General features: G+C 39.1%; 3 protein-coding genes across 4 annotated transcripts; all 3 read right to left on the bottom strand.

The window, feature by feature from the left end:
- Positions 1-2913: 2913 nt before the first annotated feature.
- On the bottom strand, positions 2914-9549 carry nr1d2a (nuclear receptor subfamily 1, group D, member 2a). Its single transcript, XM_023286592.3, has 8 exons — positions 9239-9549; positions 6803-7039; positions 6620-6708; positions 6367-6511; positions 5552-6255; positions 5257-5442; positions 4389-4599; positions 2914-4271 (listed from the first exon to the last, which is right to left on the bottom strand). Exons 1-8 carry the CDS (start codon positions 9267-9269, stop codon positions 4072-4074), a joined length of 1803 nt encoding a protein of 600 aa, XP_023142360.2. The 5' UTR covers positions 9270-9549; the 3' UTR covers positions 2914-4071.
- An 8751-nt stretch (positions 9550-18300) lies between these two features.
- On the bottom strand, positions 18301-33060 carry LOC111579335 (ubiquitin-conjugating enzyme E2 E1-like). Of its 2 annotated transcripts, none has more exons than XM_023286588.2 (6): positions 32903-33060; positions 30250-30433; positions 29510-29560; positions 24926-25058; positions 21802-21949; positions 18301-18571 (listed from the first exon to the last, which is right to left on the bottom strand). In XM_023286588.2, exons 2-6 carry the CDS (start codon positions 30402-30404, stop codon positions 18474-18476), a joined length of 585 nt encoding a protein of 194 aa, XP_023142356.1. In that variant the 5' UTR covers positions 30405-30433; positions 32903-33060; the 3' UTR covers positions 18301-18473. The 2 variants fall into 2 exon arrangements, with proteins under 2 accessions (XP_023142356.1, XP_023142358.1); XM_023286590.3 differs by having other exon boundaries at positions 32907-33042.
- A 3195-nt stretch (positions 33061-36255) lies between these two features.
- Positions 36256-65711, bottom strand: LOC111579336 (ubiquitin-conjugating enzyme E2 E2). The gene is made up of 6 exons (XM_023286591.3): positions 65536-65711; positions 63946-64129; positions 62677-62727; positions 45133-45265; positions 39907-40054; positions 36256-37084 (listed from the first exon to the last, which is right to left on the bottom strand). The coding sequence occupies exons 2-6, from the start codon at positions 64119-64121 to the stop codon at positions 36987-36989; spliced, it is 606 nt and encodes a 201-aa protein (XP_023142359.2). The 5' UTR covers positions 64122-64129; positions 65536-65711; the 3' UTR covers positions 36256-36986.
- Positions 65712-130996: the final 65285 nt, after the last annotated feature.

The following is a 130996-nucleotide window of genomic DNA, read 5'->3' as shown; positions in this document are numbered from 1 at the left end:
ATTTTGGACGACATACTAAACTATGACGTTTTAGTGATATTTTGGATGACATACTAAAATATGAGGTTCTGGTCAAAATTTGGACGACATACTAAACTGTGACGTTTTTGTCATATTTTGGACGAGATACTAAACTATGGACTTTTTGTCACATTTTGGACAACGTACTAAACTATTACGTTATTGTCATATTTTGGACGACATACTAAACTATGACGTTTTGGTCACATTTTGGACGAGATACTAAACTATGACATTTTGGTCAAATTCATATCCATAAGTGACGAGATTTGTTATTTTCTTTTGTTTAGCAAATTGCTCACCATTATTGACCTAGTTGAATGTTTGCAGAGACATCACATTACATTTTGCTCCAGTGTCCACTTTCATTTCAGTTGGTCTGTCATTTATGTATATAGTAACAAAGCCTTCATCCTGCTCTTGAGGTTCAGAGTTCACACAGTCAATATAATTGTCCACTTTAACACCATTAACGTAAAATGTCTCGTCTTCCCTTAGTGTAGACTGATCTATCGTCACTGTGTGTACAGGGTGTCTGAAAGGCTTTCTGTCTGGGTTAGGCCTGTTCTGACTCTGCGGCCTTGACTTGCAGCACTTCCTGTAGTGGTTCATTTTCTTGCAGTTGTGGCATTGTTGTCCAAAAGCAGGGCATTTGTCTCGCTTAGCTGCATGACTATTTCCACAGTTGTTGCATTTTGTGATGATCTGTGTAAATTTTGACTGGTACTTTTTGTTAGAAACCAGTCTTATTACATCAACATTGGTGGCTTGCGGGGCCAGTGTCTCCCTATTTTCTTCAGTCATTTCATGAATGCGACATATTGAAATGGCTTTTGGGAGTGTTAAGTCACTATCTCTCAACAGAGATTTCCTTAAAGAGTCAGTGGTGATGTCACAAACAATCCTGTCACAGATAAGCTCATCAGCTAGATCTCCAAAGTGACAGCTTTTAGCTCTGATCCTTAAATCACTGATGAAAGACTCAATGCTCTCACCTTGCCTTTGACTTCTTGAGTGGAATTTGTGTCTTTCCATTGTTTTGTTGCTTTGAGGATTGCAGATTTCATTAAACTTTCTTTTCAGGCACTCTGGGTCCTCTCTGGACTCCGCTGGGATGATGACGGCTCCGTCCGGGCCGGGTGCGCGAACCTCCGCTGCATATACAAACGAGCGCTCTCGTTCAATGGCTTCCGCTCCTGCCAGGTTGAGGAGAATATAAGCCCTTGTCTTCGCAGGTTTATCGGAGTGTGCGGCAGCAACAAAAATACCATACTCCCGTTCAAAAATACGCCAATTCTCGGCGACATCTTCATTGAACACGACGGGGTCTGGTCTGCGAAATCCGTCCACCATCGCGTCAGCAAAAAATCAACAGGTTGTCCGGCGAAACAGCTACTCACAGGGGAAAAGTCCGCTAAACTTCTGACACCATGTTGAAACTTGTTCCTTTGTGTGTGTCGAGGATCACACAATGTTGCAAAACGTTCCACTTTATTAACTAAACACTTAGCTAAAAGATAGCCTGCAGAGACCACATCCTGGCCACATGACAACAACAAATCGCGCACAGTATAGTGTGTATATGTGATTGGCTGAGCTGCAACAGACGTCAGAGACATGAGTACGGTGGCTCATTGCGAACAAACTTAACAGTCATTTAGTCAAATGATCTACACAGTTTATGCACCGTACCCTGTTTGGCTCCACACTTGCTGAAGACCACTTCCGGTCTCAGAAATTGAAAAAAACGGACATTTGTTCATTTCTGTCTCGTACTGATTTTACTTTTTTGTTATTCTAAATATAAACTGAAAATTAAAGCATTTTTAAAATTTCGTATATCCCTTTTTGATCATGAAAAGGAAAAACGCTTTGATTTCAATTTTAATTTTTGTATTTTAAAACGAAAATCAAATAGCCACTCCTTTTTTGTTTTTCAATACTCGTTTCAGAACGGAAAATCCAATTGCCAAAATATACACGGACCCAATTACATCTCTGCAGACCTTGACAAATACAAAATAAACTGTGTAGTTGTGTATCTAAGCAATGAAGGCTTTCTTCGTCTCCTCAGATGTTTTAGTCTTTGAGGCGTTGGGATATAGCTGCCTAACAAAGTATTATCTCATTGTCATGCATGAATCATAGTGGTCGCCATGTATAAGCTGTAGCACTGAGTAAACATACAGTATTAGAAGCAGCTGACAGACTTTTTTGTTGATTTTTTTCTGTTTTGGCAAAGTTTTGTTTCATTTCTTTATTTATTTAGATAGGACAGTGTATATCATTAAACGTACAATCTCATAAGTTTACACAAGGTTGCAGTAAATAAGTTGGATTTAGCACAAGTGCTAATTTCCATCCGTTGTCCCAAACATAAAAGAAAAACCTACAGGGTTACAGATGTATATATATATATATATATATGTGTGTGTGTGTGTGTGTGTGTGTGTGTGTGTGTGTGTGTATGTGTGTGTGTGTGTGTGTGTGTGTGTAATAGAGTAAAACAAAGACCATGATAAATTAATTCTGACTGAGTAAAACCTACTCTGTTGTTGACTGTCTTAGAGCCAGACTCAAACTTTGGAATCGCTGATTCAGTGTTTGTATTTTGCAGCCATTTTTTTGTCTTAAGTCTGAGAATGAAGCTGGTAGTCGAGTTTTGAGCTCAGCTAAATTGAAAAGTGGGACCATCAGTATACTGTATGCATATAGCGCCACCTAGTGGTGAAAAATAATCACTGCTACTACAAATATTTTATATATCTGTATAATATTCTATAATCTAAAACTGCATACATATATAAAAACTATTCTTGTATTATTTTTCATAAAAATGTATTACATAAAATGTAGTATAGCTAGACATCAATAAAAACACTGAGAACAGAGTATACTTCACTTGCTTTTATTCATACTATATCATATTTATAGTCTATGTCCATCAGATATTTATATACGTATTTATATATATTTATATAGATATTTACATGTGGCAGTTTTGCCAATAGAAGAAAGCGATATTTCAACATGACAAAAACACGTGTCAAAATTCAGTGCTATGCTGAAAACAATTTGATTTACAAAAAAAAAAAACACAAAAAAAGCAAAAACCAAAACCAGACTGGGAAAATGGCAAGAACACTGTTGTGATTACATTTGCGTAAAGCCTCTACATGATGCTGTGTCACACTATTTGTGGATTTTGTGGTACTTGGGTTTTCTGCTCCAGAAGTTGTGCAAATGTAGTGTTTTCAATGGCGTCATCAACTCCCCCAGAAATCACCGGGCAGTGTATAGGCAGTTGCCGTGGACATGAAGACGTAAACAAAATTAAATAAAAGAAAGCATACACAAGACTATTTACATCGAGACAATAAACTGATGCTTTCTGAGGCAAGGGGAGAAGATCCAAACGGTATCTGTTTGCATTAAGTACAGCCATACATTAGCAGCGATCGTCACACATTCTTCAATACATTTTCTGTTAGCTTGCCTTCCTTGCCAAACATGTAGCAGTCAAAATATTGGACCAGACAGACATGTATGTAAGGTACAGTATATGTTGTCTCTCACATTCACTCACGCAGCAGAGAATACACTTTGGAATTAAATGGCTTTTGGAGAAAACAAACGTTAAACATCAAAAAGAAAGAAAAAAACTCGAATGAATATCAGACTGACTGGTTTCGATTCTCTACAGTATCATAAAGCCACTTACAGACGCTTTTTCTTCTTGAAAATAGAAAAATGCATCCAACTGCAAAACTAAAAACCTCTGACACATGCACTTGCATGTGTTTGTGTGCAACAAGCGTAAGCTAGCTCTTCTATAAATACAGTACATTTTATATTGTTCTTTCTTCAGACCCCACATGGCCTACTTAACAAAAATAGAATAAAAAAACTACTTTTTTTACAGCCTAGAAACAAACACACAACTAGGTTGGTCGAACACAGGGGGCGAAGGGGCAGTCAGAGGCAGGTCCTGGTGGAGGTGGATGTGTGTGGAGGAGGTGGAGAGTACCGGTGTACCCCGCTAGGAAGCTTTCAAGGGTGCACTTTGAACGAGAGCAGTTCCTCTGAATGCATGTTGTTGAGTGAACGCAGCTCGGGAAGTTTGAGCAGCAGCTTGGTGAACGTGGTGGCGGACTCGTCGCCGTGGTTCTGCATCACCAGGTTTCGCAGCGCCCGGATCAGTTTGTCCTGCAGAGCCTCCACGGAGTTCAGGTCCTGGATCCCTGAGCGATCTGAGCCAGAGCCAAAAGAAAGGAACGGTTAACAATGGAGGACATGAGCAGCTGCAGAAACATTCATAGTAAAAGTGATCAATATACACATCAGCGTATTCTGATATAAATCCTTACCGGCTGAGACGAGCACCACGGCGGTGAAAAGGCTCATTTCATCTGAATCGAGCCGCAGAGCCGCCAGCTTCTCGCTGAACTCGCACATGGAGTTGAGCAGCTCACCAGCGCCCAGCGAGCGCAGTGTGTCGAGGCTGTAGCGCTTCCCACTCAGGAAGGTCACCGTCCGCTCAGCCACGTTGAACAGAGAGGCAAATCGGACCATCAGCACCTGGAAGTCAAAAGAGCGAAGGAGCAAAGACTTGTAAGTTGTGGTTTGATTTGTGCAAATGAAGAAGTATTCAAATACATCAAGATGAAGAGCAGGATTCAAATGACTGTCACTGTGACTGGTAATTCTGACAACAGTATTCTATTTAACTTTGGAATTGATCCAAAAGATGAGAACAAACAAAAAAATCTTTCTCTAGCATCTTAAGAGCAGAACTGTTTAGACTGGTAATGCGTGAATTAAATTTTCTATGGTGTCACCCTCCAGATAATTTCATTAGTAAAGGTGCACAGTATCTACAGTCAGTGCCTCAGGAGTAGAGTATTAAGGGACAACGGACTCATTGAAAAGATATCAATAGTTTCCATACATGTAATAATCTACACAGAAACAGCTATGATGTGTCACCTTTTCCCCAGAGGAACCACATGTAACAGAATTTGTGAAGTCCCTTTCATTTCAATCCCGAATGTTATCAGAACAAATATTAGTTCACACACACAGCTGACAGTCTGCTCTGTTTGGAAAAGCCATAGAGGCCCCTTTATTCAGAGCATCTGAAGAGCCTGCAGTGTCTGACTTCAAAGCCAGCACAAAATAACATGAAGTGTTTATGCTTAGCCCGTCTAGCCCTGTTTAGCCTGTTTGCCCTCTTACCTCGAAAGTTCCAGCTTTCAGCAGGCTCACTTGGTCGTGCTCGGGGAGGTCACGGAAGCCCGGGATCCTCTTCGCGAACTCGACCACCTCTCGTACAGCTGGGGTGAAGCTCATGGAAAACTCCTCCCAGATCTCCTGGCTGGGCTTGCGGGGGTCCACATATGGCGACGTGTTCATCGGGCAGACCTGGAATACATGAAGACGCAGAGTTGATCAGAGAGGGCGATCAGAATCCGGTCAGCTTTTTAGCTACTTTTTAAGAGTTGTGATAAATGTCAAAAATGGAAATACTTACCAGATGGGCTCTACTGTTCACACAGCTGCTTGGTCCGTTATAACCACTTGAGGCAGCTTGTCTGTTCAATTCATGTTGTCTTTGGCTGCATTCTGATGGTTCACAGCTAGGGGCGCTGTTGAGCTGCTGCTGGCAAACTTCCCTCTCCTCCCGATAAGCAGAGTTGGTAATATGTTGGTTACTGCTGTAAGAGCTGTGCTGGTAACCTCCCGTGGCCACATTGTTATTCCAGCAGTTCCAGTTCTCCTGTTGCTCCTCCATGCGGTTGTCACACCCGGTTCCCGAGTCGACTGTGGCCGGTGAGGGCGAGGCCTGGCCTTGCCTTGGTGATCTCTGCTGGCTGAATGTGAAGGCATCCTGGTGCTGCCTGCTCACTGTGATGACAGCCTCATCCTCGCTGCTGTCTGCACAGGAGGAGGCCGAGCTGGAGTTGGTGTCCATGGAAACCACAGACTCTGAGTCCTGGGGACACTGCGGGGAGGAGGGGTTGGAACACGATGGAGAGTCGGAAGCAGAGGAGGAGGAAGAGGATGGAGACGAGCTGGCATCGCTGCTCATGGCTTCCATGGGAAGAGCGGGGCTCTGGTGGCCGTGCAGCATGCTGTGCAGCTGGCTGTTGCTGCTCATCATGTTGTTCATGGCGTTCTGCATCTCCAACAGCATCCTCTGTTTTTCCCTTTTTGGGATGCGACCAAATCTAACAGCTGACAGTGGAAAATGATTACGTTAAATTTAACAACGAATTAAGGAGCACAAACAGAGAAAAAGCTTTGAAACAAATGGCAATCTCAAACTAAAATAATCTAAATGCTCACCATCTCTGGACATGCCAACTGCCAGACACTTCTTGAACCGACACTGCTGACAGCGGTTTCTGTTGATTCTCATGATGGTGCAGTTCTCCATCTTAAGACACTTCTTATATTGGATGTTTTGCTGGATGCTTCTCCTGAAGAAGCCCTGAGGAACCACAAAATCCCCATTATAAGCATGAGCCACATGAACAAGAGGCCATAAAAGAAAAAACGTTGCAGAAGGGTGATGCATATTTGCAGGAGCGAGTCTCACCTTGCAGCCTTCACAAGCGTGGACACCGTAATGGAAGCCCGAGGCCACGTCACCACACACCTTGCACAACAGCACCATGCCGTTGATTTCTGCAAAATCAAAGATGAGTAGTGATTCATGTGCACCAGATCAGATATGCAATATGCTTATGCAGTCATATAACGATCTGAGTGTTGTGCTTACTCGTGATGCTGCTCTTGGCAGATGTGGAGGATCGGCCGGCCTTCTCCGTTCCGTTGCTGCGGGAGTGGCCACTCTTGGCAGGCGGAGCGATATCCACCACCATGCCCACAGCCCGGCTGGGCAGCGAGGGGCGGGACACAGTCGGTGATGTCGACAGGTAGCCGCTGCTGGGGCTGCTGCTCAAACAGGACTCTGGGGTGGAGGCAGAGCCGGAGGAGATGTAGGCTATGACTCCTCCTGTGGAGAGGGAGGGACGCCGGTTACTTACATAAATGGAAGAGGCTCTTTTAATTACAAAATTATTTACAACATCCATAATGGTGACAATACTTAAATTAAGACACATTCTACCGCTGTAGTTGTAACTTTGAAATGGACTACTGCATTATGTGAACACATGTACTACAGTACAAACAACCGTACAAAGATATCAGATAGCTTTTTTTAAACTCTACATCAAACTTGTCAAAGTTCATGTGAGTCAGAGGTGATAAAAAAAGTTACAATGTCACTCTGTATGTCAAATAAACTCGTGTCAGTGCAGTAGATACAGGTGCTTCTGACACGCCTAGGAGTTTAAGCTGTGTGTGTGTGTGTGTGTGTGTGTGTGTGTGTGTGTGTGTGTGTGTGTGTGTGTTTCCTGGTTGGCTGCGATTGACCTGCTTTATCACCTCCACTGCTTGCTTGTTGGATAACATGATTACATAACACGCCTGGGTCTCTATGCTATGGGAGCGTGCACCGCTGACTTGATTACCAGACAGGGTCACTGAAGCACCAGGGCAACGTAACACTTGCAGAAACTAAAGAATACACAAGGGAAAACATCCACGGTGGGAGTTGTGTAATAACATGTTTGGCCAGATAACAACTTGGGTAGCCATGCTCCAAGAATTTGTTCCGAATTTACAGTTTGGTGGATTCAGACGTTGCAAAACAGTGTTCATTTAACTCTTTAGATTAAGAACGAATAAGAGAAGTCCAGTTGATTTTATGCTGAAGCTCGTAACCTGAATGAGAATCCACAAACTTTTCTGTGGAAAAGTTCATTTATGTATCACAGTTTAAAAGTGCTGTCCAAATTATGAGGCAGGCAGCAACAAAAATATAAGCAAAAAAGCTAGTTTTATTTCTAGATTTTATATTAGGAATTTAAAAAGAATTTTTTACAGTGCTGCAAGTTGATTGTAGGTGATATAAGTAATAAAAAATATTTTTCTAAAAATGATTTACAACGTCTAGAGATGTGCAAATATATGAAGATATATATCCAAAAAAACAAGCCAACAAGTGAAAGAACTACAGTGGGGCGTTGCAGGTTAAAATACCAGACATACTTTCCACACATAAATAACTTTTCCGCATTAAAGCGTGCACCTGCAGGTGTTTACTGGAATATGTGTGTGTAAAAGCTGGAGTGTGTTTTTCTTCAACAACAACTGAAAAAAAGCCCCTGAATTTAAAAGCAGCAGACGATTACCTAACCCCGACCATGACTGTTCCTTTTCACGGCCCACCCACACGTGGACCTGTCATGAATTTCTGTGAAAGCGAAGCGCGAGCAGCATAGAAAAAATCTGGGTCAGCTGCTGCTGTCTCCGGCGGCCTCACGTGGACCGAGCACAGGAGCCTCGCGCCAGCACTGTTGTGCACACAGCGGATTATGAAATGTGCCACGTCACTGGCTGCGCTGCGGCCAATCGGAGGAGAGCTCCGCTGCAGCGTGCGCCCAAACGGCTCCGCCCCTCGACCAATCAGAGCGCTGTTCCCGGGAGCGTGTACACACAGGGCACATGGCTAGGCTACGCTGTCCATGTGAGCGGGACCGGGAAAGTGGAACACTGTTGTTGTGTCAAATGTAAATGTAGCAGCGCCGCACTGGCACTCCTAACCCCGATCTAAAACACGGTTTTACGGCCAAAATAGGCTATTTTATTGCAGTTTAAACGCAAAATAGTGTAACACAATTATTTTTTAAAGTGTACCGACATTATCTGACGCCGAGTTGTCGATTATGATGCTGCAGTACAGCAAGAAAAAATCTGGTCCAGTTTCTGTTGTGCACTCTAATGTACTCTATCACATGAACTACTTGACAGCACTCATTATTACACTAATATGCGCATCTATCTATCTATCTATCTATCTATCTATCTATCTATCTATCTATCTATCTATCTATCTATCTATCTATCTATCTATCTATCTTTCTATCTTTCACAAGTCAATGACACAAATCACTCTAGCAACTTTCCAACCTTAAATAGCCCCCGAAAGGCTCAATTAAACTTGCTCTAATACAAACACTCCTAAACGTTAACTCCACCACTGCACCAAAACAGTCCCAGTTCTTTGCACCACAGAGCATGCAATGAAAATACTACCATCCGCTGCCTGTTTTAACACAATAATCACACCAGACAAGTGTCCTCTTACCGGGCTTGGCTGTCCCAACGTCCTCAGACATCTCCGATCCAGGAAGAAAAACAGATATTAGGCTAAACTCTTGAGTCTGTCACGACCTGTGCCGCTCGTCACAAGAACCACGGGAACTAAACTCTGCGAGCTGAAGGGAAACTGAGCTCCTATCTGGCTGGATTCTATTTCTGGAAATAATGTGCAGGTCCCAGGCGGTGAGTCATGAGGAGCGACTCCTCCAGCGTTCCTGACAGAGGACGGCTCGGGTGGATGTGCAGCTGAGGCGCAGGAACTCCCCCTTGTTGTGTGTGACTGCGGTTTAGTCGAGAGAACTAAATGTTCTCAATAGTGAGCTCGCCCATGTGACCCATTTGTCGGCCACGCCCCTCCGCCCGGCCGCTCGAGCCACTTTAACCCAGTGACACACTTTCAGTACACCGGAGGGGCGGAGCCACGCGCCCCGCCGACGTAACACAGCGACGGTAACACGGCGCTCACGTTGCAGAGCACAACGTGAAGGCTGAGAGCAGCACCCAGACTGGAGTTATCCAAGATGTGCTCAGTTGATTGTAGAGGTCACTGACGCTGCAGCAGCGCAAGTTCCACACAGCAGAAGTAGAGGAAGTACACAGATGTTGTACTTTAGAAAAAACAAAGCAGTACGACAGTGCAGAAATACTCTCCTGCAAGTACAAGTCATGCATTTACGTTTACTCTTAGGTAAAGTGCCAGTAACACAGTGTAAATGTACTCCCATATAAGGAAAAGTCCTGCAATTATAGTCACACTTAGGTAAAGTACCAGTACAACAAAGTAAAAGTACTCTCTTATCAGGACAAGTCCTGCATATGCATTTATACTCAAAGTAAAAATACCAGTACCATAGTATAGAAGTACTCTCATACAAGTAAAAGTAATTCATTGAAATTTATACTTAAGTAAAAGTACAAGTGCCACACCGTAGAAGTACTCTGTTACAAATAAAAGTCATGCATTTTTATTCACACTTAGGTAAAGTACCAGTACAGCAGAGTAAAAGTACTCTCTTATAAGGACAAGTGCAGCATTTATACTCAATGTAAAAATACCACCACCGTAGTATAGAAGTACTTTCTTGCAAGTGAAAGTCATGCGTTTACATTTAAAGTAAAAATTCTATTACTGCAGTGTAGAAGTACTTTCTAACAAGAAGTACTCTGGTACAAATAAAAGTCATGCATTTACATTTATACTTAAAGTAAAAATACCACTACCACGGTGTAGAAGTACTCTCTTTCTGGAAGTACTCTCTTATATGGAAAAGTCATGCATTTACATTTATACTTGAAGTGAAAATACCACTACCGGAGTGTAGAAGTACTGTGTTACAAGTGAAAATAAAACATTTGCATTTATACTCAAAGTAAAAATACAAGTACCACAGTGTAGAAGTACTCTCATACAAGTAAAAGTAATGCATTGACATTTATACTTAAGTAAAAGAACAAGTACCACACTGTAGAAGTACTCTGTTACAAATAAAAGTTATACTTTTATATTAATTTAGGTGAAGTACCAGTACAACAGAGTAAAAGTACTCTTTTATAAGGAAAAGTCCTGCATTTACATTTATACTTAAAGTAAAAATACCACTACTGCAGTGTAGAAGTACTTTCTAACAAGAAATACTCTGGTACAAATAAAAGTCATGCATTTACATTTATACTTAACGTAAAAATACCACTACCGCAGTGTATTCTCTTACTAGAAGTACTCTTATATGGAAAAGTCATGCGTTTCCAATTATACTTAAAGTAAAAATACCATTACTGCGGTGTAGAAGTACTGTCTTACAAGTGAAAGTAATGCATTTGCATTTATATTCAAAATAAAAATACCTGTATAGAAGTACTCTCATACAATTAAAGGTAATGCATTGGCATTTATACTTAAGTGAAAGTTCAAGTACCACACTGTAGAAGTACTCTATTACAAATAAAAATCATGCATATATATTCACATTTAGGTAAAGTACCAGTACAACAGAGTAAAAATACTCTCTTATAAGGACAAGTCATGCATTTACATTTATACTCAAAGTAAAAATACCACTACCGCAGTGTAGAAGTATTCTCGTACAAGAAGTACTCTGTTACAAATAAAAGTCATGTATTTACATTTGTACTCAAAGCAAAAAATACCACTACTGCAGTGTAGAAATACTTTCTTACAAGTGAAAATCATGTGTTTACATTTATACTTAAGTAAAAGTACCAACACTACTGTAGAAGTACTCTTTTACAAGTAAAAGATGGCATTTATGTTCATTCTTAAGTAAAAGTACCAGTACCACAGTGTAATGTACTCTGTTGCAATTACAAGACATGCATTTATTTACATTCATACTTTTAAAAAGTAAAAGTATCAACATCACTGTGCAGAAGTATTTGTTACAAGTAAAATTCAGACATTTACATTCATACTTAAGTAAAAGTACTAACGCATCGCGTAAAAGTACTGAGTTACAAGTAAAAGTAATGGATCTACATTTATGCTTAAATAATCCTACTGATAGCACAGTGTAGAAGTACTCTGTTACAAGTAAAAATCATATATTTTTACTTTAGAAAAAGTACAAATACCACACTGTAGAAATATTCTGTTAGAAGTAAAATTCATGCATTAAAATTTATATTTAAGTTAAAAAAAAAACACCAAAGTTTATAAGTACTGTAGCAAAAGTCATACATTTAAATGTATACTCAAGTGAAAGTACTACTTTAATACTTCATGTACTGAAGTATTTGTATCAAAATATATCTAAGTCCTAAAGATAAACTGAATGGTGTAGTTTAGAATAAGGTACTTAATATTGTTTATGTGTCAGAACGATTGATGCAGTTGTTGAAGCTGCTGAAGGTGAATTAACTTGTACAAAGTTACCAAATACAAAGCAGTGGAGGAGACAGGAAGCAACAGAAAAAAGAAATTCCCAATGATATTACAAACAGCTCAGAAATGTATCCAGCTGCAGTATTAGATTAAAGGTACTTGGTAGCTTTCCACTGACAGTGAGTACAGTCACACATGTACACGTGCGAGGCTGCCGTACTTGAATGTTTCCATGTTTTGCCATTTGACACTATCTCAAGAGGAAGTGCTCACTTCTTTCTTGTACTGTTTGTAAAGAACTCCATGTTCTAAATCTTGAGCCAGCCCACTCGTCTGTGAACTGGGATGCCCTTTCTGGTCTTCTAGCAGGAGTCATTTATTTGTTCCAAATGTTCCAAAAACATTCGGCCAGGCAGTCTCTAGTGCTCACGCTCCGAGCTCAGCTGAAAGTGCTGCAAACTGAAAGTCCACCTTTTCAGCATGGATTTAGGATTGTGTATTTCATTGAATCATTGTTTTTATTGTGTCAATGTCAAATGTTCTTTCACTGTCTTAGTAGTTTAATAATCTCCAATTATTTCATTATTTATGCTGAATTTGTCGTATTATCAGTTTGTGAGTCAGTGTTAATTTGTTTAACGTCATAGTGATCCTGTTGTACTGGACTACATTTAATTCAGAAAACATGAGCATTATTCATGTAAACAGGATCTGAAAAGCCTGTTTAATATGGTGTGAGTACAGCAACACCTTTAACTATGACCTCAGTTATTTTGTACTTTTCTGACCAAACCAACTGAACATTGTAAACTTTGAGATACATACATGCGGCCAATTTTCCTTTAAGCTGACCTCACATCCATCTTACACTGACAGCTTGGAGTGTATGTCGTCATTTCCACATAAACTCAACATGAGAGACTATAAAGACCAAGTTTCCATGTGCTTTGTAGGATTTAACACTGTGCTCATTTGACTTTCTTTCTGTAGACTGAAATGATGCTTTTTTTTTAACTTTTTAGATTAGACAACAACAACCCACAATTTGTAAATTATAAAACTTAAGACACCGATGCGTATCAATCAGTTCTCTTTGTCCTTGCAATTGTGCTTGTAATTAGAATAAAATCACTATTTGTCATTTTATCAGCTTCCTAGAAGTCCCCCAACTCCTCTAGTGGTGACAGACAGACAGACAGACAGACAGACATGTATGTAAATGTGTATGTATGTGTGTATTATAAGTGGTAGTTGAATATTCCACAGAAGTGAGATGGTTATTTGCACCCATATGAGGTAGTTTTATTCACAGATCTTCACAGTTTTATTCTTGTCACCTGACTGTGCTGTTAAATGAGGAGGATGAGGATGAAATTACTAAATTACACCACAGCTATCGGAACATTTTCCACAGACAGTGTGTTTGTCAGAATAGTGTCATTACTTTCGAGGTGTCTTCACATTTCACTTACACTATCACCTGCCATAATTTCAATTTGGCAAATATTTTGGTTTATGACCAACTACAGATGAAACTGAAGACATCTTTGGCCTCAGCTATTTTTGTATTAATCTTCTTACACACTACACTGCCTGCACAGTTACTAAAATAAACTGTGTATCTTAATTTCTTGTTGCTTTCAGTCCATCCAAATGCTACAGAATCTGAAAACTGAATGTTTAACAAAGGAGAGGCGAGTTTTGTCTCTCCCAGGAGAATATATGAGTGTGCACGATTATTAGGTAAGTAAGGGACATAAAGAATTTTTCCCAACTCACTTGTGCATCCTTAGTTTTTAGGGTACGTCTAACAAATAAGTAAAGCAACATTACATTACCGGCCTTTCATAAATATTCTGTAACCAGTATAAGCACCCTTCCTGTCAATAAGCCCTATTAGCCTTTCATCCATGGAGTCTCTTGGATCAAAGCTTTTTTGAATTGTTCACCAGAAGGCGTGTATTCATTCAGACGTGTAACATCCTCAGGTTCACATTAGTATTTAACCCTCCTGTTGTCCTCATTTACAGGCACCAAAATATATGGTTTCCTTGACTGAACAAAATCCAAAAAGTCAGCAAAAAGATCCCCCAAATTTCTGAAAATTTGCAAAACCTTCAGGAAGAAAATTCCAATAATTCCTTAAAAGTTTCCCTTAAAAGTTTTATTTTTTAAAAAATCCCCCAAATTTGGCAAGAAAATTCTTGTAAATATTTTCAAAAAATGAGTAAAAATCTTCCAAAAAAATCCTAAAAATATCTAAAGTGATTACATATATATCAGTGAAACCTCTAATAATATCTTAAGAACATTCACATAAAAATCAACCAAAATCCAGTGAAATTTGCTGGATTTTGGTTGATTTTTATGTTAATGGTCTTAAGAAACATTTTTAACATTTTTTTTCCACCAAAAAATGTTGAAAGATTTCCCAAAAAATGTTGAAAATGTGGACATCAGAAGTTTCACTGTGAAAATATATTTTTTTTCCCCACATTTTCAAACTTTAAAACGGGTCAATTTGACCCGCAGGATGACACGAGGGTTAAGTTAGATGAGGAAAGTTGCCAGGTCATCATTCAATCATTAATCAGGCCTTTGCTGGCAATTTAAGCAGTTAAATACTTGAAAGCCTGTGATGGGAGTCTTGTCCTGCATAAAGGTCTTTTCCCTCTTGGATGTTTTTTTTTTTGCTGTACCACTGCTTCAGGAAAGTATATTCCAGAAACTAGCAGCTGGTTTGGGAGTTGGTTTTAGGCTACTGCGCCTACTCCATTCTTGTGCCCCTCCTCCACCGTGCTGGTGCCTGACTCAGAGTGTCCATTATGATCCAGCCTCAGGCCCATCCAGGCCACATTCACTTGTTCTGCCCATAAAACCTCACAACAATGTGTCCTCTCATGTTCCCAGTCTTGGCGCTTTAGCTTGTGCATCTTATTCAGTTGTGGCCTATTTTATTTTGGCCATGTCTCTGAGCACTTAACACCTTGTATTTCTGGAAGCTAAAGTAGTTTTGTCTTTTGCAGTTACTTTGAATCTTTCCTTCACACAAAAGAAGTAAAATGAACAAAACCTTTTTTTCTATAGAACTTCTCAAAAGCAGAGTTGCAAAGTGCTGTACAAAAAAAAATAGCAACCATAAAATATTTGAAAAGGCATTATATACAAATGCCAAGTTATACAGGTGGGTTTTTTTTAACCCTCCTGTTGTCTTCATTTACAGGCACCAAAAAATATTGTTTCCTTGTCTGAAAAAAATTAAAAAATTCAAATTTGTAAAACCTTCAGGAAGAAAATTCCAATAATTCCTTAAAAGTTTCCCTTAAAAAAAATTATGTAAAAAAATCCCACAAACGTGGCGAGAGAATTCATGTAAATATTTTTTAAAATGAGTAAAAATCTTGCAAAAATTTTGTAAAAATATCTAGTGATTACATGCAAATCAGTAAAACTTCTAATATTTTCTTAAGAATATTGACCAAAAAAATCAACATTTCTTCTTTTTCCACGAAAAAATGTTCAAAAATTTCCCAAAAATGTTGAAAATGTGGACATCAGAAGTTTCACTGTGAAAATATATATTTTTTCCACATTTTCAAACTTTAAAACGGGTCAATTTGACCCGCATGACAACACGAGGGTAAAAGAGGTTTTGAATTAAGGTGTTTGTCACTTTAGGACAACATCTTCTCTAATCAAACAAATAAATATGGCCTGTTAAGAATTAAATCCAAAGAGCATTCAAGTTTATGCAGTTTGGAATTGGAAAATATGGTCAGAAGTTCAGAATTCTCACACTAATAATGTTGAATGCGGTGTAAACTAAGGTGGCAAAAAGTGGTTTAAATCACACCTTTTTAGCACCAGATTATAGCGTGAACATTGTGGGCATGTTGGCATTCCCAAACACAATGGGGTCGTGTTTGGGCAAGTAGCATGTGCTTACTGGCTCACTTGTAAACCACAATGTGTGTAGGGCAAGTAGCATCAAAACAGGAATAATTACAGGAACGAAACTCCGACTCATCTTTCTTTGTTTAACTCAGGTGAGTAGAACACCGCGTCCTTTACATTTGTTCTCTATTTTAATTACATGTAATTAGGGGAGGCTTTTTACACTTTCTGTATCATAAATCACGTCTCTCTCGTGGCTTTTTTTTAACCTTACACTTTTAACCTGTGCACTTTAGCATTCGTTGCTGCAGCGTTTTGGAATCTAGTTAACTGACAACTTTGGCAGACAATATTTTTGGGATTGTGGAAAAGGCTCATTTTTTAGAAGATAATAAAAAGAAGCAGAGCCGCTGTTTGCCACATTTCAAAAGCTATGTATTACTAGTTGGATTATGTTCATTTTTGTCGTTTCTTATTATAGAGTAGCGTTACTTTTAAACCGACAACTCAAAGTATTACTAACACTTGTACCGAACGTATTTATTTACCAGATTCAGCTGTCTGGCCAGAGTTCAAGCCTCTGTGGAATGGTTCACTCCAGGCAGGATGTAAGATCATCCAGACCTTGTCAACCAAGTATTTTAGGAGCTGAATATATTTTTAGAGCGAGGCGGTGCTTAATAAAAGCCTGAACATGCCACATGCTAGATGTACCATATATTTAGGAAAATATCAAGCAGATATTACATTTCAACAAAAACATGCATATGTTCCTTGATGTTTTTCCATGGGGGCAGCAGAATGATTAGTGATATAAAATGGCTTACATGTACACCATTGCCTCCTTGCAAATGCCCGTGAAGACCCTGCTCCTCTCTCCAATCACTGCAGCTTGGCACACCAGCTCACCTACAACTCTGGTCAAAAACTGTAAAACCAAGTTGTAATATCAGAGTAATTAGGTCATAAATGTTTGAACTGGAAACTTGTTACAGAAATTCCCTCCCTGACTTCTTATTCCTCTAATGATGCATCTTCCAGTATATAAAAAAACCCAATTGGACATGTTAACAAGGTCCAAACTAAGATCTTTAACATTAGTTTGTCTTTTTTCAAAGTGCAGGCGTCTCCGTGCAGAGGATCTGGCACGCTCCAGTGTTGACCTCAATGTGACATCTAATGACCCTGCTGATCTACACACTTGGTGTCACTTCACCCCACACTGGAAATTCACTATGTTTGGTAAGTACCAGCAGTATTTTTATCTTTAGCTTACCTTAACATTATCGTATCTGTACACCTTACGGTCAAAAAAAGCTGTAAATGTACTCAAACACGCTACGGACAGGGTAAAGGACATCATCTAGACTCTAAATGCCTTCAAGCTTCTGCATCAAACCCCACATTCACTAAGGGTCACAACACAGGACTGTCATGTGGTTAAAACTGGACTATGGTCTGAAATAGAGACACACGGCAGTTTTTACCCGGTCACCCGGTGCACTTTTTAACCTAAATTAGCAACCTTTAACCCCCTGGAGTTCACAGCAGTACTAACTCAAAACTAGGGTCGCAAATGCAGTGACACTAGGCATGTGAAGTGAAACCAAATATCATAGTAGCACTAAGTCTAACTAAGGCAGCACGTAAACATTTAACACATAGTTTACAACACAATAACTTAGCTGCACTAGAATATAGTACTTATTAAGGTCTCTTAACTATAACACACACTGGTGGAGGCTGGTGTATAAACTTGCTGGATGACAATATAGTAAAGCAGTTAATGACATAAAATTTTAAACAAATACCATATAATATATACTGTTCTTATTTCTGCTTAAAACTAAATAATAGGGTGTCATGAAACCATTCTGTGTTTATATATTGCTAATAAATGCTAAATTTGGTGATTTAATGATAAGTGAAGTCTATTTAGCATAGTTAAGCACTATAAGTGGACGGCTGTGGCTCAGGTGGTAAAGCAACTTGTCCACTAATCACAAAGTTGGTGGGTTGATCACCGTAAGGTAGAAAAGCGTTGTACAAATAGCACCATATAAAATATAAATCTGCCAGTAGCTAAATTTATGGTTAATGTGCTCACAGTTGATAAATCGGATATCACAAGATTCCAAATGAACTCAAAATAAGACATTAGCATAATAAAATCATGGTGGAAGTTCCCATTCATATTTTAAAATGTGACTTCCAAGCGCACTCAGCCTGCTGACTGCTGCCAGTTTGCATGTTGAATCCACCCTATTTACAATGTTAAAAAAAAAAAAAAAAAAAAAAAAAGAGGCAGACAAGACTTCCTTTCCATTGTGTTCCTTTATTACCATATTTGTGGAGATAACTTAATCAGGAAGCAAAAAATATACCAGACAATAAAGTACTAAAAATCTGAGATAGAAACAACCCCCCAACACAAACAACCCAGAGCCCCCCACCCCTCCTTGTCCTCCCACGGCTGTCCTTGGTGGGTTTATGTGGCGTATCGCTTTGTCCACTGTTTGGCTGTTCGGTCATGTTCTGCTCTGTTAGTGGTGTACTGGGTGGCGATGCTTCCCACCAGGGGATCAGCTGAGTGGAAGAGTAAGTTTCAAGGTAAATTTATCCACACATACCGGACAAATGGTTAACAAAATGGCACTTGACAGTATATAAATGCATCTCCTGTTTAATATGATTCCATTAGGTTAATGTGGCTGTTTTAAATTAGCCTTTCAAGAATGTGTTTGTGTTTTTTTCTTCTCCATATTACATAGGAAACTATTCATCAAGTAAAATCTGTCCCAGCTTTTAATAAAGCAGCAACCACACGTCAGAACAAATGACTGAACTAGATTTTATCTGCAGCCCCAAGTGGCTTATAAAATGGAAAATGTCCCTGGCAGCATTTTCTCCTAGCATCCAAGTTCATTTAGTAACTAAAATAGGATGTCCACGTGACACCGTTTCCTGCAATGAGGCTACACTGACAACATTTATCATCATTCATGAGGCGTTTCAGGTGCGGTTCAGGTATGCTGCTTAGGAGGCATTTAAGGAGCTCTAAATCACTCTTTAAAGCAAGATTATATGAGGTACTTATCCCTCGTCAGTGTATTATCTGTAGTTGATAACTTCAGGCACACCCTCAGTTTGAAACGGAGAAGAATGCTGGCAAGATAGATAACAGCTGTGAACAGGATGAGTGACAAAATGTACTTTAGCCACCCAAACATTAGGGGGAAAAAAAAATCTGTATTCATTTAAATGTACGCTAATTTTCAAATATCCTCACCACTTCATATTGCTGTGCAACATCCCATTCCTTTACACTATTTTTTTTAAACTGTAGAACTTCTATATTTTTTTTTTGCTTAAGTGCAGTCATACACCCTGACTGACAAATCCAATCTGCAGAGTAATACAGTGTGTTGCTCAGGTGCACTATGTGTAGGAACACAGAAGCTCTACGGGAGAGAGAATTTAATGCCAAAGGAAAGGGCTGTCTGTCTGCAAGATAAAGCAGTAAGAATATTCTAAATATAGCATACTTTCAACAGATATCGATGTTCTTATGTGGCTAAAATACACTTTGCTGCTGATCACATTCACCAGCAGTCTTCCACTGACAAAAACCTCATACAACCCCACTACAATAAAACCAAACGATCCCTTAAATCATGGAATCATTTTCACAATCAACACCACCACACTCTGTTATGGAGGTCTAAGTTTAGCTAGTGACATTCAAATGACTTGTACTTATTTAATATTTCATCAGTGGGGTATCACCTGCACTATGTACACTTAGAATGATTCCACTGTTTTACCAGAATGCACTTTCTGATGGGGAAATGATGCTTTTTATATCCCTCTGCACTCTTCATCAAAGCTGTCACTCAACAAAATGTTATTTTACTCTGCAGAAAATGGAAGTCACTGGTCTACCACTGCCTCAGTCGGTTAGCTTGTTTGTTATTATGTGACTTGCGTGTTTTAACAAGTTGGTTCAGAACTAAACTAACATGTTAAAACACAAAAGTCACACAATTACAGACTAGCAACTCCTGTGTTCTGAGGTAAATTACTGCTTTTCTCAACAGAGGTTGGTCGTTCTGAAAAGAGTGATACAAAAACTTAATTTCCCCATTGGAAAAGGTCAGTCTGAAGGTAAGGGGGCGAATATAGTGTACATTTAAACTAATATTGACTTTATCTAGCTGAACCTTATTAAGGCTGGTAAAATGGGTTGTTTCTGATCCCAGCCACAGTGGTACTAACCCTTTCTGTATCAACTTTAATTTCAGTCCATGGTTGTTGCTGCTTAGATTTCAAGAGTCAGCAACAAAAGTTTTGTCAGTTGTTTGCTGCAGAACGCTTTGCACATTAAACCACGAGCTTGATTTATTCTCCTGCATTGAATCAACACCAAGTCTATGCAAGTGGCCTGTGTTGCTGTGCAATCACATCACAGAAACTCTAGTCAGCAGTGGGATTTCTACACCACAGTACAAAGTGTCTTTGTGTACTTTAAGCAACTGAAACGTAGTTCATCAGTTGGAGTTACTAAATGTAACAGTTACTTTTACTGTAATTATTGCAGCACAGAAAAGACAGAAGCTGAATGCCTCTATGCACAGGCAGATAAAGCCATGAAAACCAGAAAACAGCTCTTGGCTACACTGGCTGTTGCATTATAAGTATGCCAAATACAATCACAGCTGATTAGATTTTGTTTCACAGAAGTGCTACCTTTGCACAAGTCAATATATTGTGGTCTGTGTTGCCGTGATGTGTGGTTACATTTCTAAGGGTAGGTTCAATGCAGATGTGTTGCTTTGACTCTACACCATAGCCTGATTTACACTTGACCAAAAATGCAATTACACGTCACTGCAACTCACACAACAACACCCACTGGTAGTAATAAGCCATTTTTAGATGATATCTTGATTTGTACACAGATAATACTGTGTAAAACAAAATATTAAAGGCTGTGACTGTATCTGGCTTGCTCATAATGCCAACCCAACAGCCAGTATTCTGCCAGTGTAGCCACGAGCTGCTTTCATAGCTCTACCAATCCCTGCATAGACCCCATCGGTTCCGGTGGCTTCTCTCTTTTCTGTGTCGCAGCAATTTCATGATCTGCTCAGTTTCAGTTCCTATTGTTGTAAGTACAAAACGAAACTCAACACAGTGGCATGGAAACATGTAACCTGCAGAGTGACGCAGAAACACCAGCACACATGTATAAATGCAACAGTGCAGGCTCTGTGTAGATCTAACACTAGAGAAGAAATGAAGCTTAAAACTGCATCCACAATGTGACTTGTTTGTCTGTTGCTTTGGGATGTAGTAGCAATCCCAGTTTGGCATAAAGTAACAGATTACAGTCACCAAGACCAAGATTCTAATAAAACAATGTTCCAGCTGAAAGACAGGACGGAGCGTTTGTAGTCGGGGTTCTGAGGATCAGGAATGATGTGCTCAAGGAAATCAGGTCGGATGAGTCAGTGACCTCTTTTAAGTCCATTCTTCAAACATACTGTTGACTTTAGTGATTTTACTTGAGTATTTATTTTCTACATGCTTAACTCTTCAAACATGATCATGGTTTTTTTTTACTGTCTTGTAATGCACTTCTTAACTTTAGATTTGGAAAATTGCTGTGTAAATGATTAAGGTAAATTATTTTGATGCAATGTTGCTTCAGTCTAATGGTGACTTAACTTGCACACCTCAGACAGTTAACAACTAGTAAGAACTGATCCAGCAGTTTGGTCACTGTTTAAGCACTCAAATGAACATGCCAGTCCTACCTGGGTTACAGTCTGTGAGCAGGGAGCAGATGGACAGCAGCACCTTGGAGATGGTGAGGGCGGGGCTCCAATTGTCCTTCAGGATGTCCAGACAGATCACCCCCTGACTGTTGATGTTGCAGTGATAGATCCTCGTACGAAAAGTTACCTGCACACACAAATACAGTGCAGTCCACAGTCAAGACAGAGCAGTAGCTTATTGTTCATCCATGCAGTTAACCATGACAAGCACAGTATAAAGTAACAGTCATTTATTAAGGAGGACATTTATATCTACAAGACTTTAAAATGAATTTTCCCATAGCTTCATCTTTGTCTGAACAACTAATTGGAAATATGCCCAAGCAGCCACACATTTCAATAAGTGAGAGCCTGTTAGTGCTATATTTAGAGAACTTCAGTCAATATTGGACTGCAGTGGCTACTTAACCTAACACAGCCCTCTGGTGGCTGAAAAAAGGTAATGCAGATGCAAGAAAAACACTGTAGTAAGGAAAATCACTTCTGCTTATCAGTGAACTAATCAAACAAGAAGGTATGTGCTGTTGCAACACTGAGCAAAATAACTGAAGTCTGGAAAACTCTCAGCTGTAGGTTTGATGTAGGTCAACATGAGGCATCAAAGGTGTGTACTCATTTGTGACTCTCAGAGAACAGGCTTGTATGGGTAATTTTAAATCTAATGTTCATCTTTTCCTGACGTTTACATAATAAACCAAACTTTTCCTTCAAATGCACCAGACCAAATGTGTATTTTATCAAAAATAAATCATGTTTCAGAGCTGAGAAACATGCCATTGATCTATGTAAGGGTGGTTTTTAATGAGTCAAAATAAACAAGTACTTTAATATTGTGTTGTGATTCCTTGTTTTATCCTTAATCCCTCCAGAACAGTATGTTTTTCATCTTCTTTTTCATTGTCATTTAGGCTAATATCACTATTTTTATGACATTTGTTCTGTTTTATCCCACTGGTAATGAGCCTTAACAAACAATGCTTTCACCACTGGGACCGGCATCTTCACTGTCACCACAATGACTATTTTGTTACACAGTGTTATTTAATTGGTCCAAATAATCCTGTGGGGACAAACAAATGCACCACTGTTCATCCAGTCATTCGTAAAGACTGTGCAAATGCCTAACATGGTTCCAGAGCATGCAGACCAAGCTCTAATGAGCTGAACAAAAGGGGATGTTTCCAATTATGAAGCAGATCCAAGCACAGCCAACAGAAAAATATACTGTCTGATAGGCAGTTCTAGGTGTCTCTATCCACTGCAACATACACCAATGAGGCATAACATTATGACCACCTGCCTAATATTCGGTTGGTCCCCCTTATGTCGTCAAAAATGCTCTGAACCATTGGGCATGGACAAGAGGACCTGTCAGGGTGTCCTAAGGGGTCTGGCACCAGGACTTTGACAGTGGATCCTTTGGGTACTCTGAGTTGTGCAGTGGGGCCTCTGGGAATCAAACTTGTTCCAGTGCATCCTGTTGATGCTTCATCAGAATGGGCTCTAGGAAGTTTGAAGGTCAAAGCAACATCTTGGGTGACTGTCATGTTCCTCATTATTTGATGTTTTTGCTATGTGGGGGAGTGCATTTTCCTGTGAGGGTAGGCCAGTGACATTTAGGGCTGCCATTTGCATGGAGGAGTCTGCTTGTTCCAGGACAATGTTCATTTGGCTGTCTAAGTCTCATCAACACTGATGCCAAAATCCGAGGTTTTCCAGCAGAACAGCACATAGTACCAACATGATCAATGTTATTAATTTCACCAGTCAGTGGTCACAATGTTGTGGCTGGTTGGTGTATGTTCCTATAATTCAAGCAGTGCTCAAGAGAGAACAGATAGTTGAAATAGTAATCTAAACTGTATTGAGGCAGAAGTCCTGTTTTTTCCTCAAATCACTTACTTCCTTCTACACTTTTTTTTTTCCTTAAACTGTTGTTGGGATGGTTAGGACATAAATAAAGGAGGGTTGATGTGACTGTGAGTTCTGTTTGTACATGTGTTGTGTCTGCTGCAACAGTACCAAGGTCTCAGTGCAAGCATTCTGACAAAAGCATAACTCTACTAAAACTTGAGCATCATTTAACTCTGTTAATATTAACACTGCTGTTGGGCTGCATGATTATGGCCAAAATTATAATCACAATTATTCATTGATTTTAGGAACAAAATGTTGTTGTTTTTTTTAAACTATCACGTTGGAATAAATGGAGCAGCGCTTTTACCTAAACACACTACATTCCTGTTAGTGTAAGGATCTTTGCTTTTTCTGTAAAGTAAGGCTCTTCTTCACCTAAATTCAGTGCATCTCCCAAAGGCAAAATATAGATTAAAATGTACTCAAAATGTCTCACTTGCTGCTCTGGAATAGATGCTATGGTTTCCTGATGTTTCTGCTCTCCACACTTAAGGTACTTCAGTGTGGCTCACACAGGTCTGTGACCCAAAAAATGTCTGCAGAGTAAAATGAGGTGTTCTAATATCAGATTTAGCCAAGTTGAAACCATGAAATTCTATCTGCATGGGTTATTTTTATGACTAGAGGATTTTAACTTCAATATCACTGTTAATTTCATTGTGGGAAGCCAAAATCATGATTGTGATTTGTTAATATAGACATTAATTTGATTTTTAAAATATTTTGAGCTGTTATAATATTGTCAAAAACTATTAAAAAGACATGAACAGGTCACAGCCCCATTGGTTTATTTTGAGTTGATGTCACATTCTTTGCCTGCTGCTCAAAATGGTCACTAGAGTACCAAATCTGCAGCTTAACATAGTACCAAACCATCCTCACAAATACACTACGCTACTGTTCTCCTGTTGAGCAAAAGCTACAGTACCAGGCTATCCGAAGTAACTATTTTTTTTTTTTTTTTTTTTTTAAATAAAATACTACCTTCTAATCTTATAAAGCACTGTGCAGGGCCTTGGTATCTGATGAACCTTAAGTGTTTTTCATTTTCCATCTGAAGCAGAGACAACCTGTTCTCACCTACACAGCACCACACCTTGTTTTAACAAAGAATTAGTTGGAATATGTGCTGCCACTACTGGTTGAGTGAGGTGACTTAATAGATGTGCGGTGCTAACGTCGGTACCTTGGGAGGTTTGAACGGGTAGTCGGGTGTGAAGGCAATGTCCAGGAAGAAGACACCTCCCTCATACACAGAGCCTGGTGGTCCCAGGATGGTCGACCTCCACTCATAGATGTTGTCTCCTTTTGGGCCAGCACTGCAGTCAGAAAGATTACTTTCACTTACATATACACAATCATCTTAATATGTCAAAGTGTATTTCGTTAATTATAGTGCATAAACAGTACATCTTTATCTGCTACTGTATCCTGATTTAACAAATAAATGTTGGTTCTTGTCCCTGTTGGTTAACTTTAGTATTTATCGTGCGGGATCACACTGTCTAATTGATAATGCAAAGAAAAAAACAAACCACGGGGAAACAAAAACACTCAGCCATTACAAAGTTAACCTCATCTACAAACAGACAAGAAGCACCGGCAAATATAGCATCATGAATAAATAAAGTCAGAAGACAAGAAAAAAAAAACCTAAGACACTCACACAACAAGGGAGAGCGTCAATACATCAATGTAGATTATAAACTGCTGTTACTTCAAACAGATGCATCTGGATCAGCACCAATGGCAGCAGTAGTGCCGTGTGTATTATAGTATGAACGACACGTTTATTCATGTACTGTGTGTATAACATGATGAACGGCAGCATACTGAAGTACGTGGGTGTGCCATCAGAAAGAAGTTGAATGAACCTGACTATAGATGGCATCTTCCGTTCAAGAACTGCCAGCCATGTGTCATTAAAGGGAAATTCCAACAAAATGAGCACTTGCTGTTGCTGTACGTTTCATTCAGCAGATATGGTGCTCTGTGAAAAATTTCCATTATTTTTGAAGCTCTATGACTCAAGGGAAAAGCATCAGGGACTTCTTTGAACTGCACTACTACAGATGTAACCATCACATTTTTAGAATTTCAGATTTTGTTGATTACCGTCATATAAACAAACTCGGTATATTTTCCTTTAAATGCAGACTGGTCAAAGTTGCTTTCCCTTGTGCATCGTTCAGAAGAGGCCTAAGTTCAAAGCAAATCCCCAGTGAAGTGTCTATGCATCATGATCTGTAATCTGTATTGATTTTTCCTCAAAGCAGCCCAGCCTTTATCCCACTTACATGCAGAACATGTGGTCTTGAGCCCCTTGGGGGTCATGAGTACAAGACATAACAGTATTGACTTAAAAACCCCTTTGGGGGAGGAGATGGAGGGCAGGTATCATACTCTGCACTATGTTTTTGATCAAAGTTAACACAGACATTTCGCAGAGTTTCATTGCCAACAACAAGATAGAATATCGATCCAGAGAGTGCAGTTTGGGCTAATTAACTGGATGTTAAAAGACACTACTCAAAAATGTGACAGATGAAAACCTTCACCACATGAAACGCTTTACTTCCAAGTGGCTGATTACAATGATATAACACTTTCCTTCCATCACACACTGCTACGTTGCCTCAAAGCAACATTTCTCTTATCTGCATTCATGATTACCCAAAAATCTGATATAGGATCCAGTCATTTTGCTTCAACTACCTTGCGTTCAGAAAATTGGATTCAACAAGCCCCCTTTTTCATAAGTGGAAAACAGCGTGAGGCATCGTTTTAACGCAGCCGGACATCAGTTGTGTCTGCACAATGAAAAGCTGTTTAAAATGGAGATTTACAAACGTGATTGTAATGTTTGAACTAGAAGTGTTTTCTTGAAAGGCAGCAGCAGACTAAGTACAATACTACCAACTGAGTGACAGTTACACAAAGAAATTTAAATATTCTCATTATTTAATGAGGTGGACTTAGAAATATAGAGCTCTGAGATTGGTGGAATTATTCATTGTCAAGCAGAGCTGCACAATTATGGCCAAAATAAAAATCATGACTACTCTGATCAAATTTAAGGTTTTCACCAAGCTCCAATTTCACTGGAAAAGCCAAGAAACCCAAACAAAGATTGAACTTTAACATATTAGCACTGAGAGTATCCCTGAGACTGTCTTCTACAGTTTTCATACCCATCCTTGTCCTTATCAATTCAAGCCATCTGTTCAAAAACCAAGACTTCATGAAGAAAAGTCTAATAATTGCTGTAAATATAGATCTCCCTCTTCCATGAGTTAAGCTTACGCATTTTGCCATATTCTTCACATTTCTACACTAGACAAATTACCATATAATGCCTGGTACGCAATTAAACGTGGCTTTCAATCAATCATGGGCTGAGACAGGTTGTATTTTAAGCTGTCACACAGCATTATGTAATTAGTCAATTTAGAATTTCCCGAAATGTCGCAACCCTATTCATCAGTGTGGCTGTCCTTCAGTGTTAGAACGTTCAGCTGCAGTCATCCATCCCTAATCCATGATTTAAGCTATTAATCTAACCAGGAACTTCATCTTGCTTTAGTCATGGTGCAGTCAGAGACACAAATCACCTTCAGTTTGTCACTCAGTGCCTCAGTGAGTTAAGAAGTACAGCAGGTTTTTAACAGGGTTTCTTATGCATTGTAAAACATTTTGAGTGATTCCATGGACTCCGTTTCTTGCCTTGTGCAAGAAGACAATACTTGTAGGTGTAGGTGAAGTTTTAAAAGAAAAACTGAAAAAATGTTACAAATTCTGTAGTATTTCTGCAAAATGAAAAATATAACAACATAGTTTAAAGTAACTATTTAATAAGAACAAGCAAATTGATTTATTTTCAACATTTGTGCTATGTGCTTCTCTGTAGCAAAGCTTTATTTTGTAACGCAATCGACTTTTAAATGAAGGTGGCGGGTTATAAAGCAAACCAACTGAAATTTAACAGCTTTTGTCTTGTCTTGTGCTGCTTTTCACACCGAGAACAACTATGAGATGCTGCTGTTTTATGCATGAGAATAAGTCTGATGAAAAGTTGCAGCAGTAACAACAAAAATTCCAAGCACAGTTTTAGGCCGTGACTGTGAATAAATACCAATTTCTGTTTCTTTGATTTATTAGGAAATATCCGGTTGGTGTTCATTTTTGGGATGGTCTGTGGCCTGAGGTTACTTGTTTGATGTACTAAGCCATGATGGGAGAGATTCCTATTTTGTTTCTCTTTCATAGGGAGGTCGGAGGTCAGACTCAGCTGCTGAGCAGTCGCTTGGAGCATGGAGAGCTTCTATGATTTGCCTGAGGACACTGAAGGGCAGAGGATGCCTATTGCAAGCGATGCTTGAACCCAGACTGTCCAGTGTCTGGGATAGTCTTTCTGATCATAGCATCACAGCAAACAGAGATGCAGGTGCACTCACACTTAAAACTAACATGCTAGACTCCGAAGGAACTAAGGACTGCAGCTCACTTATTTTCATTATTAATTAATCTGACAACTATTTTCCAAATCAATTTCCTCATCACAGTTTTCCAGAGCCAACAATGAGATATTCACAAAGTGAATAAAAAGCAGCAAACTATTATTATTATTTTAATATTTTTTCTATGTAATGTCTTGTTTTTTTATCTGGATCCTGAGTCTGGAGTAAACTTGCAAATGTTTGTGTTTATGCTAGAAAATACCCAAGAGTGACAATTTGATTACCCAATCCACAAAGTTAATTTTCTGTAAATCACCTGCCTTATGAATAATTTCAATTCTAAATGACTATTTCCTTTGAAATGTATACTTATGGTTCTAGATCCATCCATCTTATACCAGCTACATGTGCTTCACTTGACCAATTAAGGTTACATTAACATTTTTCAACTGACAAAAAAGAGCATTTTAGATATTTAAAAGATCCACGGATGAATGTGCACAATCATACACCAGTTCTGAACGGACAAAAAGGAAACACTACAGTCCCATTGATTTACTTAGCAGAACATGAGTAGTAGTGATGCACTCACTTACTGTATATAATCAGTTCTCATCCCTGTGGTTTCTCTGCCAATGTTAGCACAAAGTTGTAACCACAAACCTATCCATCTTTGTGGACAATTGCGATTTGAACAAACCACAGCTACACAGTTGATATTATCAGTTAATTTTAGATGGCCATCAAACATGACCACAGTAAATGTTGCCAGAATTTGCAGTGAACAAACGCCAGAAATATGTTTGAGGTTATTCAGAAACGGTGTCCACCAAAAAGCACTAATAGGTTATTTTTGCCAATCAAATCAATGATCCAATCTCTTTCAATAAAATGAAGCAGATATTTCTGAAAGATATTTGTTTATATTTTGATCAACAAGCATCAGCTGCTTTATCATTAAAAATACTGCCATCTTTATACATTTTGTATCAGCAGCTAATCCACATAAACATTTTGTTTTGGTGTCATAAAACTGCAAATAATTACAGAAATATTTCAAAGAGTACATAAAATTTGCACAAGCCTAAAGAGATTTCTGGTGGATAAACATCTCCACTTTTAGAGAAGTAATGTGCAGTTACTGGTTCATTTTTCTCTGCACACGGAAGAATCAAAGATAATTGGATTCAGATGAGTATTTAGTATCAGAGTTTACAACGGTTGGTGGAGAAAAATAGTGTGTTCTGTGGATTACTAATGAGTGCACGAATGCACAGAAAACTAACAGCCTATGAACAGAGAGTGAAACTCACCTGCAGTTTGGTGGAGGGTCCAGTGTAATGTCAGCCAGCTCTTTCTGAATCCTGCAAACAAAACGAATCAGTCACTGGAAAAGTAATAACTCCAAAAAAACACTGATCTTTAAAAACAGACCTTCATCAATGAAATTTTAAATGACACATATTAAGTCCCGTATAAATCTCACGTACTGAAAGTACTATTACAGTTTCCATTTAAGAATACTTAACCTTATCAGTTCGTGAGTAATGCAATTTCTGCTTTTGATTTCTTGTGTAAGAGAAGAATGAATGCTTGTGAAAGTGGGCTATAATAAGACCAAGCGTGTGAGAGGTGTTTTTTTTCCCCCTGAAGAGAAAAAGGAAGCTTTGTGTGGCCAATCTTGTGACTGTAAGTTATGATCTGTTGAAGCTACTGCCTAAGTAGGAATTAGCATGTGTTCCTCTTCTATAATAGATATTTCCCTGAATGACTGCTGAAAAATAATGTAAGGTGAAACTACTAAAAAACACACCTTGTTTTTCTGTTATTTGGTGTTAATGCTTCAGATATCGAAATTTGTCCACCTTCATTGTAGGTGTAATGGGGTGTCATAGTAGATTTTTCTATATTTGTCAATCTAAAAAAATCCAACTGTTTTTTGTTTCCAAGACAAGTCCTACAATACTACCAGAAAGAAATCAGACTGACTAACGAGAAAGCTATACCAGAATATAACTGCTGATCATTACATAATCTGGGCTTTTACTTTTACCTTTTGGCGCTGGTGGAAAGCAGTTTGGAGGTCTTGCTCATGCTGGCTTTGCTCTCCCTTTTCTTCTTGCAAGGCGTGTCCCTGTGTCTGGTTTGGCTGGATGAAGGTGGCGATGAGGAAGAGCTGGTGCTGGCACGGGAATCCTCATCCGACATACCGGTTTGGATTGGAGAAGAGCCGGAACCTAAGGCAGACAGTAAGACAGCAAAACAGTTTCACAGACAGCACAGCTGCATGAAGAGGAGTGGTGGTAGATTGATTTCTAACTAGGGCAGCTGCTGTAATTTAGCTGACGGATGTCATAATTTACAAGTCACTTTCATTATTCAGCAGCTACTAACACAGGCCTTTGTTGCAGGCATTTAAACTACACTATTAGTGTATTAAGTGGCTCAAATCTGCTTATTTGACACTACAAGCAAAAATGTTGTTTTTTCATGCACTTGTCAAAATTAAGATTTTGGAATAGTTTGCTACCATATCATGTGTTCTTTTAGATTCGCAGAGAGAAAACATTCAAAGCAAACAGTCAGGTGATTATTACACAACATTTTATACACTTTAGAAGACATATGTTTATGAACTGTTTTATCAAAATTAGTTTCTTCTCCTACTTTGAGCCAGAACTCCACATCAGTCAAAATTACATACACCAAATTTTCTGATTTTATTCTCATCAGATTACAGACAAATTACAGGATTCAATATTCGGCATTTATCAAATTATTGGTAAAATATTTTGTTCTTAAGCAATTACCAATGATATAAGTGAACAAGCCACCTCTATCTATAGTCCTCACATTGTGGTCTGAGCAATGTCCTACCCACATAACATCTGATTGGTTGTACTCAGGTTGCACAATTACCTGAAACATTACCCAAGTAACAATATTGACAAGTAAAATGTGTCACAACATACCATGTTAAATGAACCGTTGTGGTGCCACAGAGATGCATTGCAGTATAACTCATATTGTGTTTTCTGGTAAAGGCCGTGGCAAAAATCATACCCACAACTGTTCTTTTTTCAGTAGTAAAGAAGTGCAAAAACAATCATTTCCACTAAAATCATGGCGAAATAAATGCAATGTAAGTTGTTCAGTTGTAAATTACTTATCACAAGTAATAGCTTATGAAGAATGAAGCATAAATGCTAAACAGTTTACTTTAAACATGTGCCATGATTTAAGACAAAGAAGATTTTCACTCATCTATTTAATGAGGCAAGGGCATAGGAGAGGAACAGGAGCACCCAGGAATTTCGAGCAGATTCCTAAAACCTTCATCACACCCAGACTGTCTCACTTTTTGCAAGTTAGGCAATCTGGTCCTGTTGAAGGTCTAACAATGAAACACTGCTCATAAAAGTGTGCAAATAAATATACTAAATAAACTAAGGCAGTTCGACAAAGTTTTGTGCTGCAATTTGTGTTATTCTAAATTTCAACCCCCAGATTTTCTGTTTGTTGGTCACAGATCTCCTTTAATACTAAAAAGGGTGTCAGATGGTGTAGCTTGATTTATTTAGCATTTCATTCAAAACAAATGTGATAAAAACTGATACTTTAAGACTCTCCATGGTGTTGTATAATTCATGGAGTGATAACGCATATATTGAAAATCTCCTCTGCAAATATCCTCGACTGTAAAATGTCAAACAAAAATTTTTGAAGCTGGCTTTATCCAAATCAACGCAAGTTAGGGCTCTTCTTTTATACATTTATAGTCCTATTGTAAGAATTGAATTGGGGAAGTTAAGGTGAACTCTTTCGGTTAAAAAATGACCTCATTTATCTGTAGTGTTTCACCTTACATCAAGTTCAACTAATTATTAGCAACTATCGCAAAACATTTGGTGATATGTCAACATTATTATGTGTATATTAAGCGTGTAATAATTTATTATCTAGTAAATTACACTACTAACATTGAGTTCCAGTGGTATTTCCAGCAGTAGGTGTGTGTGGGAGAGGAGGTGGTGCAAACAAAGCTGTTAGCTCCTGCGTTAAATTTTAACGTTAGCTAACGTTTTCCGTGACGGTGAACGAACTGCCGATAGCAGACATGCTAGCTAGCTTGAAGCGCACACCTCACACACGCGTACATTTAAGTTAACTATTTCACAACCGTAAATTCAAGTAAAACACACTGGGAACTAACTGTTTATAAATGTCGTTAGTTTCTGCCAGTCGTGCCCCCCACCTCCTCCTCCTCCTCCTCCTCCTCATCATCATCATGAGCACAGCTAGTGCTACCTGCTAACGCCCCCCACCTACCCCAACTCCAACGAAGACTCAGGCCCAACGACTTGTACAATATATTATGTAATTTATATTCAGACGCGTGCTGTGTTGTTTACTATACATTGTGTGGCTGCCTTCCATTAAAACCAAATGTGTAAATATTAGAATTAAACATTAAAGGCGTCAGATAGTAGCTACGAACTACTCCGCTCCAGCACATAGCCGGAGCCCCTTTTCCGTGCCACTAACTAACCACGACCGTCTTGTTTGTTTGTCTCTTCGGCGTGTGAGCGGCAGACCTCGGACTTGAGCTGAAAACACACTCGGGCAGCTAAACTACTCCGTACACAGCGCTTCTACGAGGAAACATCGGCCTTTAAGCGTGTATTCTGCTCGCTAATAAAACTTACCCACTCTATTGTGTCTGGACCTCCGCCACAGTCGAGGCTGGTGCCTGTCGCCCTCTGCGGAACGGAAGTAGCCTACCGCGGCTGCAGTGGGCTGAACGGCACCGGTCCTCCTCTGGAAACAGCTCAGCCTACACCGCGTGTTTCACTCACAATAAATCATCTCTGTACACGAATTTATTCCCTTTAACGCTCCTGTGTGGGTTCAACATGCTGCACACGCGACAACTTTGGCTTCACATGTGGTTCGAGCTTGTGAACTTTAAATTACGTGGCTTTAATATTTTATTTCAGGGCCCTAAACATATAAATAACAACCCGTGTATGATAAATAAATCCCTAGACAGCATCCATATTTCAAAACACTCTATTAGATGATTATAAGTGTAGCTACACGTCACCCCAGTCATCATTCAAAGCAGATAATCAGCAAAGTGAGCTCCTTTGTTTACTACTATCTTAAGCTATGACTAAACTGCTGCATCACCAGCCACAGAAACTAAAAAAATACACTTAAACTGACCACGTCTCATGTAAGAATTACTCATGAGGTACTAGAATAATAGGGCAATGAGTTGGAAATATTTATTGCATTCAGCAGGAGAGCACATTTTCAGTTTCAAAAGGTTAATGAGGATAGTTTGTGTTTTTGTGCTAAAGGGCATCAATTGTCTGCGCTTTCTGCTTTCATTATGTGCAACCAACATTTCAAAACCTCATTATTTGGTCTGCATCCAGTGCAATTAGTAATAAAAGATACATTAATAGATTTGCAAGGTGGAAACAGTGCACTGGAGCAGTTAATGGCCCGTGAAGTGCTCTGTGTGGTTACCTACTGGTGGACGCACAAGCTTTAAAGGTTAACTGGGTCACTTTATCAAATTGTTGTTTTGACAGTAGAACATTTCAACATTTAAGTCATGCTTCATAGTTTTTATTGTGAATCCTTACATTAAAGACAATGCTTGTTTCAACACAGCTGAAGTTAAATAGTGTGTACAACGTGTGAACAATTCCATTCTAAAATGATTCTCAATTAAATGAAATGATAGTTCTCGTACATTATCTTACACAAAGCCCATGTACCATAAGAACAACATGACATTGTTTTAAGTCCTCGCAAAAACAATTTTTTTGATTGCAACTCATCACCAGAATCCTCTCCTCTAATCTTTGGCAAAAAAAATAAACAAAACATCCACTGTCGTAATTTCAGCACCAATTAATGCAGACACTGAGACTTAGCCAGCTTGGCAGGCAACCTCCTGGCTATTGTCTTAGAGGCTAATGGCCACATTATTATTTCTGCATCTCGCTGGCCAATCAGAAGATTTACTCAGGCTCCTGACTGGAATCTGTTAAAAAACAACAACAAAAAAAAAAAAAAAACGAGCAAAGGACCAATTCAGCTCTTGTTCAGTTGAAAAGGCTTAGAAGCTTTTGTGTTATGATGAATTTATGACGCCAAAATGGCACACTGCCAAAACATATTGTGTTCAGTGAAGGACTACAAATGTTTTTTTTTTTTTCCCATCAGGGACATTCTTTCTGTTTTGAACACCACCTTAAATTTTTCTGCACCAAAGCTCAGCCATTTTTATATTATTTCTATTATCCCTGTAAAGCATACTGGATCCTATCGAGAAGCAGAGGAAGAGTTTCAGGAAAGATTTTACTGCTATATTTTGGCAATGTGTACACAAACCATCAGGAAACTACCATGAATTGGTATTGCTATTGAAATTGGATAGTGTTTCTTATACTTTTTTGCACAGATGTCCATCAGGGCAGAGAAACATCAGCAGATCAAGTTATGTGTGCAGTAAAGGTTTAGTTTGTGAGGCCTAACTTGGGCAGAGCAGTGCTTTGAGCTAAAAATTTATGTTAAAATAATTATGTAGTTATAATATAGTCCATTTTTTAGCAGGTAGGGTCTTGCAGTGTTCATAATCCCAACATAACAGCTACTAATAAGCACTAAACAGCTTGAAGCTCATGGGAATGGCATTAGTTTTCCAAGTGCTGTCAAAAAATTTTACTTTAAACCACAAATCCAACCCTATGATGGCATAATAGTCATTAGGTTTTATCATCTGGGTGCCAAGAATCTCTACCAAACTGTCCAGTAGATGTTGAATATTTTAATTGATATATGAATATTATGAGTCCATGGTGCTCATGGCACTACAGGAAAAGTCTGGGGACCAACCAAGTTAGTATGATTTATCACATGGGAGCCTGGGTTTACATTATACTCTCGTATAATGGACATTTTTGTTTATCAAACAGCCAGAGAGGCAACAACTTGGTCATGTGTAGTCTGAAGTGGTGGCATGTCAAGCTGACAATGCTATCACATTATTATGGCAAAAGAAATGCTTTGAAATGTACTGAAAGCATAGCATAAAGTAGAATTATAACCTCATGGTTGTGTGCGCCACCAGCCATTCAAGTGGCAGTTTACATCCATCTCCCCTTCTGTTTCGGAGTTACTGGATGGTGGTGAATAATGAAAAGTAATTTTTGCAGACATTTTAGGTATATGACATGTCATCACATCATCATTTCATCCTATTAAACATTTTTGTGAAATCTTGAGTTACGAGGCAGAGTTTTCAATTTATGTATTAAATTCAGCACTGGGCATAAATTTACTGCTGCAGTCTGGAACATGGGCTGCTCAACTATTTACTATAAAAAAGCACAACTATGAATTCCCTGTACAACCCACAGATAGCTTTCTGTGAGGAAGTAATACTGTGTGTAGCCTTCTATTGGTCCTCGCCTGTGGTGGTACACAGGACATCTGATGACCGGAATGGCACCAAGCCAGAAAAAGCCATACAATCAAGAATTCTTCCATTTCTTGCTTTTCGTCTATAGAAATATTATTCCCGCTTCCTCATTTAACCTCATGATTCCACAAACATGACCTCAGAACTGTTATACAGCTCCCTACTAACAGAAAACATCTCATATCTGGATCACTGCCACAACAAAATCACTTCTTATAAAGGTCCGTCTATCCACAAACTCCTATTGAGATCCATCGATGAGTTTCTTTGATATCCTGCTGACTTCGGGAGTAACAGATAAAAACCTCACACATCTTTGATGCAGGTAATAAAAGCGTAAAGATATGGCACCACACCCAGCTGAAGCAGATACAGTGACTGATAAGAAATATTTTAAAGCTGATGCTTCTGACTGTTTTATAGTCAGGCTTGTGTGTTTGTATGCGTGCGAGACATGAGCAGTCCAGCTGTGAGCGACCGAATAAACGGAAGATTACTGAAAAAGAGTAAATATTTAAGGATGTAGAGGCTGCAGTTAAACACAAGTCGCAGACAGAGCAGAGCGTTTTCTCACAAGCCAACCACAGTGTGTTTTATTGGGTGCTTCAGTAATACAAGTGCACAACAAACCACTCTGCAATTGCAGAGGTGGCGGGTAGCCAGTAAATATACAAGTCCTGCCTCTTTCACAGGCAGACCTATACTTTTGTGGTCTGCCTCAAAAGCCTTTGAAAAAATACATACAGTACAAACAAAATCAGAGGAAGTCAAAAAGCATGAAGGATCCATTTACGCAAATCTTCCTGTTCCATGCAGATAACATACTGATGACAAATACCAAAAAAAACAAACAAAAAAATAAAACAAGGAAAACAAAGTAAAAAGCATATTCTGCATGTTTGTTCCAGGTGCCACTAAGAAAATGAGAATACATACCGTATAGCTGGAGGACAATGCGTATGATAATTATAATATTCTGTTTTTTCTCCAATACAATACTTCCAACATTCAGATATTGGAAAATAAAAATCCCAATCTACTCTTTGTATAAAAAAGAAGCTTTCAAGTCAACAAGGAACAAAGGACATGTTTTTTTGTTTAGTTAGATTTTTTTTGTTGTTTTTACACAGAAAAGGTAGATAAAATGGGAGGAGGAAGAGGAGGACGACAGGAGGGCAGGTTTACCGTTGCACTTAGTGAGTGTGCTTTGACAGACTAAGGGTGAGAGAGGTAGAGAGAGGTTCAGTGATGGGTGAGGGAGGTAAAGGAGGGGGTGGTCCGCAGCAGGGAGTCTATGTGGCGTATCTCTTCGTCCATTGTTTGGCTATTCTGTCATGCTCTGTTCTGTTGGTCAGGTACTGTGTAGCGATGCTTCCCACCAGAGGGTCGGCTGAAACAAACAAAGACAGACAGACACAAAGAACGTGTAAATCACAGAACAGCAGAATCACTCTCAACTGGGCAGGAATCACAAACAGCAACAGCAGAGACCCAAAATATTTGCATCTTCTCAGGAAGAGACTGAACAAATGTCTGTACATCTGAGCAGTGGTGGAAGAAGGCAGTTTATTCTAAAGGGTCACCAGATAAATGTGTAGGGTCATGAGATGACTAATGGGAGAGGAAGCAGGGAAAACAAACATCTACATCAACCATCACAAAGTTATGTTCATTTTTTTTGGCCTTCTCTCTGATCTTTCATTTGGAAAAATTATTTAAATGAAACCCCATGTGAAGATTAGACTGGAATTTACTTTTTAATGAGACTGTTAACTACTCGCATCTGTGACAATGAGTCCCAACTGGATCCTATTTCTAGTGACTTAGTAAATCTTCCTGTAAAATTCATCTGACAATAACTTAAACCTGCCAAATAAGCATAGAGGAGTAATGAGTACAATATTACTCCTTGAAATGTACTGAAGTAGAAGTGGTGAAAAAATGGAAGTTAAGTATAAATACCTCAAAATAGTTCTTGAGTTGAGTACTGAAGGAAATGTCATGAATTACTTCCACCACTGCAGTGGTAGAGGTGTTAAAATGTCTTGCTCTTCAACAAGCTCAAGCTATTGTTCTGCTATTTAGGTCTTTAAAAATGAATTTAAAGCCCAGTCTGTCATTTTTAAAATGATGTGAGACTGGAGTTCTGCGTGTTGTGACATTCACGTTCACATCTGAATCACAGATCGTCTTCTAAATGCCCCATTTACTCCTTTTAACATGTATCTAGTTAGATTATCTGAATGACATCTGATCCAGGCGCCTTTGCAGTTACAGCTTTCTCAGTAATAATAAGCTTTGCCACCATCTCCATTCTGCTGCACTGTGATTGGATCTCATTATGCAAATGAATTAGTCGGGGCAGAGGGAGTTGGTGTCTCAGGTTAATGGGAGTAATGCCAGAGACGAGCATGATACATAGGGTAGATCTGCTAGCTACTGCTAATACTTTGAACAGTAATCAATGATTTCCTATAACCAGTTATGAGCAATGAATGACACTGGTCGAATTAGATTCAGAGATGATCAGGATGAGCCAGTCTTACACAGATACAGACTGTACTTACACTGAACATTAACTTGCCATTCTGTAACTGGATGTTTTATCTAAGAGAGGATGTGTGCATATTAATGCAGGTTTAAAGGAAAACATTATGACTGGAACGTTTTCAGACTGGAGATCTGAGATCACTCAGGTGTAAATACAATCTGCACAGCATGACACTATTCTGTGGATACAAATTCAGCCAGCAAGTGGAAATGTCGACCAATAAAGTCCACAAAGTCTGTTGAACTAATGCAGATATTCAGATCAGATCAATGTGAAAACTAATCAGATAATGAGAATACAACAAAACAACAATACAATTAGCTTTCACATGGCACTTGGAGTAAATTTGTTATTTGAAAGTATAGTTTTCATGTTCAAATTCAGGCAATGTATACATCTGTAAAATATTCACATTACCCAGAACTAATCAAGAAAAAGGAACACATGAGAGAAGAAGTGACTCTATTGAGTATGGACTGTTGACTGTTAGATATGTATTAGATTGAATATAAAATGCTGGTATGGGTGTTAATGATATTAATGGGTGCAGATGGAGTATTTGTCTTGTCTGGGTTTGTGTTTTCTATCTTAGCTGTATTGGGCTGTGTGCCTGTATATTTGCTTACACAGCATTATTTATATAAGGTGTGTTTTCTATGTTTGACTGAGTCTTGGGTTATTTTTATGTCTGGATGATGCAGTCTTTAGATGATGGTGGTTGACATGCTGGAATCTTTGGTTTGTTGTTAGTTAATGAGTGTAAAGAGTCCCACAAGGGACAGACAATGTAAATGACATGAAAATAAAATATTCATTCATTCAACATAAATGCTATTCAGTTTCATCTACCAGTCCAGGCTGTAAGAAGTGTTTTCTGGGGGACAGATTGAGCTTTCATCTTATTATGCGAACCTTCAGTAGACCTGATTATATTGTCTCAAATTCAACTCACTAACCAGTTAAATATGGTAAATGTAAAGAGGAGCAGCAGGGGCTTTATAGAGACTGAGTCAAAAGAGCTAAAGAAACATGTAAAACTAATATAAACCCATCAAGTAGCAAAGTCTGTTCCCTGTAAAAAGTGACTTCTATTACACGCACTAACTTACTGCATGTTAGACAGCACAAAAATACCCATTTTCTTCACAAGGTCCTGAGTTTTCTTGCCTGTACTAATTCCCCTCCCATCTGTTCACACTTTCAGCTGCTTAACAGTGGAATATGGTGCTTTAACAGAGTCTGTTATTTTCTTACAGTACCTTCTGTGATAATATTTGTTTTTATTAAACACTGTGGGTCACTTGCTCTTTTCGCCTGTGAATATGTGGTTTAGTTATTTCCAACTTTCGGCCAGAGGCTGTGCCAAAGATCTGTCAGTGTTAGACAGCCTTGGGAAACGCTGAGTATTTGAATTGGTCGTGACTTACTTAATATACCATTAATAGTCTTCAAACATAATGCTGACTGTCTCAGCTTGAAATGGAGCTTTCAAGTAAAAATAAATGTTACATTCAAAGCAGAGAAGGAAGAATGAAATCGATCTGCCACACATAAATACTTATCTCACTTGCTTTCTACTCAGGCCCTCCAGCCCCCATCTACTTGACACTAATAATAAACAGTATTAAACAAACTGCATGCATTAAGATGCTGTGTCCTACCTGGGTTACAGTCTGTGAGCAGGGAGCAGATGGACAGCAGCACCTTGGAGATGGTGAGGGCGGGGCTCCAGTTGTCCTTCAGGATGTCCAGACAGATCACCCCCTGACTGTTGATGTTGCAGTGATAGATCCTCGTGCGAAAGGTTACCTGCACACACAAAAACACTGCAGTTTAGAAATGTAGGTGTTTGAATGCAGAATGTTCTCAAGTGTTGCCTACTCAACATTTATCTGGAACCAATTCCTCAGAAACAGAATACTGTATTGGATAAATAATTAACAAATATTTACAGGTCCATAAATGCTTAAACGCAACAAAAAAAAAAAAAAAAAACAACAGAAAGAAAATTTGAATAATTAATCAGTAATAAATATTTGGAATATTTTGACATTTGAGCTTCTTTTCATGTAACTCAATCATTAATAGATCTACATATTTGAGTACTTAACAAAACCATATAAGCTTTTATTCAAATGTAAAACTATTGCACATATTGTGCTATAATTATACATCTTGGATGCCAAACAACATCTGGCAAAGAGATCCCTGATGAAAATGGACCTTCTGGCTAATTAGGGTAAATTTACATTTATTTGAATGTTGATTATTGCACATTGTCCTTTTTCAAATAAATACACTGAAACTGAAAAGAGCTTCCTGGTGTCTTGTCATCATCAAGCAGATGCTAACTAGTGGATTGCACATTTATAACAACAATAAAGGGAAAAAAATACTTTTTAAACCTCAGTGTATGTAGAGACTAGAAAAAGAGAGCTTTAATGTACTAATTAGTGACCTTTAGAGGTTCTGGTGGGTAGACTTTATCACCTTTGGACAGAACCACGCAAGCCGTTGGGCTGTCTTTACACTATTTAGTCTCTGTGCTAAGCTTACTGTCTACAGCTTTATATTTAATGGAGAGAATGGAGACCTGGTTCACAGCAGACATTTTGGCATGCCAGTGCAGGAAAAGCACACATGCAATTGACAACATTATATTTAGGGGAGCCAGTTCCAGGGTCCTGGTCTTATGCATGCTGGCACACCATCATGAGCGATATTTAATAAAATTAAATAAAATATTTAATAAAACGTGCTGATAAAAATTGTTATGAGATCCATCATTTGGAGATTTTTTATAAATCAACTTCCCATTTTCTTGTTTCTTTTCTCTCAGCTCAAAAACACAAAGAGGCATTGTTAAAGGCAAAGCTGTCTGTTTAATCATCCAGATTTCTGGTTTCATGTAAGAACAGTTGTGTTAAAATACACTGCTGAATTTTTAATTCCTCATTTATTCATTTTAACAGTGTAAACATCTTCCTGTTCTGCAAGCATAGCCTGCTTTTAGAAATCGCACAAATCACAAATCATATGAAAATAATCAGGAGGTTAATCGATAAGTAAAAAAATAAAAATCATGTTTTACATTGCAGCTCTAAATAAATTTCGCTTTTTATTTAAATTAACCAGGGAATCGTTATGCTTATACTGATCTCAGCTAACAGCACCCCTCATCAAAAGCCACTGAGCCGCTCCACTGGATTCTTTGATGTGTTGTGTTTTTGAGATGAGAGATGGTTCCTGAAGTTTTCCATTGGGATCTCATGAAGCTGGAAAATTATACATAAAATTCCATAACTTATTTGTTCTTGAGGTTTATACTCAGGCTGCTGTCTAAGATTATATTCATTACCAGTCGTAATCTCTAAGAATGATGATGCATCTTCCTGTTCTGCAAGCATAACCTGCTTTTAGAAATTGCACAAATCAACTTTTAAAATGATTTGTTTTCTTGTGTTTTTGAGCAATTCCTAAGACACAATGCATAAAATTAGCTTACATTTATTTCACAACTTCCAACAGAGTCTCCGCTTTATGGATGCACAGTAATATTCTTGTTACACTTGTACAATCACAGAAAGCGTCAACCTACAGAGAAACTAAAGAGTTAAAAAGAGGATAATGAACAATCTGTTAAAACCTCAGCTAACAACATGTTAACAGTAGAGGAGTTAAAAAACTAAAAATGGGATTGATTGTCTCAAGGAGATGAGTTTTAAATCCTTACAGAACAATAACTTGCTGTGCAGTCTGCCACTTTGAGAATCTTGTTACAACTGGAAGTAATAATAGGTGAGACAGAGGGGACGGTTAAAGCTGCTGTGGGTTTTCACCTCCTGTTTCTCCTTTATTCACATTAACACTGATGTATAAGCATCAGTACCAGTATAATGGCTGTGCCTGATTGCTCCACTGAGGGCCATTTTAAACCATTTGTCACTGCTGCTGGCTGTGCATGTAGCCACAAATACACAGTATATTTAATAGACATAATTTCATTGCAGTGAATACTATTATACAGGCTTTATTTTCACATAGTTTTGATGAATTTAAAATAGCTTGTATATTTAGCATCTACTCTGAGATTGTACATGATAATTCTTATGATGTTTTATTCAATCAGTCTGACCAACAGAGGGCAGCATGGTGTAAAATCAAAGCATCACAACAATAACAGTTTTGTTGTCACTTGGAGTATTGGAATCCTCCACTCAAGTGTCAATTACTTGCTTTCCTTGTCACAGTCTTCCCCAACCACACATTCTCCAACTGTGACCTATAACATGTAACAACATATTTCTCTCAGAAACCTTGTACTATGTAACAGCCTCCTACCACTGGTTTAGGTCTGATGTCTCGGCTTCGATTTGAGCTTCACATCTGTTTGGTCCTGACTCTTGACACCTCAGTTTGCCCTGCTGCTCCAATCACCAACATCTGGCCGTCCTGACCCCAACCCTCCAGAGGAAATCTCTAACGAGTCTTGGCATTTTCAAAAACCACACAACACAGGACGTTATAAATAACCAACCCCTCCACCTCCACCGCCTCTGCAAACACAGTGCTCCTCTCTTGGCTCTGGTTCAGAGGCAAAAATGCATCCACCTGGTGAACTTGTCAGACCAAGTGATAGGACTCTTATTTCGCTTACAGAGCCTTGAGATTTTGAAAGCAAGGGTCAGGTTGTGGATCCAGAATTCCCAGGCCTCAGATCTGAGGGCATTCAGCAACTGAGTTTCACTGGAGCATTTCTATAGTGAGGGACCGTATGGCAGCTACAGGCCGAAGGGTTTAGTGTGTGTGTATGTGTGTGTGTGTGTGTGTGTGTGTGTGTGTGTGTGCAGGGGGGTTTGGCTGCAGATCACAGTGTGTTGGAGGGGTAGGAGGTATTGAAGGGGGCGGAAACACTCAAGCCCCGCTAGCTACAGAAAGCTGGGCCAGAGCCTGTGGATTTGTTTGAGTCTGCTGTCAAACACAGAGCTGGTGGTTACACAGCACAAAGAACGAGAAAGAGGGAGAGAAGAAGGAAAGCAAGCACATGGAGGGATGTGCATGAGAGAAACAGAGGAGAGAAAATGAAGGCCAAGTGTAAGGGTAATCGAGTACACTGCAAACTAACAGGAGATTGTCCCTGACAGTCTGTGTGTTAAGTAACAACTTCCACTCAATCACTAAAGTCCTCTGCAGACAACACCACATAAAACAAGAAAAGGTGTCCTTCACTAGATGAGCCATGAACAGGTCAGGATCTAGCACAACCCAGACTTTCACCTCAACTCACAACATTTCTCATCGAACAACAGCACAGAAAAAGTGCAAACCAAGCTGTAAAGCAGCTGAGTCAGACAACTGCATAAAAGTTTCTGTACTACAGACACCAGTGTAATTTTAAGTGCTCTACTATCATCACTTTCTCCAACTGATTCTTTATTTTCTCACACAACACCATCATCAATGTACACAGTCACATGCATCCGTCCATTTATTGATTCATCCTTTCTATATGAGCTTGTCCCTTTGTGCCACAGACTTGCGCTGGGTCAAAGAAACACAAGGAAACGGTATGATTTAGAAATAAAAGAAGAAGAAGAAGAATTAATGTTTTTAGTTATTACAGGCTATTTTGTTGGAATTCCCCTTAACGTGGGTCAATCCACGGTACTGCATTTCCCCTCATCACTCCCTGTCACACCAGTTGATGAAGACAAAATTAACTACTGCTGAACATCAGCTAGTATGAATATCATTTAATGGTCGACTTCACTTTACATGCAATACTGCCAAACATTTGCATGTTACAGCTTCTTAAATGGAAAGATTTCCATATTTACTTTGTCTTAAGCGATTATAAACTGAATACATTTGTAACAAACAATTTAACAACATTTAGGTGGGTTTATTTTTCAATTTCCTCACTTTTCACATACCGGATGTTTAATCAACATTGATTTGAATCTCAACTCATAGAAGTTCTACACTCACCACCACACTTAGGGGGGCATAAGAAATTCCTCTGCACAGGAGAAACCCTACCTGAGAAATATACATGTATTTATTATATTTACGAACCAATTCCAATGAAAAACTGAAAAATCAGACAGTGTAGGTTTTTTTGTTCGGTTCTGTTTTATATTTTTAGGTGTGTTCAAAATATAATTAGAGACAAACTAAGGAAAGTCAGTGCGTTAAAACTTCCAGTTTGCAAACTGTCAACCAGCTGACATTGGGAAAACCTTGGCCCTACCAAAAATTGAGCACCATATAATGTAAGTTAATGGTAATCAGTCCTGACAAACTATTTAGTTGCTACGATGGGAAAGCAGACAAGGCTGTGCACTTTAGCCAAGAGTGCATCTTTGTATTATCAACTATTCTTGTTCAACAGCGATTGATACTAAAAATATATATACTTAACATAAGAACAAATCAGATTTAAAGGGTATCTAAATTTTCATGGCCATAATGGATGAACAGCAATGACAAAGCAATGTGAATGGTGGTTCGTACAATGAAAACCCCACAGAGAAAAGTGGTTTAGCACCTTTCATCTCATTGTATAGATGTTGCTTTGTTCCTGTTGGTCATGACAATCCATGTGGCCATGAGTAACTGCAAACTATTCTGCACAAAAATAAAATATTACAGGACTGTGTGTCTATAATGAAAGGAAATGTGTGGTCATGCTGTGTGCACCACTATAGTCCAATCTTAGCTCCAGAGTAACTCAGCCTCCCAACTTTTCCAGATCAAGTAAATGAGTCAGATGTATTCTCCTCACTTCCATTCCTTTCACAGCCTGTGTATTGCAGTGTGAAGCTGATATGTTGTCTGTGTACTCAAACATCCAAATATTTTAACAGTTATGTCTTCAGGCTGCTGACCTTGGGGGGTTTGAAAGGGTAGTCTGGTGTGAAGGCAATGTCCAGGAAGAAGACCCCTCCCTCGTACACGGAGCCTGGAGGCCCCAGGATGGTCGACCTCCACTCGTAGATATTGTCTCCTTTGGGGCCGGCGCTGGAAAATTGAAACAAAAGACTGGTTAATATGTTAATCAGCACAGCCCATTGTAATCGACATCCTGGTGTTCAAACTGCCAGCGGGCTGACAGAGATTTGGGGGAAAGAGCAGCTGAGGCGGTAAATGCTGGCTTGTGACAAGTTAATGATGGAGATTTGGGGAAAGCTGAAGCCGTGGAGGTTTGAGAGTTTTTAGTTCAAGGCTATTTTAGTAGGATTAACATCATCTTTCAAAATTTTGATAAGAAGATTGGATTGTCCCCTATTGGGAGTTGAAGAACTGAAGCATTTCTGACATACTGACACACACTAATGTTATTGTATAAATAAGTATCTGAGTGTTCAGTAAAACCAAAAATGCAAACAATCTTTTGCATAAAAAGAAAAGAGCTACTGTATGAAAAAAAAGGTATTTATAGGCTGAGCCGTGCAAAATGATTTAATATTGCAGCCAGTTTTTTCTTCATGAGATGAGTATTTATGCTGAGTGGAGGCTGAAGGTCACATCTGTTGTATAGGCCCAGTAATTAATGCCATTTCCATATTAAGGGCTCCCTCCCCCGTTGTTGTTTGTGGTAAGACCCTGATCTGGCATAGAGCCAGGAAGAGACCGGGACAATGTCCAGATCACAAAGCCTGGGACAATGAACAATCCCTCCGATTTCATGTAATTACCAGGGATGGTGTTTAACGCCAACCCTTAGCTGCTGGCAGATGTGCTTACAAATGTGAACTGCAGACACACAGCGTTCTCTCTCACTCATGGCTGTAATATCACTGTTCACTTTTATTTTAACCAATAATGCCAGACAGACATTTCCTGGTAGCGACTGTGTAATAGCCTCAAATGGCAAACTGTTAAAAGCTGCATCTGGCTCTGAGCATGCCCTTGACAATAGATCATTCTCCACAAATAGAAATTAGACATAAGACATTTCCTTCCTCCTTCAGTATCAACACACACAAATTTCCACTAAGCTACTTTGCCACTCTTTCACACTGCCCGACTCTTAAGCTTTCTTTAATTAGCTAATTATGATTACTTGTCCATTGGGGAATTACATCAGAATACAGTGTTGATAAGAAATTCTCCAGTCTGTTGTTTCAGGCACAAATAAAACCTTGGATTTTTTTTGTAATAATGAAAATAAAATAACAAAAGGATGTGCGGGTACTGTGCTGGTCCCTGTTAGATTTGTAAATTATCTCAGTAAAATTAATACTTACTATGGAACATTAACACCAGTGTCATTTGTTTTGGCAGGCACAAACAGTGCAACCTGAACATTTTCAAAAGGAACCAAATAACCCTCAAATTGCAGGCTTTGTTTCTCCTCCAAACAAACTGTGTTGCATTTTGTTTGGACAGAGAGCAACATCTAACCAAGCAACTAAAGGAAATGGCCTCAAAATAGAAAGATTTATAGGCATACAGAGACAGATGTTGATACCTGATAGGCAGCAGTTTGTGCTTGTCATAACAATATAAAGTGAGGGCAAACCACATTATGAGCTGCTGCCCATATTTAGCTGTCCCTTCATTTTTCTACTGTGCTATTTAACTGAAGTTAAATCAGAGCAGACAAATTCAGTGTTCCCACTGTGATTTGACACAAACTGAATAGGTTTGGAGAGAAGATGTCATGTTGCCAAATCTCTGTCCAATAAATGATCTACTTGAAGAAGCTGACAAATAGCTATCAGAAGTCTTTGATTTGGTGGTAAATTTGCTTAATTAGCATGTCAGTCTTTAAATAAATGCAGACAGATCTCCTAGATTTAGGTATGATTAGAAGCCAAAGCAAAGATACCATAGATATGACTACTTCTTGTATCATTGCTAAATACCTAATCGGCATAGAATGAGCACATGTAAAAGTAACTTATGGCTTCAAGATCCCAACCATTATTCAGCTGACCAGTTGTCTAGAACCACATTCAGAATGACTTCAGCCTTGTATGAAGAATCACAGCCCTCTCATACATTTGAATGATGACAAACTGGGTGTGCCAACAGAAAATTCTCCAGAAACACAAACATTCCTGATGGAAATACTTTGTAATGTGAACCACGACTGATTTGATAAAAGGTAAAGTGGTTACCGTTATGAGTCGTAAAATCCTGTTTCTGAGTATTACAAACTGCTATGAAGTGTTCTGGTATCTGGCTGTTCCACTCTCAAAGAAAAGGCAGCCTTCGGCCATCACTATGCTGGAGGCACTGATCATTGCGCACAGAAACTGTGACATCAACACAGCGCCACAATCTTTAATATTCTTGCTTGAGGCACACTTGACTTTCTGCAGTCTCCTCGTAAATGATATGTGTCCATGCCGATGAAAATTCAATCTACACTGCTGGAATAGAAATAGAAGAGGTAATGTACAGGAAGGATGTCAGTCAAACAGGATCCACAGTTTTCTGCTAAATGTCTTATCTTTTCCAATTGTTGCTGCAATCTCCCTCTATGGGTTCTGTGCCATCTGGGAATCCCTCTGCTTCTTCACTGATGGATAATAGTGCCTCCAGCTTGCCTACTTTGCGTATGTGCAGAGCTGTGCACACCAGGATAAAAACTTGGGAGGTGCACGAGCTGTCAAAATGACACTAAAGTGCACTGTGCGCCAGCAGAAACAACGTCACTTTTGGCACATGCCGCCATGCACAAGGGTGACAACAACTACAAAGCTCTGCTTCAGGGTGTCAGTACACTCTCTACAGGCAGTGATTAGCCAGATGGGTGGGAGGGAGAAAGTAAGCTGGGGTGAAACTTAACACACATTAGTCACATTACAAGTAGGGCTACCACTCAAGACGAACCGATGAATCGCCTGAGCACGATACGTCGATACAGCGCGGTTGGCCGCGCTGCATCGTGCATATATAATATATGTGCGATGCGGCGCGGATGTCCGTCCGTGTTACGCGGTCCGCTCGGACGGTGATTGCTGTTGCATTGCGCGCTCACTTCCAATTTTGATGACGTATCGTGCCCAGGCGATTCATCGATTCGTCATTAGTGGCAGCCCTAATTACAAGTGCAACATTATGAAGGCTTTTGAGGTAAGACTGCACAAAAATGTGTCTGAGGACTGACTGACATCTACAAAGACTAGACAAGCCCCAGTTAAGAACTGGTTTGTCCCACATGCACTGTGTTGGATGGAGAGGCATGTAATGTAAAGCTGTTAATTTACTGGTATATCTTTGAAGACAGTCGCAAATATCAAATGTAAAAGAGAAATCTCCCAGCAGTAACTGGATTTACAGACTAGAGATTAGAGTGACATCATGCACTCACACACTATTAAATGATCTTATCTGCTGAATGTCAACACTAACTGATTTCAACTAGAAGAGACATTGTTCAACTTGGTACAAGTGGTCACACCCAAATATTATTCATAATTGGCTGAGCAGTTGTGTCTGTCCCTGCCTTTATCTGAACTATAATCAGGCCTCATTCGTTTGCTTTTCACCCCATCTTTGAGTACAGCTGTTTAGAATCTTCAGATGGAGTCAGATGACACATTCTACAAACTATTCATTTCGCACACACACTCACCTTTACTTGTGAGCCTATGTGGCTTTTGATTACAAGCCCCTTTTTGCTTTTAATTATACACTTTGACTCTGACTGATTGATAAAGGCTGTGGATCCTGGTAAATGTGGCTGATGAATGAATTGGACGACTCTCCAGCACTACAATACTTTGTTTATACATTTCTGCTGCTGAAAGAACCCCAAAGACAGCTTATTTTACTTGCTCAAGGCAATATTCCCTCTGTGAAACTTAGGCTTACATTTCTGTGCTACACACACCTCAAGGTAACATTGTCATTACCGCTACGCTACTCAAAAGCTTCCCTGACACCATGGGGAAAGAAAAATCAGACTATTCCATTCCCAAGCATCTACAACAGAAGCAGATGCTCACTTCTTCTGAGGCTGATGAGTTAGTAGCAGCAATAATAACTTAGACATGATGGAAAGATAGAGCTGAGCAGCCATGGCAGAGGTCCTCACTCAGCAGCGAGATTGCTGTAGGGGATCTGACAACCGCACTAGGGCTGTGGATAAAGGCCAAGTCAATAGCTGAATGTGCATGCCACCGCTGGCTGTTGCTTGGAGACCTCCTCCCCCCACCGATTCGGGTGTTTCTGGGGTGCTTTGTTGCAGCTGGTTGAGGGCCAGCTCATTCAGGATCTGACAGTCTCTCACTCAGCTTTTAGTTTGGGAGAGGTGAGCAGTGTGGCAAGAAGCTCGAGTTGAGTCATGTCAACTCATCCGCAGTTTCATAGCTTCAAGTGTTTGTATGAGATTCTATTCACCGAGCTGTAATTAATGCGCGATAATGTCAGGAATTAAATGTCTTCTGATTTCTTGACCCTGGTTAATAGCTGTGCAAAATATTACGCTCTCCAGCTGACACATGGAATTCACAGTAATTAGTGGGTAATCAAGGCGTTATGTAAATTTCACCTCTGCAAGTGCAACTTTAAACCAACAGGCTCATATTTTCTTATGTTAAGTTTTTGTCTCATCATGCTCGTTTGGTGCTTCACAAAATCAGGATCAATGTGAAGTCAGTAAAGGTGCTACAAAGAACAAATCCGGAATAATCCAACAGCTGGCCCTGAAATAGAGATAAATATTACCTTTCACTTCTGTCTTTCTCTCTCTTTGTGGAAAAAACAATCTTCTCTTCATGCAGACAGATAATACATGCCGTTAACTACTCTAACAGTGCTATTTAAGATCTCTGTTGTAGGTTGAAATAACAATAACCTCTGTGTAAATAACATTACATCTGCAGTGCACTGTCAGCCAAATGCCTTGATTCAGTGAATATTTGGGTCATTTGTTTCAGGGGTCTGGGATACATTAGTGTGCGGGTGTCCGTGAAAATCTTGCCACTGCCCTGTCCTTTGAGATTACAGTCAAGTAAAAACCCACTTTGACAGCTGTGCTGCTTCCTCAACAACAGAGCACCAAAATAGTGTTTAACCAGATTCTCACTGCTCTCTTTTCTTAGAGGGTTGTTCTTTCCTCCGATGCTTCTTATTTTCAATAGAAACAACCGTTCAGATCCCTCTGCGTGTGTAGTGAGCACGATTCAGTCGTAAAGTCATGTTTGTGGTACCTGTGAGAAAGAGCGAGCAATTGCATCTCACTCTGACCTTGTTCAGTGCTTCACCTTAACAAAAACCTCATCAGCATTCACAAGGCTAAGAAAGATTAGAAACTTTGAAATCTGAAGACTTCACTGAGACAGCTTACAGAGCAGGAAGGTTAAGAAAACAGTTTCTTCAAGGTATATAAAGAGGACATTGTACCACAGGCTTACTTTGTCATTTTTACATTTCATTCTCACTTCCTAGAAACTATCCAAGCTGTGCTCCTTATTCAGAAAGCAGTAATATTTCCATATATATATATTCAATGACCTTTCCTTGCTATGATACAGCACAGTATGTGAGATCAGAGTCCCTTGCCCATTTAATCATCCATATAGCCATATTTTATAGACAGAGCAATCTGCAGATTGGTGTCAATGCCAAAAGATACCCTATTATCTAGCAGCATAAGAACTGGGCTAATCTCCACAACATCGCTAACCTATCTCATGGTTATTGTCACCCAGAGATAATTCCCACAGACATCAAGGATCAAGTTAAGTTAATGAAAGAGAGATAGCCATGAGATAGGCTTGAGCCTCTCACAGGTGAATTCATCAGGCAAAGTAAATTCATCTACTCTGGCCAAATTTTCAAGTAGGGAAAAAGACTTAATAGTTTACTTTACGAGGAAATTATTTAAAGATATTCAAACTGATTTCATTGAGTCAACATCCCAATTCAAATTGAAATGTCAGCCCAGAATAAATCTGAGTTCTGATCTCAAAGAAAATACTGCAAACAACTGCTATTACAAAAATGGAGAGTCAAAACCATGACAGGGAAAGAGCAGGAACAAACCGTTGGTGTGCTTGTAAAGACCGGATGTGATGATAGAGTCTAAGACAAACCGTCATTCAGACAAACAATATACAAATCCTCTCATCACTGTCAGTAAAGCAGGTCCAAAGAGTTTGCTGGTCAGGCTTCAAAGACCACTTCTTTGGTGGTCTCTCTGATTAGTTGCTATGCCAGTGCCAGACTGTGTAGCGCATTGGCAGCAGTCAATTCACAGCAGACTTCATTTTAAAGACCCTTTTAACCTTTTTAACCTGTCCATATGGTGTTTTCTATATGCTAGATAGATGTATCATGAGTGAAGTAAGAAGTCGACACCTATCCTGAGAATTTCTCCCTTGAAACTGCAGCACAACGATGACAGTCTTAAAAACATGGATTCGGATTTTCTAGATTTCATACATGACAAACCAAAGGAACAAATCCTGTCAACTTAAAGAGCTGGTGTGTTCGAGGTGTTGTGTGTGGTGTGAACTTTATAGATTTGCACATTCTAAAGGAGGCAATGGTGTTGAGTTACATCTAAGCCATTTAAAGGCAGGAAGGGATGATTTTCGAGGGAAAAAAATGTCATTTTAAAACAGAGATAAATTTGGAAGGATTTAATCAATTCCTGGATAGGGACTTAAATCATTATTTGTCCCTTGAGTTATATAAATAGAACCATGTAACTGTCATCAGTCATGTGAACTGTGATATGATGTTGGGCAATCTGTGAATTTTCTGTCCTTATGAGGCAGCCACAATGAAAAACTGCAGTTGTTCCACCTCTTTTCTCAGAAAACTGTCAAGATTCACACCCTTTCTAAAAAATTCTTTCACCTTTTGTATCTGATACTGATTTTACAAATGCAAGAATGCCTAAAAGACTTTAGATGCTATGCTAAATATCGCAAACAATAGCTGTAACTGATGCATTTAGTTATATTTAGTGATTTTTGTGGTGGGGGGAGCATTTATATATCTGGAGCATATAGACTGAGAATAGTGAAGTGCAGCAGAAATGGTATGAAAGGTTTCTTTTCTTCCCCACATCTTTTCATTTTCAAGAAGTGTACAGCAACCATGAAAGGTTTGAAAGGTTTCTATGGATTTTTTTTAACCACTGTAAAAACTGGTCACTACAGGAAGTCAACGTAATCGGCATGACTCCAAGCTAACCACAGCTGGCGTGCTCACTGAAATGAGAACTACTCAGCCACCTTTCAAGTCTAAAAGGGTTTAGCATCTGATACTGAAAAGATCAGGTTACATTCGAAAGATCAGATTAGTGAAATATTAGTTTCACATAACATAAAAGGTCACAAAACAAAACATGAAATTATAATCATCAAATACGTTACTATGTGTGGGAGAGCAAAACTACAAAGCACAAAGCCAGTGTGCTCCTAAAGCAGCCCGGCACGCAGCAAGCTGTTTATGGTAGCAGGTAAATAGCTGTCTGAGCCAAAAACTGCACCAAGGGTCTGATAAATAAAACAGGAAAGTAAACCAGTAATTGAATGTGAATCAGTATGTTTTGGAGCTTGTGAATACCGCTAAGCACAAATAAAACCATTATCTGCATTATTCGCCATTCCAGTTCATTCCCCGCAGGGACTTTTTTCCCCCTAATAGCACCGTCATTCAGTTAAGATCTTCTTTTCTATCAGTGTGGCTGCTGCGGTTATCAGAAGAGGAACTTTAATGAAGCAATCTTCTTTCCCTCCGACCGTGAAAGAGCCCCAAGACCAATTACTGTGCAGCTCAACAGCCGAGGTGACACCTCCTTCCTCTGTTCTCTTTTCTTTATTGTCTCAAATGACATGGTTTGTTTTTTAATCAAGCCTTTTATTGTTAATCTGCACAATGAATACTACAATTATTGACCAGAAGGTTTATCCAGCAACAAGGCAAATGGCCGAGTAGGTGGATGCATGCTTTCCAAGTCAAAGGGAATAACACAATTTTATTCCCACAGGGAGACAACCTCGCACGCTGGGCTCAATCAATCTAACAGCAGTCAGCATTGAACTGAGGAAGTATACTTGGGAAGAGAGGTTTGAAGAACTGGCCTTTCAGTCAGGAAGTCTGCATTCACTGGGGTTTAAAGTCATGCTAACAAAGCTGTAAATAAAGCAGGGGATCTGTTTATTATCCCCAGGTTTCCTCTCTAATTCTGCAAGACAGTTCTGAGGTAAAACACAGATTTTGGTGTGGTAAGCATTTTCCTCTCTGCATCTGTGCTGCTGCATGCTGCCAGCATCTCATGCAGTGCAAGTGCTCGCCTCTGGCTAAAAATTAATAATGCAGAGCATATATCATTACTATAATACACAGGCTTTGCATAAAGGAAACAGCACAACATCATGAGTCATAAAAATATCACTTAACCAACAAAGCAATGCTTTACAACCAAAGTTACACAATTCGGCAGGAAAAAAAAAACAATGAACACATTGAGATCTAAATCATAACTGATGTGGAAAGAAGCTTTTTTTTAGTCATTTTTGTAAGAGCATGAAAGTTTTAAAAATGTGTGTGTGTGTGTGTGTGTGTGTGTGTGTGTGTGTGTGTGTGTGTGTGTGTCTGATGCAGGTTAATTATAAACATTTGCTTTGCTTGAATAAAACAAGTTAGAATTTGTGCTGACATGCAAATTGGTTTACAGGGCAGGGACTTACAAGAACATGGCTTCAGGAAAGAAAACTGCCTAAAAAACTGATCTGTCTCTGAGACAAAACTGCAGCCTCTTGCAATTTATAGACTAAATTATCCACGAGTATGGTGTTGATATTTTTAATTTCATAGCCTACCACCAAAGTCTATTCAGCCATAATTAGAGATAGTTTCTTTAGCCTTCCTGCTTCCTTCACAAAAGCACTCTGAGCAGCCATTTGGCCTTGTGGCCAAGGGAATGGACTTATTACCAAAAAAAAAAAAAACCAAAAAACAAAAAAACAGGTTGTGATCAGAACAAGCCGAGCTGCCAGATCTGCTACAGAGCCTGATGCTCTTTTGGTCTAATCCCTTGATACCATAGTAGCCCAAAGGTTTACAGGTACAGAAATGTAACAACGTTTCTAAGTCATCACTTAAAGAAGCTCAGAGAAAAGGACATTGTTTGGGATGTTATCACTGCTTATTACTCATTTCACCACTCAACAGAATGTTAGGAGTGTTAACATTGCTTCCCCTAGACCACAAATATGTCATTAAGACACTTTAAACCCTCTTGGCAGGAGCTGTGATTTGTGACTTCAGAGGGAAATCCATTAGGTTTTGAGATCTCAGTCACAGGGGTAATGGGATCTCAGAGCGATTGTTTACTTGTGAGTTACCGTATTTGTTTACTTGCCAAAAGATTCTTCTGTTTGCTTTAATGTTGGCCTCAGATTACCGTTCAGTCATTCTCAATGACCTAAACTGCTTCTACGAAGTCGGTGCTGTAATGGCAACACTCCACCACAAAATGTCCACACGCCATGCTTCATGCTCGGCTTCCCCACAAACCCATTAATAACACTGTGGACAAATGTTTGCCAGAAAACTACCTCACAAATGAGGACATTGAGAATTCAATGGCACACATGAATCAAGGCAGGCCATGTTCACTGTCAAACAAGTGCCGCAGTGGAAAACATTTAGAATAAATTAAACTGGGGCTTGTGTCAGAGGGAGTGCATATGTTACCTTTATTCTATAGGAGCAAATTCATTTGTGTTGCACTAGGGGAAGTATGTTGAGGGCCGACTGGTTTGCTGGGGAAGAAAATTATTTTCAGCAGATGTTACATAGGTGCATGAGGAAAGTGGTGGCTATAACAAATCAGCAGAACCCAGTCTAGCACCATCCATCTGTACAGCCTTCTGCTCTTGAACCAGGCACAAGATATCTTTATTTATCTTTCAGTGAGGCCATTTTTTCCAGACTGCATATTTCTCCCTGTCCTATGTCCTATCTGAGAGACATTATAGCTAGTGTGCATGTTGCAAATGAAGAGTTTGAAGAACTAAGATCGTATGTATGTTATAGTACAATGTGCTATTTAGTTCATGCAAGCAAAAAAAACCAAAGACTGTAAGTACTGGAATAAGAACTTAGCTTAACTATGACTCATGAAATTCAGTTACTACTATACATCTCAAGTGAAAAACCACTGACTGTTTATAAAGATGGACAAACCCTCTGCGTTGTCACCCAAAGGTTTCCTGAGCAGTTTTGAAGCTCAGTGTGGTGGCTCTGTGTCGCCATCTTGGCAGTTCCTGATGTCTACTCTCAGCTAATGCAAAAATGAGCGGTGGGAGATGGAGGATACTGTGGACAGACTCTCCTATGATGGTACCCACTTGTCATTCAAAGTAGCCACACTATTAATTGTGCCAAACTTTAAGCCTGAATAAAATTTACATTAGTGAGTTGTGGGTTTTTGTGGATTTTAGCAAAAAAAATACAATTTTTAAAAAATGCTTCTGGTAAAAAAAAAAAAACGAATTACTTTAATGGATTGTTTAAACTGATTATTTAGGCAAAAATTCCAATCATAGTTTAATTCCATATGAGATTACTGCTTTGCAATGATTTTTATCATTGCATTCTCAATACCTATCAGTTTTGGACAGCAGGTCACTCTCTCACTCTCTCACACACACACACACACACACACACACACACACACACACACACACACACACACACACACACACACACACACACACACACACACACACACACACACACACACACACACACACACACACACACACACACACACACACACACACACACACACACACACACACACACACACACACACACACACACACACACACACACACACACAGACACAGACACAAGAAGACATCTTTCGGCATTACTCCAAACTCTGAGAAACGATGAGCATTCACTGCTTTCGTATTATTTTAGAGATGAAACAAAAAAGTCTGACAAAGTCTATTCAGTCTATGTAAATGGATGGCTCAGTAGACTCAACAGACTCAACATGCAACCTCTGTTCAATATCCTGTTCACTTTCACCTTGTGTGTGTGTGTCTGTGTGTGTGTGTGTGTGTGTCTGTGTGTGTGTGTGTGTGTGTGTGTGTGTGTGTGTGTGTGTGTGTGTGTGTGTGCGTGCATGTATTTTATTTGCACTTCTTCACTTTGATTTATATAGTAATTTTGCTAATTTCTTTCTATCTATCTATCTATCTATCTATCTATCTATCTATCTATCTATCTATCTATCTATCTATCTATCTATCTATCTATCTATCTATCTATCTACATATTTCTTGTGTGTTCTTATTCTTTATATTGTTTCGGTTTGTAACAGGTGCACAAAGCATTTCATTGCGAATTATACTGTGTATAATTGTGTTTCTGATAAATAAAGGTCTTGAATCTGAATCTTGAATTCAATGTTTCTATGTAACACTTGTGTAAATGGCAGATGATAGGTGAAAACACACTCAACATACACATCATCCTGCACAGTGAAGTGAACAAGGTGTTAGTGAGAGAAAACTGTTTTTGTTTTGAAATAAAAACACTGAAAATGATAAATTTACAGATTCACAACTGATCTGTCACAGTGTGAATGATTGTTATGAGGGACAGATGGAGTGTGTGTCTTTCTTCTGTGTCATCCAGGCTCTCTGCTTTATTTAGTGGCCGACACAGAGGAGGAGCACTTCATGGAGGTATGTGGTTGGAAGGGGCAGTAAGACTGACATCTTTTTCACTGGTGATAGACCATCTGCCTATCAGCAGTGAAAGTGTGTGTTTTTTACTTGCTTCAAACAGCCTCCAAATTCTACCCGTGGTAATTCATTGACACTGCCATACACAATACGGTGATCAACTCGAATACCCAGGAGGTATTCCTGGAGCTCATCCCCCCTTTTCCTCCAGTCCCCGTCCCTCCGCCCCTTCATGAATATTAATAAGGCCTCCCTGCTGTGCTTAATGGTAACGCTGTGAAAAATGATGCTGGCTGTGTCACTCACATATAATCCCCCAGGGGCATGGCACAAAACTAATACGCAGTCACCACAGACATGAAGATGATCCCATCAGTGAGAAGAGAATTAGAGGTCAGAACCTACAATAGCGACAGCCTCATTTCTTGGTGAGACTTGATGATGATGGAGATAAATATTCATGCTAAGGCTCTAAGTCAGCAAGCATGTGATGCTGTGTGAAAAGACATTTTCCCTACAGCTTGCATGATAGCATCAACCAGTGACAGCTCTGTTTAGGGTATCATGAGGGCATTACATGACAACAGGAAAATTCAAATAGGAGTATTTGTTTCAAAGGTCAGCCATGTAGTACAGCTGTATTACACAGCCTCACAAAAGAATGAATGACATGCGAGGTAGTCAGCTGAAGCTCCAATCAAGCAGCAAACAAAATGTTGACTTTGGCTGCAGACGGGGATTATTTTCAGTATCAATTAATCTGCTGACTCTTTTTAAAATTATTCTCATGATCTATTATTTAGTTGCTCGATGAGTTGACTTAGCAAATAAAAGTTGGTACCTTCACTAGTTGGTAAATGTTATGCAGCTACCCACAGCTAGCCAGATCTTCTCCACACACACAAATACACAGATGTTGTAAATCAGAAAGGGAAGCAGTTCAGATGATATCTGATGAAACAAGTGCATTTTGGCAGTATTTTGATCTGAAAAATTTAAACAGGTTTGTATACAGTCTATCAGAATCAGCTGGCATAAAACCCTTTGACTAGCCACTTTCAGTATAGGCATGTGGACATTAACATGCAAGGTGTTTTGTTAAATTCAGAATAATCTAAATTTAAATTTACATCTAAATCAACAAATTAGTTGCTGAGAACATCCCTGTCTTCTAAAATATATAACTGTGAAGAATCCATAAATGTTTAGTTTTCAATCAAGCATTAAATTTAGGTAGGTGCAGAACAGCAAATGGACACTGCTTTAAAAATGACTACAATAATTATTCAGTTTCTGACTAGCAGGAACTGGTGAACATTAAATTCCAGTAAGACAATATAGGAGAAATATAAAGTATGAAGGGTGGTGTGTTTAGTTGCTCTGAAACCAAGAATATAACAACAACAGTGTGACAACTCAATTAAACAGCACATTTACCTGCTCTTGCATAATCTGCAAGCATTAATATATCTGGCTAACTAATTTAATGCTACAAAATGCCAGAGATCCTTTCCTTGTCACCCTCAAAATACTAACACTAACTAACCTTATATTTCAATATAAAAACAAAGCTGTTTTTGTTATTTGGATCAAAAACTTTCCAAGGTTTAGCTTCAATTCTGTGCAATGTAATGTCTGCAGCTATGAAGTGCGCATTTAGGACATCTCTAAAAAGGTCCTTATTTTTATGAGCCAGCTGAAAACACTAGAAAGCTGGCCACAGTCATTGTTCTCAACCAAGTCACAGAGCTAATAGTAGCTTAATTAGCTAGCTAGCTAACCATAGCTGAAATATCTGCTAGCAGCAGTTGGCATTTCAGCTGGCAAAATCAATTTTAGTCAAGTTAAATTCAGAAACCTGGTTTTATTTACTTTTGCCTGAAATGACGGGATCACCGTTTCAAAATCTACTAAAATATTTGAGTGGTAGTGGTAACGCAGCAGGCCGGGCTTTGCGATCCTTAAAGCAGATTTCATGAAGATCTGATAGAGTGCATGTATACGCTGTTAAAGCGCTCTCACTCTGTAATGTTCCAATCACAAAGGGAGTTATTCTGTGATTATGTTTTGCTAATGACTTTTTAGCTGTACCAACTCTCCCTCAATCTTATCGACTTCCACTTCAGGTGGTGGTTTCTTATATCTCCCAGAATGATTAGTAGTAACCTGACTGAGCAGGGAGCCGAACTTGTTACTCAAAGTGCTCCATGGGTTGCGGCTGCATTGCATTTAATCCATTTGAGTTGCCTGAGGAGGAGAAATTGGTATGTCTACCTCTTCAGCAAAAGGATTATTTTGCTGCGATTTCTCACTGAACAAAAGCAGCTTTTTTTTTTTTTTTTTTTTTTTTAAAGTGCCCTTTCTTCTTAGAATCTGGATGAGCTGACACAAAAACCTGACATTTACTATTATGTCTCAGGCAGCTGAGCACTGTTCTGCTATCACTCCATTTTTTATGTGTAATAGGAGTATCTGTTTGTCCATCTGTGTGACGAGATGAAACAGCACAGTGGCCTAGACCTGCAAGTCGCATCACCAATAGCTGTTATTTTAACTTTAAATGTCCAAGTGTCTCTGTAGGGATTTCAACATCACACGGAAGGAACAATGACAACTCACATCAGTCACAGTGCTGCAATACTAAATGAAGCCAAAAGAAATCCTGTGATTCAACACTAATGACAAAGATAAAAGAGATAAGGAAATATAAAGTGGGAGGCAGAACGGAGTATTTTATATGACAGGAACATATCAAAGTGAGCAGAGGAGGCGGATGCGGGAGAGATGGGATGTGATTCAACAGATAAAGCTGAAGGATTCCACATTATTCTGTGGTCTTGGACAGGAATTGTGTGCTAACTAATTCAGTTGAAGCTTAAACCCATGATAATGTCGTGTAAAATTTAAAACAATTCACCTACATCTACTGCCATTGTTGTTTCAGTCATGTAATATGGCAAAAATGCCAAATATTTATTGGTTTCGGCTTCTCAGATTGTGGAGACTGTTTTGTCTGTGTTGTAATCAATTTGAAATGAGTATCTTTGGGGTTTAGACTGTTGGTCACACAGTTTAAAAGGCATCACCAGGGAAAAAGAGATGTATTTTTGCTGACATCTGGTAGACCAGACAATCCAATTACAGAAAAATAAACTGCAAATTAGTTAATAATGGAAATAATTGTGGTTTGTAGCTCTAATGTTTCAAAAAGAAAAACAGGTGAAGTTAAAAAATTCATCAAGGTGATATTATCAAAGCTTAAACACCCTCTGTGGATCAATAATTTAAACACAACATTTTAATCTTTGTGGATTTGAAAATACAGAAAGATTGGTAAGTCTGTCATGTTTCCCTTTAAGGTATCTAATCGAGCTTTATTCCCAGTAAGATCACTGAAAATATTTGTGCATCTTGCTGGAAAGAAAACACTATTCATTTCAAAAGTTGCTTCATATGCTTCAATAAGTGTAAAAGCACAAGCTGCCAGTACAATAGACTTAAAGTGTATGACAGTGAGAATAATTGCCATGTCAAATCCTCTTGGGCTTCAGCATGTTCCTGTTCGTCTGATGCATGACAACTGCCAAGGTGACAAGCAGACTGTCACAAAGCCGAGAGTGAGATAAAGCTTGGAGACAAATTTAAATACTTGCTTGTGATTTCCAAGTACTGACATAGCACTAAAAGTATGACAGCTTTGTTCACGTTGCATAAAAATTGATTTTTTAAACAACTTAAGCCCCATTATTGTAGACTCTTCATAGTCCCAGAAAGCGAGGAGAAATTAGTAAGCGTGTGATTTATCAAGACAGACGGATTATTGAAACAACAGATTGCGATATTAAATGCAGCTGAGGGTTATCACAGTAACCTTAAATGGGATGCCTGAAGAAAGGGCGTAGGTGTTTTATTACACTTATCAAGTGGGCACCTCCTGCCACAGATGTTCCACTAAATTAGATCCTCAACACTTCCAAGGTGTTAAATGGTAAATTATGACTCTTAGCACACATCAGCGCTGAAAGACGGGCTCTCTGTTTTGCAGACAGGAAAACTGTGTGATCCGTTAAGGTGAACAGAGTGCAGGTGATAGAGAGGACTGCAGATTTTAACTACGAGATGAAGAAGGTAAATTCCGTGTGCCTAGGACGACGTGTCGACAGGGTCCAAGGGGCTCCTCAGCCGAGAGACTGATGAGGTGACGTACATCAACTAGCCCCCAGCACCACATTTGCCGAAAGTACCAAAGTGAATCTCTTAAACACAACTCTCTGTCTGGCTGCTGAAGGGGGCCAACAGTCTGTGACTCCATTTGTAGCAGGGAATGAAATGAATAACCTTTCAGGCTAACCTGGCCAGGAGCAGGGAGCGTGCAGCATACAAATGACGACACTAGCACTGCGGTGTGCACTCATTCATGCGAGAATGTAAATGGGGCTGTGATCGCCAGCATGAGAAATCTGGCTTTTGCAGCATCTGACCCCCTGCCATTGTTAACAGACTGCTAATCTATTTGAGTGCATCACAGAAAACACAGTACCAGATTTTGGTATCATTTTAGAGTAAAGAAAGGGAACACACACACAGAAAAGGATTATCTTGAAGAAGCTTAATTGTTTCCCAGGCAACTAGTTCCCCCACTAAGATGATGACTGTGAAATTTCTGCTAGCGATTATTTTACTTTCAAATGACTTACTTGTGTCCTCAAGCTAAATCCTTCATGTGAGCCAACCTAGATTTTTAGGGGGAGGTGGGAGGGGGGTTTGAAATAGATTAGGGTCCTCGAGGAAAACAACATCTCCTTTAGCCTCCAGTACAATAACAAAATTGGGATGTGAGCTGAAATGAAAAGGTTAGCTCAATGTTTATCGTTAATGATGGTGGGGTTCTGATGAGACCCAGCAGGGGTGATTAATTCATGCAATAAACAAGGCTGTCTAGGGTGTAGTAATTTCCAATCGCCAGATGAGTCATACAAAGCAGTTTTCCTTAATCATTTTAAGCAGGTGCCTATGAACGACCATCCAGAATGGTCAGAAAACATCAGCATCTCCCACAAGCGTCCTCAACAAAAGCCGGCTTCCATTTTCTTTCTTAATTTGCAATGGAGTGCTGATTCAGAGTAATTATTGTGCTGTAATAAACAGAGCCACAATCAATGACACCATCACTTTGTGCTATTTAGCTCAATAAAAGCCAGCTCCTGAGCTACATCCCAAAGGTATGCCTTTTGTGATGTCCACTGAGACTGATGCACATGTGGCCTGCCACTCGCTTGCGACCATATCTCTTCCTCAAAGGGCTCAGAGCTGCAGCAGTTGCACACAATAACCATTGTCTGTGGTAAATCCCCAGCACGGCAAGGGGGGAACCACACGAGAATCAAAACAGGTTTTAAAGTCATGCTGCCACTCATTTTCAACCATTTCAGTGGAACCATAATACTGTCATCTAAAAGGCTGCGCTTTCAGCAGGGGTTGCAGTGTGAATTATGCAGCAGCAACAATGCTAGGATGGGCTACAGTCACTCTGATTCACCTGAGATTACCATCTCAAACAAAAAACACAAACAACAGTATTATGGGAGCAAAGACAAAAGCGAGTGCATTACAGCATGGCCTTTGTGTTTTTAGAGACAAGAAGCTGAGAAGCGAGCACATCCCTGCTGTCTATATTCATTACAGCTTGAGCATCTGTACATACAGGCTTATGAGTCATTACAGTAATGCTTTGAATGTATAACATCTCCTTACCTGCAGTTTGGAGGTGGGTCTAGTGTTATTTCTGCAAGCTCTTTCTGAATCCTGAAAAAGAAACATGTTATTGGTAAATTTTATGTTGGGTGGGTAGAAACTGTAGGACATGCATTTAGTATTTCAAGCCTGTGTAGACGTGAATGTAGCTTTTAATCCTAACTTAGTGACAATGTGGAACTAAAGTATGTCTTCATGACAAGTTCCAACACTGCAGATTAGGGCCAAACAACTGATTGATTTCATAACAAAATTGTATTTTGAAACAATATAATTAGCAAAGGCTGCAAACTGGGATGTATGTTACACAGCATGTCAGCTGTGTCAGAGGTTTACAAATTCATAACGTCCTCCTTGTGTGAAAATCACACTTTCAATCTCACGTGGTAAAGTCTACAAATGCAGTTTAAATTTATGGCACAGTGAATACTCAACTGCAGCAGGACTTTAAAAAATGTAAGGGCAAATCAAATCACAGTATCTGTCAGAGCAAATGCAATTAGATATTCTCTCCAAATTGATCAGCAGTACTTCTGTTCGTTTATGATTACAGCTTAAATGCTTCTCTTTTAAGTTACTGAGACAACAAATCAAGTACGCACATTAATTCATCTGGCTCGATGATTTGCAGCAGACAGTTGTAAAAAATTGTACATTCAAACAGTAAGGAGCCACTGAGTGCCAACACTGATGCTAAACTCACTTTAATAAAAACCTTGTGCTTAATACAGCATTAAAATCGGTCCAGCTCTTAGTGGTAAGGTCCTTCTTCAAAACTGCTTTTAAGCGAGGCACAGACACACAAAAGGGAGATGTTCATAACATCAGTCACTGTTATAAAAAGACTCAGTGGCCTCGGCCAACTATTTGCTCAACTGGTTGCATAATTCTCTCATCGCTGGTCTTTTTTGGGAAGAAGCGCTAAGACTGGTGGAGGTAAGTGTTGGTGGTGGTGCAGGAGAGACAAGGGTGCTGCGGAGCATGAGGCGTATTCATTCAAACAAACCCGCTGGAACGAGAATATCTCTTTCAAATGACAGCAGCGACACTTCAGTGCCGAGCTGTGAGTGTTACCTCCTTTCTGTGGGTTTGGTGTCACACTGAATAGCGTGGATGTTTGAAATGACAATGCCTGTGGGACTGCAGTCTTTTTATAAAACTTCACACCCCCGGGGCAACAGGGGAGAGGCCTTCAGTTTAACAAACAACTCCTGTGTAAATGCTGCTGCTCTCCAAAGCCAGATTCAAGCTCCTATCTATTTTTCTTACCTCTTGGCACTAGTTGAAAGTTTAGCAGCGGTTTTACTCGAGATCTTGGTCTCCTTCTTTTTGGGCTGTGCTTGCTCTCGCTCCTGCTCAGGTGGTACCGATTCCCTTTGTTCAATATCCGAGCTTCCCCCGCTTGTGCTGGGGCTGTCGTCCGGTCTCTGCACTTCGCTGGACATCGTGGGCCCTGGGAAGAAAAAAAAAAAAAAAAAAAAAGGAAGCAAGTTAACCTTAACACATGAGCAAGTTTGCACATTGTTGATTTGTTTGTTTGTCAGGTAGATTTGGGAGAAGATTAGTTTAAATCAATCTAATGCTGGATGTGGATGAAAATTGGACTAGGATGTGTAGAGCAGATGAAAAGACATTTGTTGAAGCCTAAAGTGCTGCGAATTACACATGTATAGGACCCTTGTTAAAAGGAATATAATGAAACATTCACCTAAAGATCTACTAGGGATTATGCTGTATATTGCAGTGTAGTCAGGTACAATTTATATGGCCTAGATTTCTGAGACAAACTAAAGATGCGTGTCATGCTTTTCACCTTTTCTTTTGACAAATACTGGATAATACATTAGTTGTACTAGATAAATATAATGCCTTTTTTTAATCAATAAGTGAGACAAATATCATCAATGCCAGATCAGAAGGGACATTTGAACATGATGAGGCCATCCGTGCAGACGAGCGTTTCCCCGGTTTTGTTGAAAATTAATTAAAGCCTCCTTCTTTACAGACGACAAAGACAGGGCAGAAATAATTGAAATGTAATACGAGAGCAAAAACAGACAGAAGCTGTCCGATGGGTGAGAAGTCAATCAAAACGATCAAGTGAAGTGGCGGACAGGTCGCCTTTCCCGGGGGGCGTTTCACGGTAATGATAGGGACATCAACGCCTCAAATGTACCCGGTTCAATAGCGGTTTCAGATGCCAGAGTCGATGCGGGGACATAATACCCCCCCAAAATAACACCAGAGCCAAGTTAATATGTCTGTGTGTTATTAGGCATCACTCAATTGCCCGGTCCGAGCAGATAGGTCAACGTTTGTGGGGATGAAACACACAATAGGGGTCGAACAGGGGAATGAAACCGAGCCGTCCTACAAAAGCGACCGTAAACATTGTGGGGAGCTAGCTAACATTACAAGGCCGGGGGGAGGAGGCGGAAAGTAGGGTGCGTTACGTTACCGCCGAGGGGCATTTAAAAAAAAAAGGAAGCTTGAACAGGCCTCGGTGTTTTAAACTCAATGAAAATACGCATAGAAGAAGGCGTTTCTGTCGGACTCGTCCGAAGCAGCCGACGGCGGGGGCTGATGGAGGACGGTCAACGGCAGGGCCAGCGGAGCGGCGGGGGGGAAAACCAGCGGATCCCGGCCGTTTGCGGAGTGTCCACATTGTGCGTTGAAGAGCGGTGACCCTGCCTCGGCACAAAGGGAGGCTCGTCCCACACATCCACCTCCCCCCTCTCTTCCACCACCTCCTCCGCCTCCTCCTTCTTCTTCTTCACTGGAAAACGACACTTTTCACGGGACATTTACTTACTTTTCGCGGATCGACGAGGGGCGGCCGAACGCGTGTGTCGAGCTTACCTGGCGGTTGGCCGTCGATGCTGCAAATTCCGCGTCGTAATCCCAAGGTACCGAAAAAAGTAATATCCTCACACGGCCGTCTGCTCGCTCCCGTGTCCTTGCTATTTAACTGGAGGTAGCAGCAGCAGAAAAGCGATTACAGAAAACTGAGGCAGCCCCGGACCGCCTCCACGCGCGCTCCCGACCTGGGCGCACCGCTCGTGCACGTGGGCTGCATTGGTGTGGTGTGAGAGAGAGGTAGCCAGGCTGCGCGAGGCCAAGGCAATAAAGGCCTTTGTGAATTAGTTGGAATGCTAGAAATAAAACGCATCCATCGTGTTGCAAGTAAACGGAGATTGTCTATAAAATGTCTTTATCAGTTTATCGGTTACTGCGTGCATTAAGGGGCGTAGCTGCGGATCATGGGCCCCATGTGCGCAGGAAATGTCCCCCCTGCATTTTCTTCCTCTACCTTGTTGCAATGCACACAGCTGAGGGGGTATTTGTGGCCCAGTTCCAGCAGACAGAGTAATGCATGACACGCTCCGTTATTTTGATCATGTTTATTTAATGCAAATAAAAATGCAGAGATCTGATTCTGGAACAAAATGAGTTTGATGAATCCGAAGTCATGCAGACACTTAAAAGCGATCCACCAAAAGTTTGTTATATACGTCACCAGCTGCTTTTGCATCTGGATCAGTCCATCATACTGTGCAAACACACATACTTTTATATCTATTTGTGGTAACAGCAGTCTTCCTGAAACTTTAACGCAACATCATCACTGCAATTTTCACCAGAATTGGACATATTCTTGCCACTCTGTTTTGACCATGAGCCATAAATCAAACACCCTACCCCACTGTACAGACAAGCCGGGGATTGATTCAGGTTGTCTAGTGCTTGTGAAAGTTTACTTGTTGATGCTGAAGTTGGTAGTGAGCTGGTTGTAGCAGACACTAAAGTGGGCACAAACAGTCTAACGTTGGCTGGAGCTGCTGGTAAAATGATTGCTTTCTCCATGATCTGCCTCAGTGTCTGCAGCTGTCGAGGCCGTGCTGCTGCTGCTGCCAGTGTTTGATCCCGACCTCCCGACTCATTTTTGAATTTCCTTGTCACATTGTCTAGACAAGAAGCAAATACCGGTCGACACAGCTGTGTAGAGCGACACAACACAGCGTACCTGTGTAATTCCCATGGCAAAACATGGAAATGAAGGTGCACTACATGCTTTTGCACCCCCACAGAGCCCGGCCTGGTTATATGATTGCAATGTCAGCCAGAAATCCTGTGTATTACATTTAGGTTCAAACACATTATTTATTTCTTTATTTTTTTTACAGCTTTTGAGCATTAGTTTTCCAGTGTTTGGCTGGGAATCAAACCAGGGACTCGCTGTTTGAAAGCATTGGCCTCGTGGTATGTAACATGTAGTGTATCGACACTATCGGGCCTCCCCATGATAATTTCCATTTGCATGTTAATTTTAATCGTTATAAACATCACAGCAATGATTTTTTTTGTCACGGAAATAAAGATTCAGACTGTGCACATGAAGTTACAAGTTAATTCATCACGATAAGACATTTTAGCCGTTATTTTTGTTCCACTTTCTAACCCATTACATCACTGACTTCATGTAAACACCTCTCAATCAGAATGAGGTATTGCCATGACACGGTGGGTGAGTGGGGTCACTGGCTAAAAGCTGCAGTCAGGACCCCAGTTCCAGCATCCCCCTGCATGCTCTCACAGACGTTGACAAATGCACATCTGTCAGGGGTTTGCGCTGTTCCACTATGAAAGCGGCGAGCGCTCGAGGGCTCTCTGGTTGAGTTCTTGATCCCTTTATGCACACTTTCCATTCAGTATGCAAGACTGCAGACTTTGCTCAGGGGAATAACGCACAATGCATGGCACTGTGACGTTGTAACAGTGATGAGCGTAATGCCACATCATAAATATACATGGAGGGAGTTTTCTTATAGACACACAAGTCATTTACCTTATGATGGTGACTACGTACTTAAAGATGCTGATTTTCAGAACTGAGAGGTGTTTCATAAAGAACTTACAGTGAAAAGTCTGTTCTGAATGAACCTCAGATTTGAGCACGATTAATCTGGTTAAAAAAAAAAAAAAACTGCAGCGAATCTAGTGTGTTACTTGGAAACACAGACATCAAACACAGATCAAATAAATTCGCAGTGAAAAAACTGCAATATTAGAACAGAATTCACAGCCGTAGAGCAGCACATTTTAAGTAGATTTCATGGAGAGTAAAATGTGTAAATCAAAAACAAAACCGCTGCAATAAACAAAGCAAAGAAGAATCTTTGGCTGCATGCTGTAGTCCAGTTAGATTCAGCACTGTTTCAATCATAAATGAAAGTTTCTGATTTTGTTTAATTGCAGACTTTCTAAAAGCATGCTGGTTGTTGCTTTCACTTTAAAGTATCTGCACAGTCGACTGGAATACCGTGCAGATAGTTTAAACTGAAAAAAATGTGCTAAATGTGATTTGCTACAACTTGGCATGCTTTCACAGAGAAATGCTGAAACTCGCCTGGCTTAACTGGTAATCTGGCTTTATGAAACACCCCTCTGTTTTACCTAAAAACAATTGAGCTCATTAAAGTACTAGTGTGTTTCATCACTGAATGTAGCAAAGTCGTGATACTGACGTCTGGTAAAGTCTGTGAAGGTTCGGGGCTTATGGGGTGTGCAGGATGAACGCTGCCTTCAGTGTGCTTTCAGACTGAGCAAGAAGGGCTTTGAGAATGCACAGAGACAAACAGTGACAGGTTCACCCTTCACAGTGCCAATTCAGGTGAAAAATCATGATTTTACATAAGCAGCAGAAACAAACACAAAAGAGAGCCATGAAGAAAACAACCAGACATTTCCATCTAACAAAAATAGTCTAAGAAGCACTTACTGGTGTTGTTATGAAGCTTTCAACCATATGGTTCAGCCAAGAACGCTGTGAAATGTCAGATCTGTGAAGCGATCATATGGATATTTGAGCTTAGATTATGTTGTTGCACACACAATCCCTAAAGACCAAGCGGGAGCATCCATGCTTAAAAATGTAGACGTCAGTCAGTAACATGTAGCTGTTGGCTACAGCAAATGTCACATCTATTGACTGTTTGTGGTTAATGAACATGAGCTGATGAGGAAAATGCCGGCAGTCGATTTCAGTTAGAAAAAATGAGCTTATTTTTGGCAAATTTCTAAATGTGACATGTAGAATAAAGTGGTTCGATGAAATATCCCATTTTTTTAGCTTTGATTTTGGGTTTGTTTTGCTGACTGAACCACATGCCGCACATCATTAGTTTAAGGCCTGTGAGAAAGTTAGAAATCCAATGAGTCTATCTATTTTTACAGTTTCTAGCTCTGATGACTGGCGTCTTCTGGCGAAAATTTGAACAAGTTTTAAGAGGCCTGCACATAAGCTGGTATATTAATTAGCATGATGCATTGTGAAAGGTCAAAATCATTGCATAATATTAGACTTATCGGATAGTGGTTATTTACTGTAACCTCAGAAGTAGGCAGAGAAATGTAGTGGATCAAGAAGTGTATATAAGAAACCAAAGAAAAGCCTGGACTTGTAACATGGCGTTTCAGGCAGGTAAGGATCAGTGTATTTTGTAGGACAGAAGAACTCCTGCAGGGTTTATACAAACACAATAAAGTAAAAGGAAGACCTCAAAAACCATAATATGAGCGCTTTAGATGCACAATCTGCCCCTTGTCTGTGGCTAATGTTAATTTCAAAATTATCCTTAATGCCTGCAGTCAAACAGGAGTCAGCCACTAAAACGCATGGAAAAATAAAATAACTCCAGCTCTTAAATTAATTTGGAAAAAAGTAAGATGAAAATGAGTTTTGTGTTGAGTCTGAAAAAATCTGAAGAAGCATTAAGAGGCCTGCACAAAAGCTGGTTCATGAACAGTTAAAATGACTGCATGATGCTGCTCATTAGACTTGAACTCAGCTGTGCCAGTCTCGCCTTCTTATAAGTAACTCTTTTCTTCTTTTTATGGGGTGTGGAGGGCTGAAATTTCTCACGGTGCCTGCAAAATGCTGAAAGTATCAGCTTTGTAGCTGTGGCAAGAAGCCCGAAAATCATCAGAAAAGCAACGTTAAGTGGCAGCGTGTGAGGCGTGAAGCAGCCGGGGGGCATCATTCACATGAAGCTTTCACCAGTCGAAGTTTTAATGACACACTAATTCCAAGACTGGCAGAGGATAGCATTTACTTGCATTGTGGTTTTTTTATGGAGTGGTTTGTAATATTTTCACTGCACTCCATTAATCCATGTTATCCATCAATACCCGCAGCACTGACAATACACAACATGATCTGTTTTGTTGAAACCGCTGTGGATCAGACCTGAAGCTCCACACCAGGCAGTGCACAATGTTATTGACTAAACAGAGGCTGCTGAGCTGAATATCCACAAGCCAAGAAATAGCTCCGTGATGTTTTAACTGTAGTGGAAAAGTCAATGCATGAATTAAATACTTTGTTCAGGGATTCTCTCAGTTCAAACAACACTGTGCAACCGCAGCACTTTCATGGAATATTTAAAGTGAATCTCACTCGCAGTGAAGCTGTTCAGGCTCTCCCCATCTACTCAGCCGAGCTTTTGCAAAGCACTAAAACACTTATTCTATCTCCAACACCAGCTCCAACCCATACTTTGCTTCAGGTTAATTATCCACCGGATGGTCGAATAGGAAAAAAAACAGAGAATGGCTCCAGTTTGCAGTTTTATTCTTGTCATCTAATGACTTTTAATAGCCTCAAACCCTTCTGTATTGTGGTGTATAGAATTCTGCTTTTGATGTTCTTAATTCAAACATGTTTCCACACATCACTTACTAATGAAATACCAGACATACTTATTATCAATAAAATTCCACATTTGGATGTGCAGCCTGATATTGTTAAATGGATGTTAAAGCCATTCAGAGACTGAATGTTTAAAGCCTTTTTTTTTTTTTTAACTCCGCACAACGAAAAACCCTCTGTGTGGCAGCTTAAGTGTTATTAAACCTTTCTGTAGCTTTATTCAGGAACTCAGACACCACTGGGTGAAGGTTAGAGGAAGATTGTGGTTTATATTGAAAAAAATTGTTGAAGGACGAGACATGAAGTATTTAATGGGATGGTGCACATTAATAGACTTTACTATAAATAAAAAAAAATGAGCTTCTCAAAAAAAATTGAAATAACATAATAAACATTTGAACATGGCCTTCAGTTTTATTTATCTACCATTTTTTAGTTACTCATCTCACTCCGAACGTATTCTCTTATAGCTATGTGTATTAGTCGCTGAGGTGCTCCTGAAATGACCAAACTTTCCCACAGCAAGTGGTGCAGTGCAGGTGACATGCATGTATGTATATATAATTCCTTATTTCTCAGTCAGCACTGTATATAGTCACTGCTAAATCTCTTCTAATGTACATCACTCAGCTACAAGTCTAATTTTTCCCACAAAGGTGAAGGCATGACCCGTGCTGCTCTGAGCTGGTTGGCTAGTCCTACCTGCTGACGTTGGGTTTACACATGAGGGAAAATGACAATCATCACTCCCCGAAGCCAGCGGCACAAGTTAGGTGACAATGTGCAAATACTACTGGAACATTTTTAGGTGAACTAAATGTGCAAGAGCAGTGTTACATGACGCTACTTACAACACAATGCAGTTGATCAGAGAAAATAGAAAAAAAAGGGGCATACATTGAGATTATTCCAGCTTTTCCAGTCACAACTGCACCAGTTTCATCTGATCTCATCTGGTGCCTTTGCTTCTGCTTTTTACATTCCTGCTGGCCTGATTTACATGTAACTGTTACTGTGGTCTTCAGCAGAGGGTCTGCAAGCGATGTCTCGCATTTACCGGCATTGATGGCCCTCATTATGCTTAATACAAAACAGCTTAAATAAGGTAAGTGCAACCACATGACTGTCAATTCAGATTAAGTTCTCTTTGTGCGAGGGAATGTACAAGTCAACTGTGTCGATGTCACTGTCAAACAGAAACCACAATTTTATTGAGATAACTGCATGTGAAATTTAATTTTCTTGCATTTTTTTGTATCTCTCGTCATAAAGCTGAAGTGCTAGACTTTTGCAAATAAATCTACGGCTGTTAGATTCAAACACTTTCTAAACGATTTCACATGATGCTGATTAAACCTATCAGCAGCAGGTAAACCTCTCTGTATTTTGCAGTATACCAAAAGTTTAAATATGGATTCTGTGGTGGCTTTAGTAACAACAGAGAGCCTACAGTCACTAGGAGTATAGTAGAGTAAACCTAGGAAGCATCTGAGAAAAGCTTCTGATGCTCCACATAAAAAACAAACTCAGTGTTCGGAATAAGGGGAGGAGTCTAAAAAAAAAATTGACATCAGGACATAGCATCCATTGACAGTGTTGGGCAGCTGAATTACTGTCACTGCCAGAATGCCATTCTGCACTTGTGGCTTTATGACAGTGGCGGAATGTGACAAAGTGCATTTATCTGGATATTTCCATTTAATCATATAGCTACACTTCAGAGACAAGTCCACTATATTTGTTTAACAGCTTTAGTTATTAGCTATGTTATTTATTACAATCAAAATGCATCCTTGTTAAGTCTGACGCAAATGTGATGAAACTGTGAAAGTGTCTGTTCTACAACCAACTTTAACAGGAAAATGTTAGTCACAAGTGAATCCATCAACAATGATAATAAGACAATATCTAATAGTGTAACATTCTCAGGAATAGCTTTTGTGGACCGTGAGCCCATTAGGCACATTTTGCCGATAATACTAGAGGGACATTTTCGGGCAGTTTTATTACATCTAAGTAAAAGTAGTGAAATGACAGTGCAGAAAAGTAAATGTCATGCTTTCAAAAATTCACTGCAGCGAAAGTATTATATACACAAAGCTCAATATGCAGAATGGCCCATTTTAGAGTAATGTAAGCACACTAACGCCACAGACCACCACTATGTCCAGAGGCGGTTACTTGTGATTGCAATTTTTTTTCCAGTGATGGCTAAAATAAGAAAATGAGTCTAATTATTGATTAATCAATGTGAATAAATTATCTGCTGAGTCTGGTAAAGACGGCTAATTTTAGAAATTACTTAACAATAGCTCTATAGCATGTAAACTTTCTTCAAATTGTAATCCATAGTAATAGCTTATACAGGAAAAGCTTATTTGCTGATCATATTTCATGTTATTAAGCTGAATCTGCAGAGTTATATACAATATGTTCCTCTCTTTCACCACTGATAAAAGACTCCATGTACTTCCTCCACCACTGGTTAATAAGATATATAGTTACCACCATTACCTCTCATTATTACTCAAACTATCATGGAGTAAAATATTAAACTATCAACCTATTTTCTTGCATATTCATTGTAATTCTCTCCAGCATCAGCTAAAAGCCCACACAGTAAATGTAAAACATGGGTTGCTGAGAGCTAAAGCTTTTATTGTCTGGATTAATAACCCCATCGTCAGAGGTAATGGCTTACTGGAAGCACTGTTCTTTTCTTCTGCCTTCTCAAGAGTCAATCCACTGAGATCTGTGGGAGCGCCTGAAGGCAAGCTCCAGCATAAACTACGAAGAATAAATTGTTCAATAACTGGCTCCAAACCAGCGCTTCATGTCAAACTTTGCCCTCCTGAGTGAACTGCCGGTTAATTACAGTCATGCATATTTTGCTGGAACTTTCTAAAATAAAGAAAAACAAAGAATCGTGACAGGTCAATATGCTTCAAAGGATCACACTCATGTGGGATGATTGTTCAAGAATCAACAGAACACATAAAGGCTCCATATGTGATGGCGGCATGCTATTCAATGCTTTGTTTACACAGAGATTTATTGGAGAGAGAATGTTTGTGTTCGCTGTGAAATTTATAGCCTAAGAATTTGCCACATGGTCTGAAGGTGTGTGGCGACATAACAGGTTGAGGATATGAGGCTGTAAAAGGTGTATGTGTGTGTTTGTTATGTCTAAACAAAGCAGAATGTATGGCTTTTGCGAAAGGCTCAATGTTTCACTTTAGGTCAAATTCAACATTGTCATGATTTTGACTTACATATATTTAAAAAATATGTAAAATAAACTCATATTGTACTAAAGAAGTCCTTAAATTTCCATTATTTTTATAATGTAAATACTCAAACTGAATTACAATTAGCATAAAAGTAAAACTTGCTCATATGGGGGATCCAGGGACCCTTTGGGTTTTCATGTATATTTTTGTAGGGTCAGGACTTAAGCTCTAAATGACTCAGGTTAATCTCCATAATTAATCATACTCTCGGGTTTTAGTCTTAATATTTATATTACCTAGGCTAAGTTTCATAATTTATTGTACCGTAGGGTCTTAACTATATGACCACATTAGTTGGGTTATTCTCCATAATTAACAACACTGTATGTTTCAGACTTAATATGTATTACAGTCCATTGAAGTTGCATTTTATATAATTTTTAAAAAGTTTACAATTTATAATATGTACATTACTCAAGCAAAATCACACCATAAATAACATTATAGAACCTTAACCATATACCTATACTTACTTATCATACACTTTTTTATTGGAAAGCATTTTGGCCTCTGTTTAAAAAAAATCTGCTGTATAAAAAACAGTGACTTAGTTTGGCGACACTGAAGCAAAACCAAATTCCTTCATTGCTACACTTAAATTTACTTGCTAAATTTACAAGTTAACACCAACGAGCAATAGTTCCTCCCTCCCTAAGTGTGATAGAAACACGAACAAAGGGATCCTCAAAGAAAGCTTCAGATCTCCTTTACTTTGAAGGATATTCATCAAGTCAAAAAGTAATTAATGTAACTGGTCTGTTTGTCTCTATAGAGCTCTAGACTCTGCATCATTTACTAGAATTATGGAGATCAAGAGCATTTCATTCAGCTACACTATGACTCCTCTACCAAGGAACATCTCATTTGCTTGACCAATAAGCAAAGCTGCATTAACCCACACATGAGGGCCTCAGGACAAATATGTCCCCTGGTCCCCACCATTGGCCCCGTTTGTAGTAATTTGTTCATAAATACATTTATTTTGAAATACTGAAAATACCACAACTAACGTAAACTGGTCGTGTTGAAATCTTATCAGAGAGTCTTATATTTGAGCTGATACTGTATACAATTTAATTGTTAGTGAGTTTATTGAATGGTGCTTTTATCATAAACCAACTAACACAAAAATATGGAGCCTGTGGGGTCTGGAGTCCTAAGGCTGTAGCCTTGTTTGTAGGGCAGACCTTTAGACCTGATTAGACCTGATAGCATCTTCAAAAAGCATGAAAACCTCAATTTCTGACCAAAATGTGTTATTGCCCAGCATAAAGCTGAGACATTACATATGAACATATTACATTGTTAACATTCTATTTATTACCACTGTGCAAAAACACACCGCTTGTTACACTGTATACTTACACTTTATTTACTTAGGAAACATACATTTTACATGTATCCTCATACTGTTTCTACTGATGTTTATATTTTAAGGGCATATTTTTATTTTATTTCTGACTTTGAATGGGAGCAAGTGTAACATAAGCAATTTCCCTTCTGGGATCAATAAAGTATTTCTGATTCTGATTCTAATGTTTTTTTCATAGTTAGAAAACATAATGTTTCAGTATATTTTGTTCGGTTTGCAGCAGTCGGAATGAGAGTCAGCACCTCAAAGTATAAAGTTATCTGGTTAATAAAAATGTGGAACCAAGTTGGGGGTAAGTTGCTACCCTAGGCAAAGTAGTATAAATAGCTCAAGATCTTGTTCACAAGTGGCGGTAAAATGGAGCACAAGATGGACAGATTGACTGGTGTGGCAGCAGCAGTAATGCAGGCATTGTATCACACCGTCGTGGTGACGAATTAGCTAAGTCTGAATGCAAAGCCCAGATATACCAGTCATGAGCTCTGGGTATTGACCAAAAGAACAAAAGCAGCTGAGATTTGTTAGCACCAAAAGGTGATTGGACTCAGCCTTTGGCAAGTCCAAAGGCTGAGAGATAGTGTGAGGAGTTCAGACATCCAAAGGGGGTTGAGTTTCTGCTCATCTGCATCTGATTATGATGCCTTCCATGCAGCTTCATCCAACACCAGGGTAGATCCAGAACTCCCTGGGGGAGCTACATATCTCACCTGGCCTGGGAATGCTCTCAGGATCCCCCAGGAGGAACTGGAAAATGCTGCTGGGGTGAGTCATGCCCTGCTTCACCTACTGTCACTGTGATTTGTTTCTGGATATGAGGAAGAAAATGGACAGATAGAGGGACAGTCTCATTACATTTACTGCTAAAGTTACTAGAATATTTTTTATGGCTGCAGAATTGCATTACATGGACTCTTTTACTCTTCTATTGTGCCATTTACACCACATTACCATCTAATTCAGCCTAACATATTTGACCTTCTGGCAAGCTTTCAGAAGTAGAATACAATTAAAAATGATGCTCTGTGTAATAATCCCTGTCTGTACAACATGAGTTTGCAGGGACCCATTAAAATGTGTGTTGGGCTGAAGAGGCTTGACTGCAAGTCTGAGAGAACACTTATTTATGAAGTGCACAGTTCTAGAAACTATTAATTAAACAAGACTGAGAGTCTACATCCGTGCAAGTAGTTCTGAGAGGCTGTGGTCAGCATCAGAACATGCAAGCAGCTATAATGGTTCTCATGTTCATAATATGTTAAACCCTAGGCATTTAGGAACTTTACATTACAATAAAGACTAAATGCTTGGAACATAGTCATTTTATGAAGTTTTTGACCTTATAGACAAGAAAGAAAAGTTACTATCACTGTGTTGTGTTTGTACAAAATAAAGGACTATGTCTGTGTAGATTCATTTAGGTTATGATAATCCTGGGAGCTTCAGTGAAAAAAACAATGAGACTTCTCTTTTAGGTTCTTGAAGATATTTCACCCACCTACCAAGAGGCTTCTTCAGTTCTAACTCTTGAATGAGAGGTGAAGCGTTTCAAGTTAAAGATTCATGTTCCCATCGTAAATAGACTAGCTAACCTCACTGACTGTATTTAAAGATAGGTGAACCCTTTATGACGTTACCCAAAAGTTTCCTGAGGAACAGTTTTGAAGCTCCTGTCATGTCAGTGATGGTGCCCACCTGTCACCAGTAGCCATTCCCTTAATTATGCTTAACTTTAAGCCACAATACAAAACAAATAGGTAAGTTGTGTTGTCATGAATGGGGGAAATAGCTGTAAAGAGCAAACATGCTTTTTGTACCAGGCTGCAATCATGTTTACGTCTGCTGTAAAGTTGGCCGTTTTCACATGGAGGTCTATAGGGACTGGCTCACTTATAAAACCACCCTCAAGTGACCATTTAAGTAATTGCAGTCTTCGGCACTTTCATGTTGGCCTCATTTTTCTACTCCAGAAGTTGCCACTTGCTTAAGTCCTTTGGCAGTTTTACTGATCAAAAAATATTTCTGAAAGGCCAAAAATGTCCTTTAATTGCCACTTTATTTCACAAATTCTTTTGGTGATTTAGTTGCATAATAATTGTTCATGTTGTTACCCTGGCAAAGACAAAACTCACTTTTTCTTTGTTAAACATTCATATTTTAGGTCCAATACCATTTGCATTGACTGAAAACATTGTATTTGCTCAAAACTAAAACGAATCCTGAGAAATATGATTAACCTAATAACTGTGCACAGTGTATATACGCATCAGACAAGACATCTACAAAGTAGTCTTCCAGCATTCTATCTCTGCATGTTTCCTGTTTGTGACTACTGCTTTCTGCCTGTGTGGGTATTTGCATCTTACATCTCCAGGGATGAAAAAGAAATTTCAGTATGAGATCAAAATATATGAATTTCTAAATTGTGTAAAGAATAAAAGATTCTGCTCCTACAGCTGCTGCCTTTAAAGCTCACCCAAGTTGGCAGGTATGAGACCCAGTGTCAGTTCAGATCTGGCTGAGAGCGTAACACGCCACCCTCATTCTAATGAAGGTCTTTTGGATTACCCTCCACAGTCATTAGATCAGCATAATAAAGGGAGTCTGGCCAGTGTAAGAGGAGGAGGAGGTGTGGCAAGGGTCGGGTACTTGGTGTGATAGACAGCAACCTATTAGGCCGACACGTGAATGGGGGACGCTTCAGCGAATTCACTTCCTCAGTTTGTCCCTGGCAGGCCCCAAGGTCACGTCTGCTCACTGCTAAGGGGGCTTTTGTGATGGAAATCCTGTGGATAAAGTTTAACCCCTAGAACAATCCAAAACCTGGTCCTCCATGTTCGCTAGTTCCCCCCGGTCACCCCTGCTCCAATCCAGAAGTAATAGGCTGCAAGTCCCATGGCAGATCCATGTTATTGGACCTGTCTGCAGATTGGATGGATAAGTGTTAAGTGTGCTTAAGTGGGGTTTCATTGTATTCTTTAGATTTGACACAGATGTTGCAGTGAAAAAAAGGGGGGATGGGGCTGGAGAAACAGAGGAAGAATGAAATCGATCTGTAATAATCTGCATAATTTGCTCAAGTGCTAAAATTAAGCCAATAATAATAAAAAAGAAGCATGGAATTATCAATAAGATGCAATATGTCTTATGCCAAGATGACTAGTTTGAGAGGAGAAATTAAAAACAGGCTACAGCCAAAGTCTTTGGAGCAAACAGCTCTGAGTTTCTCTGATGGGAAAGTTTTTTTTTTTTTTATCCTAACACCTGGTCTCCTCTGAGCTGTGGTGTAGGGAGAGAAAAATCACACTGTTGATAAAAAAAAAACAAAAAACACTTTACCTGTTGTATACATACTCATTATTCATATAAAACCATTGTAATGTTTTTCATGCCAAGAGCAGGATTCATATTTTGTGCTATTCTGCTGATTCACCACAATCTCATTCCGTGTTCTGCAAGCTGCATTTATTCAGATTTCCATGCTGCAATCTGTAAAACTGACAGTTTACTGTCTCATGGCATGTTTAAAAACTGAGGACATGCTCAGATTTAGAAGCAGGCAGCAGCAAACCAGTCTACAGCAAGTCTGTGACAGTGATACAGCAGTGCTTTGAGTTAATGCTAATGTCAACATGCAGATGTATGCATATTGTTAAATGGAATCTCTACAGAAAGGCTTTGTAGTAGTTTGAAGTACTACAGTTTAGACTACAGCAGCTGTCTAAAAATCATTCTAAAACCTGTTGTGGCATGTTACTTTTGCAGGTATTTAGTCATAAACTATAGCACTGAATGAATCTAATTTTTGGTCGTCTCTGGGCATTGATTAAACTGCTAAATGCTCATCTCCGTGCTTCAGAAAGTATCTTTTCAATTAAAAAAACAAACAAAAAAAAGCTTATGGTGTCTGTCCACTGCATCTGTCAATGTTTGAGCAACTGTAGGGGGGTGAATTCTGTGTTGAATACTTTTGAAGAGCAGCTGTCAATTATCTGTCCAGTTGCACGCCCATAAGTGTCCATTGTTGGAAAACGGCACGATCCCTCACATATAGGAAAACTCCCCTTTGGACACAAACCATTAGTTTAAAGGCAATTAATGGATCAACAATGTGAAAACAATTCAATGTACAGGAAACATGGATGACTAAATTTGAAGGTAATCAATCAAATAGTTAATAAAACATTACCAGATGAGACATTATTAGATAGGAGTGTGTAGAAATGCTGACCTAATACCAGTCAAAGACATTTCCAGAACTGCTAAAGGTGCTAGTCAGTGGCCCTGGATGAACAAAAAGGACTCTTATTGGTCACCCAAGTAAGTGAATGACATTTAGGGATTGAGCCCAGCATGTTGGGATTTAATACTGAACCCTCTGGAGGTGTCATCATCCTATCAGTCAAACACAGTGGACAAAGGGTCCCCACATGACAACTCAGAAGATCCCATCATTCACTTGGCCATCCTGTAGAGTCCAGACAGCATGATTCAGGGGTTGGAAAGCTACAGACAGCTACAGATTGTCCACTTGTCTTGCAGACTATGAGAAAACTTGTCTAATTTGATTGCTACACCATGGGTGGTGTCAAGGTTGGTAAGCCCTGATAAGTTAAGGACCATCCTGCAGGTCTTGACAGCAGGTCTCCGGAGTGCAATTAAGGGAGATTAACATCTTGTCTTACCCAAATAGCAACCTTAATGGAAGAAACCTTAAGCCAACACAAAAGTGCTAAAAACTGTAGTTCTTCCAATGGCCACCTGAGGTTGCTCCAAGAGTGAGTCAATTCCCATAGACCCCCATTTTAAAACACACAGTTTTAGATCAGAAATAGACATGTTTACAGCCTAGTACAAAAAATGGTGTTAGTGTCTGCAGCTAATTCCTCCATTTGTGACAAATGAACACGGAATCATGAATATTTAATATAACATACAAATTTAAATTGTATGAAGGTTTATGGTTATGCATAATTAAACATGGGCCACTTTGTGAGACAGGTGGGTGCCGTCAAAATACAGTCTGTGGTCCAGACATGCCTGCATCGTCCCTTTGTTTTGGATTAGCCAGGGTCATGCACTGCCAAGATGGTGGAGTCTGGAGCCACCACACTGAGTTTCAAGATTGCTCTGACGGAAATCTATGGGTGACGTCACATAAGATTCATCCATCTTTATATACAATTAATGGTGCCACCAAACACCTCAGTCTAACCCTAACGCTTGCTTGACTCCATCCTCAGGGGAACATGAATGTCTGTACAAAATGTCACTCCACCCAAACTGTGTTTTGGATTTGTATTCACCACACGTACCTATCTGGACCTAAGCCTCGGACCTAGCAACCAACTTTGCCTTTCATAGAGACACGCCACTACTCAATAAAAATGTTAAAGTATGAAACAGCTGCATGACAGGTGCAATGATGGGTCGGAGTGACAATAATATGATAATGACGACATACAACCTCATTTCAGTTCAGCTGAAATCAACAATAAACATCTGCTCCAGCGCCTTTATGTCTGTGACATGTGAGTGTGATTCTGCTTTATTAACTTGTAAATGAGGGATCTTTGTTGCTGTGTTGAGCACATGAACAATCTGTTTCTTCACTTTATTGCATTAGCATATGACTCCCTCTCCAGCCGCATGTGTGTGAGTGTATAAAGTGCATACAGTATGTGTTAGAGTGTCATTTCCTGCCCTTGAACACCAGGTGGGGCTGTGAGACTTGTCCTAATCACCAGGCCTCCCTTCTCATGTTTCTCACCCCGTCTTGGTGCTGCTGTCACCTTAATGTCACAGCGTTGAAGTGAAGAAGGCGTGACCGGGGTGGGAGATGGTGTGAGTGGATTCCTTGGGGTCTTGTTTTCCCTCTTCTGCTCAGGCATGGCAGCACTTGATTTGGATGGAATTGCTCTGTGAGGAAACGGACTCAAGCAAGTCAAGGTCACTCAAAGCCATCTTCTTTCTATTCAAAGTGGCATGGGCTCGGCAGCAGAGCATGGGGAGGACGGGTTTTTTAAAAGCTTCCTGTGTAGTCCCTTAAGCATGGAAAAATGAACTCCTGGCCCAGAATCGTTTGATGCTCAATGATCCTATAAGGCTTTAAATTGTTTTACCTCGTGTAATCGCCCTGCTGAAATGTCACAAAAAGGCATTTGGTCTTAATGGACTTTTATAGCTTTTCTTTTATAGTATTGAGTCCTTAAAATAAGCAGTAAGTTGGTATGAAAGTGGATTTTGGCAAGAGAGAAGAAAGGTTCCACTTCTCAGGTAATAGCACAGGCAGGGAGCATGTCTCTACTGTCTGATGAAAGCCTTGTGTCAGCACAAAGCAATGTGAGTTTCACACCAACAGCTTTGCCTATTTGACTTTTATTCTCCAATCTGGCATTTATGAGCCCAAAACAGACATAAATGCTGATTTGTCCCTTAAGAACAAAGCACTCGAATCATCAAAACTGGAGAAACTATATTTTTTACACAAGAGCACCAAAACAGATCTTGTCTCAGGATGCAGTAGAGGGCTTTATGGCTGTCTTGTTCTATTTGAGGGTCAATCATGTGCAACTCATTTTTAAAGCAGAGCTGGATGATTTCCAATTTACTCTGAGTCAGAGCTAAAAACTCTGTTGCAAACATGAGCAAATACTTCCTTTATTGGAATTAAGGGGGTTGTGTTGCCATTATCGCAACCAAGACATATGTTTTTTTTATTTTCCCTCTTTACCCTGCAGCTCCATTAGCAGAATAAATGATGCCTTTTCTGTGTTTCTTCACCTTCATGCATCTTGTGAGCAGGTTTACGGAGCACACATGCTGTTTCTTCATTACAAACAGTTTTTCGTCCATGTACTTAACATGCAACCACATCTGGGAGTCCCCAGTTCTGGTGGCCAGTCAGTGAATCTCCTGAGAGCAGCTGGGTGTTGGACTCAAACCAGTGGCCCTGCCCTCAGTGGCCCAGTCCAGCAAAAACATCTGTTGTGTCACGTCACGGCAATTTAGCCTCATTTTCAGCCTTCAAAATCAAACTTGCTTCATGCAGACAAAGTTTAAAAGTTTGTCCAGAAAGAATACTTTTAATATCCACGCTCTTAACATACTTTTGCATATTTCCTGTGCTGTCAACTCTTGAGCTCGAGGATTAGGCTTTTGTGTTCCCACTACTCAAAAACATCTGATTTTAACATTATACTGTCACTCACACATTTTAAAATGGCTCGTTACTGCTTTCAGCTGTCATTTCACTGCTTCTCTAACCAACACTGAAGCCAGCTATGAGGTTTGCTTAGGTCTGGGCCCAGTGTGTGAATTAACATCATTTAACTTTGTGAACAAAAGTGTTCTGACATCTTTTAAATCCCCCTGCCCATGCATTTGTTGGGATAATGCTTGGAGCATAACCTTGAAAGAACAAATCTGAGCAAATTTTCTGTAGGGCCTGTAGTTGTACTCATCTACAAAGTAAGACGTAAAAACAAGAACTCACCAACAACAAGCAACATTTCAGATTCTACGAACTAGTGTCATCTTTCTTGAAACCAAAATATTCAAATATAGTCACCTCAGATAGATAATAACATTACATATAATGTTACCTTTGCAATGTGCTCCACAAGAGTTATCTTCTTGTTACGTCTGACCCTGCTTGAGGCATAACAGCCATTTGTGGTTCAAAATGCTTCTTCATATTTCAAAAGCAAATGCAACCTGTGAACCTTGTATAATCACATGTACGTGTAATTTCTCCATCATTCAAGTCATGACAAATTTAAGTGTTTCAGGAGAAGACAACTACACGTATTTGTGGTTCCTGAAGATGTCAAACTTCTCATTGAAGAAGCTTCCTCAGTTCTATCTGATCTGTGGTGAGTCCCACGTATCTACAGCACCATTTATCAGGTATTTATAATGCAGTATTGAGGTCCCTTCACATGCAATTTCACCACCATAACATGACATGTCTTGAGCCATGTGAGCAGGAGTTGAGAATAAATATCACGGACTCCCCACAGTATCATTGCGAGGTTGATATATCACATTTTAACAAGCAAATACTTTGATATATCAACTGACTTAGAGTGGTCAAGGTTAGCTAGCTATGAAGAGCTAACATTAGTTACTGAAGGCCATTGTGTTTTTCAACTCATTCAAGTCTTTAACAGAAAGATCTTTGCTCACACTGCAGATTCTACAAAAGTGGTCTGAAGAGCCTTAAAAGTGAGTTGGTAGAAAAAAGAAACAAGCAAATGTTTGTTTATCCTGCATTTTTGTTACACAATATTTTACACAAATACACTGTTTGCTCTCAAACAGATATTATTCCACTGGATCAGATTCAGTACATTATCATAGTGTCAATGATAATACAACTTCTGAGTGTTATTAATATCAAGACGTCACTGTGAAGGCCCTTTTAATGATTACAATAAAAATATGACAAAGCTATTTTGATTGCATTACAATACAACATGATAACATTAAATATAATTAAGCATTGTTGTACTGGTCGGGAAAGTATTACTTCATAACTTTTAGTGCTTTTATTTTCAATATGAATCCCACATGCATGTAATAAAATTACACAGATCTTCATTACCATGACTAATTTGAGGAGAGCTCCTGTTTCTGGATGCAGGTACAAAGGTTTACAAAGTTTACAAAGGTAATTGTATCTTAAATCAAGAATAACAATGCATATGTCTTGAAACAAGTTGAATTTTTATAACAGAAAAAATATCTCCCTTGATGTAAAATTTGTTTTACAAAAACTCACTGTATGACTTTAATGAGTGACTGTGTCAGAGACTGTAAATCCTACAGAGTCCTACAGAGTAATGACTGACACAGCATGGTACGTTGCTTAGCTCGATCATTATAAAACCCATTCTTCAAAAGTATTTCCAATGGTAAGGCACTTGTGTGTTTTCCTTCAGCACAATCATATTTTTAGTTGTTTGTAGTGTTACTTGCAGATGATTTTTACTCCCTTCTTTTATTTATTACTTTCTCTTTAATACACTTTGGCAGCACAGGTGCTTTTACAGGCCAACAGTAAAGCCCATGACCATAATTGAGGGTGAGAGAGACAAAGTACTGCTGCTATTCCTAGTTATTTATTCATACTCCACACACACACACACACACACACACACACACACACACACACACACACACACACACACACACACACACACACACACACACACACACACACACACACACACACACACACACACACACACACACACACACACACACACACACACACACACACACACACACACACACACACACACACACACACACAGGGCTGCTTTAAACCGCCCAGACACTGACTCCAGAAGTCTCTCTCTGCTCTCCACTGTAAAATATTCACAAACTGGCGTGTTTGTGGTTCCTTTATAAAGCAAATACACTGTTGTCTTATTGTTTGCACTGCCCTCACAGCCTTAATAGCACAGTCTAAATAAGCAGGAGAATGTATTTAGGAAATGTTTGCAGTGTGGGTTGTTTTTCTGCTCGCCTGGTGGAGATTAATGGTTTGTTTGCATTCCCTGCATGATGTTCATCGCAGTGCTGTCCCAACACACCGCAGTATGCATGCAGGACATATAATGAAAGATAAATGTGGCAGGAGGAGGGGGTGTGCTGCTTGGGAGATAGGAAGCTGTGTAAGTTTGCATAAGATGTAGGGTCACAACCCTATAGTTTATGTTCATGTTTCATGCACAGTGTGTTTAACTTGTGACCTCTGGACAGCAGTGGAGACAAACTAAACAAACTGTGAGGTTGTAATCAGGAGGAGATAGAGATGTGACATGGAAGAAACTAATGAAGTGGTCCTTCTGGGTGCAAAGTGAAAATGTCAATTCTGTCTGAGTTGCTCTGTTCAAACTTCAGAGTTTAGTTAAACCTCTAAATCCCAAAATGCTGTGAGCTGGAAGACACTGTAAGGATATTATAAACATTTGGAGATATATATAACATTAAACAAATGTGCTGCGTGCTCAGCCAGATTTAAAGTGCTACGGACTTAAAGGAGCTGTAAAGGTTTTTTTTGGGACACATTTAAAGGCGCATAGCAAAATTGTGAGGCTTGGGGCAGTAAGACCCATTTTAAAATGAGAGGCAACAATACAATTTGGGGAATGGAGTTTGAGATTTCTGGAAGCTGCACCATATTTTGTTTTAAAATGGTGATGCAACCAGGTTATTAAATATGTCTCCATAAATCAATATCATTTAAAATTGAGAGATTTCGTTTAATGTGAAAATTTTATATTTGAAAATATACAGTGTTAGAATATTATTTACAGTTTTTCATCATTTTTTAAATGTATTTTTTTGGGCACCGTTGCTGCCAGATTCTCAGTTTTTTTTTTTAAAAAATGGTTTTGAAATGTATCTTTAATTAATTAATGTATTTCATTTTTCTAACGTTACAGTGCTCCACATTTTCTTCTTTTGTTTTTTTCCAGACACCATGGCTTTTCATCATTTGTTTAATAGCTTGTAGATCTAAAAGATTTTTCCTGGCAGCAAAGGGCGCAAGATTGTCATCATTTTTTGTCTTTTTGTTTTTTAAAAAAATTTTTTTTGAACGCTACAGTATGTCATCATTTAACATATTTTTCTCTTTTTTTTGCCACCCTTACTGGCAGTTTTTCAGACCAAATCCAGAGATTGTCATAAATTTGTCTCATAAAACATACTTGCCCTGACAATTCGGATCTCATAAATAAAATAACTACAATAAAAATGGCCATATAAATAGCTGTGATTAAGGATTTTGGAGTTCTAAATAACAGATGTTGGTAAATTTGGTATTTAATAACAAAGAGGCCAGCAGTTGTAATCAAAAACACTTATCAAGAGTACAGTATTAAGGTACATATGTGGGAAATCACTGGAGGAGCAGTGTGGCTGTTTTTCTTTGTCAGTAAAGGTTTACTTTAAAGTACATAAATGAGCAAATTTACATGAGGATCTCCCTGTTGTACCAACAAAATGTAAGATATTTTTAAGAAAATTAGTTTGAAAAGGAAAATTACAGAGTTCGTCAATATTAAAAGTGTTCTGTTAGTTCAGTTTAACCTGTGGGAGTTTCTGAAGGCTTCCTCCATTAGTGGAATTAAACTGATGTTGAAAAGGAGTTCATAGTTACTCCAGGTGTTTTACAGTAGAAAACACACACACACACACACACACACACACACACACACACACACACACACACACACACACACACACACACACACACACACACACACACACACACACACACACACACACACACACACACACACACAAAAAAAAAAAACAGGGAGGAAATCTGTAACTGTTCAGCACAAGAAGACTTAATCACAAAACACGGGAGAGATCCAGAAAAAGGCAAACAGCAATTATTGAGGGAAAAACTAACTAGAAACAGGGAAAAAAAATCAAAGGAAAAGAAAACCTGCATGAGGAACTCAACTTGTAACAAGAAAACATGAGCCCCTTATTTCCTTTCTCAGTTTGCACATCCTCGATTCCTCTCCTCGACTGTTCCTCTCAGGCCTCCCCAGCAGAGATGCGAGCGGAGGAGGAAAAGAGTCGAGGCAACAGCCGCTTAACAAAATTAGACATCCTCCCCTTGGAGCCGTTGTTGAAAAGTGACGTCGATTAAAATAAAACGTGTGGTAAAGCTCCAAATGTCTATTGTTCTGTTACTGTTAACCATTGTAGTTTATGATCTCTGTCAGATGATTATGCTCATGATAACTTACTGTATATATTTACTTAGACACACACACACATACACACACACACACACACGTACGTCATGAAGTACAAAGGAGTTGTGACACAAAAGATCTCTGTACAAATAAAGAGTGACACATGTTATGATTGAGGATATAAATTATATACACAGATGTGTCAGTCCTGCACTGTAACAACTTCCCCAGTTAAATTACAGTGAAATGCTGGCAGCTGTAGTCAGCGGTACTTTACTGTATTTTTACAGGGCTACTTTTATAATTTAATTACTGTACAATTGAATAAAGAGCCCTGCAGTAGAATATGAGGTTTACAATTTAATACTGTGACTAGACTTTCCAGTAATATACTGTAGAGTGTTGCCACTGTAACCGACATTAACTGCAGTTGTCTGTAAAATATAACATATCCTCCTTTTAAATGTATAAACTGTGAATTGCAGATATACACCATAAAGGTATGTGTCTTTAATCTTTGTGATCCAGCGTTGAGAATCTATTTAACATTTAAAAATGTATTACAGAGGTACTCTAACAGCAAGAACAGTGAAGGATGAAGGATAAGGCGAGTTACATTTGCATGACAAAATGCATTCTATTAAAAACATTTTAGACACCAGAGAAAAACTGTAACTTAATGCAAAAAAATTATTGTAAAAATGGCCTACTTCAGGGCATCAGTGTAAAGTTAGCAATAATGTTCTCGCCTCTTTAGACCAAGTGACTGATCTAAACAGTGCTTTGTGATGCAAAATTCTTCTTTTTAATACACACTATTAATATTTTCAGTCGTTTTTTTATACATCACTGATACAGAAAAGACTTACACAATGAACACAGCAAAGCTATGCCTGTGTATCCTTGCTCAAAGCTCAGAACTGCTAAGCCTCCTCTGTCCTCGAGATGCATTTTAGAAATGAGACATGCTTCAAGATCGATTTCTGGGTTGAGAGGACAGAGATGAGGAGACTCAAAATTGAGAAAATGAGCTGAAAAACGTACATAAACACCGATTAAGCTTGACTACTGAGATTACAAATACAATTTGGCAACTGGGAAGTAGTCAATGAGGGGAATACACACAGAGGTGCATATTTCCCTGAACCGAGCTCGGGTGATACACAGAGCTGGTGGGAAAATAACACAGGAAATAATATAAACAGAATCCCAAAACCGTGACACTGTCAAACAGCCAAGAGTGCTGTTTCTCTTTGGATTAATGGTACCTCAGGGAGACGTTCCCAACAGGATTACTGTAAAGTGTTTCCTACCCTGACTTTAACAGATGTCATATAATCGTCTTATAATCATATGTTTGGGCTAATATATTACATCTAATGGACACTTTTAGGGCAGCGCTGCCTATTTATGAGACTTTGGGAACCCATAACACATTTTTCCTCATTTGAATGACAAGCTGACCAGTAACATAATGAAGCAGAATAGCTTCACTCAATGGAATTGAGTATAAATGCATCTTATGGTTAGTTGGTTGCTTGAAAAGTGATGGAAATTGCTGTGTAACAAAGAGTCAGAGAGTGAAGTCTGGACTCCACTCAGTCCTTATAGCTCAACCTGCTGGAACAAACACCCAACAGAATCATACATAGTCAGAAAAACACCAATAAATGCATAGAGCAGAATTAGGCAGACACAAAGTGTTAAATAACATTCAAATGAGAGGACTACAATTTCTTTTCAACTCCCCCTTATTCCATTTAAAACACTCCAAACCCAGGAGCTGAGTCCAGAAAGAAGTCCCCTACGTCAGATGGTGCTGAGACTAACTCTCTTTCCAAACATCGATCAGAGTAGATTATAACACAATGTACAGAAACTGTTTTGGAAAGAAGAAACTAAAAGCCGGGATGGATTTGAAAGTTATCTGGCACTAAAAAGAGATTATGACTTGGCAGAATATCTCAGCAGAAAGATGGCAGAGACACAGTTGCAGTACAGACTCAGTGACTGCAAATCCAAGAAGGAAGACACAAACAAGTTATAGCAACCAAAAGAAAACAGAATGTGTGGTCAGTGTTTCACAGGTGAGGTTGAGCCAACGGCCTAGCAGAAGCTCAACTCTGTAACTGTAGATTTCAAAGAGGTTAACGACTTTTCAACATTATAAATACTCCTAGAAATAACAGAGGGCGTATCTAGCTGCCTAATATGTAACAGGCCTTGATTATACTTATTTGTGGACACAGAGAAGGACCATATTATGCTACTTTCTAATCTGGAAGTGGAGGAATTCGTTGCATACATGAGCAATGCACACATGCAGATTACGACCCTACTGCTCTTGTAGCTCAGCAGCCACGTGGACACAAACACTGAGCTGCATGCAGACGTCTGTACGGACTTTTGCAGACTTGGAGAGATGACAAACATGATGTTATGCATACCACAGTGCACAATTGCACCCTCACTTACTTACAGATGCAAAACTGCAACACTGACATAACATTTTACAAACTGAGGGACACTAAATGACCTGGACACACACATGCATTTAATGTACTCAACATGTATAATTCATATATAGAAAAAATCCTGTTATATTTATGTTCATGTGACTGCATTGCCAACTGTTCAAATATTCAACTAATTATATTTTGGTGGTTTAACAACATTATTATGTGAAGCTTTTGTGCCAATAAAGCCCTGTAAATAGAAGCATGACGCTATCTCTTGTGTGATTAATTACAGATTAAAGTTAGCATGAATGTTGGATTGTTGGTCACATATCTGGTTGGCCTATGTTGGTGTCTGGCAGCAGTTCTGATGGAGAATACTGTCCCCTTATCACGTTTTTGCATTACGGAAAAATATTCGTTGTGCATTAAACCGAACTCTGGGTTCAGTGACGCACAAAGTAACGAGTTTTAACCATCATCCTACTGACTGGGCTACCATCAGACACAGAACTATACATTTTGTCATACCTCACAGCTGCTTTATTCTGTCATTAAACCCATTTTGTTCCTTACAACTTCACATCATTGTTTGCTGTTTCTGTTTTTATTAGTGCATTTTAAAAATTCCAGTGTATTCTTGGACCCTAACACAGGCTCAGTTCCACCAATGTAATTTTAATAGATGGAATGATTTATTGAGGTCACATTTTCCATGAACTCTAATGTAAAGCATCACGCACCATCAGGGGGGTAGGGTCACTGTGTCAGCCAGTTTGAAGGACACAGATCTCCACATGCGCTCTTCCTAAAATAAGATGACGCTCCATGTCAGAAATACAATATTTCATGATAAGGTTTTATGGCTATCACATTAAATGTCTGTGTTCTATTATACGAGTTACGACTGGAATAGCGTGTCATGCATGTAAATTGGCATTCAGTCAGAGCATGATCAGGACATGCTGTGACTGTGGAGACTATTTCTGAAGCTGCAGATGGAGGCAGCGAGACAGAGGGACATGCAAGGAGAAAGATTTGAGGAGGTTTGCTCTGTTTGTCAGAGCTCCATAATGTGTTTGGCAGCAATAAATCAACAATATAGCTCTATAATATAGTTCATATGGCCAGTCTTGAGCATGACAAGACTTGGCTGAAATATTAGGACACAACTCAAATTAAGTTTATTTGAAATGACTGAAAATGAAATTATACCAGATGGTAAATGGTTTTTGAAGTACCAATGTAGATTGTACTTAAAACAGATCAAAAGCTCTAATTTGTATTAAGAAAAACATCTATTTTACACATTATGTAACTTATCAACAATTTTCCCAAAATATCAATGATGGGATTTTTTAGATGACATGAAATTAAATAGCTAGTTGTGTTTTCAAAGGTTCCATAGTTAATATTTTGCTATGAGGGTTGTTTCTTGCAGTAGTTTATTCTTGGTAGTGCTTGTATGATGAATGTTTTTTCTAGGATGAGGGTTAAAAAATGTTTTCAGGTTTCAGGTTTGAAGAAGCTGTGACAAATATTGAATATTTACAAAAGACATACTATTAAACTTTGAGATTTAGGGGCATAAATTCTCAACATATAACTATTTTGAGGAGATGCTGTTTCAGATTTTGGTATCTGTGCTCAATTTCTGCTTTAGCCCTGCAGCCTTGGACTGTTTGGTCCGGCCTTGGTAGGTGAGCAGAAGCTGCTTCAGCAAATTTAAAAATGATGTTATTTTTGTAGCCAAGCAAGATGTCTGGAGGGAGAAAATGTGGAAAATGTTTGTTTATTCATTGCTGAAAGCTGATGGGTTTGCACATTAATCCCCCGAGGACAGACTGACGTCAGCCTTTGAAGTCCAACAACATGATCATAATCCCCTTTTGAACTCGAACATAATTGGTATCTGTTGTTGAAAGGAGGCAATGAGTGAAAAAAAAAGACCAAAAAAGTTCTTGGTGTAGCTTTACATGCTAATTATTCAGCTTATCTGTGTAATGAAACAGCAGATCACTGAATAAATGTGTTTGAAAAAGGAGAAGGTTTCAGTTCTGCAATCTGTAATTCATCAGTCAACATTTCAAAAGGAAATAATTGTTTCATCATCAAAACATTATTTAATTGGAAGCAAAGGTCTAAGAAAATCTGATAAGTTATAATCACAATCTGTTTTAATATTCAGTCAGAAGTTGTTTTGAAAAGTTTGGAATTAAACTTATAAAACAATGTGATACAATCAGGTGCAATCAAGTTTCACAGTCTTGCTGCCTGACACATCTTATCAAGTTATAGCAGTGTTATCTGCATACTGAGCAATTTGGTGTTTTGCATTTCCTGTCAAGAGAATGTGTTGCTGTCGTGATGATAGATTCAGATGTGTTTCATCAGCAGCATCAGCACGAGCAGGAGCAGCTGTCAAATCCACTCAGTTACAGATATTTAAATGTTGGGCCTGCTCCGTGAAACAAGCTCCTGCACTGTAACATAAGAGCAGCAGCTGCAAGTGAAAACAGAACTGTTTCTGGACCCTATTTTCTTTTTTCGCCATCATTGATTCATTCGGATCAGTCAGAACATCCATCTTCCTACATATGTCCTAATTGTCTTGATTACCGCATTTCTGTTTCATTCTGTTCTCTGCGGTTAATTTGTTTTCTGGAAACCCAGCAGGGTGAATTTTGCTGAGTTGTCGTTACCGATCCACTGGATGTTATTTGTGGAAAGAAATCCATGCAAACATAATTCATGACAGAGGAGAAGCTGTTTGCTCTATTTCAGCCCCATCTATTTTTAATGATGTTGACTTTTCTGGGAAAGAAAAACAAATCGGGACTCAAGGAGGATGATGTGCAGTGCTATGTTTGCCCTGCAGGTGACAGCAGTGGCATATTGAAAATGCAGGCACATACACATGCAGCATAAATACACAGACGAAAGAAAAATCAAATGGTCCTCATGTTAACATGTTGTAAATCAGACAGTCCACTTTTCCAGCCTTCAACAAACAAAGCTCTGATTAGCTCTGGTTCAAGCTGTTCCCACAAACTAACACACAGCTGTTGCTCTATTGCTGTTTCAGCAGGCTCATCACTCTCTCTCTGTGCCCTTTTGGTTGAACCTGCAACTCCAATAGTTTTCTGCACCACAAGAAAAAAACAACAATCAGCAGATCCTTACTTGTGGAAAAAATCTAGCAGGAAAAAAAATCCATCTCAATCAAAATCTTGGACATTTTCTTCACAGTTGAGCACAAACCCAATAATGTCTTTGGAGATTTGAATTGCTGAGGGGAGCAACTCACCCCCTGACTGCTGCTGTTCTCACCAGACTCCAGCTGTGTTTTTCCCACTTTGCCCACTAAAGGAAAGCAGTGAAATTGCTGACTTCCCCCATGGGTTTAAAACTGCGACATGTAAAATGAGGTCTTTTCTGTTCTCTCTGTATACATACAGTTTTTTTTTTTTTTTTTTTTAAATGACAGGTTCATTGGCTCAAAAAAGAAAAAAGGGAATCATATCTAAGGTTTACATTGACTTAACTAGGATGCCATGGTAACTGCTCCGAGGCAGTTTTCTGATATTTGGGACAGTCGTTTTCGGAGCATTCATAATCTGATATAATTGGTTGAAACTTTCAACACAGAAAAAGGTCCCTTCTTGACTTTGCCCTAGGAAGGTTTCATTAACCTGAATTCACCCGGCCAAGGCTTTAGCTGAGTGTTCACGTTGTTTTCCAGTGACGGCCTGCTTCACATTCATACAATTGCTCAGATTCTCAGCTGGAAGCGGCCCAGCTCCACCTCTGGAGCAGCTGCCTGTTATTTGCCTCTCTCCACGGCAACAGCAGCGGCCGCATAAGGTAACCCAGCAGACAAAAGGATTACTTACAGAAGTTTAATTTTGAGCTGAGAGCTGCTGAAGATCCTTTGAAAAGCCAAAGGCCGCATACATCACCCGCTCTAGTTTGCTTTTATTGAGCTAGCTTGGAAGGAGAAACCATCTCATAAAGCTGTGCTATATCACTTGAAATTACTCGGGAGAACTAAGATTTCTAAAAAACAAAAAACAACAACAACAACAAAAAAAAAAACACAACTGCCTTTAAAAAGAACGCTTCCCCTGGGGAGAATTATGCGCTCTCAGCTGGAGGAAAAAGCTAATCATCACCTAAGCACATGTTCATGTGTTAGATTTAACCTCATACAAAATCTGCTACCCGCTGCTAAGGATCAAAGTGTGTGTTTGTTTTCTGCTGGAAATGTGCTGTAATAACCTTTAGTTAGCGTGTCCTTTATCCTCATGGCTAAGCAGTGAGGGCTGGAAGGAGCTGCTGTCTTTCGTTAGAAAGCAGGAAAGACGTGAACATAGCTCCTGGTCTAAAGGGCCATGGTTGCAAAAAGAAGTCTATAATTAAATTACACTACTTTTCACTCAATTTGTTACCTCAGTAAAGATCATCCTAATGGGTTCATGACATCAAATGCTAGTTTTACGTCTGCTTTAATACCGTATGGTGTTCATTTTGAAAATTATGGACCCATTTACACTAAAACAGATGATAAAGCAGGCTATGCTTTAGGATGTGGCTACCATATTGGTGTGCATAGTTTTGTATAACCCGGTCTTTCTTCACAGCACAGTGCCAGTGCTGGAGAATGGTCTGGTTGCACATAATTATCATTCTGCCATCTGCTACAGATGCAAGAACACTGACTTGTTTGCATTTCTTTAAACCAATCACAAATGTCTTTGGCAGTGCTGAGCCCAGGCTGTAGTGATGGTACCCCTGTAAAGTGGGGGAACTTGTTTTACTGAACATTAGCATGAAGGGAGGGAAGCACTGACAATAAAATGTCTAATTCACCGTAAGAATTGATCAGACCTGCCTTACTGTACAATGCAAATCCTCATCAAAACTTGCAATTTTTAACATGTAGGTTGCTGTGATGAGGTTGCTGTTGTTCTTCCCAGTTGTGAGGGGATTTTGAAAATTTTTACATTCAGATAGTGGAATGGGAGGAGAATAATGCATGACATGAATGTTGGAAATGGCAGACTTAACCAAAGTCTTCATCCAGTGAGTCAGGTCACTTTCTTGTCCAAATGTGGTCACTTTTGGCTACAAAAACCAAGATGGCAGCAGGCAAAGTGCCAAATTCAAGGCTTCAAAACAATGGGTGATATCACTGCAGCAATGTTCACTTCTATTATGCATTTATGAGAGAAAGTAATGAGGTATCAGAGTTAAAATTAAGTGGGAAAGACATTAGTTAATTAGTTAATTGTATTATATAGACAGAGGAGCATCTGGTAGAGAAACATGTTTGTTTTATTCCTCGTCAGAAAAATGAGAAGGTCTAGTGATATTCTTGCTTTTCGTCTCTGAGTCTGTTCACTTGGTGAGTTTGTTCTGAGAGGAGCAGTAATAGTCAGATCACAGCAATTTCATACAGCAAAGATTCTCATTTCTCTGTGTGTTCCACTTTCAGATAGCTGCAGAAAGGCCACACGGTGCACCCTGCGGTGCACACAGTGCGTTATCACCAGTCGTGCTTCAATAATGTGACTGTTGTCAGTTACGCCGCTCTGCATTTATTTGTGATGCTTTGTAATCCCCGGAGGAAGATAAGTAGTAGAGGCGTTTAGGTGAAGCATTTTGTGACAGTGTGCAGCGATGCCGAGATCTTCCTGCCCACGCAACAACTGAGGCAGCTCGCAGATGCAGCACACACATACATAAACATTTTGATACTCAGGGCCATACACATGCTCACATACATATTCATGCAGTTGTAACGTAAACATCACTGTCATCAGAGGAGAAAGCTTGTATCGGCAGAATGTTAAAAGGAAGTTAAAAAACAAAACAAAAAAACTGCGCTTTTACATTCTTTGTCACGGTCAGGGCTAGGGCTGTTTGACAATGGCCAAAATGCTGATCATGATTATTTTGTTCATGATTATTCATTATTTTAGCGACAAAATATTTCTCAGCGCACTTACACATATAAATAAGGAGAGCTTTCATCTCCATGTCATGTTACATTCCCCCTAATGTATAAATCTTTGTTTTAAAACAATATAGTAAAGAAGTCTTAAATTCAATGCACTTTCTCTACAGGTAAAATAACAATAAAATCAGACCCTAAACAACTCATTTGCTGTACATGTGCTTATGGTATAAAGCATTATGATTTAACAGTGTTCCATAAACACCCCACATGCAGGATACTAAGTAGACAGCTTTGCACAGAGAAGCCTCTAGTCTAGAAAGGTTTGTAGCCCAAAATTTGTTTGAAAAAAAGTCAAATAAGGTATTCTAATGTCTGACTTACCCAAATTGAAACCAAGTGATTTTACCTACATGGACTGTTTTCTATGAGCAGAGCACTTTAAACAACAATATCCCAGTCGACAGAAGCCAGAATTGGCAGCGTGATAAATATTTGATTACCTGTGCAGCCCTAGTCAGTGGATAAGCCTTTATGGAGATTAAAGCAGGAATTCATCCGCAATCCCAACCCTGAGGCAATTACTGGACTAAAATGCAAAAACTAGATGGAATTAGCTGCAGTGGTGGTCAATTGAATTTGGAAAGAAAATCAAGCCTTTGTCAGGTCACGTCTGAACACACCAGGTACTCTTTAGCATATATTTTTAATGTGCAGAGTAGTTTGATTGATCTATTAAAGTTTCTGAATGTCAGAAATAAATGCCATGAGCCGTGTTTCCATATCACTGTCAAACTAAACTGAAATGTTAATTAGTATTTTTCCATTAACCACGTTAGAGTAAATAAACTATGCAGCAAAGTGCTGTCAGAAGATGGAGCTGTAGGCCACCTGGCTGTAATATAAAGAGCAAAAGAAGATGAAAATTGTTCACCAACTGCTACAAAACCTCAAAGAAGAAGAAGACACAAGCAAAACCTTGACCCTCTACAAGAGACGAATGGAGGGAAGTCTTTTGAAATAGTTTTTAATCAGGAAAGTTGTAATTACTTTTTATGCCAACCGGTCTTGGCCATGTTTCATGACATCTACAGACAAAGACAATGAAAGAAACAGAAACAACTCGTGTGAGTTAAATGTTTGCTACATCAGAACTGATTCAGAATAGGTGTTTCCATCTCCCATGAAGTGCATTAACTGTTTATGGAAAAAGTCCAAAACCAGCAAGCATACATATTTATAAACTTGGGGATGTTTTTTCTAATTTTGTCATTAATTTTAACTTTTTATAATGTGATTTTTCAAAATATCCGTTAAAGTATGTTTTGGAAACATGGCCTCTCTCACTCTTTCTCAGTTAATGAGAAGTTTGCCCTGTGAAATGTGGTGGATGTTTTGAAAAGGTGTACTTTGACACAAACTAAGATCTTTTTCTAAAACTAACCAAGCATTTTGGCTAAAGTTAAAAAAAAGTGAAAATGAAACTGTGAAAAAATAATGGTCCAGCATTGGACCATTATTACCATTATTCTCCTGGGTGAAACCTCTGTGACTTACACCATCATCGCCCCTCCAGCCTCCTTATGAGGCTCTTTCTAAAACAGAAAAACTAATATATGTCTATTGACATCGAATATTGACACAGGTGGCACCGACCCCTGAGGACATCTTGTGCGAATCTCGGAGACATCAGCAGCTTTGACAACACAACGGTATTGGATGCAAGGCTGAAATTTTCGGATAAAATTGCTGAAGTCCTCTCTTAATACCAGCATGCAGCAGAATGATGGTAACACCATGTGTAGTCACACTGTACGTGGTGGAATGTAAAGTACAGAAAGTAAAAGACCTGGTATCATTTAAAGGAAAACTCCAGTCGATTTCAACCTTGTGTTTTGCTCATTAATGCTTCTATTGATTCTGCGTGCGTCATACTAACTTCGTTCTCTCCACTTTCGTTGTAGAGATTCGGGGAAACAAAAAGTCACCCAGCACATTCCTCTTTGCATCTGCTGCCACTCAGTTTAGCGAACCGCATTTGTTTTGAGGGGTTTGTTCATTTAAGGAGATAAAATGTATGATAATGGACAACCACGCTCCTTTCCTTCCCTCCCTCCAGCTTAAATTGCAGGGAAGAACAAGAGTGGAATTGTAAAATACATTTATCTGCCTCTGACAACTGTCTCCTTTCTGAATAATTAATGCTCCAAGCACTATGTGTCTTGCCAGTTTGTCCTTGGGGCCTGTTGACTTGTGGCACTGAGAGACCAAGCTGCTGGCGTGTCGGCTCGGTGACGCAAGCCGCCGTACATCAGACCTCCGGAGCAGCTTTGCATTCAGACGACGTCGACCGACTGGACCAAACATTTATTTAGTAACCGAAATAAATGATCGCATTAGACGCCACTGCAGTGACTGTAAGTAACTGTTAATGGAGGTGAAGTGATGCAGAAAGGGAAGTAATGAGAGTGTGACTGTGACAGTAAATAAATAATCATATAACTGTAATAACATACAGTACCTGTATATTTTAAACTGACTGGGCTATAATGTGAAGCATTTCGTGATTTAAATTTCGCAGAAATTAGTTTAGAATAAAATGAGATACAAAACAGCATGCAACCAACTATTAATTATTTCACATTGCATGTTCTATATTATAGGCTATATTATGAAATAGCTAATACATTTTTAGTATTTAAGCTTATTTTGTATTAAGTTCATCCTCTGAGGTGTAGCTGCATACATCCAATGTTTGAAACAAAATGAGCCTCAGGAAAAACTATTTGTCACTTGCCATGACAGTAAGAGCAGGATGTGAGAATGTGTTGCCTCTTGCCTTTCTCTTCTGGCAAAAGTAAAACGTTATGCACATTGGAAAAACTGCAAGCTACTGTAATGTTGGCTGGGGTTGGACATGCAGTCTGACATCACCTCCACCGACACTGTGGCCACCTGGAAAGACTCATGTTAATCTTTGCATTAGAATCAATTGGAATTTATACTAAAATATCTAAAGCTTACTAAAGGAAACATGTTTTGAAAGAAATGTGATGCCAGCTGAGTAGTTTTTTTCTTATGCTAATGGAGGCTAAAACATAATTAACATATCTTAGGCAAGTCAAGGCTTTGCAGGGAAGATGTTTTCAGGTTATTTTGCTGATACAGTATGGAGCTCAACAATTGCATGTGTTTACTGTTTTTAATTAACCAAAGCCACAATCGCTCTCTCCTTGCTTGTAGTCTTTTTTTTAGCATAAAATTGCACTGTAGAATTAGACAGGGGGTAGAGGTATTTTTGATCATTTGGTGAAAGCATACCATCATTCTGCGATAGGGGAGAAAAACGCAGTGGCTCGTTTGTATTTTTTACACCTAACACAGTCGTGGGCAAAGCTAAGCTAAGGCTGCGGCTTTGGTGTTCCCTCAAAATAGTGATTGTTGGAATTGTTTTGAGAGAACATTTGCACAGAGGGAGATGAGCACTCTGATAAAAAAAAATTTGATAATCCACTGAAAAATCTAGCAGGCCTGCCTCATTGCACATTCTTCAACAAAACTTGCCAGTTTTAACATGTTTTAGAAGGTTGCTGCTCTGAGGTTGCTGCGGGGAGGATAACTTAAAACGGTAGGACACAGGTAGCAGAAGGGGGCGGAGAATACCAAATTTAATGACTGGCCAATTGCAGTCCTATACCCGTAATCTACATCCAGTGAGTCAGACTATATACAAGGTGTAATTATGTTCCACACCTGGTGTGCGAACACAGCACAGAATGACCATCCACATGCATCAGATGCGAGCAGCACCTCTTTTAAAGTCAGGATTCTGTGTAACAACTTATGATCAACACCAGGGTCTGCGTGATTTGCTTTTTTGCGATTTCACCATGGACCTGCAGGGGCAAAGTGCCAAAATCTGCAAGCATCTCAACAACAAGCTACTGGCTACGGCTACAGGGATGAGCCAGTTTTCGTGACACAATCATCACTGGTGACAAGAGGTGAGTCATGGGGTTGTGCACCATGAATTCATGCCCCAGGGCCAGACTGTCAGTGCCGAGTTCTACTCTAACATCCTGAGGTGTCTCAGTGAGAACATTTGGTGCAAACAACCTGAACTCCGGTGTTCAGGCTATTGGGTGCTGAATCATGACAATGGGCCTACTCACTGTCTTCTCATTGAAAAGAGAATCCAGTTGCTTTCTACTGAAGCTCCTAGGATTACCGTGACCCGGATGACTGAGAATCTACACGGACATACTCACAACTTGTTATAAACACGTGAGTTTCTTTACTGCCACAACGTAATCATCACTCCACACCCACCCTATTTGCCATGCTTGGCTCCCTGCAATGTCTTCCTCTTCCCTAACATGAAATTCAAGTTGAAGGGTCGTCATTTTGACACAGTGGGGGAGAGGCTGCTTCACATGCTTCCATTACAGGACTGCCACTGAGCGTCCAAGTGTGGCAGGAGCACTGGGAGCAGTTTATTACTTGACAGAAACGGCAGCCAAAGTTTAATCAGGTTTTGTTTTTCATGGGCGCAGACTTTTAACTTTTTGATCACACACTGTATGTATTTATTTTGTCTTAGATTAATATTCATATCAACAGCAGATTTTTTAAAAAGTGCGTAGATGTTTGCTTAAATGTATAGAAAGAAAAAATAGAAGATTGGCAATTAACCAAACACTTACTTCTACTTTCTCACTGTCCACCCTAAATTCATATGATGTCTGTGTGCTACCAGAATGCAGCACTTTGTGGACTGGAAACAAGATTATGCATGCAGTGATTATGTTGCCCCTTAAAAGTATCAGGCAAAACCATTAAATAGTAAATAAATGTGATTTATAGAAGCTGATTTGATGTGGTAAAAGTTTGAACTTCTTTGAGATTAATCATGTGATCATTAATGTTCCTCTGGGACTAGAATGTTATTGTAATATGTAAAAGCAAAAACTACAAGTATTTAAAGCAGCATGTAAAAAGTGGAGTGCTCATTGACTACTGGCACATTTTAAATGACCTACTTTTGTGCATTTACTTTTTATTGCATCAGTGATATCAGCATTTATTTAAGTTAAATAGCACATTAATCTGAGTGAGGCATTCAACACTCTGCTGAGAAACAGAAAAGCCTTATTGTATTTAGGTCCCGCAAGCACTAATTACAGTGGTTTTCTCGTTAACCGACAATCCTCACTGGAGCCACAATTCATAAGTCAGAGATACATTGTATACGTGGAGCTGGTTTAATTTCTTTCAGATTGGTGGTACAACTGATTTTGAGGTTTCGAGTGTGTCTTTTCCCCTAAGGTCAAGTGTCTGCAGGAGCAAGATGAACACCACGTCTGAGTGCCGCATGCAACGTGGCCAGCTGAGATAATCCTGCAGACGAGGAAATGCTGCTCTCCTGCTTCTCATTTCTTACGTTTTTCTCCATACAGCAAGCAGAATACAATGAACCTTAATCCTCTGCTCAGTCGCCTGCAGCCATGGCTCCCAATTTCCCTCCTTCACATTTTGCAATTTTGATACTTGGACAGAAAAAAAAAATCTGTAACACTGATTAGTAAGATTGGTAAGTGTGACTGCAGAGGATTTCAGTAGAATTGAAACATGCTGTTGAACATCACATTTCCCTGCCCACTTTCTCGGCATTCACACCACAGTTTTCACAATCATCCTCACACTTCAGCTCTTCTGGACTGGAAGTAAATTAAAGAAGTGCTTAAGTGGTATTTAGAGATCAGAAAAGTATCAGCTGCTTTTGTTTTTAATGGAATTCTGTCAAGTACAGAAATAAAAGCTAATTGACTAATAAATCAATAGCAAATTTTCACATTTTAGTTATCAAATATGTGGACTGGCTGATTTTTACATGACAGCCAAGCAAAATGACACAGCTCATATGCAAGTCAATCTGACAATTTGCAAATGATGGCTCCTGTCTGTCACAAATATTTGCAGGTTTGAAATGGTGATGTGTAAAAACCTGCAAAATAAAGCTGCTACTTTCCCTTTTTTTGACATTTCTAGCTCAGTAAACTGGCAGTTCTGTACATATTCGTCATCACAGGGAGATGAGTGGTCCTTACAAGCCCAGTCTCACTAACATACTGACACTTCCTGTTTGAATATACTGGGTATCTTTTAGCATCAATATTCAACATATAGGGTCAATCAATACAACTATAAAAGCCCCTTAACGTCAGGAATAGATGCCATGACACTATAGAGAAATTTTCTCAACTGGTGCTGTCATTGTTGTTCCTCTTCAGTCAACCAGAAGTTTGCCTTGTAACGTGGTTATCACTCTGAAAGGATGAATTTAAACTCAAATTAGGATCTTTTCCAAACCTTACCTAAGTGGTTTTGGTGTCTAAACCTAAAAAAATAAATGAAAATCAACTTTCAGTCATAGAATAAAACAAAACTAAATGAAAAAATAATGATCTGGCACAGAACATGAACCTCAGCCTCCTGTGTGAAACTGCTGTGACTCACCACCGCCAACAACCTTCTTACACAAGTTCTAGTCTTCTCTTTTAAAGTGCAAAAAATAATTAGTGTCAAATAATGACACTGGTGGCACAGATGTCAAAGGAGACCTTGTGCGTATCTATTTGTGGCTTTAAAAAACTGGCTTGATTTAATGTAGTCTGACTTTCATGCAGGAGAGTTCTTGTCTTGTCACAGTCCTCATATTAGCATCAGCCTTTTCATTAACTGGAATCACACTTTTGCTCTGCAACTGTGTGAAAGAGTTCACTCACAGTAATAAATCTACAGAGAATTAGGCCTAAGTTTGCAGCTGCCCTCAGGCTTCATGGAGCTTTATGCTCTCTGTTCTGCTGTCTACAACTTTTTTGTTTTTTGGTTACTGCAAACAGCACTGCAGCTGCTGTCAGCAAAAAAGCTCTAATAAATCCACTGTAAGCTGCTCAGCACCAAACAGCAGATACAGAGAGCAGCTCTTTGGTGGAGGTGCCAGAACATTTAGTAGCTAAAGAGAGAGAGATTTTGAAAATCAGAGCAAAAAGAAGAATGAATATTGGACTTTGTCAGGCTGTCACAAACAAAATAAGTGATAATGGTGCTGGTTAGCTGCTGGATGTTTAAATAAGCAGCTGTTCTGTATAGACTGCAACAGTTTAAAAGGCGTTAATATGTTAATTTAGTCTTTACAACTTGTGTCCACTGCCCACAAGTGGCAGAAAAAAAAAAAGTCATTGCCATTAGTTGCCATGAAAACATAAATTTAAAAACAAATCAAGGGTCTGATGACAGGGTCAGATTCTTCTATTATAATATAATAAAATGAAATTATAGTAACATCAAAGAAGGCTAGTTTGGCTCCTGCAGATGTTTATTCAGAGCAAAGCTGTTCATATAAGACTGAAAGTATAGACTTAACAAAGCTTTTCCTTGCCTCTCTTTTTTATGTAAACATTTTAAAGAATCACAGAAGCTTCTAAATATATCCTGAATTACCTTTCCATTTATTTTCTCCAGCTCTCTGTGACTACGTCCCAGTTTCCTGCACAGGAGTGACTTAAGTCTTATGTAGGTTGGTTATACAGTGCAGATGCGTCCTCACACGAACATCACATGAACTTGTCTGTGTAACAGAATAACAGCAGACTGACAAGACTACTGACTAAATAATCCTCCTTATGAGAATCTCTGCAAGATTTGAACACTAGTGTACGCAGTAGGAAGAATGATTTGATGTAAAAGTATAACAAGAGCCTTTGAACAATGTAAGAAACAGAAAGGTAGAAAAGTTTCCTGGTATTATTAATAATTTGAGGTAACTCCTGCTGACAGCCTTGATTATCGTTCCCAGAAGGCATCTGTGAAAAGGCTGTGCTCAGGGGCTTAGTGAGGATAATTGACCTGCAGGTGCTGGAGGATTTTTTGCTATTTTAAAATGTGCAGAAAGGAGGTGACAACCAGATGTGACTCACGCAGTGTTACCAGCCGACCAGCCGTCAATCTCACAAGACTCAGACATCACTGAGGTCTTTGACAGAAGCTTCATGGAAACGGGTCTTTTCTTGGATTTTTCTAAGTAGCCAGTTTATAAGCACACTGGAAATGTTTCATGTTAGGCCTTCAAAAACAATCCGATTAGGAAATTTTGCAGTCTTTTTTTGATTTAATGTTTTGCAAGTTAAGAAAGTGGAAAAAAAAAATTGAAGTTGCCCCATCTTTATGCTCTAGCTTCAACTGTCGATATTGTAATATACATTTAATATACCTTTAACTTTAACAATAACTGTGACAGTTAAAAAATAAAAGTACTGATAAAATGTTAATATTACACATGACAATATCATAAATAATCAAGCACCAGTAACTATTTGGTTGAAACTCAAATGTAAAGATAAATACTCTAGCTACTACCAGTGTGTGGCTGGATGCAGCTTGGATGACACACAGGAATGAGACACTCTAGCTGCATGAATAAAACCCTAATTTTTTGTCAAATTAAGACATTGCAATCCTATCATGATCATGAATTCTTTTGGCCACAATAATCGTGTTCCAAAAAACTGATCGTGTGACAGCTTTGCTAGAAGGGAATCACAAAACCCTGCCATTATAAAGGATACTGTTCCTTTTGAGTATTAGGTCTACTAAGAATGATCGTGTTTTACAAGAAGATGTGCTTCCGGTGAGTTAAGTTATTGTGCGACAGCGGGTCAGTGACTGTGAGCAGCACTCTGCTTCTACTTCACTGCAGGAAGTTTTTTCTTCTTATAAGAAAACTGCAGCTTTTAAAGCAAGAGGCAAGCCTGCAGAAACAAGTGCATTTGCCATGCATTCACAGATTTTACACAAAGCAGATGCACACAGCCAACTATAGCATTATATCACTTACTGCTGACAGTCAGGGTGAGTTTACAGACACCACAAAGTCTATCTGTAAAAGATGTTTTAAACCTACGTGACCATCTAACTGTGAAAAACAACTCTCCAGATGTGACAGACCACACAATTACATCAGGCCTTCTAACTATGTCAGACAATGTGATTAATGTTGTACCAAGCCCACTTTCTCCTACATCAGGATTTGGTGAGGCAATTAAGGTCAATGGTGATTGTCTAATTAGGCTTTTTAGCTAACTCACCAAAATAAATGCAACATTCATGCTGATTACATTAACTAACGTTACTGCAAGCTACTAAAAATCAGGTGTTCACCATATGCAGATCAGCAACACCAGTTCCCAATGAACTGAATTCCTACAGGAAGAGCAAAAGTAGGTGATTAAAACATATATCAAAGTCCTGCCACACTTACCTCTGCAAGAGTTTAATGAGCAACAAAGAGACATGTAAAGAACTGATCTGAATGAAGTTCCCTGGAGCTTCAGGTTCTTGAAGATTCATCCAAGAGACTTTATCCGTTCTGAACCTAAAACAGAAGTCCAGCTACTTTCTACTGAAGCTCCAATTTCATCATGACCTGGACGACAAAGAATCTACACGGACGTCCTAATGACAAGTTTCTCCAGTTCTGAATATGCAAATGTATGACCACACTATGGTATAGTAATTCACTTCTGTTATTTTATAGCTTCTTTTCATAACTCCCACTGCACTGATATTGTCAAAATATTTGATTTTTTAAAATTAATAAAAGACAGCACATATATAATTCCATTACTTTATGTGATCCTTTAAGATTTTGCTGTGGCATTAATTTGGCATCATTATAGGTATATTTAGGCAGGTATCATATGGAAGATAACAGCCTTTTTAGACTGTTTTTCAACAGCGAGTGATGAAGCAGTTCATCATCATCGAAAAGGTTTATTTTTATCTAGGAAATGATATTTATGATCAGAAACATTTGTTGTTTATGTGACTGTCCCTGATATGATGGTCTCCCACCTCTCTGCACCAAGTCACAGTGAGAGGCTATAACTCTTCCAACACTATATCTGACACAGTGATTATCTCAAAAGACAAAAACATTGTGTGGTCCAGTCTTGGAACAAGTTTCCACTGGAAAATGTGAAGAATGTGGTCATACTGTAAAACAAATCAGTGAGATCTACAACATGTGAACACAAACTTTTAACCTTTAGCTTTATTATAACTAAAATGACATCCTGCCAAAAGCAAGATTTTCTAAAGTTGAGTTGACACCAAAATAAAATTTCATAAAAGATTGACATAATGTCCAGGGCCATTTATTTAGATTTAATATAAAGCCATGCCAGCATATTGTGAAAATCTGGTATTTGTTTGCACTGACAGTAAACTGAGCCGCTTCCTGCATCCTTCTGTTGTTTATTAAAGCTCACTACCTCCCTCTTCTTTACTAGCGAGACTCTCCAGTGGATAGGATATGAGGTTTTCACTATGTTTGCTCATTCACACAATCTGGATTCAGGTGTATTGCACATTATTAAACACCGCTCTGTTCTTTAACCCAACTCTCCTCTCCACTACACAACAGCAGTCCAGTCCATCTGCAGCCTTTTCCTTTGTCTGATCGCCCGGCAGCTGAGTGTTTACTGAGGCAATAGCATTTAAGTGCTTTACTCAAGGACAGCTGTGCTGTCCTCTTGAGGGAAACATTAATGCAACAATGATCTAACTGCCAAAATAACCAGCCTACTCTGCGCTACGTACCTCAGTTAATGCACAGTCTCTGACCGCTGCACGCTGATTAAAACCTTAATGGTGTTTTTGTTACAGGTCCAAACTTTCATCTGGCAGTACCTTTCTTCTCAGCTGATTTACTGATGTCATATGCAAAATGTTATGTCTGAGACATTGTGTACCATATAAATATCTCTTCTGATAAAAATAAGTACCTGATGTTCAGCATTTTTATAACTCCTGAAGACTGTGTAGCGCCATCTGAGAGAGGAAGTTTCATCATCTTTCCAAATGATGGAGACGCTGGAAACGCCGGCTGATTTTAGATTCTGCAAAGAGTCACACACTTGGATCAATAAACAATAGATTGATCCTCAGATCAATACTTCACATCTTAAATGCCACTATAAAATCAGTGCTGACAAGAATATTTTCAGTGTGTCTGTCTTCTTCTGCATTTATCATTTGACAACATTTCATCTACATTTTCACAAAGTCCAGGGATTTTCATAGATTAAAACAAAGCATCATTTAGAATTACTATAGATTTTATTATTTTTCACAGCAATATAAAGTCCTGCACATCTATGAAAACGGCACAACCATGGATAGGAGTAGAGAGACCTCAAAAATGTGCAGTATATAACACAGTTATAATGGAATAAAAATGTAAAAAGTTGAAATTCTGATTATTTTTAAAAGTTAAAAAAAAAAAAAAAAAAAACTGGTATCGACATTTCCAACATTTTATCAGGTTCCCGCAAATGTTGCCAATTATGGAAAAATTGTTGCTCTACAAACTGTAGGTATTTTCCTATTTACAATTTTTTATTTGTCTCCTGTCTGCTCTGTCAAACTAAAAGTCCCTGATTAATGGTTTCTTAGTTACACTGAGGAGCATAGATTTGTTTCATTTTGTTACAGAAAGCGATTTAAATGTTTTATTTTTGTCAAATATTTACACGTGACACGTGAAATGTAGTAGTTTTGATTAAATATTGATCTTGTACACTTACATTTGGTTATGTTTCACTATGAAACTGTACGTGACACATGATTAGTTCAACAACAGTCAGATAATTTGATGATTCTTTGTTTTTACAATTTGTGGCCCTGAAAAATAATCATTTAGCAATTTTATCATTGTAAGATGGATTTCAAACCAGCTGGTCAATTTGGCATTCCGAAGGTTGAATGATGACTTGCTTATGTGGCACCAGACTGTAACAAAGGCAGACAACATTTACTGAAAATACAGTTAGCAGTCAATGTCTGTTCTGAAAACCTCAAACTATTGTACACAGTATTGTGGTGTCTACTTCAGAAAATCTGGATGTCAGAGGTTCTAAAATGCTGTCTATGGCTCTGCTTATGTGCACATTCAGCAACAACTTTAGCATTTTCTTTGTATTTTCAACCCTGGCATGTTTTCTGCTTCATCAAAAGAGAGTGTTGTTTTCAGTAAACTATGGTTGTCATTGTCGTGCAGCAGATAACAACCACCCATGGAGAAAACACAGCCAGATGAAAACTGTTTTAAATTGAGCTGCTCGTTTGAAAAACACACACACACACATAAAAAAATCTATTTTTTCAGTCACAAGTTGGCACTTTGGTAAAGTTATGAGATGAAAATGAATCCAACATTAACAGAGGTGTGAGGTGTGAATGAGTGGGTTTATTTTAAAAGCAAGTGTTTCTCAATCCACCACTGCTGCCGTTTTATCTTGCCTGCCAGGTGGTTAATGGAAATTAATTGCCTTCACTTTGCATCCCGAGAGTAAAATAGCCTCTGATTAACCAGCTAAAATGAAATGCAGCAGAGCTCTGGGCAGTGATGACCTGGCCGGGTAACAGCTGCTTTCAGACCGACAGCATCACGGCTTGGTGGCTATATTGCCATTATAAAGACTTCCAGTATGAGGTTCATCTTCCTTCGTGCTCTGTCAGACAGCCGGTATAATTAGATATTGATAGAAGGGCAGTAATTAATGATTAGTCTGCCAGCAACATTATCTTCCCCGCAATTTCATCCACACGTCCTGTGCTGATTGGGCCTGAGGGTCACCGAGAAACAGCCAATCATTTGTCAAGTTCCCTGACCTGAATCTGTTGTAATGGGATGGAGCCGAGCAGTGAAGGAAACCAACAAAATTCCCTGCACCTACCACGGTTAATAGTTTCAAGATGGCAGAAAGCTCGAGGCCTTCGGCAGGATGGATTATCTTAATGATCACAGTAGTCAGGTATTGCCAATTTTTAAAGAAAAATACTTCATGATTTAGAATGATTTTTTTTAAGTCCCACTGATAGTTATTGTTTCTGCTGCAAGAAGGCCGTTATCACTGCAGTTGGCAGTAAACAAAGGGCTCGTAAAAGTCATAAAAGTGCAGCGACAGGGCAGCAAATACAACTGAGCAGATGCATTATGCACCATGGTCCCTCTAAGTAATTAAAAAAGTCAACAAAGCAAAAGCAAACAAGCATAAAGTACAGCTTGTGTGGTACAAACAGCATTTCAAACCTAGTTCGCTTCTTTCTTCTTTAAATAAAACCTTTCCGTAAATAATCTAATGTCCTCAAAAAATCTGAACGTATTTCTTTATTTTAAGTAAAAGTGTAAAATAATGAGTTCTATTTATCTTCAAGATATGTAATAAAAAAGAGAAATGTTCTTAATGTAATAAAAATATATTTTGTAATGTAATAATAAGGGCTGCACAGTGACTTGGTGGTTCGCACTGTTGCCTCACAGCTAGAAGATCCTCGGTTCATGTAACAGCCTGGGCCTGGGATCTTTCTGTGTGGAGTTTGCATGTTCTCCCTGTGCATGTGTGAGTTTTCTCCAGGTGCTCTGGCTTCCTCCCACAGTCCAAAAACAAGCTGAGGTTAATTGGTGATTGGAACAGATAGACAGACTGGTGACCTGTCCAGGGTGTCTTCACCCCAAGTCAGCTGGGATAGACTCCAGCCCCCTGCAACCCCTGATGAGGATTAAGTGGTGTATAGATAGTGGATGGATGTAATAATGCATTTTTATTGTAATAAAAATTCATTTCCATTTATTTTTTTCTCTAAATTTAAGTCAGTATATAAAATGTATCTCAAGAAGCCCAAATTCAATGACTAAAAAAAATACTTTGTGAATGGCACATAAAACACAATTTGCATATTCCACTTGTTTGTGATCAGTTAATATAATTCACTCAAATAAATTACATTTTCTTGTTTTTCATTTGTTTCATTTAACCAGGAAAAGGGGCAGTAAGAATCTCCTTTATAAGAGCATTAACAGGTTACAGACACACAATCACATAAAGAAAACACTAAATTCACATAAAGACTCTCGTCATGATATTTCAAAATATGAAAACGCAAACTTGCCTTGTTTTTGTAAACGAATCATCAAGACCTTTGAGTTTATTGTGCTTGAGTCCATTTACTGCTCTAGTTTTGCTTGTTTCTGCAGACTTTTATACGAGTAAGACAAAACCACCAGACCACAGCCTCAGAGGGAGTCACAGAGACGTTTGTGTGTTTAAAGGCCTGATGTGCTTTTACAAGTTTTTACAAGCTGTTAAAAGCAGCTGGGTGAGGTAATTGCACTTTTTTTTTTGTGGGGACATGAGTAATCATTTTGTCTTGTTTGACTCAGTTGACTTTTTTATCACAGAACTTCTGTTCCTAAAAGAACAGATATGAGAGAGATAGGAAGGGTGAGAGAAAGCATGTCTGTACGTGTGCAGTTCTGCAAAAGAAAGAAAGATAGAAAGGCAGCTAATTGTATTTGTGTTGGTCTGTGTGAGGCATGTGATGGACAGGAATCACTGGAGGTTTGTCCTCTCTGCCTGCAGGAAAATGTGTAGCTGTGTGTGTGTGTGTGTGTGCTGCAGGTGTGTGTGTATGTGTGAATGATGTGTGTGTGTGCCTGGGTTATGTGTGTTCACCGGTGCGTGTAATGAACGCCACCGTCGGGCCCCTCGCCGATCCCCCCGCCTGCCACACTGCATCCTGTACCACTCCCATCAGCATCACCTCCATCCCCTCTGCTCCCTCCACACACAAACACACAACCACCACCACAGATGATAGCAGAATACATTACTTCCTTCTAATCATGACTACTTTTGGAGACAATCACATCCAGGAAGATCAGTTCTGGTGTCTCCGCCGACTTCGTCGTTCGCCGGGTTCAAACCTACAGGAACAGTCTCTTTTTCAGCGTCCTCATTTGAATAATGGCTGGAGGCTGTTCACAGAAACGCATAATAATGATAAATTGGATTTTAAGGACCTATCAGACTATCCAAGGACAGTGTGCTGTAAAAGAGGAAGGGACAGGAACAGATGTGGGGCTGAGTGAGAATACGGCGGCAAGCAACTGCTGCTCAAAGAGAAATGTGAGCAGAAATGTGGGACTCATATCTGGCTTTGAAATTGGAGATGCTTTAGGTGCAGAGAGGAGAGAGGGGCTCTAGGATCTGGTGGGTTTTATAAGAGAGGAGGTCAGCTTTCAGATTTAAGCAGTGAAATCAGTGGATGAAAAAAAAAGAGAAGGCTATTTTCTCTTATCTTTGCAATTATAAGCACTGAAGACAAAGAGAAGAGTAAAAGCGGAGAATTCCTAACAACTACATTATCGGAAGAAACTATAGAATCATCCTCAAACTGGTGCCAACACACACTATTTCCATATTATTACGAAGACAGTCTGAAGTAATCCTTTTTTATATTGCAAAGAAAAAGAAAAAAATAAGGAAAATGCAAATTCCTGTTTCCATTAATGGCTCTGGAGCCAATAAACTAGTGTGTGTAGTGTTGCCACATGGTGCACTATACACTACATTACACATGGCTGCAATGAACAGAGCAGAAGAAGCTAGAAACCAAAACCAGTTGTTTTCCAGCTGCTAAAAAAACTCTAAGAAGAAGAAGAAGAAGATATAAACAAAACTTGGGGAAAAAAGAATTCAAGATTTTTTTTCAATTTCATTTCATTTAAATCAGGCAAGTTGTAATTATTCTTTCATGTCAGCTGGATTCAACCATGTTTCATGCTGTCCAGAGATGAAGACAACAACAAAGTTGAAACAGCTGATCAATCATGTGAGTTAAATGTTCACTACATAGGTACTTGTGTTTCCATCTCCCATGAAGTGCACTCACTCTTTTTAAATAAGTCTGAAACCACCTCAAGCAGTCGTATATTGTTCTTTGTGAATAATGCTGTTACCATTAACCTTTCTAATGCAATGCACATAAAAATTTGTCATAAAAACACAGCTATCATCACATACCATGCACTTGGCGTAAATATTATCAAACAGAATCCAACGCAGCAGCATCTAAAAGAGCTACGGTACAAGTCGACTATGAAACTACACATATGGAATTGTATAGTGATGCAGATTCCTCAAAGTCGCCACTGTTTGCCTTGACGATCAGCTTTGCTCACTATTGACACAGTGCTAAGCTGCTTCCCACAGTTCAAGCAGCAGAAACATGTCAACATCAACTGTTAGGGAGATTGTAGGAATCATGCCTTCATGGTGGAGCTGCTGCAAAGAAAAGACCTGTTTGGACCAAAAAAACACAAAGAATAGACATCACACCAATGGAAATGTGAACTTTGGTCTGATGAGTCCAGTTATGACATTTTAGGCTGCAGCCGTTGTGTCTTTGTGAGATCAGGGAACATGAACGGATGGAATCTCGTATTCAGGATCCAAGGGAACACTTAACCAGGATGCCGACAACAACATCCTGCAGCTACACGCCATCCCATCTGGTTTGAGCTCAGTGGACCATCATTTGCTTTTTGACAGTACACTGATCCCAAACACCTCCAGGCTCTGTGGGGAAGGTGCTCACAAGCCCCACCCTTTTTCTTCCAAACAAAGCAGTGATCATTATCAGACCGGAGGACATTTTTTAAAAAGTAAAATCTTTGTTCCCACGTGCAGTTGAAAACAGTAGTGTGACTATTGTTCTGGAGGTTGATCTGTACTTTTCTTCTAGGAATGGCCAATCACACAAATTTTCAAGCAATCAGTACGCATTTGTTTTCTCGCCACAACATGAAAAAAGTCACAAAATCAGCTGTCAGATGATGTGCTAGTATGTAGGATCATTATTCTATTTTAACCAAGCTTAATCTAGCTCTCCTTTGTTGGCCTGAAGTCCGTAAGCCTCATAGAAGTATCGGAGCTAAACTCCCATAATGTTCTCTGCCGCCAACATAAAAAAGCATGCTTACAGTAAGAGGCTCCACTGGGTGGATCAACCAGGTACTACATCTCATCTACAGCACTTAAAGTGTGTGTAATCCACAGACTGCATAAGAAAGATGGATATAGCAATTGGCCTTAAAAAGTGAAGCCAACGTGTAAGTGTCAAAAAAGGGAATACAACTACTGCCACCAGGGGCTGCCTCCAAAATACCCTGATTCCCATAGATGCCAATTCAAAACCACATTATGTGAGGTCAAGTAAGACAACTTTTTAGCAGGTTATTAGGATTTTTTTTTGTCAATTTCCCAGACGAAAACCAGAGATCTGGTGGTCCAACTGAAAATAATTCTACAATTAATTCAATGTAAGAGGTCAAAAATTTTGTGACGTTTAAGGCTGGTTGATTGACAGTCTGGTCGGGAATGATTGACAGGTCATATGGACTCATTCACCATGACCTCAAATCTCATCTTTGTCTGGACTCACTGCTAATATAATTAATGTTCATATGTCATTACTTATCAGTGGAGTAGCGGTGGATTTTCCACAGAAAATTTCTGTCTGGCTTGTTTAAATCCGTTTTCAGTTTCAGTTTTTGTAATTATGACCAGATGCATTGTGCTAACCGAGCTAGCCAATCAGTTGTAGCCCGATATAACAGTCAAATGTACCAAGGTTAAACTTATGTTTGTGGGGCTTCTGGCACATGTACCAGGCTGAACTGTACTGTGGTAAATCTACAAGTAAAAAGTAAATCTACGCACTAATCGTTAACATGGTGTTGTATTCGGTTGTTTAATGACGAACTGTAAACCACTGACTGTGTGTAGATTTCAGATTCTACTGCCGGATAAAAAGAACTGAAGACGTTAAGTTTATTACATTTTGTGAATAGACCCTCAGTTCACATATCGAGGTCTATGACACCGCTTACATGCATTTTTATGGATGAAGCAAAATAAGTGAATGGATTGATTTAACATGTTGTAATACTTATGTACTGCAATGTAGACTGGAAGAATAAACACCTAAAATATGACCAAATATATAAAACAATATAAAATAAAATTTTTATTTGTGCTTTCAAACAATTAAAATCTTTAATCAGATTAATCACAGGGTTGCTGTGGACTAATTTTGATTAATCCCAATTAAATATCATTCATTTTTAATCTATATTAATCACGTTTTGTCTTGCATGAGCAAACAGACTCAAGAAAGAAATATACACACATATATATCATTCACATTTCCCACTGAGACGGCAAACCTGCTGGTGTCTTCCATTTCGAGTTAGTTGGTTCTGCCACTACTGGATCAACTGCTCATTTCTTCAGGTATCTTGAGTAATTCTGCATTGCAGATGGGTTAATTGCGTTAATCATTAATCATGATGATGGATAAATCCGCATTAACGTGTTAGTTTTGACATCCCTAATTTTTAAACATGAGAATCCACAATATAAAATAATACTTCATTTATGGCTTACAATGCAGCGGTCTGTACACTCTACTATGTAGCTCTAACACTGTTTACAAACCTGTGACCTTGTCAGTTGTCCCTAGAATGTTAGTTGCTGTCCACTTGCATGTCAGTGTGGTAATAGAGAAGATGATCTTCATGTCTGGATGCTGCAGGTGGAGGTGGTCCTCCATCACTGCTATAGTGACCTCTGGTCAATCTCACTGCAGCATGAGGAGCACACTGGCTGCTGTACTTCCTAATAGAGACTGGATGAAAAGGGAGGAGAAAAGCTTTTACACTTCAGACAACCACAGCTGAATGCTCATGTTCTCTGCAGTTCTCAATCGACACTGAATGTAGTTGTCAACAACCTACATTAAAATTAAATATAACAGTGTACACACCATGAGTATAAATGCACTGGCTTCAGGACAGTATAAAGTCTGATGTGTTTGCCCTGTCATATTTTTTAATCCTATGGAAATGCTTGTTTTCTTTGATGAGACCAAAGAACATTTTACTGCCTCAGATGGACAATAAGGTTTATTCATTTTTGTATGTACCATAATGTAATCTATAAAGAAGAAGCAAAAGAAGCAGCACTCTAATTACATGAGCTCCACACAGCTATCTGACAAAATATTATTCCCGCAGCTCAGTTGCAGTGAAACAGTCTACTGTACTGTTTTACATTAAATAGCAGCAGAAAGTACCTATCACTCACCTCTGTGGTTCAGTGTGGATGTTCATTTCATGATGGGTAGACCTCAGTAATGTTACTGTTTCTGAAAGAGAGAAAGAATCATTTCAGCACATTTTTCTGAATGAAATGAACAGAACCTGCCAAACAGTCCACAGTTTGTTACTAAACCAAAGAACAGCGATATGAACTCACATAACTAAACCACATTCATTAAACTGGGAGAACATACATTATTTAGTAACAGTGTTTTATGGTGTAACATTAACTTAGTTTAATGAGATAATTTCTATCTGCTGATCATGAATGAACAGCATGTTGAAACGGCAACAGTTAAGACTGTAATAACTTCACAATGCGTTATGACTGATCAACTGTGACCTACAGGAAACTTAACTACAGATAATAGATAACTTTACAGAACAAATTTAAAATGCAATGTTTTAACAGGTTATACACCATTTAATGTTAACTTACACTACAGTAATTTCAGATACAGTAACATAGCTTTTATATGTAATATTGTCCAGATGCGGACAAGGATACAAAAAGCTATTAGGATGATTTTAACACTTACCTTTAAAGTTCAAATCGATTTATGGGGGTTAATGTTGTTTAGCTGCATTCAGGGTCTGCCCTCTTCTCCAAATATGGTGTCTTTTGGCTCCAAAAAATTAAAGACGGCAACCAGGAAATAGCAAACTCATGGCCTCATTTTCTCAGAGTTTGATGTCACGGCAGTCTGTACAGTCTACAGCACTATCTAGGAAAATGGTGTCAGGGATTGGCTGATACTAAGCATTAAAAGATTCGATTGAATCAGGGGCCAAAAATATTGTGTTTAGTGATTATGACAACCCCACTTCCCACACAAAAGTGTTCATTTCTAGGAGACTGAACATGTTTCTCAGTGGTATGACGGCTGCATGGTCCCATGGTGCTTTTACTTGTTTATTGTTGTTTGTCCAGATGAAAGTAGTATTTTCAGCCATTTGGCAGTTGCTTGCAAGGAATGAACCAAACTTGTGGAGTATTCTTAAATCTTATTTGGTTTCTGTTGATTGTCCCATGATGTCAATAAAAGACACACTAAGTCTGAAGACAGGCCTTATTGCACACCCACAGATGGCCCTCCACTTGACTTAGATGATGTTAATTAGCCTATCAGAGGCTCCTAATGTCACGGTACAATTTTCAGGAATTTTTACAGCTGTTTAAAGCCACAGTCAACTTAAGACAGTGCATTCACAGACACATTTCTTGCCAGTTGATAAGATAAACACCCCACACCTGATATGCTGTGGTTGCTATGACACAAAATATCCACTCAACTGAAAGTACTGATCAACTGAATGAGGCTAAAGGGACCCTTAGCAAAGGAAATATTCCGTCAAGCATTACTTTTCATATTAATACTGTTGTAGTCTGGGGATGCAGTCTGGTATAGACATAGATACTCAAAGAGCAGCGGGATTAACTTCTTATGCACTGTTGTTTTTTTGTTAGTTGTTTTACCGTACTGGAAAGAAGAATTGTTCCCGTTGCAAACAAATGAAAAAATATGTTTGCCTGACAATAAACACTTTTCTAGACACTCCCACTCAGTGTATGTAAACTTCTGACCCACTAGAACTGTGATATAGTGAATCAAAAGTGAAATCATCTGTCTGTAAACAATTTATTGGAAGAATTACTTGAATCATTGAACAGAGACAACCTGACTGATTTACCAAAATTATAGTTTACAAACATGAAACTGGTGGAATGGTGAAACATTAGTTTATGTAAACTTCTGGTGTAGTTGTCGTTGTGATGACTTTCCAGATATGTAATATCCCGTCAATGAGTATTACAAACTGTGGTGTAATGTTTGCATGTCTGATAAGCCTTTAAATGCATTTATCCGTTACTCAAACTGGACTTCTAACACGCACAGACCAACACGGCCACCTGTGCTGAGATGTTGTCAGTCTCAATCGCAGCTGTGCCGTGAAGCTAACATGACTGGCATGTCAACATAAAGGGTGCAGGATTAAAAGGATTAAAATGACTGTTTGTCCACACAGTGAAGAACACAGAGCTGCACAGATGCTGAGTGGGGAGAGACCAGTCACCGAAACTAGCCTGTGAGATGCACGAGGACTTTACATGCAGCACACCAGGCTGATGTAGCAGATGCTCAACAAATGAGCCATTAGTTTTTGAAGCAGTGTATGTCCAGCAGAGGGTGGGTGCATGCTTGTCTTATTCATGTCTAGATCATTTGAATAATTGATTGGATTTGATCTCATGTTACTGTTGGCGTAGAAAGATATGTTTGTGAAATGTCAGCACATTTCCACCCAGTTAGCCCATTTTGTTGCACATGAACTCTTTTGAAGAGCTACAGCCCCACAAGGCTACAGGGTTTGACACAAAGTTGTTTCTCCATGGAAAAGATAGTTACACAGGAGCATCACAAAAGTAACTACGAAAACACTCAGAGAACGCAGTACTCCGCCAAGGCTGCTCAGTCGTAATGTTTCCAACGGCTGAAATCTTTCAAAAAACTATGGATCCAGACTATAAGCCACATCACTGCCAAAATCTAATCAATTAGTCCTTGTGTCATTTCTGACCTTACCTGAAAATTTCATCTAAATCCGTTAATCTGTTTTTGATTAATGTTGCTAACAGACAGGTAGACAGACAGACCAATGTCGATCGTCACATAACTCAGCCGAGACTCCGCCTCCTTGGTGGAGTAAAAATTTGATTTTCTATGCAGAATGCAACAAAATCTATAAATTATGATCTAAACTTCTGGCAGTTATCTCTGGTGTTTAGCCTCTTTAGCAGTACATGGAGAATTTCTCCTAAAGCCAAGAACATGACAAAAACACAATGCCTTCAAAAACACAGCTTGAAGTTCCTCAACATTCCTCTAATGTTCCAGGAAGGGGTTCGAATGACCAATTCCCACCGGCTGTGCCATTAAACCCAAAGCTGCTTCATCAAAGCCTCCGAGTCGCTGAAGCATGACAACCTGGCCATGACCAGCATAAAGCCATTCAGAGTAATACTGGCCTTGCATATGGATTCCATATGGGTGATTCTCTGAGCAGTAACTTGCTGATGTGATGGAAAGCTTCACTGTTCTAGCACTTCTAAAGTCTCTCCTCTCGATCCGCCGAGCCGAAAATGGGCTGAAACCACCAGTAATGCTCTGACTACGGGTCACTTCTAATTGTTCAGGCTGAGTAAATCTGGCAGCGTTTCTAGCTTGGAACAATGCAAAGAGAAAATGGTCCAAGATTGATTTTTATAGCCTCAGGATAAAAACTGGGAGAGGGAGCAAAGTGGCTGCAATGTTGTTGGGTTGTTTTTTTTTTTTTTGCTTCTTCTGTGATGTTTTGTTCTCTTCATTATAAGGTAGGGAATACTTTCAAATGCAAAACAGCTGATGTTGTGGAGATGCTGATAATTAGAACATTTATTATTTTTATGTGAGGCAGTTTGTTTTTTTCTTTTTTTTAAAATGTATTTGATGTCACTGAAGAATTATTGTGTGCCAGTCGTAGCCTGCAGCTTCACTCGACTTTCATGGCTTCCACTTGTATTGAAGCACTGCTGCAGGGGCCAAAGGTCTCCCCCATTCATCAGGAGACACATGCCATCCAACAAAGTGCTGCATATGGAGGAAAATCTGCAAGCGAGGCAAATCAAGAGTGTGGAGAAGGAGGAGGTAGTGGAGCTGCAAAACATGCTATGTGATCTACAATCAGTACTGCTGTCAGAAATCTAATGATCAAAAGCTTGCTGCTTTCCAACCAGCAGCCTTGGAAACATTTATCTGTGGATGCTGAGGGATGACGGGAAGGAGAGAGGCATTTTCCTTGGGGGAAGTTACATCTGCCCCGATTAGTTTTTACCTCCATCATTCAAATTCACTTTCATGCTGCTTGCTCAGATCTCAGTTCTGAGATACGCTCCAAGACAATGTTGATGTTTATTTTCCTACAAGGGGAAAAAAACATCTTGTTTTGATGTTTAATACTGATCATGAAATCCCCCAGTAGGCTTTCCCAGGAAAAGTTCGGAGCTTGCACTTTTTTCCACAATTAACTCTAAAAGCTGATTGTAAATGAAAGGCTTCTGAGATTCTAATTTTGATTGACAGCAGACTGATTTGAAATGGGAGCTGTACTAGTATTGATCATGAAAAAGTAATGAGCTTCTGTAAATTACATGTACCTTCAAAACTTGGACAAAAAGAAATTCTTATGGGAAAATCCACCTCTTTAGCTTAGTTTAGTTTTTTGATGATCAGATGCATCAGCTTGAAAGCCTCAATTAATGTTAGACACTATTTTCAGCTTTTTACTTGAAGTTGAGTCATCTTGACTCAAAGTATGAAAACATTATGACATTTGTAAGATTTTATATTGCACATCTTTAAACACTATTAATTCAAAGTGATAACAGATTAGTAAAAAATAGCTACAAAATGAGTCACTTTGCGTGCCCCTAGTTTCAACTCTCCCTGTTGAATCACCAGTACAAAAGATACTTCAGACACCTAACTTGATGGAAAATATTTGGTTCGTTGAGGAAAAAAAAAAAAGCTTGTGCCCATAAAAACTGGTGTATGTCGGAACAAAACTGCTATCAGCACATTAAAAATCAGTTACATGGCAACAAAAAGCGAGTAAAGATCACATTGTTGAGAAAAAACTGACAGTTTGCAGGTCAAATTAATTTCCTTTCAGATTGTGAATCAGTTTCAGATAAATATGTCAACTATGGTGCTGTGTTTTGCTAAAAAGTTTAAAGATGAAGTGTATTTAATTTGCTTCCTCTCTGCTTTTTCTTTACAGCGATCATATCAGATGCTTAGCGGTGTTGTAGTACTTTACAGCCGCCCACTATGCTAAGCTGATTCTCCCTTTTCTAAGAAACATGTCTGAAAATTAAAGCTGACTATTATAGCATGAATTCAAATGATTAAAGCATCACCAGGAAGAATCCAGTGTTTATATCTCAAGTGATACCAAGGATCTGATTTCAAGTGAAGTTTGAAAGGCAAAACCTTTCAGGGACACCTTTCAGAGTCTTCCCGCTGTTCATGTGATGATGCTTTTTGGCAGAGATTTCCCTCTATTGACTAATGCTATAAATGTGCACAAGGCTGAGCTAAAGTTGCATATTCGCTCTCTTTGGCTGAGTTTTCCCTCTGGAGAAAAAAAATGTATTTATGCTGTTGTGGCTGCAGTAATACAAGCAGCCTATAACTGCTAAAGTTAGACCAAATTAAATCATCATATCATCCAAAGCTTTATTATCCTACTTTTGATAGCCATGTGTCTGTGGGCCACTTGAGGCTCCTCCAAACATGAATCAATCCCCACAGACCCTCAAAAATGCACAATTTTACAGTAGAAATAATCATGTTTTGGTTTTGTGCAATTGTATAGGTGTGATTTTTTTTTCCCATTTAAAGACTCACTCTATAGGAAACCTACTGGTCAAGACATCTTTGTACACAGTCTCTGGTCCAATGTAGCTCACATGATGAAATAAACTAACACCACCATGGAATTTTTTCTAACTGCAGGCTATGATCCTGAACATGCTTCATTCAGGTTATGAGAAATTCTGTAAAATATAGGATGTTAAGACCAAAAAATATGTTCATGAAATCCTCTATGGCACAGGTCAGTCCAGCCCAGGATCCATAACCAGACCACACTGTGTATAATCACTTATCTTTGCACTTGTCCTCAACCTTGTCACACCCAGAATCAAAGTTTCCAGCTGTTTATGACTATTTCCTCGAAAGCCGCAGGATGCATGTGTATCCAAAGAAAGAGCTGTGGTGCACATTTATGCAGAAACCAAGAGCAGTAACATCATGAAACATATTATAAATTATCTCTCAAAAGGGGTTGATCAAGATCTAACAGCAGGTCACAGAGTGGACTTTTCTTCACTTCAGACAGATGAGCTGACACAGTGTCACAGTTTATCAGCTGCAGTTAAATATTTTGTTCTGTTGTGGTCGTCCTCAGGTTGAGTTCTGAGTTTTTACTTTCACTCTTTAGAATGAAGCCACAAGGACCATAAACAGAACAGCAACCTGGCTCAATGGAATGCCATCACTTTAGCATATTGGTGAAGAAAGCTATTTACTAGTTACCATGTCAGAAAGAGTTTCTTGTATTTGTTGCAGGTTAGAACAGCAGAGCCTCAAAACGTCTGTGCAAGCTGATGTGCAAGCTGTCCTGAGCTGAATTTCTATCCTGAATGTCAGAAATGCCATAAAAGTCTATCTGAAGTGAAAAATAAACAGAGAAAGTTAAAGTGATTTTTTTTGTACTAGAGGAAAAAGATACCAAGTGCAACGGCAAAACAAAAAACATCTGTTCAGCTCGGTGTGCTACTTTCTACAGCTTTTCCACTTCATCCTGATTGTTGCCATTATTGTCAGTTAGCTCAACATATGGCTCATGGAACATGACTAATGATGGCACATTATGTAATCCTTATAAAGAACAGATCGTTGTCAGAGATTAGTCATGAGGCTCGAGATGGAATCACTGCCTCCCTCTCTCTGTCTCGGGGCATTGCCAATATCAAAGAGCAGAATCTACTGAATCTAATGGATGCCAGCTCCAGCTTCTGGGAAGTCTCCGAGTCTTTGATTGTTTTCGTCCTCAAAATGCCCGTTCAAAATTAAATTATTGTGCGGTGAGTCATGTCACCCATTTGGGCGACTTACTGTTGCCTGATTGCTATCCCTCCTGTGCACAAGCAAAGTTATTTATTATGGCTGCAGTTTAATTAAATGTGTTTACATTTTAATTTTATCTGTGATTTAATCTTTTCAGGATGAGAGAGGAAAACTAGTTTCCATGACAGACTTGTTGGAAAATATGTATGCAGACAATGAAAGTTTTGAAGGGATGATATATTCGATTTTGTTCTCGATTGTGTGCACTCATGCAACTGTCCCTGCAGCATAATGATTTGTTTGTGAGTGTGTGTGTGTGTCAGTGCTTGTGCTGTGCCAACAGCTTGGGAATGCGCTGTCTTTTATGAGACACAGGCATTGCGCTTTCTTGTCAACATTCTTCCTGAACAGGGCGAAAGGTAGAGCGAGTACTTTCTTGTCTTGTCATATTGAAGAATGGCTCTCATTTTTGGTTGATAATGTGCCTTCAAAATCTTTATAAATCACAGAGTTTTCACCTTTCGCAGGAGTCAAGTAGGCCTGCTTTATGTGAAACTGAGTTTCAAGCTGTTGCTGTTGAGTTGATGCAGTCATAAAAATGACTTTCAACCCTTCTTCAAGTACCTTTTCGGCACAGTTAGAATAACATTGGCCTGATTGAGGCAATTGTGTAATGCTTAAAATAATCATGGTAAATTGCTTAATTATTCTCAAGGTTAATCTTGTTCACACAATATGGATCATTGTTGTTTCCAGGTTAGGTAACTCCATTTTAGGTTTAGGGTTACACCTGAAACCCTGTTCTTGTTTTACATCTGTAAACTCACTTGAGGAATTTTTGTGACCTCCATTTCTACTGGATAAGACTTCTACGAAATAACCCCATAAATATAAGACATTTATTGTTGTAATCTTGGAACAGAGTTTCAAACCAAAAAAAAAAATGCATCTGGAATTCAAATATTGGGTTAAAGAAACACCATCTCCAGTGCTTCAGGTTAAATACTAGTTGACCTGGTTAGTAATCGGAATCAATAAACTGTTTTACACTGCAGGTCATTTCAGAGCAGCGAGAACCTCTGTGAAACCACATGAACTACCCCTGAAGAAAGTCCTTCTATGTACCTGCCCACTCCCAGGTAGGTATTTCTGAGTGACCCTGAGAAAAACTGCCATGTGGGGCTGGACGTTGATTGGTTTAACTCTCACAGGGCAATGCTAATTGGCTAAACTCGGAGAAGACGATAAGTGCCCTCTGCCCTCTAGATGTCATTGTTGGGTAGCAGTCTTTTTCACATGGGCTTACAACTCTTGCAAGGATAGTACAGGCATTGCACAGTTTGTCCCACCAGTCAACATGGACTTTGGAAACTACTGTGAAACTACACTGTAACTATCTTGGTGTCTTTGGTTTGTCAGGTAAAGAAATGATCCTGTAGTTGAAGCTGCTCTCAAGCAACTTATCAACCCTCATCATGATCCTAAGCTAAAACTAAGCAATTAATCGATTTCAATTTGAAATCAAAATTTAAAACAATGCAATTACTAAATAGAGTTTGCAATTGTAAGTGAAACCATAGGCTTTATGATATCAAAGAAAAACAACCCCAACTGAACTATGGTTCAAACAAAGTTTCCTTAAAATTAAAAAAAAAATCAAAGGAGCACATAGTGTAACTGCTGATCTATGCATTCAGTTTAAGTATATCTGATAAAGATACCTCCCTGAGGAGGTTTTCTAGGACGGATCCCCATGGACAGATATTCAGTCAGACATGGGAGGACATGGCTGGGTAGGAAGGCCTTCTTTCATGATCAAGATCCAGATAAGCTTCGGGAATAGGGTGGATGAGCAGGGAGCTAGGTGGAAGCAGGTTTGATGAGATTTGCTTACAGTTAATGCACAATAAAACCAAAACAGGTGAATAGAAGCTGAAAAACTACAGAGTGGGTGAAATTTCTTGGCAGGTTCATCAATGCAACAACAGAATTCATATACTCATTTGAGCGATTTCTGGAGAATTGAGCTCTCCAGCACTAATATGTTTAGATGACCGGAGATCTTCATGCGTTGCCACCACATCCTCACTGTTCCGCTCATTACAACATGTTATCAACATCTCATCTTTCCCTCTTGTCCCAAATTGTATTGTTAGTCACCTTAAACATCCAAGAACAAAGACAAAGGCTGTCTATTGAAATCCTGCCACCTCCCATCGACTTTGCCATTACTCAACCTTCAGATAAGGATCAGTGGTCAGGATAAGCTCAGATAAAGATGGAGGACGACATTATTCAACAGTGTGAATAATTGAAGAGCCTGCAGTCAATTTCCGGAAGAGAACAGGAAGACTGCAGTGGTGGCTGTCCTTGTCGGCGGCGGCGTAGGTCTCCACCCTCGACACAGACATCTGCCTTATTGCTGTGTTTGTGCTGGGTGAAAGAGGACAGAAGGGGCGTCCATCATCCATGCAGAAAGGACAGAGAAACCTTTAAGTCAGCAGGAACCATTGTTCAATGAAGGTCAGTGGTAAGGTAGAAATGAAATAGGGCGACACCGGGGAGAGTGATAATAGCACATCACGGTGGAGGTTTCTGACTTGCTGCCATATCCTTCATCATGATCTCTCAACAAGTTCTCCACTCCTACTTAAGGCAAGGTCACACAAATCTGCCAGCACAATGTCTTTGAAAAATATAGTAAAGGTTATGAAAGTTGAATAAGAGCGACATCACACACAGCAGGAGATTTCTGAGTTGTATCGAAGTCATCAGAGCTGACGGTAAATGTGCACACCCACCGTTCCATCCCCCCCCAAAAAAACTTCTACACTGATTACATTGATTACATTGATTTTCCACCACGCTACTTCAGAGACATTCTGCTGAGTTTCCAGTAAACTCTTCCCTGTGCCAGCTTCTCTGGGATTTTTTTTTTTTTTTTTTGTTTAGGTAAAGTTTCTTTATCTGTGTTTTAACACAGCTCATTTCTCATTTCATAAGATCATATGGGACAGATGAAGGTCAGATATTAGTTATTTTTGGTAGTGCGGCAAACATCAGCATTTAACACACTTTAGGAATCACACCTATTAATATAATTTTCCTGTTTGTTCAATGTGCACCAAATGTGTATCATCATTTCTTGGTCTGATTCAAATGGTGCACCAGTTTACAGTTAATTTACTGCATAGTATAGATAGAATTTTAAGAGGCAATCTCTGAACAACAGATGGGGTAAAAATATTTTTAATACACTGCATTGTTGGGACTCAATCCAACCACGGTTCCACTTAAAAACATGCTACTGTCTATGACCATGACGGCAACTAATGATAATCTTAACAATAAAATAATCTCTCATGTATTTTGCAACATACTGGATTACTCTATTAAATGACAATCACAGCATCCCGGAGGCCAAGGTGAAGATCCAACCTCAAAGATATTCAAATACAGCTATATATTATTTATTAAACGCAGCCAATAATAACCTTGAGAAGCAAGAAGCAATAATGTTTGGCTTTTTTTCAGAACTGTCAATAATTTCTCTTTTCAGATCAGCAATAAAAGCAACTCCTACACAGGAAACGGTGTTGGGGTGAAACCTTATCACTGCTTTCATTTTGTTCTCACTGTGATATTTTTGTGTGAAGTGTTCTTCTGGACCAGCTTTGCTGTTGCCTTTGTGGTATCACTGGGCAAAAAAAAAATCCACAATAACAATATGTACCCGTGATAGACAATTCTTATCAGCAGCAAAAAGAAAATTGTTAGATAAAGTGTTCTACTAAAATGGATTAGATGCAAACCACCATGTATGCACATAACCACAATGCAAAGTTTGCCAACATGAACAAACCTTAAGCATGTTTCCTCTGTAGCTCTTGAACATCCAATCATATCGTTTGATAATGGATCCCCTTTGCATATGTGTCAAAATTAGATAATTCCTTCTTTATCCTTGCTTATTTTTATATATATTTATATAAAAATTAAAAATCTACTTTCAGCAATAGGAAGAAGTGGCTAAGTAAAAATAGACCTTTGTTTTCTGCTGATCTTTTTTTTCACAAGTGCTAAATAATTATTGATATGGACTGAAATTAAACATTTCGGCGTGATAAACTTTTAAGCTGCTTCGTCCAGCCCTACTTTGTGGTAATACCAATAAAGAGTGTAAAATAAAAGAGCTTATGTATGCCCTTTTTAGCAGCAGGGAATTCTGCTGACGTGTGGGTCAATATAAGGTTTAATGTTACACTGACTGCGTGACAATGCATCTCAGGCAATGTTGCAAAGTAACGAAAAGTAATCCAACAACTAGTGTAGCGAATTACTAAGGGGTATAGGTAAGTAAAGTAATGCTTTATTCTTCAAAGTAACAACCCTAACACGAATAGGAGGTATATGTCAGCTTATAGGAAGTTAAGAAGAAGTAGAAATCTGCCTTTCATCAGCCCTTATCTTCAGTCTGTGTGATTTCTTCAACCATCCCAGTGAGAATGTTCATAATAGTTTGCACAGGTTCAGTTAAAGCCACATCATATTTGCCTTATTCTGTCTAACTCACCTCCTTCAGTACTGCTAATCACGTAAGCTGCAGAAAGAGGATTTCACTGTTTCCACTTTTTTGTTTATGCATATTTTGTAATGATGTTCAGGAACTCTAACAAGGGTTTTTCAGTGCTCTTGTTGGTTATTTGATTTGAAAAATCTGCTGCAGGCTGCTGTGATTGTGCAGCTGCTGACATTTGTTTTTGTGCGATGGTGCATTCAATGCTGTGAAAACCTCCAACCTCTTGACACTGATCATCAGCAGCCTTTCTGTTGGAAAAGAAGCCCGAATTCATGCCATCCTTTTGGTGTTGCTGAGTTATTGTTTTACTTCTGGGCTTGATTTTATATCAAACCTTGTAAACATAATGATCTTCAGGGGCCAACACTTATACCGAATCGCTACCCAACATCTATCTTTTGAATGTTATATATTTATTCCCTGTAGGTTCAAAAGGTAGTAAAAAGCAAAATGTTTGTAGCTTTCGTTGCTGTGGAGACCAGTGGTTTTGTTCAGATTTTATTGCCGTTTTGTTGGATTTAAACCCATATCCCTCAATCCATCTATATGCTAAGTGTGTTTTAAACACGCATATGTTCTCCAGAACATGCCCAATTAGACTCCCAGCCTCAGTCCTTAACTTGTAACATCCATCAACAATCAAACTCCCTTAACGTAGTATCAGTCTTTTTCACGGCAGGCATTTTAACCTGTTTTAGCATGAAAAGCGCAGGTGTAACTGATATTGAAAGCATTACCAACAACAGCATTGCCTTTAAGTGAGCTCGTTTAAAACTCCCGGTACAGATCTTTTTCGCAGCAGACATTCTGACATCTCCTTGCAGATGTAATTACAGAAACAATAGCTGTATTCCATTCAGGGGAGCCAATTTCAGGGTCCGGGGATTGTGCATGCTGGCTCACTAGCAAAGCTTACTTGGACACTAAATGGAACCAAGTCATTGTTAATATTATTGATTGCACCTTTCCTTTTCCTGCAGTGACAAGTCAAAATGAGTGCCATGAAAAAGATCTATTGTGTTGGCTAGCTGACTGGCAAGGCTTACTCAGACATTCAGTGGAACAGAGCCATTGTGAACACAATCTGGATCACTTGCACTTTTCCCGAATTGCTCCGTCAAAAACGTCTTACATTAAAAAGATCTGTTGGATGCAGAGGTGAGCAGGTAGTCAAGGTTTCAACTTCATTGGGATCTTTGATCATTCTCCACAAAGTGTCTGCCATATTTCACATGTACGACTGAAGGCGACAAAACAAATGGGTATGAGGTAAGATTAAAAGTGTGTGTTGTTAACCCTTATTTGTACAATCAATCATGTCCCAATTGTCTCAAGGATGACAGGTTTTTCAGCACACCTTTGATCATGGTCGTTCAGCAGAAATAGATACTTTTGCTTATGTATGAGGATGTGTGATACTTTGTACAAAGTAACTTATTTCAGGTGTTCACTAACTTTGAGCCCTACAACCAGGTGATGCCATATTTCAGATGTGGACAATAAATACTGTAAGGCAGTGTTGTAGTTGGTTAGTGTAATATTGTGCAATATGGCGCACTCCTAAAATAATGATTGCAAAAGTTGAACAGAAGTCTGACCCATGACTCTGCTGCAGCCAGCCAGGAGACTGTGAATGAGAGATGAAATAAATATTTGCAAGAATGAAGTGTGATATGACTATAGTTTTAAGCTGGGAGAAGAAATTTACATATAACTGGGCCTCTTCCAAAAGGGAGGCTGCTGATTTCTTGGCCAGCATTGAATTCACTGGATTTACCCAACGTAGTCATACCATATCCCGCTTTAGTTTTATATTCTTCAAATAATCTTGCTTACATTCTTTCATTTAATTTTTGAGACAGAGTGATGGTGAGCTATGCATATTCTAATAGAAGTGAAGTACTGAGACTAGGCCTTTAAAAAGCAAAAACTGCACCCACTTTAAATTGGGCCACTATTCTTTTTAAAGTAGTCTCAATGCTCCCAGCACTCCTGCCATGTTTGGAACACTCACTGGAACTCCCATTTTGTACATCAAGCACAATCTGTAACATATGATGCACAACCTCCACTGTCAAAACAGTGAACCTTCAACTTGAATTTCATTGTTGGGAAGAGGAGGGAGCCAAATCTGGCAATTAGAGCAGGTGGAGAATGACAATGGATTTGGCAAGTGGGCATGATGGTACAAGTGGCTCTAGGGACATTATGGTAGAATTTAGCATTGACATGTTACCCTGGTGGATGAATTCATGGTGCACAACGTGAATGTTGAAGATAATAACCTGATGTGGGTTTTTCAGTCTTAGACACTGCAGGCTGTTCCAGCATTTGTCACCAGTGATGATCTTCAATATTAAAGTTGGATCACTTTGACACAGAATTATGCTGTTTGCTCTCTACACAAATGGTGAAATTGTAAATCTGCACCAGTACGTGGCCAGAACAGAACATCCAGAGATTGTTCCAAACATTGCAGAAGCACTGGGAGTGATGAATCTCTACACAAGAAGACTACTTTACAGGGTAAAGCTACCAAATTGAAATAAACTAAATACTATATGATTTTAATCACAACTCATACTAAAAGGAACAGACTGGAGTTTAGAGGAGACCCTAACCCATAAGGTTTGTAGTGAAGGTGGCTTTGTTAGACTTCCTTTGCTACTAAAAAGAAGCAGACAATGAACGTTTGTGTCGAAAACATACAAAAAAACGTTTTGACTTACTCAGCAGTGTAGCTATAATGGCTATGTCCAGCTGTACTAAAAATCTCCCTCCAGTAGCCAGTCATATGTCAAACACCCTCTTAAGATAATGGCCCAGGTCATTTTCTCAGGTTTTTCAGGAAACACAAAAAACTGAATCACACCACATTGAATCTTGACCTATGCCATGAAACTACAGGGGTAGAATCGCATGATCTGTTCAACTGAGGATGTAGGCGATTTTACCAGAGGTGACCAGCATCATGAGGAAATGATTTAGGCAAAAAAAAAAAAAAAAAAAAAAAAACTTTTGGCAAAAAATGACTTGGGCCATTATTTTAGGAAGGTGACAATATGCCATCTTATCAAGACAGCTTTGTATAAACTCAGGTATTGGCTGACCTGACTTGACACTCCTTGGTATGATTCTTAAGCCAAACTCAGTTCAAACAACTTGACAAAATCTTTGTGTACTCGTAATTCTGATCTTTAAGTATGTGAAATGTGTTTTCAGTTTAAACTCGTACAATGCTCTAGCTTTCTTTGGTCTTTCAGCCTCCAGATTTAGGTCCAAATCTGAGAATGATATTTTCAGTTCAGGCGTACTCAGGCTCTAAATGTTTCGAGGTCGCCATTTTTTTTTTTTATCCATTTGCACCTTAAGATCACTCAAGATAACTCCATACAGACAGCATCCTAGCTGTAAACTGGTTTATAGATCATTTATTGTGACCTTTTCTTCATCAGCAGATAGCCTTAAGTGATTAACTCAAGTATGCTATGATTTAGCTGTAATTTTGTAACCTTCCTTTATTCTAATGTGATTCAAAAGCTGGTAAGAGGCTTGGGCACAACTAAACACCACATGCTGTGCACAGAACTAATGTCCTGGTTTACACAAGCTGGCGTGCTTCCCAGGCAAAACACAGGCCTCGCAGCTAATGTTTTCTTGCTCCTGGTGTGCTTTGAGCTCTATTTCTTTTCTGATTAATACCTCCTCCCTGATTAAAACCTTGTTTCTGATTAATAAGCAGAAGAGATAAGTGAACAATAACAGAGTATTTATCCCTGCAGGAAGCAATATCCTTTAGAATTTTCCAACTAAGCAAGTACTTGATCTCAAATAATAATTAGTTTCATATTTTTGGATGAGGGGGATATCAAAGCCCTCCTGTTTCCTATAAAGACCAATTATTTTAATAGGAAATGACCTCATCTCAGGTCCAAGGTGGGCCAGTAAAGAAACAGAACAAACCTTCCCTACCCACTGGCACAAACATACAACAGCCACTCCACCCCACCTCATTCTCACTCAAACTAAATTTAAGTGCATTTCCTTGCTTGTCTGCACCAGCTATGGCCAAAAAGCGATTATAAAGGGACTTGCGCAGACACAGCTGGATGATTAAGGGGGGAAAAAAGAAAACAAATGAGTAGCATTCCCCTGAAAGGAGCCTGTTATTAATTACAAAAGGCTGATCGGGATGGTTTGAATTGTCTGAGCTTCGGAAATCTAGTGGGATTAAAGAAGAAATGAGGGGTGACAAATAAACTTGGCCGGAGTCTGCTGGAATTCAAGTAGTGAATCCCAGATAACACAGAGAACAAAATACATATATAATACACTATATAGATAAATAGACAGATTTAAACAGAAGGATTTTAGGCACATTTATATTGATTTTATTTCTTGTGGGTCTATTTTTGAGGCTGTCACAGCACCCTGATGTTAAGAAAAATGAACTTTTCATTTAAAAATTGTCAAGAAATGAAGTGAACTGTTGAACTGTAGAGATTTAGATCAGGTTAGCACTTCCATTTCCCTTGCAGTTGCAACATCCACAGAAGTAATTGCTCACAAGTCTTTCAGGCAGCTATTTTTCTCTGAATTTTAATGGCATCACTGACAAAGGACAACTGGGGCAGCCTATTTTTCAGTTTGAGTCTCTGTTATTATTCGCCCTGGTTCAATGTGTCACTAGTGTGCTGTCAATGGAGCTGTCACTTTGACAAGCTCGGGGCTTTGGCGAATGGAGTGCTGGTTAGAAACACGGGAAATACTGTCTCACACAACCATCCACCCCACACACCACCACCACCGCAACTGCCGCCTTCACTTCTGTACATGCGATTTCCACTGGCTTTGGAAAGCTTCCCAGCTCAAAACACAGCATGGTGCTCCACCACCATTTGCATGCTTTTAACCACAAGAACAGTTAGTGAGATGTGTTTTGTTATTTGTCTTTTGAGAGGTTTGTTTCAAGAAGTTATTTTGAACAACCACAAAATACTATATTATCCTCTCGTAACTCAGAATTCCACCTGTGCAAACCCTCAAAAAGACCACTGATTTCACAGCAAGAAAGGCTGTTTAAAGCCTTGAATATACGCCCCTGCAGACGATTAGTTGTTGATATTATACTCCTTTCTAGTCACTGGGAGGACTCCATATATTCTGCGCATGTGCAGTATTGTAATTACAGAAATAAACTTCGTACTGTATGGGACGTAAGCAGAACCCTCTGCAGATTTCTCGTGGACTTTGGGTGATGATGAAAATTAGGTCACGTATGTGTCATAGCAGACCCTTGCCTATTGGTAGATGTGGAAAGTGTAACACTGGATTAAGCACAGTCTACATCTTTGTGTGTGTTCTAAGTGCAGGAACAGTCCCTGTACGACCTCCTTCAGAGCCATATTTGAATGATGAAAACGTATCTAATCCAGGGAAGGTACTTCTGTGCAGTGGTATTTTTTAAAAAAAACTAGGGATACGTTCATATGTTTCCTTCGC

The sequence above is a fragment of the Amphiprion ocellaris genome, chromosome 9 (assembly GCF_022539595.1).
Source record: "Amphiprion ocellaris isolate individual 3 ecotype Okinawa chromosome 9, ASM2253959v1, whole genome shotgun sequence".
Lineage (NCBI taxonomy): Eukaryota > Metazoa > Chordata > Actinopteri > Pomacentridae > Amphiprion > Amphiprion ocellaris.
This window is presented reverse-complemented; position numbering and strand designations above follow the sequence as displayed.

Bases quoted from the DNA above. Each gene is read 5' to 3' on its own strand.
- nr1d2a (XM_023286592.3), bottom strand. From the start codon at position 9,269: ATGTCTGAGGACGTTGGGACAGCCAAGCCCG. The intron at 6,512-6,619 runs GTGAGACTCGCT...GTGGTTCCTCAG, and splicing joins ACGCTTGTGAAGGCTGCAAG to GGCTTCTTCAGGAGAAGCAT. The intron at 4,600-5,256 runs GTAAGAGGGCAA...TTTGACTTCCAG, and splicing joins TGAAAGCTGGAACTTTCGAG to GTGCTGATGGTCCGATTTGC.
- LOC111579335 (XM_023286588.2), bottom strand. From the start codon at position 30,404: ATGTCGGATGAGGATTCCCGTGCCAGCACCAGCTCTTCCTCATCGCCA. The intron at 29,561-30,249 runs GTAAAAGTAAAA...TTTTGTTTGCAG, and splicing joins CTTTCCACCAGCGCCAAAAG to GATTCAGAAAGAGCTGGCTG. The intron at 21,950-24,925 runs GTACCGACGTTA...TTGTGTGTGCAG, and splicing joins ACCCGTTCAAACCTCCCAAG to GTAACTTTTCGTACGAGGAT.
- LOC111579336 (XM_023286591.3), bottom strand. From the start codon at position 64,121: ATGTCCAGCGAAGTGCAGAGACCGGACGACAGCCCCAGCACAAGCGGG. The intron at 40,055-45,132 runs GTCAGCAGCCTG...TTGTGTGTGCAG, and splicing joins ACCCTTTCAAACCCCCCAAG to GTAACCTTTCGCACGAGGAT. The intron at 37,085-39,906 runs GTAGGACACAGC...TGTTTGTTTCAG, and splicing joins GCTCACAGACTGTAACCCAG to CCGACCCTCTGGTGGGAAGC.